General features: G+C 53.3%; 4 protein-coding genes across 10 annotated transcripts; 3 read left to right on the top strand and 1 right to left on the bottom strand.

Annotated features, from left to right (window-relative positions):
* Positions 1-27,173: 27,173 nt before the first annotated feature.
* On the bottom strand, positions 27,174-30,985 carry LOC135326609 (proteasome subunit beta type-4-like). The gene is made up of 7 exons (XM_064504427.1): positions 30,801-30,985; positions 30,040-30,246; positions 29,359-29,505; positions 28,705-28,786; positions 28,482-28,598; positions 27,814-27,902; positions 27,174-27,307 (listed from the first exon to the last, which is right to left on the bottom strand). The coding sequence occupies exons 1-7, from the start codon at positions 30,920-30,922 to the stop codon at positions 27,295-27,297; spliced, it is 777 nt and encodes a 258-aa protein (XP_064360497.1). The 5' UTR covers positions 30,923-30,985; the 3' UTR covers positions 27,174-27,294.
* Positions 30,986-35,606: 4,621 nt separating this feature from the next.
* On the top strand, positions 35,607-57,233 carry LOC135326588 (cingulin-like). Of its 2 annotated transcripts, none has more exons than XM_064504398.1 (21): positions 35,607-35,653; positions 44,190-45,283; positions 45,481-45,581; positions 45,896-45,965; positions 46,884-46,979; positions 47,136-47,287; positions 47,724-47,865; positions 47,984-48,196; positions 48,575-48,723; positions 48,983-49,124; positions 49,311-49,511; positions 49,791-49,997; positions 50,156-50,413; positions 50,967-51,137; positions 51,278-51,439; positions 51,904-51,993; positions 54,163-54,246; positions 55,617-55,735; positions 55,847-55,955; positions 56,181-56,344; positions 56,450-57,233. In XM_064504398.1, exons 2-21 carry the CDS (start codon positions 44,213-44,215, stop codon positions 56,589-56,591), a joined length of 3,843 nt encoding a protein of 1,280 aa, XP_064360468.1. In that variant the 5' UTR covers positions 35,607-35,653; positions 44,190-44,212; the 3' UTR covers positions 56,592-57,233. The 2 variants fall into 2 exon arrangements, with proteins under 2 accessions (XP_064360468.1, XP_064360467.1); XM_064504397.1 differs by having other exon boundaries at positions 46,872-46,979.
* Positions 57,234-59,263: 2,030 nt separating this feature from the next.
* LOC135326613 (tuftelin-like) lies at positions 59,264-75,260 on the top strand. 3 transcript variants are annotated; one of them, XM_064504433.1, is made up of 13 exons: positions 59,264-59,374; positions 64,631-64,705; positions 65,131-65,235; positions 65,656-65,742; positions 67,699-67,779; positions 68,158-68,229; positions 68,884-68,997; positions 70,628-70,756; positions 71,307-71,401; positions 72,044-72,149; positions 72,720-72,803; positions 73,671-73,771; positions 74,101-75,260. In XM_064504433.1, the coding sequence occupies exons 1-13, from the start codon at positions 59,315-59,317 to the stop codon at positions 74,153-74,155; spliced, it is 1,164 nt and encodes a 387-aa protein (XP_064360503.1). In that variant the 5' UTR covers positions 59,264-59,314; the 3' UTR covers positions 74,156-75,260. The 3 variants fall into 3 exon arrangements, with proteins under 3 accessions (XP_064360503.1, XP_064360505.1, XP_064360504.1); XM_064504435.1 differs by lacking the exon at positions 67,699-67,779; XM_064504434.1 differs by lacking the exon at positions 64,631-64,705 and having other exon boundaries at positions 59,274-59,374.
* Positions 75,261-76,038: 778 nt separating this feature from the next.
* On the top strand, positions 76,039-116,904 carry LOC135326608 (sorting nexin-27). 4 transcript variants are annotated; one of them, XM_064504424.1, is made up of 13 exons: positions 76,039-76,378; positions 89,799-90,030; positions 94,632-94,824; positions 95,834-95,898; positions 96,937-97,041; positions 98,185-98,263; positions 100,650-100,813; positions 102,128-102,217; positions 104,431-104,580; positions 105,020-105,148; positions 105,435-105,494; positions 107,936-107,998; positions 112,555-116,904. In XM_064504424.1, exons 1-13 carry the CDS (start codon positions 76,092-76,094, stop codon positions 112,600-112,602), a joined length of 1,665 nt encoding a protein of 554 aa, XP_064360494.1. In that variant the 5' UTR covers positions 76,039-76,091; the 3' UTR covers positions 112,603-116,904. The 4 variants fall into 4 exon arrangements, 2 of the variants coding, with proteins under 2 accessions (XP_064360494.1, XP_064360495.1); XR_010386915.1 differs by lacking the exon at positions 107,936-107,998 and having other exon boundaries at positions 105,020-105,267; XR_010386914.1 differs by lacking the exon at positions 112,555-116,904 and having other exon boundaries at positions 105,020-105,267.
* Positions 116,905-118,920: the final 2,016 nt, after the last annotated feature.

Here is a 118,920-nt window from a genome sequence, read left to right as displayed (position 1 = left end):
TGTGACAGATATTTCGTAGCTTTACTAATAAAAGTAAACTGAGAGATGTTCTAAATCAGTTACAAGAAATTAATAAAGGCTTTGTGATATCAATGTGCTAATTAAATTAACAGTTAAAAAAGCAAAATGAGCGTGGCTGTTTTTTTAAAAAAATCTGCTAATAGCAATATATTTATCAGTAAAATATTTTGCTACTCTTCTGGCAAGTTCAAATATGTCTCTTTAGGAGCCGCTATCCAAATGTTTCCCAAATCCGCTCAGAACCAGTGGGAATCATACAAGAATCTAATTTCTAGGCATTTGTCACATCTTAAATTTGAAAGGATTGCACAGAATCACAACAGTCTAACAAATTTTCTTATTTGTTCCTTTCTATTTATTTATTTTTGGCTGTCTTAAAAATAAGAGCCATGGTAAACTCTTGTCTTGGGAATCGGAGCTCCAGCATCTGATTTGAAAAAGGAAGTGAGGAAGGTTAGAAAAAGAAGGCAAAACCTAACGTTTTTGTCTTCCTTCTCAGTCCCGTGCTGCATAGTCTGACTAGGACCAGCATTCTCTTTGGACTTCAAGAAAGTTAGAGGTTTAGAAGGATTGCTGGTATGCTGCTGCTGTAGGCTAGCTAGAAATTGTTTCTTTGTATGTGTTACAGTTCACAGAAGTACATAGAATTGTTTTCTTAGTGGCTCAGTTTCTTGCTGTACTTAGCAGCCTGCTTGCCCTGAAAAGCGGGTAGCATGTTTCTAGGCACTTGTCACTGTAGCCTGTACGAGAGGAATGGAGTAATAGGCATAGCTACCTACAATTCTCTTTTTTTCTAATTCTGATTTGCAAACAGAATTAGTGATAGTTGTTGGGGAAATCGTACCTCCAGGTTTTACTCTGTAGATTAAAAACATCAGTCGGGTAGGGATTGTTACTTGGTGTGACTCAATCTGTCACTTTCGACAGTCCTTTTTCTTCTGTGTGTGCCTTGTAGAATGTCGTTCAATCGTAAGTGACCAGTGTGGAAGTGAACTGAGCAGTGAATGCAGTTCTGCTGGTCTTTCTTGCTTATGCAGGATTTGTCCTGTTGGGTAGGCCATTGACATCTTCCAGGACTGTACGAACTGTGTTTAATTTGCCCTCTTCTCAGATCGTGATGCAGTATTGCATGGTGGAGTCTGTCTGCCCCACAGCGCAATTCTGTGTTTTGGAGCATCTTAGAGTTTGTAGAATTTCTTAGGCAATGTTTGGTCAGAAAACTATACTTGGATTACTGAAAAATTCTGAAAATCTCGGAGGTGTGTATTGATATCCTTTGAAAGACAGGTGGGAGTGAAATGACATTTACAGCCTCAAAGCAAAATTACTTTCCAAATGCACGGAATTTATGACTTCACAGCTTGGTCAGTTCTGTTAGTATTGTTGAAACAAAGCATTCAACATCAGTTAAGGTTGTATATTGCAGTATAAGCTTGATGTTATGGGTTGTATTTGTGCTTTTTGTGTCCACTGGAGTGGAGATGAAATCTCTCTAGGCATTAGGAGCATACTGTTGATAGTGTTAGGTATTCCTGGTTGTTTCCACATGGCTTTTCTCTTTAATTTAGTGATAGACTTTAAGTGGTTTGGGATGGATTTTTTAAGTGTGTGTGTGGGGGGGAACAGCAGAAACATGCCTGTTTTTGCGTATCTCTGGAGGACTTTAATTTTTATGGTGGAGTAAATTCTCCTTGTGATTACATTGATGCACTAGAGGATAGCTTGGCCCATTAACTTTAGGACCAATATGAATAAAACTCTTCAGCCTACAGCATGGCCTTTTCTTTTTGGAGTAGTTGTATTTGTTAAGCCACTGCCACCTCGTACGACATGACTTTGACTTGCAGGGGAATCCTTTTTGGCTTGTTGCCGGTGAGGATTTCGAGTGGCAAAGTGCCACAGGGACATCTGTTACCTCTTCAGTCCCTGCAGTCTTTGCTGGCCCAGTAACTGAGGGTCAGATCCCAGTTTAAGTTGTGACTATGTAGAACGCTCATGAAATGAGCCACGTCTGGAGTCATCCCAGCTTCCAGCAATCTGTTTTTTACGCTCAGTGGCTGTCATCTTGCATTTTGTTTTACATTAATTAAAAAGACTTCCAAGTTAGGGCTGAAAAAGACCCATTAAATCTATCCGTCTCTTGGTGTAAGGTTTTGTTGTTTTTTGTTTTGTTTTTTCCCTCTAGGATATAAATCACCATGTGCAAGCCTGCAGGCCTAAAATTTATCCTTTCCTTAAACAACAGCATCCATGTTGGTAAACATCTAACCTTAAAGCTAATTGACTGTACATTAGCAAACCGTGTGCCAGAATTTCTCGTGTAGGGTGTTGTACTACTTAACATTGAAATACACAAAACACCAGCTCTCCTTTGAAGGAGCAGAGCAGAAGAGTGTTGTGGACTGGATTTAAATGAACTTGCATCCAAAAAATCAAGAAACAGAATTTCAAAGCTAAAAATGGAAGTATCTTCTAGCTTATTTTTTTCCATTTTTCTGCTGGAGCTGAATTGTTCCCTGCAGTTTGGTTTTAAAATGTCTCAAATTACTGGGATGTAAAAGGAAAAATTACTGAAACCTAAATATATGTGGAGTGATGTTTGGCTTAATTTTTTCTTTTCTTAATTTCCTTTGATTACTTTTAGCTATACCTGTGTCATACTCAAAGTGGTTCTTTCTTATGGGTTATGTATACCTGCATAGCTAGCTGGTTATAATATGTCTGTTGGCTTCAACAGTGTCCTCTTAGCCGACAAAGACTGTTGTTGTTGACAAGAAAATGAGATAGGTGCCACATTGTACATCTGCCTGACAGCTTGGCTCATTTTTAATAATTCCACCATCAGATAACAATATAACTTACATTCCTGCAATTCTTTTTGCCACAAGAATCACAAAGCACTTTTTGTGCTGAAAATATAGAAATTATACAAGGAAATACTGTGCTTCCATTTCATATGCAGCAAATGCCTAACAGTGTAGAGTTAAGTCAGTCTAGGATGGGAAATGAGAAGACTTTGTCTAGTTTAAATTACTGCCTGTGTCAGTGTGACAGGATGCTTGCAATGTACGCCTGTTCTGCATACTGCCCTGTGACCCTTCTTTCCCCTAAACTCCATATACCAGTTAGTATTATTTTTCTCTCCTACACTTGTTGGGAAAATTATATGTGTGTGTTTGCACTGAGTTCAGCTAGCCTTTCATCTAGGCAGTAGTGTTACAGCAGAAGCTTCTCTTAGTTTTGCTCCCTGTGTCTTGGAGGATATGTCCCAGAGCAGTATCCGTCATACTTCCTGAAATGGATTCAGAGTGCGTGGAAGCCACCTAAAGTTGCTTCTCATAAGACTGATGAAAGGCTTCTCAGATACTTAGAAGTGTCCGTCACTGGGCCCTGGTAATGCATTTACTTCTCTGAGAGTGCCTTGGTGAGCTGACTCCACTTGATACCCAAATCACCTGCCGTTAAAGCATTAATGATGTGTCCCTACATTGCTCCTTTTTGTCTGTCAGCTGTCAGTACTGGCTGCTGATGAGTGCCATTCGTCTGAGACCAAAGTCATTGAACAAATGAGTCATCCCAGGCTTACTGTCTACTCTCTGTAAGCCTGAGAAGGCCTCTGTTGATGCTCAGTTATTGAATTCAAAGTCCAAATGTATGGTAACTTTAAATCATGGCATGCCGACATCAGTCCTAACTGTTTCTCACCGATTGTGGTGTTGACTGTCTCGGTGATGGGAGCCTTGGCACTGGTGGCCTCGGTAGCCGTAGCCTGGTACATTCTACTTTGAGGTTCCTATCTCAGCGCCTCTGTCGTTTATACTGAAAGTAACTTATTGATGGGCCTAGCACTAGCGTTCTTCTCTTGGAAGGTTCAGCAGCGAAGTTCAGATCATCCACGTGGGGGTTTCTGGAGTGTCAGGCTAAAGAAGTTTTGCCAGTTGCAACCTTTCCTGTGAACAGACAGGCCACATCTGGTGAGAGTGGCATCTGCTCTAGAGGAGAGAGTCTTTGCTATGCTTAGTTGGGAGAGAGGATAAGGAAACTCCTCTTCTACATGTCTACGTTCTCCCTTCCTGGTAGCATACTGGAAGTCAAGGAGGAGTTCAAGAAGTGTAGGAAGAGGCCTAGGATTCACAAGGATCACTTTGTCCAGGACTAAATGTTCAGGCATACTTCGGGAAGCTTGCTTCATCAACTGGCATTTAGGTCTAAATCGCGCTCCTCAAAGAAGCAAATTAAGCAGTTTCCAGCGAGCGAGCTACTTGGAAAAGTCAGACACTTGAGAGGCAGGAGGAGAAGAGAGAAGAACGTAATTTGTTCTTTCCCAGCAGCTGATTTGTGCCCTGGTCTCCTCATTCTCCCTAGATGAAATAGTGAATCTATGCACATCTGTCTTGGCTGGTGAGTTTAAAGTGTTCCAGGACCTGTGGAAACCTTACAAATCTCCTTGGAAACAATCTAAGAGAAGTACTGCACGCTCTTGGACATGCTACGCCAGAAGGCTTATCAGTCTCACTAATGAAAGTCTACCAAAGCCTGAAAAAAAATTTTGGCATACAACTGTGCCCATCCTGGCCACACTGAAAAGAACCTGCGGTTTCTGGTAAGGAATTAGAGTATTTATATATGCTTCTGCTATTGTGTTGTCTAGTAATGATAGCATTTCAGGAGAGATCAACACGGCAGGGACCTACCAAGCCCACATTGAGAGAAAAGAATCAAAAATCATTGGACAGACTTGACCAGAAGATCTTTGTCGGCTGGTCTCTACTTTAAAGTGGACTTAAACCCAATGTCATCTTTTGTTTGTTAAGCTGGTGCACGTCCTCCCAGTTGATTTGTAAACTCCCAAGGAGTGCCAGAAGGAGTTGGAAACCTGACTGTCGTGCTCCACTTGAGGCTACACAGTGGCCTCTGTACTAACCACGAGGTCATCGTAGCTTCAGCCTTCAGGATTTCTCATGGAAGTTCAAGGGACAATGAAAGACCTCTCATTTGCAGTCACAGACTTTCAGCGTTTGGCAAGGTCTCCATTCCTTGAAAGATTTGGGGATGACTGTGTGCTCCTTGTCAGCCAAATAACACCCTGGTGCCACTGAGGAGGAGAAAATGATCTGCTGATGCCCTGGATTTGGGCCTTCATCAGATGCTGGGTGGGATGTAAATATTCAGAACCTGATACAACCATCCAAAGTTCTCTTTCCCCCCCCCCCCCCCTCGCCCCCCAAACCGCTCTGTCTCTTCTCTTTGATAATCATCTTTTTATTTTCAGGAATATTGTGAAGGGATTACATCCATGAATTTTAAAGATTGCAAATTCCATCAATTTGTCTCTAGTTTCTACTCGCCCCTTCTATCCTTTTCCTGTCCCTCTTCAGAGACCTTTATAAGACTGCAAAGGCAAGAAGCATGTCGTCTTTGTCATCTGGGAAACTGGAGGAGGCATGCTCAGAGTTCAGGCGTAGTGGGGTTTGTGTTCATTATTTTTGATCCTAAAGAAGAAAATGGTCCAAGATAGGCTGCCAGCCTTTATGACATCTCAGCACTTCCATCCTCTGTCTCAATTTGAGGTTATGCTTGCTGACGGATGTTTTTTTCATGCTCTGAAAGTGGGAACCAATGTATCCTTTTTCCAGCAGTTCCCTTGCTAAGGAACTTGAAAATCTAGGCAAGATGCAGTGTGGGCCAAGCAGTTGTGTTGCTTGGATCTGAATCTTTTGATGTATTCTTCCAGCACCCTACTGTTTCTGCCTAATATAATCTTCATGAGAATATTTGGATCGTATACCCTGAGGACTGCCACTCAGGCAGCATCCAGACTGTTAGTGTAAAGAATCTTTCCTTAAAAGAAGCTGTTTGCCTCTGGGTCAGAACATTTTGTCATGCAGCACAAGTTCTTTTCCTGGATTTACACAGTTGCATAGCAAACACTTGCCATTCGGGTATAGCATGCTTTTCCCTTATAACATCAGTAATTTCAGTAATGTTGGACCATTTCATAGCCCTGAAATAATCTGGATGTTCCGTCAGTTTTGTGTCATACTGTACTACAAGTGTGCAGTAGGAATATTCCTGTGGAGCTTCTTTTGTCTTTTTTCCCTCTGTTAATTTGAAAGTCCTTTGCCCTCAAGGCATTGATTAGATTAGTAGCAGGATTAAGGAATTTATTTTTTTCTTTACACTTCCCTGAGCCACATGCAATTTCATCCTTCTGGTCTTGTGCATAAGACATCATACATGCTCTGAAAAAAAAAATATATATATGTGGAACAGAACACCACAGAGACCTAGGGTTCTTGTAGGATGAGTAGCTGTTGTAGCCTAGCTGGTTTTGGTCATCACACCGAAGTTAGTTCTTCTTGCATGAACAGTACAATTGGGTCCCTAGTGTCTGTGTGCAGTCAGGATTCTGTTTTTCTCAGCACAGATCTCTCCATACTGCTTAAGTAATGATTTGAAGAAGACCCTTTAGGGACTTGTCAACACGACTGCATGAAATACTGCTTTATTTGGGTGCTGATGATGGCGGCATTTTGTTGGAGATTTGTGTTGATATGCTTACCAGACGGCTGTAGTTTGGCCCCGTTTGTGTACATATAAGTCTTTACATGTTCATATACCGTTTCTTCCACAGGACCTCTGCCTCATTCAGTGCATAGGATCAGTGTGGCTGACCAAATGGGTAGCTATTCAAAACTTTTTATCATCTTCATTCACTGTGTGGCCCTGGGCCTTTTTTATTGCATACTATTCATACCTGGATGTGGTATTATAATTCCTTAGGAGATTTTCTGTGACATTGCTCACTACAGTTCAAGTGGTGCATAAACATAAATACATGAATGAGCTTAACTTTGTGAGGAAGAATGGTACGGAGGAAGAAGAAATTGAAGCCAGATGAAGTATCCTGCTCATTTTTGGAGTTCAGCTGGAAATGCTCATAGTCTGGTTTGTTTGTTTGTTTTGTTTTGTTTTTCTCCATGGTGAACACATTTCATATGTGTTGATCGCTTGCTGTTGTCAGCTCTGGCTTTTTTTAGACCAGGCCCATGTCATCTGTATTAGGCATTTGGGAAATGAAGATATAGTAACTATTAGTGGAAAAAATAAAATTTTTGGTAAATTGCTTAGTAGGAAGCACAAGGGATAAGATACTTTTTTTTTTTCTTTTTCTTTTTTTTTTCCTGGGTGATAGTCAACAGCCTTAAGTACCAAATCACCCCTGTTTTCCATGGTCCCTTGCTTCCTTGGCTACATGCTTCCCATTGTTGGCAATGCAAGAGTCAGGTATGTGCAGACATCTCCTCATTTTCCACATAGCTTTGATTTGCTCCCTGACCATCCTCCATTCTGTGCACTGAGGTGGAGATTCAGTGGAAAATATGGTGCATGATGGAGGAATTAATTGTTGTCAGAGTGTGTATGACAACTGCAATAGGCAACCTTAATAGTTAGTTCTTACCTTGATCCACAGCACAGACTTGAGTTAACTTGGTGACCACCAGCAGAGATCTGTGGCCATCCTTCAGTGGCCTGGCCGCTGAAGAGGAATGAGGTGGAGGGTGTTCTGCTGAGCATCACTAGTATTTGTTAGTAGTAGTGTTTTGGTGGTGGTAGACCACTTTGCCCCATCTTTCGCTAGCATGTTTCTTCAGTCTCCTCCCGTCATTTTCTGTCTTCTCTTTTCCTTTTAATTCCTTCCCTATCTCTTGGGTATCAGCAAATGTTGGCAGTAGATCGGAAATTCTTCTGATCTTTGTTTTAATGCTGCATTAGCCCCTAGGTTGCCAGAAGCAATTGGGCAATATTCCTGGGTTTATTTCCTCATTCTGTGCAAATATTGCAAGTTTGTTTTGGTTGGCAAGTAAGAACCCGTGGAACTGAGAGCACATGTGGGACAAATGGGATATTGACTGAAGGACACGGCCATCCGTTAGTAAGTGTCTGCTGAGTTGATGCGCACTAAGATAACCAGAGGCCGATTAAAGCGATCAGATTGTTTGGATTTTTCTGGGGGCAGCCACAGGTACTCTGCTGGTAGTCATGAAAGCCCCTTGGGCAACTGCCCGCTCTCTGATCCAACGCAGAAGTTCTAGAGGTTTTAGAACTTACAAAGAAGATGTTATAAGAAAAAAAAGTCCTAGAAGAACTTTGCTTTTTTTAAATGACTGAACAGTTCTGAAGCCTACCACAAAAAATCATTCTGGCAGATCTCCATCATAGAAAGCAGTTGGCAACTTATAATTTTATAGGATAACTTTTCGACTACCTGAAGTGGAAAGCTTTAGGTAACTTTAACAGTGAGTTAATATGTCACAAAACAATGTGCAACTGAGGACAGCATCTCCTAACAGAAGTGTTAGGCAATTGTATCTATAAACAGTGGGTCCGTAATAGAAGTATACAATGAAAATCCATCTGGATGTGACAGTTGGTGACACCAGTGTTAGGACTCTATAGGTATGTAAGCACAAGTGATGCAAGAAGTGATGTTACTGCTGCTTAGTGTAAGGCGAGTTATTGTCAAATGAGCAAATACTGGATAAAACTCCTTAGTATAAAATACTATTAAGGTGTTTTAAACTAAGAGGTTTTACTTCTGAGTGAAGCCGGGCAGGAGCACCTGCACAGTTAAGTTAGCAGGTCTCAGCCGATGTGCAGTAACTTGCTAAGCTTCAGTAACCTAATTGTTTGCAATTACGTGAACAACTCTCGGACCAAAAGAATTATGTTGAAATAATTCATATATTGTGCAATAGCAAGGATGTTGACTTTAGCAGTTACAAGGTACTGTCTCCTCCCCACCTAAACTTTTGGGTTTTAAGCAGGACATTTCACTCTTGAATCAAGAGAGCAAGCACTTTGAACCATTATAAGATATTCTTGTGACACAGACTGCACATCACGACTTCAAAATGATTCAGGTGTTTGTTTTGTTTTGGGGTTTTTTTCCCTTCATGTGTTAAAGTTGAAGTTTGCCTGGCATTTCATGAAGGTTCAGTCACATAGTCCTCTTTGTGACAGAGAATGCTGAAGATAAGAATTCTGAGGTAACTTAAAAGTTGTTACTTCCTGGTTTCTGGTTAACTGAGGCCATCAGCAGACTGGTGTCCCCAACTGCCTGTGACTGGCAATGCTGGTCAGAAACTTTCAGTGTTGCTCTACCTGTGGTACACATCCTGTGCTGGGGCTTGTGGTGGTTCAGCATAAGTTTTCCCAGTGTCTGCCAGCAGGTGAATTTTCACTTTATAGTTAATGGGACTGGGAAAAAATATATATAATGCTTTCAGCAGCTACAGATGTGTTCAAAGGATATGCAGGAGCAGGAATAGTCAGGCTCTGAGGTTGCTCAAAGCTAAGGATTTTGAACACGTAGTTCCTAGGCACCTTTGAAAATCCTAATTTAAATATGAATATTAAAACAATGTATAGAAAGGTTGGATATTATCCAAAATTTATTTCTAAAGCATGCTTTGGATAAGTTGATGAAATTCTGAAGACTAAAGTTGCCAGCTGAGTGTGTGAGGAAAGCGGAGATTTTTACTTGACAAATATGACCCTTTGTTATATTTCTTTGTTATTTTTTTTTCTTCCAGCTGGCAATCCACTTGTTCAGCAAGGAGGACAGCCGCTAATCCTTACCCAGAACCCAACCTCAGGTCTGGGCACAATGGTAACCCAGCCAGTATTACGGCCTGTACAGGTCATGCAGAATGCCAATCACGTTACGAATTCTCCCGTGACCAGCCAGCCGATCTTCATAACAACCCAGGTGAGCGCCCTTGCGGTCCCCCCTTGTGTGCATGGGAATCCCTGGGAATGGAGATCTGGTGCAAGAAGACAATTCTCTCTTTAGAAATAGTCAGATGCCTGTTTCAGTTTGTCTTGTGCACCTTGGTGGATGTAACACTTGAGCTGAAATCTGCTTGTTTTTTTGAACTTGCATAGATTTACTGGCCACATTCCACACCCCAGCAGGTCCTGTGAAGCCAGCACAGGTCTGATAGGACTTCATGCTCTCTGTCACTTGTAGCACACGCGTGTCTTACTAGTAGGGCCTGACTCCCTACGGGTGAGATGGGTCTGTCCACTCTGTGTGGCCTTGCTAGATACTTACTATCTATAGATGTCTCTGTTTTATTTCCTTGGGAAGCATACAAATAAATTTAAAATGCCCACTGACTTCTTTGAGCATTTGCATGGGGAAACGCTCCCACAAAAGGAGTGTGCACATTTACCAGAGTTTCTGCTTTGGAAAAAAAAGGGGGAGAGAAGAAAGTTGAAATTCTATCTTAGCATGTTGCAACTGTTGAAATAATAGTATTAACACAATAGGTAAATTATCTATTTTGTTGTGAAATCTCTCTTCTATGCCAGAAAACCACTTCTGCTTCAAATATGGCTTTGTAAGTTGTTTAAGACCTGGAAGATGGTTTCTGTAGGTCCTTAGGGAAGGAAAGGTTGAGAGTGGAGGCTGTATATCAGAATGCTGTAGAGTATGGTAGGGAAGGTAGCCCTACTGTTTGAGGTGCTGGTCTGCTGAGTGGCAGAGAACAATATGGCCTCATAGCTCAATTGATCTGGTGGATGATAGTGCTGTGTGGGTTTTTTGTCTGTTTGGGGGGAGGAGGGTGTTCAAGGTGTAGAAAGCTCAGGCTGGAAGTGCTTGAAATATGTTTAATGTGTTAATGATAACTGTACTGGTTAAATGCAGGGCTTTCCCGTGAGGAACGTGCGACCTGTACAAAACACAATGAATCAAGTTGGAATTGTTCTGAATGTACAGCAAGGTCAAACAGTTAGACCCATTACCCTAGTCCCAGGTAAGGGCTGAAACAAACTAAAGCTGCATTTCTGTCATATTTCTTTTTAGACTAGCAAAAATAAAAAAATCTGTATTCGAAGTCTGTATTTTACCTGCATGTCTGGTAGCCCTGAAGAAGAGCTGTAGCAGTTGGGATTTTCTTTATCTGTGTTACCAATTCTGCAGGTCATTTTACAGCTGGGAGTAGGCCCTTCGATTGTAGTACTGAAGTGCTTTGCAGAGTAGGGGACTTCCAACTGGAAGGAATATGTGCCTCAGAGTTCCATATAATCTAACCTCTTCAAAAAGCCATTTAACCTGCTTCTAAAATCCCAGACTATGACAAGCTCCTAACCACCCTTATTTCTTCTTCTTCAAATCTCCCCAAGCCATGTCCCCTTACTGCCTGTAAACCAAGCCTCACCCTGAGGAGGATTTTTCTGATGCTGACTTCTGCTACCAGATCCTGTCATGCAGCATCAGCAAGGTCAAGAATCCATATGTCACTGGATACCTGCCTCATAACAAAGCAACCATGCATAGTGATCAAGTCGCCTTTCACTCTCCCCAAAATGAATCTCCAAAGCCTCACATCACAAGCTTTGATATCTATCTATAGCATCATTCTTGTTCTGTCATAAAAGGCCATGAGCTTCCATTAGGCCTAGTGACTAGGACTGTGAGCCCTATGAAAATTATCAGGATTTAAGCTCACAAATTACTTGTGCCTGAAAATTCCACCTAACAAATCACTGTAAATGCAGTTTTCACTGTATCTGCACCCATGTTCAGTTTTATTCCACTTGGGAAGGGAAATTAAGGTGCTGAACTTCTACAACTTCCACTGAAAATACTGGGAATTTTAAGAGCTCAGCAGTGACAGAAAATAGGCTGCCTTCAGAAATTTCTGAGCAAGGAATGGAGTTTGATTACTTAATCGACTTTGTTTGTTTTTGAAGCCCCAGGTACCCAGTTTGTTAAACCAACAGTTGGCGTTCCTCAAGTGTTCTCGCAAATGGCCCAGGTGAGACCAGGTACAACCATGCCGGTCCGACCCACCACCAACACTTTCACTACGGTCATTCCGGCCACGCTTACCATCAGGAGCACTGTACCACAGTCCCAGGCACAACAGCAAAGTAAGTCCACTCCCAGCACCTCCACAACTCCTACTTCAACGCAGCCAACAACACTTGGACAGTTAACTGTGCAGCAGCCAGGGCAGTCCAGTCAAGCTACTAACCCCAAATTAGGTAAGATTTATAATGGAAAAGCGAGGAGACTCAAGTGTATAGCACTGTCTATAATTTGATCTTCAAACATATGGCTTAGCAGCTAGAATACAGAAGTTGAGTCAGAACTCCTGGGTTCTATTTTTACCTCTGTGACTGACTCACCCTTCATCTCTCTTACCAATATGGAAAATGAAAAGAATTCTGCTATAGTGTCCAGTTTGGTTTGAAAACCAGTTAAATTCTGCTTTGCAGAATGCTCTGAGATCATAAATTAAAAGTCCCCAAAGTGCAAAATACTGTTTGTTAATCACCTGTATTTTTTGAAAGATGAAGTTAAACAAATGATGAACACAAGCAGAAACTAACCATTTTGCTTTTTTTTTTTTTTTTTTTTTTAATGTTGGCTGAATTCATGAGTAAAATGGTTGCTCAGGAATAGTGACAAACAATTTAGAAAGAAAAATACTTCACACAACAAGTAGTCAGGCTATTTTTAGCTTTAAGTGGTCATAATCATATACAACTGCATTTAGAAAAGAAAATAAAATTTTTGTGACCATCAATATCCTATGTCACGGGACATGGCTCATATCTTAGAGTGTAACCAGAAGGTTAGGGAAATGTTCTTTACCACTCTCACCAGCCTTTAGGTCCCTGGATATCAGAATTGGTGGCTTAGTCATCATCCTTGAAGACTCAAGGTAGAACAGGAGACGAGGTGTGCTAGGTGGGGGCAGGTCTCACATAGTGCATAAGACCTTACTTATTCCTAATTCATTTCTCTCTTGTCCATTCTCTTGGCAGTGAGTATTGCAAGCTTTGTGACTGTAAAGAGACCTGGAGTGACTGGTGAGAACAGCAATGAGGTTGCTAAGCTAGTGAATACCCTGAATACCGTTCCTTCATTAGGCCAGAGCCCTGGCCCGCTTGTGGTTTCTAACAGCAGCCCTGTGCATGGGTCCCAGAGGTCTAGTGTTTCAGAGTCGTCGTCGTCGTCATCATTAAAAGGTATGGTCTGCAGCAGCTATTTTATAACTTGATTGATTCTGCTGAGAATCCGGAAATGTACAGGTGTCCAAACATTTATTTTACGGAGTAAAAAATACTAACTTACAACTACTGAGATTTCATAATAGGGATAAACATTTAGAGAGCTATGCTGTTAGTTTCTGCATACTTGCTATCTGTACATTTTATCCAGTGACTGTATTTTGTTTGTGAATCTTTGCTTGCTTGTATTATTTTGCATTCAAAATTATCGCTGCGCATCCTGTTATCGTGGAAATTATCTACACACACCAGAGATGCTCTACGCAAGGAGGCAAAAGGATAAAATCTTTCCTTCTCTTCTTCCAAAGGAAGAACCTCCTTAAGGTGCTCGGGAGTCCAAAAGTTGTTTTAAGGTGCCTTTTGTATCATCCAGATTCTGATTTTCTACTCGCTGCTGGAGATGAAGATGAGGCATTTAAACTGGTGAATGGGGACAGGAAACCAAAGAATTGATTGAAGAAGGGGAGATGAATTGAGCCGATTTTCCTTTTTTAAATTAGTGTTGAGACACTCCTGTTGTTCTAGCTAGTGGGGGTGTATTTCATCATACGGATTATCAGGAGTTTGCATACTTTTGCTTTTTTCATGCCTCTTCTTCCAGACTAGTTAGCACTTAAAGCACAGCTCTAGAAACTAAAGTATTTCAGTACGCCAAAAAGATCACCTAGCATTAAGATGAAGTGTAAGGATTCTATTTTTTTTGTTTTGGTTTTTTTTTTTCCTGTTACAGTCAGCTCATCTCCTATTCCCACATTTGATTTGCAAGATGGTGGCAGGAAGGTCTGCCCAAGATGCAATGCCCAGTTTCGAGTCACTGAAGCTTTAAGAGGACATATGTGTGTAAGTAACCATTCTAAGATGAGCAGTTAATTCATAATTGCTCGTGATTGTGGAGTGCAAAGACTAGTTCTTCTCCCTAGATCAGGGACTTCTGTTAAAAGGAAGAATATGGTTAGGGGAAAGCGAGAGGCAAAGGAGAGGCCTATGGAAGATCTTCCACAGCATCCCTCACTGCAAGTAGGCAGGACCTCAGTTTTATGTCCTTTTAGTGCCAGAAGGCGCATTTATTTTCTAATTTTACTAGTAAAGAATCAACACAGAAAACTGAATATTGAGTCTGCATTACTTTTTTCCTTAAGAGTTTCATAGAGTTGCTCTGTCTCTTAGTTCTGGTTAGTTCTTGCCTGTTTACCCTTAATAGTATATGTAGTTCTTCCTAGATTCAGTCTGATGTTTCATGTGGCTTTTCTTTCTTTCAGTACTGCTGCCCTGAAATGGTTGAATTCCTCAAGAAAGGAAAATCTCTAGAGCCTGAACCAAATATTCAATCTGCAAAGCCTCCTTCTCCAGAAAAAACTACAGCTGTTGCTTCACCACCCTCTTCTACTCCTATCCCTGCACTGTCGCCACCTGCTAAAGCTCCAGAGCCAAATGAAAATGTAGTTGACTCATCCCAAAGTAAGCTCATTATGTTAGTGGATGATTTCTACTATGGCAGAGATGGTGGCAAAGTGAGCCAGCTACTGAACTTCCCCAAGGTTCCGACTTCCTTCAGGTGTCCGCACTGCACCAAGAGGCTAAAGAACAACATACGGTAAGAGGAACGTGATGTGCCACAAAAACAGTCTACAGTGCTCTGAATGCCTCTAATCTGCAGGCGTTAAAATGGGTTGTGAGCGTCAGTCTGTCAAGTCCTGCAGCTCCCCCATGCAGTAGGTTAAGCCCAGAACTGAAGCAGAAAAAGGTGAGATGAGTTGTCTGTTATCTCACAGTTGAGTCAGGGAAAAATTTGTTGAAAGGTTGCATGGTTAGAATAATAGCATTCATATTCTTCAGCAGAAAAGTTTCATTTACTTGTCACTAGCCTTACTCGATGATAAGGAATTTTATTTCCTGTGAAGAACTGCTCTCCTCATCTTTATTCAATACAGTTTCAATAGAGGGAGCTGATGAGAAAATGTTTCTGTAAAAAGAGTGTATTCTTCCCAGCCAGCCACTATGTTCTCTTACTGAAATAACTGGAATAGTGATTTTTCTTTTAAGTTGAAATGCTTTATCATGGCAAATAGCATTCCCTGTTAGGGCCAGAAATGCTCAAAAGCAACTATTACAGCCCTTGTACTGCCAGGTCTCTTCTCTAGCTCTTTCTGAGGAGCAGGAGGTCTCTGGATAGAAGGAGTTTTTGCTTGGTTTTAGTAGGAAGAGTGAGAAGGAAACCAATCCTAACACTGTTTTGGAACCACGGTTACTTTAGTTTTATTGTTAAATACTTCATGCAGATAGAAGTAATGCTAATATGGGTTAAAAAGTTTCTGGTGTAGTGTTCATGAGGCTTTCAGCGTTACAGAAGCACAATGTTTAGATGTATGCTCACACACATTCTGTTCACCTCCATAAGGTTTATGAATCATATGAAGCACCATGTTGAACTGGATCAGCAGAATGGAGAAGTAGATGTCCATACCATCTGTCAGCATTGTTACAGGCAGTTTTCCACTCCATTCCAGCTACAGTGTCATTTAGAGAATGTTCACAGTCCCTATGAATCGACAAGTAAGTTGATTTTGCTGTTGCGTGCTTAGGTTTAAGGGGGTTCTGTCTTGTTTCAGTTCTTTAGAGAAATGACACATCTGTTCTGTCTTGCTGCTGTAGTGTATTTGTTTTGTAAGCCAGTAGAAAAATCCATCTGTACTGTAATGTTGTTTAATCAGATTAATTTTAATTGTCAAGAATATTTTAAAGAACAAACTCAGTGATAACTTTTTGGTGAATGTGCCGATAAAAACAGAATTCTACACTTTAGAATCACTTGCAGTTGCCTCATCAGGACATCTTGCTACTTATTCTCTTAAATAAAATGGTGGGTGGAACTTTTGCTGCCTGTTGGAAACGTCTTGGAGTATGTTTTTTTCTGTGTAACCAATTCAAAGCCTTGAGAGCTGGTGATGCTTTACTTTTTCTATAAAGGGATTGTGTTATTAAAGCAACTTGTTGCAATTTGTAGTATACATTTTAACTCCTCCCCCCTCCCACCCCTCCCAAGTTGTTACTTGCTTTTCCTTTCTCTTGCAGCAAAGTGCAAGATTTGTGAATGGGCGTTTGAGAGTGAACCAATGTTCCTACAGCACATGAAGGACACTCACAAGCCTGGGGAGATGCCCTATGTTTGTCAGGTACTGAAAGTGTTTTAGGAGCTGGACCTCATGAATGCGTCCTAGAGTGTAAGAGGAGATCTGGCACTTTTCAGCAAAGTGTGTGGCTCATAGTGGTCCAAATAATAGACTTGCTCCATGGGAAAGTTCTGTGGAGCCTGCTACACTCCCCACCCAGTACGGTCTTGGAGCCCAGCAGCTATTAGGACAGCAAACACTCCACTGCTCACGCTGCCCATTCCCAGTGCTGTGAAGCTGGATCACCTCAATAGACATTTGTGTAGTCCCAGTGACATTCAGGCTTTGGAAGCAGAGCCTAATACTTTTTTTTCTTTTTTTTCCTTCTTTCTTTCTTTGTTCTCCTCCTGGGACCTGCAAGCAAATTGCTGTGCCATAAAGAGAAGTTCTCACTCTGGAGATGAGATTATGCTGCTTGTCTGTTACTGTCTCTTGTCACTGTTATCATGAGAGTTATGCTTGCATTGGTTCTAAGCATGTCCTTTCTGCCTAGAGGTGCTAGTGCTATCCTACTGAAAGAAAAAAAACACAGAAGAGAGTAAACTTCTAAAATACGTTATGTTGATACAGATTGTTTCAAATTCTGCATTTTACATTGGACTTGAAAAAAAATGCTCTTTAATATATTCTAACTGCTTTGTATTGACTGTCTATTTCCCCCCTCCTTTTCTTTTTTTCTTCCTTTTTTCCTAGGATCCAGAGTTTGAATTGTCACTTCTTTCTTTTTTGAATGAGTGGTGTCAGTGTTGTGGTTTTTATCCAGACAGCTTTGAGTATGTGCTACTTGGTTTGGTATCTTACAGTTGTAATAAGCTAGCAGGTTCTTTGGGACCTCGTTCCTAAACTCCATTGATAAATATCTTTGGGCATCTGGACATTACAGTAAAGATCTCCATATTGCAATGGCAGATGTGAGATAGATTCCTATGTTACTTCACTGTTAGTTGTTTCTGTCCACTCCTATAGGTCTGTCAGTATCGTTCATCACTCTACTCTGAAGTGGACAGCCATTTCCGAATGATCCACGAAGACACGCGGCACCTGCTCTGTCCTTACTGTCTCAAAGTCTTTAAAAATGGCAATGCTTTCCAACAGCATTTCATGAGGCATCAGGTACTATGTTAAGGTTGCAGCCTTTTTGTGTGTGTATGTTTTTTGTTGCTGCTGCTGTTATTGTTTAAGGTGGTTCACTTTCCACAGAGATTTGGTGGATGTTAAGCACATGATCACAGATGAGCATGTGCTGGGGGGCTGGGGGGACTTGGCTGAAAGAGAGATTTAAATAGATGCTGTATTTGCTCCATAACAAATGCAATTTACATGCTCTCATTCCAGACTTTTCATAGGGATTGGGCTAAAGAAAAGACACGCTGCCCCTTCCCCCACCTCCATTTGGGAGTAGCACTGATTATTGTTACTTAGCACAAAAAGCATGTTTTGCTGGACTGTGCTTGCTTCATGTGATGATTAACCGTGGGTCCTGTGGGGTCCTGTGTTCATTTGGGATTTAAAATTTTTGTCTCCAGAAAATAAATTATACTGTGTGCACACAAATGAATGCATTTTCATAGCTCAGTGTTCTGTTTCCATATATATTGGTTATATTGACAACATATTTTGTGTGGGTGTAGCTGAAGCATGCTTTCAGAATATAGAAATGTAGCGCTCTTAACAAGTGCCGGATTGATTGCCCTTGAAGTCCTCCATTGATTTCCAGAAGAGGTAGAGGCAAGGCAACTTGAAGGAATGCTGCCCCCACACACTGCTCCGCTAGTATGCCTTACTTTGGCTTAAACAAGCTGGGTAAGACTTGTTCCATGGCACTTTCAGTCTTGGTATCTCTGCAGAGCCTGCTGATCTGAAAAATGGAGATGCGGGGGGATGTTGTGATGGGAGCACTTTCCACACTGGCAGTATCACTGGCTACTAGTGTAACTTGTAGTTGTTTTAAGATGATATTTTTCTGATACTTAAGAAACTGGGATGGATTTAGTTTCAAGAGGGGAAGTGGCTTTGTTTTGTTTTTTTAATACCCCCACCCAAACCTGCTGTGTTGTGACTTCTGTTTCTCTAAAATGAACTCTATTTCATTTGCATTTGCTTTAGAAGAAGAGTGTTTATCATTGCAACAAGTGTAGACTGCAGTTCCTATTTGCCAAGGATAAAATTGAACACAAGCTGCAGCACCACAAAACTTTCCGAAAGCCCAAACAACTAGAAGGATTGAAACCTGGAACCAAGGTAAGAAATCCAAGGTCCTCGGTCGTCCTCTGTTTCCTTGGGAAACATCTATGGCTTCCATATCAGTGTGTATTCACTGAAACCTCCAGCAGCTTTTACTGCTGCAAAACTGATTGCAGCATCTGCATCACTTGAAAACCACAGTCAGTGGGACAAAGTAACCCTTTGCGTTCTGTCCACACGGTATATGTTTAGTTGACCGGTCTCTTCATAGAAATGGTAAGCCAGAGAGCCTGGAGCTGAAAGTGGCACACGAGAGAGATTAAACTCCCTGAAATAATATATCTATAGGTGAAGACATTTTCATCTGAACTAGTTGTTTGGACTTCCTCTGTAGTCATTAGGGGGAAAACAGACACTTCTGGGGCTCAGGTTATGTCCTATACTTGTATTGCCCTTGGAAGTGATGAATTGTGTTCTAGGAGTGCCTGTTTATTCTCTACTAAGAGCTGAGACTCTTAATGACTGTGTTCTAGGAGTGCCTGTTTATTCTCTACTAAGAGCTGAGACTCTTAATGACTACTTCAAAGGGAGGAGTCTGAATCTGAAGTCCACTCTGCCCTTGTGTTAAGAGGTATGGCTGTATCTGTTCTTTGCAGGTTACGATCAGGGCCTCTAGAGGACAGCCACGGACAGTGCCAATATCTTCAAACGACATGCCCCAGGGCACTGGGCAGGAAGCCACTCCACTGACATCATCTACAGATCCCCAGCCCATCTTCTTGTACCCGCCTGTCCAGAGGAACGTCCAGAAGAGAGCAGTCAAGAAAATGTCAGAACTTTTTGCTGTTTTAAAACTTAAAAATTGTTAAAGGAAATGCAGTTTGTTCGTTCTCTCTCTCTCTTTTTATTTTTTATTTTTTAATGCCACAGCAATGGAGAATTTGCTCCTTGGTACTGGACAAGTTCACCAGTTGCCAAGAAGTCTTTTTGCCAGGAGAATTTAGCTTGCCACAAAAACAGGATTAAGTCATGTTATGAAAGCCTTTAAGATGAAATTCTGAAAGACAGAGTTAGCTAAGCATTTTTATAGAGAGAATGGAATCTCCTTAAGGGCTTTCTGCCCACCCTGTGTTCCGCCACCTTGTCTTAATTTTTTTTCTTTAAATACAATCCAGAGGCCCTCTGCAGTTTTGACCCGCTCCTAAATCAAGTACTCCTGGCTACAACAAGTGGGGAATGTTAAGTCTGGCACTGAGGCGTCCTAGGTAGCTAGGGTTGAAGATAAGATCAGTTTGACTGCAGACTGTTCTGGAAGTTTATATGTGTTGTTAAATTCTTTTCTGTGTGCTAATGATTGTTTGAATTCAGAAGATCCCTGTCCAGCCACTGATGGAAATATCCCCTCTTATCTTCAGGAGTGTCTTGGGGAGGCAGACTTGTCTGGAGTGCAGCTTCGAAATACCCGACTTCCCAAACCACTTTCCCACCTACGTTCACTGTTCGCTATGTCGTTATAGCACTTGCTGCTCCAGAGCTTATGCCAACCACATGATCAAGTATGTCTTAAAAATATTTCTTTGAACACTGTAGTAGAAATTCCTCCTCCTTGAATGCAGTAGCACCCCTGTGTCCTTGTCCCCTACACTACAAGAAAGGGGTATCATGAAATTCCAATTCACTACAAGTGGCTTGTAAGACTCTCTGTAGACATGTCGTGCTTTGTCAACAGCAGACACAGGTGATAGCTTTCAAAGGAGGTGGGGAAAACAGAGTGGGAGCTGAAAGACTCATTCTAAAGTATTGGTATCGTAGCTAATAATGTGTGTATTTCATGCTGCTGCAAAGAACTGACATTTTCAGTGCTTCTAGGATGTCTTGCAGAATTTTCATCTGAGACTAAAAATGATCGTGCCATCCTTCTTACAAGCCTGTGGCCTGTACAGGACCATGCATAGACCATAGAACAGAATGGCAGAACAGTTGCTCCAAAACCTGTGCATTTTGAAATGATACCAAGCTGTTCCATTTAGACACAGGTTTTTCATTTCCTTGAAAGCAAAATTTGCAGACAAAATATTATTAAAACCAGGATTGAGTTTATCTGAGTAGATGTGCTGTATTTTGCATGTGTTTATATCTCTTTAAATATGCAGACCAACTCTGACATTTAATAAACTCTTTTGTCTTGCAGCAATCATGTTCCTCGGAAGAGTCCAAAATACCTGGCTTTGTTTAAAAACTATACTGCCTGGTAATGGAAAACTTGTCATCTTATTTTAATTACCTGGGAATCCAATGTGCTTTTTTCTTTTTTCCCCCCTCCCAATTCTATTCTTTTCTTTCATGATCTGCTTCTTCAGAAGCTGCACTTTGGTTTTTTCAACACAGGAAAATATATAGAATTAAGAGCAATGTATTGCCTGAGACTCCCATTGCTTTCCAGTGGGAGTTTGTTGCTTCAGGGAGGGAACACTGCTTGTATATATTGGAGGGTGACTTTTTTTTTTTTCTTCTCCTAATCGTTGGCGGGGGGATATACATATTTTCATATATGATACTTATACTAAGCTCACTTCTTTCTTTTTCTTTTTCCAGTGGTGTAAAGTTGTCCTGTTCCTCCTGCCTCTTTGTAACATCTGAAGGTGATGCAATGGCAAAACATCTGGTCTTCAATCCATCGCATGAGTTTAGTAACATTATTTTCCGAGGTAGGAGTTTGAAAAAGAGCAGAAAAGTTGCAGTAATTTGAAATATAAGATTAGGGTAGGACATAATACATCCGTTCATAGACTCAAGATCAAATACTTCAAAGCGTAGCATTTGCCTGAGCACTTACTGAATCCTGAATGTTTATAAAATGTGGTGCTATGGACATTCTCTAACTGCCTGAATGTGTCTTAATTGTTATGGAGATTTGAGAGTTTAGCTTTAAATGATGCGAACTCTGGAGTTCAGCTGTGTCACTAGTAACTACACTCTCATGAGATCTTCCCAGGGAGAGACAATGTAGAGGCTTCAGCGAGTTCCTCTGTTCCTCTGAGACATCATTGTACCTCCATGACATGACACCAAGAGGCCTTAAGCAGCTGTTGACATTGGGATTTGAATAGGGCCCAAAACTGGCATTCCAGCCATTCTTGCGAGTTACGGCAGTTTGCAAAACTTTGGGGCACTGCCTGCAGTGATCTGGCCAAACTTGAGCTTTCCTACCTAAACCCTTTGTGTGATTTCAAAGGCACGTGGAGTTTTGCTGTTTGTCTCTAATGATTGCTGTTTAGTGGCGCTCTGCGCTGAAAGGAAGTTTTCATGTACTAGTTCCAATTTGGCTTTACTTAAGCACAAGTCCTCTCTGGGAGGAGGTGGGAGTTTGGATGGATGGATGAATTTTAGTTGTTTTTGCAGCGTATTGGGATGCTTTGAATAACAGACAACATAGGGATACTGATACTCATCTCTCTAAGATGACTTTTTTTTCTTTGTTTGTGCTTTTTGTTTGTTTGCTAAAGCTCCAAATCTCTTTCTCTCTCTCTTTTTTTTTTTCTTTTTTTTTTTTTTCTTTAACAGGGCCTACTTGGATTTCACATTCCAGGTAAACTATTTGTAAACACTTGTCTGCCATCGTCTATTTCTTTTTTTTTTTTTTTCCTCAACAGTTTTATTTTCGTGGTTTATAAGAAGGTTCTGTGTTCTCTCTCTTTAAGGCACATCCAGCCCCAGGACAAAAGCATGAAGAACACGTGCCCCACCTATTCCCCAAGTAAAGCTGCTACTGTGAAAACAAAGTCCATGTTACCTGCAAAAGATGACCTGGAGCCTGAACTGGCACCAGCAGCCTACAACAGACCTCTGGCCTGCCAGGAAGAGGAGTGCTTAAATATTGATGCTCAAGAGGATGACCAGCCAACAAAAGAGCCTGAACCTGCAAGCAAAAAGGAGCAGCTGTCAGTGAAAAAGCTGCGAGTTGTACTGTTTGCTTTGTGCTGCAACACTGAGCAGGCAGCAGAGCACTTCCGAAATCCCCAGAGGCGGATCAAGCGTTGGCTACGAAGGTTTCAAGCTTTCCAGGAAGAGAACCTAGCATCTCTGTCAGAGGGCAAGTACCTCAGTTTAGAGGCCGAAGAGAAACTAGCAGAATGGGTCCTCACACAAAGGGAGCAGCAGCTGCCCGTAAATGAGGAAACTCTCTTCCAGAAAGCGACCAAGATTGGCCGATCCCTTGAAGGTGGCTTCAAGATCTCTTACGAGTGGGCCGTGAGGTTCATGTTACGGCACAACCTCAGCACGCATACCCGAAGGGCAGTAGCTCACCCTCTCCCCAAAGATGTAGAGGAAAATGCCAATTGCTTCATTGAGTTTGTGCAGCGGCAAATCCACACTCAAGACCTGCCTCTCTCCATGATCGCAGCCATTGATGAAATCTCTCTCTTCCTCGATGTGGAGGTGCTGAGCAGCGACGACAGAAAGGAGAATGCTTTGCAGACAGTGGGAACGGGGGAACCCTGGTGTGATGTTGTTCTCACTATCCTTGCTGACGGTAGCGTTCTCCCAACGCTGGTCTTTTACAGGGGTCATGTACAGCAGCCTGCCAACGTGCCCGAATCTATCATGCTGGAAGCAAAGGAAAACGGATACAGTGATGATGAAATCATGGAGTTGTGGTCATCCAGAGTGTGGCAGAAGCACACAGAGTGTCAGAACAGCAAGGGCATGCTCGTGCTGGATTGTCACCGAACGCACCTATCGGAAGAAGTACTTTCTTTGCTGAGTGCATCCAGCACTCTGCCAGCTGTTGTCCCTGCTGGCTGCAGCTCCAAAATTCAACCTCTAGATGTTTGTATAAAAAGGACTGTGAAAAATTTCTTGCATAAAAAGTGGAAAGAGCAAGCCAAGGAGATGGCGGACTCTACATGCGATTCGGACATACTTCTCCAGCTGGTTTTATGCTGGCTGGCAGAGGTCCTGGAAGTCATTAGTGACTCCCCTGAACTCGTGCAGCAGTCCTTCCTGGTGGCCAGTGTGCTGCCTGGTCCGGATGGCACAGCCAACTCGCCCACGCGCAACGCTGACATGCAGGAGGAGCTGATTGCCTCCCTGGAGGAGCAGCTGAAGCTGAGTGACGAGCAGCAGGATGAGGAGGCTGAGGTCCAGGACAGGACCCAGGCCGAGGAATCTGCAGACCCAGAAATCCTCCATCAGCTCTTTGAAGGGGAAAGTGAGACTGAATCCTTTTATGGCTTTGAAGATGCTGATTTGGATCTGATGGAAATCTGAGCACTGATTTGCAAATCATGATCCAGAAAGGGTTATTTTTTAAATAAATGTTGGATGAGACCATTACACTTCCCTGTGGATTTGTGGGTTTAGGAAATTCGTAGGCGATCACTCAGATAAATAGCCATTTATGCTGTTCATTTATAAGTTTTGTGCTTTTTTAAAAGAAAAATCACTGTGTTGGTATTTTCTGAAAATATATTGTGGGTGAATATTTTTGCGTTTTCTTTACCTCACTGTATCATAGTTTTCTGTTTTTATTGTGCAGAAATGTTTTGAATTATACATTGTCAATGTGACCATTTCTAAAGAAAGGAAAAAAATATGTAGCTAATGAACCAGTATATAAATCTTTTTGGTTGTCTTAACACAGGTAATTTTTTTTTTTTTTTTTTTTAAAAAAAACACTTGACCCAGAGATTTGGTTTCTGTGGTAAATTTAGATACGAATTACTGCTTAACGTGTGAACCTTCTATAATTGGCCATTAAGTTTTTTTTTTGTGGGTTTTTTTTCTTTTTTGTTTTGTTTTTTTATGAGTAATTACTTTGCTTGTGAATTTTGACACGGGGTAAAAACACAAGTGAAAGTATTTTGCCTGTTCAATGCCAGCAACGGTTCTTGGGAGCCATTAGAATTTGAACTGGGGTTGAACTGAGATCCACAGCTAGGGAGTCGGGTGCAGTGCTAAAGCAAACCTCTTGATTGTGAGTTGACTTTCTGACACTGTGTGTGATGGTTCCATTCCTCCAACCTGGAAACCATCTGACACCCACCTTGCTCCAAAGAGTTACTGACAGAGGGTACATGATGGAAGAGGAAAGTCAAGTCTGTCTTGATCTTCCTGTACAGTAGATGGGAGTTAAAACTGTATGGACCATTAAACGTTGACCTTTTAACTACTAGTAGTTGATAAACCTGCTTTAACCAGTGGCATCAGACACTACGTTCCTTAGAATTAGAAATCTGATTTAATGAAACAAACTGTGATGTGCACAAAAAGAAGACGTTTGTTTTTATTTTTCACTGCCAGCTTAAATTTTTCTACAATTTGCATGCTTGAGGGTTTTTTAATTGTATGTATTATGGTATAGACGGAAAGCATTTTGACATACAGAAATCAGAAGCACCTGCACCTTTCTGTTTCCATAGAGGTTTTGCAAACCTTCCCTATTACCTAAGGAAAGCAGGAGGCAGCATGTGCAGACCTGTAAATGGTTCATCTTTAAAATGTACATAAGTGGAACATTTAATAAAACCAGGGAAATGGATTTATAAACATGTGTTTTTATTATGAAGAACTACTTAACTCTTGTGATAGCTTAATGCTTAATATAAAATGCAGAATGAATTCCTCTGAACCGTGCAAGAAACTGAACTGGACACACGAGCTGTATTTCAGAGATGTGGCCAGGTTGCAGACTGGATTCTGTTTTTTGTTGGTGAGGGGACAGAGTTGTTTAGCGTGTCCTGAAGAAACCCAGAGATGGGATAGTAATGAAATGTGTTTACATGTCAGTAACACTTGAGGCAGAATTCTGCCCAGTTTACATTTCTGCAACCCCTAATTGCCCTTTATTAACTATATAGAAGGTTAAATGGAACAACCTGCTCTCCTGATGGAGATTTAAAAAAAAGTCTGAAAAGTCATTAATACTCTACTGAATACTTAATTCATCTTATCTTTATTTGGGATCTCCCCCACTCTCATTTGAGAGCTTAATGGATCAAGTTGTTTATCTCAGGTAGTAGTAAATACCACTCTAAAATGAAATAATATAAATAATAAGGCTAAGAAATACCCAGTTCAGCCATCGTTCAACATTTGAAGTACATGTAACACCATTTTGTTACTATCCTCTTAGAGCACTACTTGGGCTGGTAGCCGGTGGGGGATTTAAAGGAAGCACAGCATCTCTAACTGCTTGTACTGTGTTGTAGGATGATTGTCTTGTTTTTGAACTTCAGAGTCCTTGTATCCCAGTAAATCTAGCATCAGCGTAGAGCAACAGGGATCTAGATACAGAGATCTTAATTATCCTAATGTTAGTGACTACAGAAAAGCAACTGCAGTCAGCCCCCCTTCCAGTTTTTGCTTGTGTCCTCTCAGTCAAAACACTTACTCTTCAGTGCTTTGACAGGGCCTTTTGAGAGCTATAGGGTAAGAAAGATGTAGATGTTTATGAAAACATGTTAATAAAATGACCTGGCACATAGCACCTTAGGGGTAATATCTTTTTATAACTTAAAGCTACCCCATCAGCTGAAGAACAACAAGGAGTTGGAGGTGGGTTAATACAGTAGTCAAAGACTTGCTTGTCATGTGGCACAAGAGCAGCTTCAGAACCAACAGCTAGACAAGTTCAAAACTTCAGTCTAGAAATGCTGCTTTACCCTCATGGTGTCATTTTCCTTTTGTCTGGTCCCTCACAAAGCTACTGAACACACCTGGCAGCGCTGCTCTTGTTGTCTGTGCAGCATACAGCCTCCAGCCCTCGGCAGTGCTTTGGTTGTACAGACCTAGGAAGTACTATAAAACTCCAGCTGAAGATGCCTGAGAGATCCATCACTATCTCAAGCTATGCACAAGGACCTATTTGAATTCTAAGTCATGTACTGTTAGCAAATACTTCTTACCAAAAACATCTTTAAAGATGTACTTTCCTTCTGTCTGCAGGTGGCTTTTACAGGTTGCCTAAGGCTTTTTACCTATCCAGATCAGCATTCATGGTGACTTGGGTGACCACAGGCAAAACATGGCACATGCTGCACATAAGTCTAGGTTAGGTTGCTGAAATATTGCACAGGATTAAAGTATGTTCCACTTCCCAGGACTTCTCTTTAAGTAGGTCCAATCTTAAACTTGCATATTTAACTCCAGACTCAGCAAACAGGTACCAACCAATACTGATCCTGCAGTCTCACAGGTAAATATTTCAACTACTGCTCCTGAGTTGTCTTGCTACTGATAATCTTTATAGCAACACAAGCTTGCAACTAAGAAGCCATTATTAAAAGGGAGAAGTAGAAAAAGACATCATGGGTGCTAATTAGAGGTAATAATGGAGCACCTTGACCCATGTTCACACATTTCCACCTCAATGCCTATCTGATGAAATAACTGCCAACTCAGATAGGGGAGGAGGAGGAGGGCAGTGTATTTACATGTTTAATGAAGTACAGTTCCCACCAGAACCCCAGTCAAGAAAACAACAGAAGCAAGCATTTTTGCTGTCTTTCTCCAGGAAGAGGGCTTGCAGCTGCTACCAACTTTTTTTGAAGTGTGGGTTGCTCTGTAGAAGACAGAACTTGGTGGCTCAGAGTAATTCTTGAAGGGCTCTGACTTCTCACTGCTTCAAACTAAGAGACTGTTCCTGAAGTAAATATTTTTGGAGCAACACACCACCTAATTTCCAACCACCAGCACAAGCACACACACTTGTCTTAACAAGTTTATTTAATTTCCATAACAAATCAGAGCTTCAAAAAGAGTAACTGATTTACAGCATACATAAAGGGTGATAACATGAACAAAACAGCCTGGAGCAGCTCTTCGGAGATCACTCAAAGCCACTGCAAGAAGATATTTTTACAAGGTCAGGATATTATACAACCTAGATGTGGTCAACATCTGTATTACTGAAAACCAGAGCAGGGCATTTTAGCTTTTGGCAGGTGCTGCTTGTGACATTTGTTCCGAACAAGTGAAAGGCAGCAAGAAAGATGGAAAGCTTTTGTTGATCTAATTCCAGGACTTCACACTAACACTTTCATACCTTGACTCTAAAGGGCACAGTAACCAAAGAACCAAGCCAAAAGCCACTTCCCTTGGCACAGGGAACCAGCGCTTCTCCTGCTGGCCAGAACCACTCCCCAGTCAAGAAAACAATTCCAGGAGAGAAGCAAGATGGCTACTACTGACACATGTGGCAGAGATGTTAACCTGTACAGCTGCCTATCACCCAGCCAGACCTACACCTCTGTGTCTCCTCCAACAGTTTATTTTATGCCCTTGGGCTTTGCTAAACTGCCAACTCACAGATTAGAGCTCAAAATGAACTTACTCTAATGGGCATTACCTGACAAGGTGTGCTATGTCCCAGTTGGCTTCCAGCGTCAAAGGTCCTTCCACTTCCACTCCTTTCTCCGTTGCAATAGCAACTTCATACTAAGGAGAAGAATCATTTAGAGTTTTTCAATAAATCCGGACTTCTGCACTTGAATTTAAGATGGGTCCTCCCTCCCCTGTGAAAGCTTTAATGAATATACAAGTAAGATTCTTCAGACATGTTTGTTTTAACATGGCTTTGCATTCAGTAATGCTTTACTTTCTTGGTGGGCAAGTCAAGACATAATAAACACTAGTAGTTGCTAGAAACATTTTCAAAGCTAGCAGACTGCAGTCTCTGGATGCTACTGTTGTGGTGAGGGGAAAAGTAGCATCAGATCACAGAAAAAGCATCAACCGGCCAGCCAAAGACAAACATCATTCAGAATCACACTGCTGCTCAGAGGCTGCAGGAGATAAGGAGCCTTACTTTGTCGGACAGCTTTGCTAACACAGTCCCTAATATACCCTGCCATCCACCACCTCAAGAGGTATTAGGAGGTTTTCTGAGATCAGAAACGGAATGACTAAAAATAATACGATGACCTGGGGTGAAGACTGGCCTCTGGGATACCTGTCTGAGGTGCACAACAGGTATGGCAGCTCTCCGGGGAAGGCATGCCAAAGCAGGGCACTTACTCTGTTGAATGATCGGGCATCTCTGTAATACAAGATTTTCATGCACCGCTCAATCAGGTCACGGGCCTCCTCCTTCATCAGGCTGGGTTTCTTCTCCAAGACTTCTCTCATCAGCGGCTGCAAAAAAACAAAAAAAAGGCCCATCAGATCAGTCACCCAGCGCTGAGATCACTTTAGCAGCTGATCAAGTGTGTACTCTACGGTATCGCCTGTGAACACTCACCTGAGCCAGGTACGCTCCATAGCCTGTAGCAAGCGTAGGGGCTTCGTAGGCCACACCAAGCATGTCAACATAACCTAGGAAACTGAAGGGACAGACTTGTCACCGCGGCCACTGCGCAAGCAGGGCTGTGTCACACCATAGAGGGACTCGGCTTTAGAGCAGCTACATCCAGCTTGCAGTGAAAGCCATAGAGAAGTCAGCAAAGCAGATGTGCTCATGCCGAGAAAGCGAGAGTCCAGCTGTCCTGCTGGAGACACAGGCTCACGTGGCCTTCAGGTCACCTGGGACCACCAAGGCCAGATGTATCCTTCTGCCTCTGTGCGAGAACAGGAGCAGGAGGACACGCCTACAAGAATTAAATGAATGGTGATTCAGTGGCTCGTTATTTTATCACCAGTTGTTTCTCACAAGGAAAGTACCCAAGGAGACTCTTGTCTGTTGCTCATATGAACCTGAAAGCACAGAGCACCTTCTGGCCAGCACATCCACCACATATTTCTCTTTTTGGAGAAGACCTAAGATCCCATCTAGGAAGCCGGACCAGAGGGAACCAGACTGGTGGGGTTCCCTTCTGAAGATATCTTGTGCCATGACAAACAGCCCTAGGGAAGGATGCACAGTAACCACTGCATGCTCCACGTGGCTTGTCCTTACCTCTCGCCATTGTAATAGCCTCCAATGACAACAGTGTTCCAGAGCGGATTTATCTTGGATCTCCGGTTGTACATGACTCTCGTCAGCCAGGAGTGAATGGCTTTCGGACTGTAACTGTGACCATCTCCCAACAGCTCCTCATCGATTCTAATTTAAAGAGAAGTTTCACCCAACTAAGAATGGCTGGAAAGCACCAGGACACAAGAGCAGCAACCCACTTCCAGCTATGCCAAGAACAGGACAGGGTACATTCATGCAGACTCCTTGCAGGCTGTTTTGAAAAGAAGAACTGCAAGAACTTGCAAGAGGTGAATCAGCCAAGGGCTTCAAGTAAACAAAGGATAATTTAAACTGGTTCTTCACTGTGTTCAGCAGAGAATGTGGAAAAGACACTTGTACTGAAGGGACTGAACTGAGTTGGAGGACAAGGAGGATTTCAGCTCAAGAACTGGAAACACTGTGTTTGCCTCAACTGGCTTAACGGCAGGGGATTTACAGGCAGCAATTCACAGCAGCGGTAAAATGAACTGTGAAGGTTAGAAGCTCATTCCTCAAACCACACTACTTCATTGCACCTATGGACCAAATAAGGTAGAAAGATCAGTTTGGGTCCATTTTATTCTTGCCCAGATCAGATCAGTTTGGGCCCAGCTGCAGCAGCCTGGGGCAGGAGGTACTTACACCATCTGGTCAATGATCTGCTTGAGGTACTGGAAGTCGGCATAGTCCCCGGACGCCCCCAGCATGGTGGTGTCGTTCACCTTCAGGAGCCTGGAAAGGTTGCGGAAGCGGGCAAGGGAGCCGTAGGAGCCCAGGGTGTCTGCAGCAATGATCACCCCGCCGTTGAACTTCACGCCCAGCACAGAGGTGCCCGTCACCATGGGGGTCCTGAAGAGCAGCAAAAAGTCAGCGCCGCTCCGGCATCCAGCAAAGCCCGAGGCTCCCTCAGCCCAGACCCGTCCCCTCTTCCCTGCATCCTCAGCCCTTCGCCCCTTCTGGCCCCCCTGCTCCCAGTCCCCCCAGTACCTCACAATCCAGTGTCCCCCAGTCCCTCCCCGGTGGCCCCATTCCCAATCTCCCAGCTTCTCCCGAGTCAGTCTCCCATCCACAGTGTCCCCGTGCCCACTCCCCCGTGCCCTCGCCCCCCATTCCCACTCCCAGTGCCCCCCACCCCCAAGCCTTCGACCTCCCCATCCCCACTGCCCCCCCCACTTCCTGTGCCCGCCCGCTCCCTATCCCCCCCATACTGCCCTCCCCAGGCCCCCCCATCCCCAGGGGCCCCCCATCCCTAGGGCCCCCCCCGTACACCCCTCTCCAGGGCCCCCCCTGTACTCCCCATCCCCAGGGCTCCCCCGCATCCCTCCACAGGGGCTCCCCACCCCCCCCCCACTGTCTTAGCATCTCCGTGCCCCTTCCCACCCTCAGCCCTGACCCCCCCTCACAGCGTCCTGGTGAGGGGATGGACGCCGGCGGCAGCCGGGGGCCCGCCGGGGCTGTAGATCTCCCCCGGGGCCGGGCCCCCGGCCCAGAACGGCGGCGGCGCCCGCGCTTCCCACACCTCCATCTTAGTCACGGTGCTGCCGGCGCTGCGCAGGCGCGCCGGAAGAGCGGCCCCTCCCGGGCGCCGTAGGCCGGGGCGTGGCGGCGCGGCGCCATCTTGGGTGCGGCAGGAGCAACATGGAGTGTGGGGGGCGCTCTCTTGTGTGTGGCGGAAGCCTGGCGGCGGGTCTCGCCAGGGTGCTGGGCCTGGTGTGAGGGGTCCGGGGGGATTAGGGGGCCCCGGCTGCCCCGAAGCAGTACGAGCCCCTCTGCAAGCCGAATTAAAAACCTGCAGTGCTCAGACCCTTGTCCCCGTCACGCTCCCCACGAGCACCAGCCCCCTGTGCGGGAGGCAGGGCTGATTTCGGGGGAGAGCAGGGCCCGCGGCCTGCCCGAGGTGGCCAAAACGCTTCCCAACAAGAAATCCAGTGCTGCGTTACGGGAACACGCAGAGGGTTGGGAAACCAGAACGGACTGAGAAAAGGATATTGATTCAGTTCGATCTTATCAACCTTTGAGCCGTAACAGGGGCCTGGATTAAAGTCCAAAACTCCCTTTGCAAATCCCTTTGCAAATGGAGCTCATTTAAAAGCTCTGTCTCACTGGTACCCATTAAAGCAATAACCCTATGCAGGTGGCATCCCTCGATGAAGCTTCTGCCCTTCATCTAGGGTTTATCTTTGAGAGCAGATTGGCAGCAAACTGCACCTATGGGAGAGGTGTGTGATGGCAGCCTGTGCCTGCTGGAGGACGTGGGAGAAGGTGTGGTGGTGGTTTAGCCACCCCCAATGGCAGCTGCTCCTCCTCAGCCCCAACTTGGGCAGCTCTCTGCTTGCATGGGAGGACCCATATGGCAGTGTAGCAGGCACTGAATTGAAACCTCACCCTTCTGCTTTGGGATCTCCTCTCGGCCTCTCCCTGGATTTCAGCAAGGCCGTGAAGTCCCCACCCGCTGCTGGAATGCTTGTGTCCTACAAAGGGGTCAGTGGCCCTCCATGGGAAGCCCCAAGGCGAGGAGAGGTCAGGAGACAGAAGATAACAGGAAGGGATCTAAGGCTTCTGGAGATCCCAGCTCGGACCAGGGGAAAGCAAAAATAACTTCCCAACACGCAGAGCACTAGCGGACAGGTTTGCCTGTTGTCATCCCTGCAATATCAGCACAGGACACAAATATTTCCAGGCAGATTCAACCTTTGCTTTGCTGTTCACTTTTGCCCCCTCCCTGAAGCACCAGCAGACAGCTGTGTTACCTAAGTCAGGAGGGAAAAACCTTAGTGCACTACTGTGAATCCAGTTTTGGACTCAGCCTCCTTCAGATGTTTTTCTTCCTCTTTGGCAGTGTATAAAGGGCTGGAAAGAGGATCGCTTCTGCTACTCCAGCAGCCTGAGGGGCTTTGCAGTATGCGCCAGGTGCATAAGACATTTCCAGATGGGTAATTAAAATACAGGTTTTCCTTATCCCTTCCTGCTCCAGCTGCGGTTTCACTTTCAGCAGCTCCTACTAATCCATGCTCCTTCCCCTGATGGTCAGGAGAGCTTGGGCTAAAAATCTCTGCAGCGGCCTCAGCCCAGTTGGGTGCAGTCAGGAAGGAAGATCCTCCCTGTCTGTACAGGGCCTCGGAGCAAATTACGATTTTCTCGTAAACCCAGGGGGAACTTTCTCCTGGGTGTTGCGAAACCGGAGTTCCCCGGGCGTGCACTGGAGTTTGCTAGGCTGCTGCTTGCCGCTGCATGGAAAATGTAACACTCAGCTATGAAAAGTGACTTGTTGGTTGTGTCTGGGGAGGGATCGCCCTGCAGCTGAGAGCATCTTTCTGGCAGATAGCAGGCAACTCTTCCAAGCTGCAACTTCCCCAGCGTGCGCAGGCTCATGGGGCAGGTCGAGCGCAGGGGAGCAGGGCACGGCCAGGCTCCTTCACCCCAGAGAAGGGTTTGAGCACCCAGGTGCAGCAGCTGGTCCCATAAAAGATATTCTTTGTCCCTACAGATCTCCATTATGGGAACAAGCAGTGAACTTCACGTGGAGGAGAGCAGGTCTAACACCCTGTCCTTTCATGAGTTGGACACAGCGTCCAGGCTGGCTAGATGAGCGATAGAGGCAGTGAGGAAAAGGCAAAACAGCTCATTAGGGAATGGTCTCATTACAGGACTTGTAACAGCCACATCCATTCTGCAGCCTGGGAATCAGGGCAGCGTGGAGGAGGAGCTCGGTCTCGTTGTTAGAAGAGGGCACAACGGTGGGTCTGGACACCCGGTTCTTAAACCAGCCACCCGCCCACCCCTCCGTTTTCCCGAAGGACCATTGCCAAACGGAAGGGAACAGTTTTGCCTGCACTGCCAGGCTCTTGGAGGTGCACAGAGCTCCTCGTCTCCGTCCAGCCCTCATGTGTGTGGAGCTGCGACTCCTTCACATGCGAAAGGAGCGGGTTCCCTCTGCACGGGCCCTGATGCTGCGGCTTTGTGGCTTGCAGAGGAGAGAAAGGAGATTCACATCCCCAGCCCTGTGGGGGAACCTCAATTCAAAAAGTGCTTTGAGACACCTGGGAAGAGGCAGAGAAGGGCAGTCCTCCTGCTTCCACGTTTGGCCCTGCTGGTTTGGCACCTTGTTTCTATGGGGTCATTTCAGTTTTCTCCGCACTTTTGCAGCCCTTAATTGTCACATTTGTCGCCTACACTTTCCTGCCCCAAACCTGCCCCAGAGTTGCTCTTTTATCTCAGCCAGGGACTGCCCGGTTTGGCTCTCCACGGGACCTTTGCAGCACGCTCATCACACGCTGTCCGACTGCCTCCCAGCACAGCCACCATCTCAGGGCCCGGGCTTGAACCACTCTCGAAAAAGATGTGTGGTTTCCAAAATCAGCATCTATGCAGAGCTGCAGGGCTTGTGCTGCAATACAGTGTTGTTTTTTTGATTGACATCTTTGACTTCAAAAGCCAGTTTTCACGGAGCTAAGTGGCAGCACAAATTACTCATCAGGCTTGAAAATATGGGGCATGGAGAGTGGTTGAACGGCCCGGCCAAGATCCCACCGTCAGATCCCCATCTGGAGCTGCTTCCCTCTGCCCTGTGAAGCGAGATGAATCCTCCTGGCTGCTCTCAGGGCTTGGAGGGCACACAGATCCGGTCTGTTTAGCACTGCAGGAGTGCAGGGACTGGCTGAACTAATTGTGTTGCTAAAATGTGTGAAAAGTACTTCGAAATGGCAGGATCCAAAAAAATCACTCGTTAACAGCACCAAGAAATCTTTTCTGTGAGTGGGAAAGAAGTCAGTGCTGGGAGGATGAATTGCAGTCGACCTCTGATGCTGTGTGATACCTGTCCCCACACCGCAGGTCATTGTGCCACCAGGATGGGTAAAAAGAGAGATTTAAGGCACAACACACACCTTCCATGTGCATTTGTGGCCTTTTAAATTACAGTTCTGCTTTTTCAGTGCTTAAGATAAGGTACATTTTAAAGCCCTTCCTTGCAATTCCCAAGGCGAGAAGTGTGCTCTTTAGATGAAGGCTGTGACCTTGCTCAATCCCTCACCTCCAGGAACCAGGGCAGCTGCCCAGTACTGTGTGAGTGGTGGTTAGGAATAAGAAGGTGGTAAAAGAAATGGCTGGAAAACAGAACTGCAAGGCCTCAGGCTTAGCGGTCGCAGATTTTTAAGGCCAGGAGAGACTGACCTGCGTAATGGGGACCATTCCCACCATGCCGTGTCCTCAGCGGGGCAGCGGGGCGAGGAGAGGAGCAGGGAGGGCTGAGAGAGGCGGTTTAGGAGTGTGTAAGTGGCTGTGTCCAAAATGTCCCGTCACTCCCAGCGATGCAGAGTGCTCTGGCCTTGGAGAGGCTGCAGTTCAGGGTGGCTGTGAGGCTCCTGGGGCAGACGGTGCTGCACCGGGAAGGATTTGGAACTGGATGGTGCTACACTGGGAAGGATTTGGGAACTGGATGGTGCTACCCTGGGAAAGACTTGGGAACTGGATGGTGCTACCTTGGGAAGGATTTGGGCACGGGATGGTGCTACACTGGTAAGGATCTGGGAACAGACAGTGCTACACCAGGAAGGATTTGGGAGCAGATGGTGCTACCCTGGGAAGGATTTGGGAACTGGATGGTGCTACCCTGGGAAGGATTTGGGAACGGATAGTGCTACCCTGGGAAAGATTTGGGAGCAGATGGTGCTACACTGTGAAGGATTTGGGAGCAGATGGTGCTACCCCAGGAAGGAGTTGGGAGACAGATGGTGCTACCCTGGGAAGGATTTGGGAACATGGATGGTGCTACCCCAGGAAGGACTTGGAAGCGGATGGTGCTCCACCAGCAAGGACTTGGGACCTGACTGGTGCTACCCCGTGAAGGATTTGGGAGCGAATGGTGCTACACCTGCTGGGAAGGATTTGGGAGATGGACAGTGCTTCCCCGGGAAGGATTTGGGAGCACAGTGCTAGCTGAGCAGATAGTTCAGACCCTGGGGACATCGGGGACAGGCTGGCAGGGTGCCCGGGTGTGGGGGGGGCCGCCCGTCACCACGGAGCTCCCACCGCCCTGCCCCGCGCCTCCAAAATGGCGGCTATCACGTGACGTCTCCCGAGGGGCGGGCCGCGAGCCAAGTGGGCGGAGCACCGGGCGGGGCCGTCCCCACCCCGAGGCGGGGCCGAGCAGAGCGCGGGCCAATGGGAGGGCCAGGGGGCGGGGCCTCGGCGAAGGTAACAGGTTGCGGGGGACAGTGGAGGTGAGAGGTGCTGGCGGCGGCGGCCGGGCGGAGCGGTGAGTGCGGGCGGCTGTAGGGGCGGCTGTAGGGGCGGCTGTAGGGGCGGCTGTAGGGGCGGCTGTAGGGGCTCTACTCGCTCTACTCCCTGCCCCGAGTCCTGCCCCATGGCAGGGGCCATAGGGTCTCCCCTAGTCCGGGCAACCCTGCCCCATGGCTGGTCCTATAGGGGCTCTTCTCCGTTGGGCGAACGCCGTGGCAGATTCTATAGGGGCTGCTCTCTCCCAGGTGAGCTCTGCCCCAGGGCAGAACCTATAGGGAGTGGGACCATAGGGGCAGTTGTCCCTGGGGTGTGTCCTGCCCCACGGCAGGGCCAACAGGGGCTGGGGCTGTGGGTGTTGTCCTTCCCTGGGTGTGCCCTGCCCTATGGCAGAGCCTATAGGAGCTGGGCCTGTAGGGGCTTTGCTCTGTGGGGTGAGCCTTGCCCTACAGCAGGTCCTATAGGGGCTGGCTTTACAGGCACCCTTGTCCTTGGGGCACGCTCTATCCTATAGCAGTCTCCATCGGGCTTTTCTCCCCAGGGTGTGGTCTGCCCTATAGCACATCCTATAGAGAGCCCTGTAAGGGATCCCCTCTGGCCTGGATCCACCCTATTCTATAGGCTCCCCTTCCTTGGGATCTGCTCTCCCCAATACCCCCTATAGGGACTGCATTTATCTGCCCCGTATAAGGGCTCTCTCCACTGAGACTGCCCTTTCTGTAAGGGGTTTGCACTTCCCTATAGCTCATCCCTATAGAAGCTGCCTCTGCAGATGTTCTCGTCCTTTGTCAGGAGCAGTCTATAGGTCCTGGTGCACCCAAGCATCCCTCCATAGGGTCTGCTAGAGCAGGGGCCCTTTTCCAGCTGGGGATCTGCCCTCCCCTGTAAGGAACCCTCTTTAGGCCTGTCTCTATAGGGCGCCTGCCCTTCCCCTATAGACCACCTTGCCCTCCGCGGGGGGATCTCGGGTGTGAAGGAGCTTTTCCAGGGCTGCCGGCAAAGGCTGCCGAGAAGTTCTGCTCTGCTCCTAGCTGGCCCGGTTGCTCCTTTGCTCTGCTCGCTGTAAATGTTTAGCGTGTTTATGGCTCTTGGACTTAATCTCTGGCCGAGTTCTCTGATAAAGGCCGAGTCCCAGCCGGGACGGAGGCAGATAGGAGCGGCTTAATCTTCCTGCCTTGAGGAATGGCCGAATCCTGGGTCTTTTCCCTCTGAACCTTGTTAGCAATATTGAGATAATCACAGCCTCTGTCTTCTTTCAGCCGCGGCCTCGAATTGCGGGAGGACGAGCGAGATCCGGGGGGTGGGAGGAAAAACGCCTCTCGGATCCCAGGGCTTCTCGTGGAATTTTACGCCGGGGCAAAACGCTTCCTCCGGGCCCGTGAAACGGGTCCGAGCGCTTCCCCTCCGGCCGTGGAGCGGCCGTAACGCGGCACCTCCTGAAACTTTAATGCGGAGCGCCTGGCGCGGAGCTGCCCTACTTCGCGTTGGGCTCCCAGGGTGGTATTTTTAGCTGCCGGGTTAAATAAGAAAGAAAATCTAGGGCTTGGATGTCTTCCCCGGTAACCGCGGGGGGTTAAAACGTGCGCGAGGGCTGCGGCTTGAGGTGTGTGGCGTGTGCGTAGCGCTTCGCCGCGGCAGTAAATCCCCGAGACATTTCTTAGCCTCCCTAAAGACGCTCCGGGGTGCGGACGCCTCGTCCCCTTCGCGAAATAAAAAGGCAGCGATGGAGCCGCTGGTGCCGTAGCCGCACGGTTTGGTACCCGGCGCTGCCTCTTCCCAGCCCAAGGGCCAACCTCAAAGTGTCACCACGGCATAAACTGGAGCTGAGTGAGACAAGCCCTGGCCTGAGACCACAGCTACGTCCGCGGCTCAGCTGCGACCTTCCTCCCCCCGTGCCTCGGTTTCCCTGTTTCCGAGACCAGAGGTCGTTGTCCTTCTTTGAGGTCGGCTGTCGAAAACAACTTGCCCTGCTTCGGGAGAGCTTTGCTCCCACCTCGGCTGACCGCGGAGCCTCCGCCGAGCTCTCGGCTCCGACGCCGTGCGGCCAGGCCTCGCGGGCCGAAGGCCGCGTCGGCTCTTCCCTGCGGGCGCGGGAACGCCGAGTGGCTCCCGGGCTCGGCTCTCCCTCCGTGGCCTCGGTGTCACCTCGCGGGTACGGCCCCACAGGGACGTCTCAGGGTGTCCCCCCCCCCCCCCCAGCGATACCCCCTCCGCTCCGCCCGCTGCCGCAACCTTTTGTTTCGGACGTGTTTGCGGGTGGCTCTGGGCTCCCTTTCCTCTCGCCACCACCCCGACCAGTCGAGCTGGTTTGGTGTCGGCTCGGTTTCTGTTTCCGTCCCCGTTGATAAAGTGTTTGCAGGGAGATCCTGCCGATGGGAATCCCTCACCCGGCCGTGGCCTTGCAGCATCTCTCCCGAGCCTCTTTTTTGGGGGGCAGGAGGAGCGGGGAGAGCTGCAGCTTTGGGTTTGCATCCCGCGCGCACCCGTTTCGGGCGTCTGGGCAGGGGGGGGTTCTCCTTGGTGCCACCCCGGCGTGCGTCCGGCTGCGTCTCCTCGTCTCTGCTCGCCGGCGAGGCGAAGGGGTGAAGTCCCCAGCTGCAATTTGGCCTAACGAACATCGCGTGTCCGCGATCCCCTGGCAGCGTCACGGCAGCGACGCCCGGGTGCAAATCCCTTTCGCACCCCGAGACGCTGTTCCTTGCTCTCCGTTAATGTCCCCCATGAGAGATTTATCCACGCGAGCGCGTGAACCTGAATAATTCTGCTTTAAAGGCGTGATTTATTTGGAAATCCATACGCAGGGTTTCCGACCCGGAAGGTCGATCGGATCGGTGCCGTAGTAAATACGTCGTGGCGTCGCTCACGCGCTGTTTGTGGTCTTGGGGTGCGGCTTTTTTACTGTTCGACTATTTTTATTTGGAAGATCTGGCGAGCTGGACAGATCTCGAGCAGTTTCTTGGCTTCGCCTAGACGGGCGGCGTCCGAGGGCTTTGGCCTCATCCCGATGGGCAAAGCCTTATCGTCGTCATCGTCATCGGTTTCGGGGCGCTGGGCGAGGAGGGAGGGTGGGAACGGGTGGCTTACAGCCATTCCCATCATCTTTGGCGTGAAGTCTGTGCATCCCTCCTCCGCCAAGGGTTTTATTTGACCCAGGGAAAAAGAAAATCTGACCTCTCTTCTCTCCTTTTCCTCCACTTCCATAAATTATACACGGGTAATTGAGACAGGCTTGCGGCAGAAGCCTCTGGGTTTCATCCTGCCGGAAAAGCGGCAACGCAAACGCGGGGGGATGTTTTTCCCCACCAAAAGCCGTCGATTTGCGAGGAAGCGGCTGCTCCAGCCCTCGCGTTCACCACGGCGGTAGGAAGCGGCTCGTGCTCGACGTGGGCTCTCCTATAGCTTATCTCCCGCTTGGGAAAAGCTCGTTAAGCATGATTAATCGGTGTGGGATGCCGCGGCGCACGGGAGAATATCATAAGTGAGACGAAAGGGTAGAGAACAGGGTTTACCAGTATCTGGATTGATGATTAACCTGAGGGCTCCTGTTGTGGGTGGGTTGGGAGGCTTTTGGACGCAAAGGAATTCAGAAACTCGTGCCGCTTCTTATCAGCGAGCCTGGGGCTTCGGGAGCTGCTCGGGGAGACACGGGGCCGGGAGAGAGGTGACGTGCTGAGTCCGGGGGCTGCAAACCGGGAGCTGTGACCCGTCAGGCTGATCTTTATCCCGTGCGATTTAGTGGGTGCAACGGGAGAAAATCACCCTGCAGGTCTCCCCCGAGGGCCGTGCAACGTGCGGTGCCGAGGTGCTTGGGTGGGTGAAGCCCTTTTCCCTAAACCCGGGGTGTTTTATCGCACGGGTAGGGTGGGGTTGCGGGGGCATCGGCTCCGCTGGGCGGTACGCGGAGAGGCTCCTTCCCCGGCTGCGCCCGAGTGACGCAAATGCCGGTGTGCTGGTTTCAGGTTTCCCGGAGCGGGCGGCACGTCGCCGTCGTCGTCCTCGGCGGAGCTGGTCCCCTCCGGTGTCCTCGCAGGGCTCGTGCCGCACGCGTTGAAGTCGGCCACGGGCTTTGGCCCCGAGCCGAATCGGCCTCCGCGTCCCGCACACAGTTGTGCACAAACAGGATTAAGGAAGCAGCGTTGCAGCTAGAGCAAAGCTTTTGGGAAAACCCCCAGTGGAAATATCCTAAAACTTGGTGGGAGGCAAGAAAACGGGTGAAAGAAGGGAAATATTACTTTTGTCCGATTTCTGCTGTCCCCTTTCCAGCGATGTTGGTCTGGACACAAAGTGCGTTGGGGTGACGCAACCCCGGAGGCATCGCTGAAAGCAGGTCGCCGTGCTTGGAGCGGGTGCCAAGGCCACAAAATCTAACGTTTCGAAGCGAGATAACTCGGAGACGAGGCCCTGCGCTGCTGGGAAGCGGCGCCGGCTCCTGCCAAGGTCCCGGCATGCAACCGGCTTCCCGGCGCATCCCTCGATTCCTGCTGGGACCTTGGGCCCTTTGGGTGAAGGAGCTGCAGATTTGGGTAAAGGAGGTAGATTTTTTTTTTTACCGAGCGCCCTTGTTTGCGTTACCTGGCTGACCTCGATGGGAAGGGGACGGATAAGTGCTGCTAGCAACCGCCTTTCCCGCGGGGCCGTTTTGGCGGAGCGAGGGAGCAGAGAGCCGCCTTGAACCCGGGACGCTCGGCCCGGGGGAGCTTTCCCAGCGCTGCCCGCGCGTTGCAAAACAACTTTCTAGGTTAACGCGGCCACAAAGGGCCTTTTGTGCTCGCTATCGGCCGAGCGGAGCTGGCCGCCCGCCATCGCCGGAGCGAGCAGCGTGACGCCGGAGGTGCGTGACCGCCGCCGGGAGACCTCTCCCGCCTCCCTCGCTGCCGGAGCGCTCCGGACGGATCAGCCGTCGTCGGTTCGATGCAACGCTCCCCGCGCGGAGGGGAGAGGCTGATCCGGGGCAGAGTGAGGGTGTGTTTGCGTAGCAAAGTCCCTGCTTGGTGAAGGAGCGAAACTCCTGCGTGGGGACAATAAACAGACTATTTTTAGCTCTGCGTCTTTGTCCCGCTTGCTTCCAGGCTCCTTCTCGGTGGTTTCCAGCAAAACCTCGTCCCGGGGCTGTTTGCAGCCTCCGGCGCGGCGTTGCTCTCCCGCAGGAATGGAATCCGGCTCCCCGTCCCGCGAGCTGGACCCTTTCCAGGACGAGGCATTCCTGGGAGATTAACCGCTTGTCGGGACTCACCTGCTTCTCCTCCGTCCTCCCCGGCGCCCGGCCGGTGCCGCAGGGGCTGTGCGAGCCGGGGAGCCCGCGTGTCTCGAGCACGCGCGTTCTCAGCGGGTGCGGATACGCCGGCTCTCCCTTGGAAAGAGCAAATCCGCTTTCCCTGGCTGCAAACCGGGACTAGGCAGGGAGCCGAGCGGTCCGAGCCCAGAAACTACCCCCGCCCTCAGTAACGCGTAACCCACCTGGGTTTCTGCCACCCAGCACGGGCTGAGCCCCCCCGCGTCCGCCTCCGAAGGCCTTTCCGGGTGCTGCACCCAGGGTTTGCAGCTCCCGCCCTGGCAGCGGTCAGGGACAAGCCGGCTCCCCGCCCAGGCTGTGCCCCGTCACCGGCTGCACTTTGGACTCTGGCTGCTGTGGATAAATTCAAAGCTTGTTCCTAAAGCCGGGTCCCCTCCTTGGTTTGCAGCCGCAAGCTGGTGGCCGTCCCCTTCCCAGCTGCTCCAGTCCCGCCAAGCGGGGCAGCTGTGGAGACGGCGGTGGCTGTCACCCCGCCGCGACGGCTGTGCCAGGCCGTCCCTGGGCAAGAGGAGCTGTTGTCACCTCCCGCGGTTGCTCTGCAAGAGCCGAGCTGGAGCTGGCTGCGCTCAGAGTCTCTGCAGTTTGCTCCCGTCTGTGATGCTCCTGCTCTTTGATCGTCCCCTCCGTTTGGAGGGGACCCGGCAGGCAGCTGGCCAGATGCTCCGCTGATCGCGTTTTGCTGGCGCCGGCGTCCCCAGGAAGCGTGGGAATAACCGGATTTGGTTTACGGGCTCTTGCTGTGGGTGCTGCACTCAGGGCGTACTTAGAGACGCCGATATCTGTTGCTGATCTCGTTATCTCGATGCTCAGCGGCGATAAGGAGCTCACGCCGCGTCCCCCCCAGCCTGCGCCGGGCTCTGCACCGTGCCCAACTGCCCCCGCTCCTGGGCGCTTCTGCCGTCCCCTCGGTCCCTTCCCGCGTCGATGCCCCGGCGAGGCTGACCAGCGGGTAGGGGGGGCACCTCGGGGGTCAGGTGTGTTTTATCTCCCCTCTGCAGGGTGGCGATAACCTGCCGCCTGCTCGGGGCCGGACCCCGGGCCTGCGTCGCCCTGCTGATAAGAGGAAAGCGCCAGCCGGCTGCTTTTCAGCCTTCGGAACAAATAGCTCATCGCTCATCCACTGCTCTGTGCAGCTTCTGGGAGCTGCCTCTCGCGATTAGGTCTGGGAGATGGATGCAAAAGACCTAAAAGGCTCGTCATAACCTTAGCGAAATGTCCTCGGCCGCCGCTTTGCCCTGTGCTGCGGCTCTCCAGCTAAGACCTTTTCCGTCTCCCTCGGGGCGGACGGAGCAGTGAGGGCTCTGGCTTTGGGCGCTGGCGAGCTCTCCCCTGAGCGCAGCGTTGCCGGATGGGGACACGTTCCTGCTGGAGGACGGTCTGGGGGCTCCGGGGCGAGGTGCCGGCCCCGGCAGGAATTGCTCCTGGCTGGTCTCGGCCAGGAGACGGGAGCAGACGGTGGCCACGGGGAGCTGGCACGAATCGGCCGGGCATGCCGGGGACGCGGAAAAGGCTCGTCCTTCCTGGCATTGCCCGTCACGCTCCGTGCGGCATCCGGCGCTGCCTTCAGCCCACGCGTCTCCTCCGGGCCAGGGATCTCCGGGGCGTTTGGCCTTGCTGCCAAGAGCCTGGCCCCACGGCAGCATCCTTGGCGGCAGCATCCTTGGCAGCAGCATCTCTTCTCCGGGGGGATTTTCTTTCCCAGGGTGGGCGTGAGAGGAAACGTGGTCTCGGGGTTGACGGGAGGCTGTAGGAGAGCCCGGCTGTGCTCCCTGCTGTGCCCATCCCAGCGGCCCCTGGACACTCGGTCGCTGCTGGTTTGGGCCAGGATGACGACTTTGGGAATGACATCAGGATCTGAACTGAAAGCTGGGGGCCTGTTTTGTTTTTTAATAGTATTATTTTTTATTTTTCCACATGCAGGGCATATTTAAACGTTACCCTGTCTGGCTGCGGGCTCCCTTGTGTCCCCGGGTCCTTTGGGCCACCCTCGGGGATGCAGCTGTAGGTTGGGCTCTCAGCATCTTGCATCGCCTGCTCCTGGGATCCCGTTTATTTAAAGCAGGGAGAGGAGCTGGCTCCTGTCCCTGGTGGTCTTGGGGGGCTGAAAATACGATGCCATGAGGCTCAGAGGCTCATTTACCACTTTTCCATCCCTTAAATCCTCAAAACGCCTAGGGGAAGAGATCGCTGTCCTGTCGGCTCGGAGAGGAGCACTGCAGAGCTGCCCAAAGCGTGAAGCTCTGGGGCAGCAGCCGGTTCCCTGCTGCAAAAACAGAGGCTCTTGGCAGCGCTTCCCTTCTGCGTGGAAAGCTGCCGGGCTGCTCCCGGGGCTCCTCTTGCCGGGAGCTTCCCCGAGGGTCGGCAGCGGGCTCAAGGCATTTCCAGCCGTCGTTCCCGTCTTCCTCCGCCGGCTCTGCACCCCCCTGCCGTGGACTCCGGGCAGAGCCGCGCGGGCGGCTGGCAGGACCGGCTCGGCTCGGCTCGGCTCGCTGCGTCCGCAGAGCCCGGGGTACAGGCTGCCGCCGGGACCGAGGGGGAGCTTCGCATCACGTTGTTCTCAATATGTCACTGCTGATATCGTTTCCCTCCCGACGGGAGTCTCGCGGCCGCCGTGCTGCGGGGACGGAGGGCTGCTGCGGCTGTCGGCTCCGGCGGGGCTTTTCCTAGGGACTTCGGGGCGGCAGGTGATGCGGACGGGCTCCGAGCTCTCGCCGCAGTGAGGATGCAGCGCTCGGCCGGCGCCCCGTAGGCAGCCGGAGCGCATCCCGGCTGCGGAGTTCGCGCGGGCTCCGCCGTCCTTCCGCTTTCTCTCGCCGCGCGGGGGGAGAAGCAGCCCCTCCGCTGCCGTGCCGGTAAGCAGCTGCCAGCGTCGCGCTTTGTGCTCCCCGGCATCCCCGCGCTGGGATGCCGCAAGGAGCCGCCGAGCGATGACGTTGGTGTCCCGCGGCCCGTCCTGGGGACACCGCTCGTCCCGGTGCCGGGCGTCCTACGGCTCCCGGGCATCCTCCTTGCGTCTTCCACTGAGGACACGTCGGCAACCGGCTGCCGGTGGGGAGGGACGGGAGGGAAAAGGCTGCTGCGCCGCTGGTTCGAGCCTGGGAAAGGAGCAGCTTAGGGCTTTGAGACAAACCCTTGCGAGCTGCATGCGGCAAAGTCGCTCTTGCCCTTGGGCAGACCCCGGTTAACGAAAGGGGGGTCGTGCTACTCGCTCCTGGGTTCAGGTCCTGCCTCTGAGGAAGACTCTGCTCTCTCTCCCCCGCAGGAAGGCAGCGCTGAGCCCCGGGGATGGACTGGCCCGCGAGCGCGGCCATGGCCGAGAAGCAAAGCCCCGTGGACTACGGCGTCCAGATCCGCTTCATAAACGACCTGCAGGAGCCCAGGAAACCCCGCAAGGTGCGAGCCAAGGCGGGCAAGCCGGGCTCGTACGGCGTGGCGGTGCGCGTGCAGGGCATCGCCGGGCAGCCCTTCGTGGTCCTCAACAGCGGCGAGAAGGGCGGCGACTCCTTTGGGGTGCAGATCAAGAGCGAGGGCGCGTACGGAAACCCCCCCGCCGCCACCGCCCCGCCGCCCGCGGAGCTGCCCTCCGGCTCGGCCAGCTCCGACTCGGACTTGCCGGAAAACCCTTACGCGGTCCGGCTGCCGCGGCCCGGCTCCCGCTGCAGCACGTCGGACGAGGAGGCCGGCGGCGTCCCGGCAGCTTCCCGCGACGAGCCCCGGCGGCCGCTCGGGGAGGAGCTGCGGCGGACGCGCTCGCACGGCAACCTGCTCAGCGCCGCGGCGGAGGAGCCCTTCGGCCCCGGGCCGGCGCGGGCCGACGGGACCCCCCAGCCCCGGCCCCTGGCCGGCACCAAGAGCAGCAGCATGTTGAACATCGCCGGCCGGCCGAGGCCGGAGCAGGGCCGCGTCTCCGGCTTGAGGGCCGCGGCCGAGCATCCCTCCTCGGACTCGGAGACCTCGGGGCCCCGCCGGCCGGGCGATGCCGGCAACGGCGACGTAGACACGAAGCCGCTGTCCTCGGTGGACTCCCTCATCAGCAAATTTGACGGGAAGGTGCAGCAGAGAGGCCGAACTGCCCGGAGGGGCCGGATCCCCTCGGAGGAGCGGAAGCGCTCGCAGAGCCTGGACGGCCGCGTGTCCCGCCACGACGTCCCGGACGCCGGGGAGCTGAGCGGAGCCCGGCGCTGGGCCCCCGGCGGGAACGTTCGTCCTCAGCCCTCGGCACCCGCCGGCAGCCCGAGCCAGCCGAGCGGAGCCGGGCCGGCGGAGGACGGCGTGGCGTGGAGCCAGCGGGCAAAGCGGAGCGCGGAGGAGCCCGCAACCGAGCGGCTGCAGAGCAAAGCCCGGGCAGAGCTGCAGGTACCGGGGGTCTTTTTTACTTGGGGCTCTGCGCAAGGCCCCTGGGCTGGGTTTGGGTCCTTCGCTCATGCCAAAGCCGAGAGCCGAAGTCCTCCGGAGCACCAGGACCAGCAGGGCCCCAGGGCCAGGCGAGACAGGGGGTGAGGATCTGAGCCTGGCTCTGCTGTTGGAGCTGAGCTTTTCTTTCCTTGCGGCAGTTCAAGTCCACCCCGGATCTGCTGCGGGACCAGCGGGAGGTCGCCCAGCCCGGCAGCAGCGAGCACACGAAGGAGCTCATCTACGGCATCCTGAAGGAGGGGTGAGCTCCCCCAGACCCGTCCCCCGAGCGGTCCAGCGGCCGCCACCGCCGTTCCCCACCCTTTCTTTTCCGGAAACGTCAGCCGCCGAGGCTGCGACGTTTCAGGGCTGTTGGGGACCAGAGATGCCCTTATGGCTGCTACGGGGGTTCCCATGTCCCGGCATCTATGCGGAGCAGGGCAGTTGTTGCCCAGGAGTTTGGGGGAAGACAGCAGCAAAGTCTTGGGTTGTTCCTGCCTTCTTGGGCCTTTCTGTCTTCCCTCTCCATCCCCTCTTTCTTATCCCAACATTTCCCCCCTGCTCTGGTGTCTGCAGGAGCAGAGAGAGCGACATCTCCCTGAAGAGGAAAACTAACCTGGTATTTGAGAAGATCCACGAACTCGTGGTGAGTTGAAGCAATCCCACGTCGGCTCTGTGGCACCTTGCTTTCGGGGCAGGCTGGTCCCCGAGTCCTCCCGGGAACTCTCTGCTCGTCCCCCGCCTTCCTGGCACCCCGTTCCCGCGCACAGGGATCCCGGTGGCCCTGGTCGTGCCGGGCCAAGGACGAGCTGTGGCCAGGCGGGCTTCAATGCCGGGCCCTGCAGCAAGGTGCTCCCTGCCGCAGCTGAGCTCTGCGCGCGGCTTTCCCGGCCGCGGGACTCTCTGTGCCAGCTGAGCCGCGGAGCCGGCCCCGGCGGGCTCCGTATCCCGAGCTCTCGGCGGCTGCAGCTCCCCTCCGGCCTGGATGGGCCGCGGCGTGACAGCTTGCCAGCTGCCTTGGCCTCGAGGCTTCTCGGGGCTGAGCTGCCTCCCGGTTTTTCCTCCTGACCTTCAACCCCGGCAGCCCACGGGAGCTGCGTCGCCGCTGCGTGTGCTTGGCGGAGCTCAGTGGCCGTGGGGGCCTTTCTGGGGGTCACGTTGCCCCGCCGCGTGCTGCAGCCCCCGGAGCATCTCGAAGGTCTGGGAGCGGGCAGAGAAGGCAGCCGCGGCTGGGCCAGGCTTAGCCAAGGGGGGAAATAACGCAGGCGAAGGGCAGTGTCCCCCCAAGCAGAGCCGTGATCCAGGCGCCGCTGCCCTCTGAGCAGCTCGGCAGCGATGAGGCTTTCTGTTAAACCATCCGGAGGTCCAGCGTGGGAAGGAGCAGTCTCGCAGGGGTTGGGGTGGAGACGCTGGTGGAGACGCGGACCGGGCATCCCCACGCCGCTCCAGCCCTCCTTGGCGAGGAAGAGCCAGGAATCGAATCGCCGTTCCCGCTGGGCTGAGCCCCGGCCGGGGGGGCTGGCGGTGCCCTGAACGTGCCCCTTTCCCCAAGGGGTCTCTCCAGAAGCCGGCCAGGGATGCAGCCTGCTCCCAGCCCCAGCACAGCGAGCTGCTGAGGAAGGTGGAGGAGCTGCAGGAGAAGCTGGATGAGGAGACCAAGGTGAGGCCGGGCGGATGGGGCGCTCGGGGTGGCAGGTTGTATCCCCGTGGGGGGATTGTGCCGTGGGGCTTTTGCACTGGAGTCAGATGGACAGGGAGCATCGCTGGCTGCTCTCCTCCACAGCAAGGACGTAACTGGTTTCCTCTCTTCTGACAGCTCCGCCAGAAGCTCGAGCTGGCGAGGGATGCAGCAAGGACGGGCTCCTCTCGGGCCCTGGAAACCCAGCTGCAGGAGGCACAGGAGGAGAGCCAGCGGCTCCGGGCAGCCCTGGAGAAGAAAGCTCAGGAGCTGCAGAGCAGTTTGCAAGAGTAAGAGCTGCTTCCCGAGGGCTCCAGGGCCAGGGCAGGCTCAGCTCTCCCAGCCGTGGCCCTGGGCCGCATCTGCGGGGCCAAACACCCCTGGGCTGGGGATGTTCACCGCGTTGTGCAGCCCTGGGCCCTGCATGGTGATCACTGTGCAGCGAGGAATATTCTTTTCCAGATTCGAGGACCTAAAGTGTCCCGAGTGCTGTCACAGGTTACCTGAAAAGGGGCTTTATAGCATGAAGATGCCGAGGGGAATCACAGGTGGAGGGTGGCATCAGGGCACTGGGGGTATCCGAGGATGCTGAGCCTGCAGGGACAGGGCATGGTGACGAGTGGGTGCTGGAGCCCTGGCCCTTTGCAGCGTGGATGTGGCCTGGGTCTCCCTGCCCTTTTAGAAGGGCCTCTGCTGGGCTGTGGACAGCTTCACGCTCTCCCCTAGGCTGACCGATGTGAAAATAGCCAAGGAGCAGGCGGAAACCCGCCTGGGGGACTGCGAGGAGCAGCTGATGGTGATGCACGAAGAGCTCGACCAGCTGCGCAAGGGCTCCGGGACGTCTCCGAACAGGGAGGCCTTATACAAGGTACGTGGCTCTTGCACCGGGGCACGAGCTCCATCTCCGCGTCCCAGGCAGTGGTGGCACGCTGCACCGTCCCCGCTGGGCTTCGGCGCCAGGCTCAGAGGGCCTCTCTGTCGCCCAGGAGCTGCTGGAGACCCGGGAGGAGCTGGAGGAGGTGCTGAGCTCCAAGCAGCGGCAGGAGGAGCAGTTACGGCTGCGGGAGCGGGAGCTGACGGCGCTGAAAGGAGCCCTCAAGGAAGAGGTGGCCAGTCACGACAAGGAGCTTGACCGCGTGCGGCAGCAGTACCAGAGCGACGTGGACCAGCTGAGGCGCAGCATGGAGGACGTGTCGCAGGTCCGGCTGCGGGGCCAGGCGCCGGGAAGACCCTTCCCTAAATTCCCCCCCCTCTAAATGTTCCTGAGATGGAAATGGGTTTTGCATCCTGCCCCAAACTCGCCCCGGTATCCCGTGGAGCATCCATCCGCCCTGGGGCAGCAGAGCTGGGAGGTGAACAGGAGCAGGCACTGCTCTCCGACGGGTTTGTGGAGATGTGGAGGGTGCCCAGGTCCTTGCCTGGCTTCCCCAGGTTGGTTTGGGCAGCGCTAACCATGGCAGGACCGGAGCGTTCTTGGAGGGGGGATGCAGAGCTCTGGGGCTCTCGCCACCGGGTTTGGCCTGCCCAAACACCCTGCTCTGGTGGTGAGCGCTCAACGCTTGGATCCTGCCCACCAGGATCAGGCCAACCTGGAGACAGAGAGGCAGAAAATCAACGCCGTGGTGAGGAACCTGCAGCGGGAGCTGGAGGAGAGCGCAGAGGAGACGGGGCACTGGCGGGACATGTTCCAGAAGAACAAGGACGAGCTCCGCACCGCAAAGCAGGAGTAAGTGCTGGAGGAGGCTCACGACCATCCGTCTTTTCTGCAAACCCTGTGGAAACGGGTCGGCAGCTGGAAGGATCAGGCTCTCTTCCTTCTCTGAGCACCTGGGGTGGAGGGAGATGGCTGCTGGAGGGACATCGTGACACCCGTGTTGTGGCACGCTGGAACCCAGAGCGGGCAGTGGGCGAGCGGCTGGGGCGGGGTGGAAGCCGGTGGCAGGGATGGCCCAGGTTGGCCCCAGCCTTCGTCCTGCCTCCTTCAGGCTGCTGCAGGTGAAACTGGAGCGGGAGGAGTTCGAGGAGGAGCTGCGGGAGCTTCGGGAACGCTTCTCGGCCATGCGGGAGGAGGTGGACCAGGTGCGGAGCAGCACGGTGGATGCCAGCGAGCTCGAGGCGCTCAGGAAGGTAGGTAACAGTGGACAGAGGGAGGAGATATGACTCCGGAGACCCCGAACCAGACCACCATCATCATCATCATCCCCCTTAACTCTGGGCTAACCCTGCCCACCCTGCAAAGCCCGGGGGGATGCCGTCCGCTGCCCTGAGCCCGGGCCACGCAAAGGGTCCCTGCCCGTCTCATCTCCCACCCAGGAGCTGCGCCAGGCCCAGGAGGCGAAGCGGGAGCTGACGGCGGAGAAGCAGGCTCAGGACGAGCGGCTGCGCCAGCGGGAGCGGGAGCTGGTGGCCCTGAAGGGCACCATGCGGGAGGAGGCGTCCAGCCGCGACGAGGTGCTCGAGCAGCACCGGAAGGACCTGCAGCAGCTCCAGAGGGAGCGCGACGAAGCTCTGAAGGTGAGCGATGGCACCGGGGAAGGGCGGTTGTCTCTACCGAGCCACGAGCTGAGGAGTCAGTCCCACCGTGGCCGGTCCTCACCTTGACGGGACTCTTAACCTTCGCGGGAGCCGCCAATTTTGCAGCCGTGGGGCGATGCAACAGACTCGGAGCCCCAGATCTGCCTGCCACAAACAGCTCCCAAGCTGTGCTGGAGGACGCAAGCCCAAAAAGCCCCCCGAGACTCCCCCGTGCATCAGCTGGCCCCAGGACCACCGTGTGCCATGGCTTTATTGCAGGCGAAGGCCTCCCTGGAGATGGAGAGGGAGTCAGCGGAGCAGGTGAAGAAGGGGGTAGAGTCCACCCTGCGAGAGCTGCAGGAGCACAACGACGACCTGCGGAGGAAGATCCTCGGCCTGGAGACGCAGCTGAAGGAGTACGAGCGCTTGGGCGAGAACTGGGAGGGCTCCCAGGCACGGCTCAAGGAGAAGGTCACCAAACTGGAGGTATCGGGGCTGCAGTTGTCTTGGCCACCCCCTCACACCTCTTGGCCGAAGGCCAGGAGCAGCTTGGTGCCAGATGAGGCCCCAGGCATCCAGGGCCTGAGGGCTGCTCCCCTGCTTCGAGGAGGCAGCTGTGTATTTTAGGAGCCCTGTCCTTTCAGGCCGAGCGCAGGCAAATGGAGGAGTCGCTGGGTGAAGCCACGGACCGGGAGCAGGAGCTGCTGATGGCCAAGCGCTCGCTGGAGACCCGCTTGGACGAGGCGCAGCGGAGCCTGGCCCGGCTGACGCAGGAGCACCAGGAGCTGAGCGTGTCCTACCAGGATGAGCAGAGGCAGAAGGAGCAGCTGAAGCGCGCCAAGAGCGAGCTGGAGGAGCAGAAGCGCCTGCTCGACCGGACCACGGAGAAGCTGAGCAAAGAGGTTGGGGTGCCTGGGTGCCCCTTGGGTGCTGCATGCTGTGACACCCTGTCTCTGTGCCGCATGTTCAAGACCTCTGTCTGAGACACCAGTAGCTGAGTTAGGGGAGGGAACAGGACTCCAGGGCTCTGCCCCCAGGTTTGGGCATGGAGGAGGGTTCTGGTTTCCCTACGGAGCCAGCTGGGAATCCCGGGAGCTCCCTCTTTGCACTCAAACTCCATGAAACCACCCTGTCCCCACGGACCTTTGCAGGCAGCATCACCTGACGTCTCAGGGACCTGTTGTCCCGCAGCTGCAGGGCAAATCGTGCTCCCCAAGAGGCTCAGGGTCTTGCAAAAAACGATGCCGTCATCCAGCCGGCACCAGCGCTTGCTCAAAGGAAGGGGGATCATCCAGGGTTTATACTCCTTGCCATGACACTCCTGAGCCCACAGGGTAGAAATATTCCCCTGAATGCGATGCCCACGGGCAGCTTTTCCTGCCTTGGGCCGCGACAGCGCAGGGCAGGGCACGTGGGCTGGTCCCGGGCTCCTGAGCTCTCCCTGCTCTGCCCTAGCTTGAGCAGATGACGGAGGAGTCGCACAGCTCGTTGGCTGTGCTGAAGTCGCAGCTGGAGGAGTTCAAGGAGAAGTCGCGGAAGGAGATCACGGACTCCCAGAAACAGGCCAAGGACCGGGGCGCCGAGGTGGAGAAGATGCAGCTCAGCATGGGCCGGCTGCAGGACGAGGTACTGGGTGGTGTCTGTGAGGGTCACCAAGGGGTTGGCAGGTTGCAGGGCGCCTTTCCTCCCTCTCCGTCCCTCCACGGCTTGGGGACAGGCCTGGGGACCGTGTGCCGTGCCGTACAGCCCTTTCCCTCCCCGCCCAGGTCACCCGGCTGAAGCAAGCACTGCAGGACAGCCAGGCGGAGCGGGAGAACGTGCTGCTGGACAAGGAGGTGCTGGTCCAGCGCCTGCACAACCTCGAGCAGGAGGTGGACACCAAGAAGCGCTCCCAGGACGACCGCTCGCGGCAGGTCAAGATGCTGGAGGTTCGTAGCGCAGCACCCTAAAAAAAACCAGCAAATACTGGCTTGGAGGAGGGAGAGGGGCCAGCTGGGTGGACGAGAGCCTTTGCCCCGGTGGGATTCAGCTCGGCCGGGTGCCTGCAGTGCTGTGCGCTAACAGCAAGGGGCAGAGCACACCCAGCCATCGCCCTCTGCGCCCGTCCGGGATCTGCTGCTAAAGATGAGTGACACAGGGCAGAAGCGCAGGGAGGTGTGTATTAGTGTGAATATTCATATTTATGGATATAAAAAAAAAAACTAGGCCAGTTTGAGGTGTTGGGAGCGGAGCTGAACAGCCCATCTGTGCAAAACCCCTTCCTCCAGCATCTCAGCGTTACGGGCAGCGCTCGCTGTCCCCAGCCAGCCCGACCCCCTCCAGCACCTTGTCCCCTTGCCCATGGGTGACCGCGAGGCTCGCGCTGACCCATCCGGGGCCCATCTGCCCGCAGGACAAGTCCAAGCGCCTGGAGGTGGAGCTGGACGAGGAGAGGACCACGGTGGAGCTGCTGACGGAACGGGTCAACCGCAGTAGAGACCAGGTAGGGCAGGCCCCAAACCCCTGCCGGAGGTGGCTTTGTGCCCCCTCCCAGCCTCGTAGCCGTGCAAGGGACCTGTCTGCCCCCAAATCCTCTCTGAGAGCTGGGGAAACTGAGGCACAGAGCTGTGGGACATCCCACCCCTGCCGGGGCTGTAACCAGTGGCGCGTGGCTCCGCACGCCTCTGCTCCTCAGCTGTCCATTCTGGGTGTCTGACGTGGTGTTTGCAAAAAAACCCTGCTGTTCCCACGATTCTGCTGCACTGTGAAAATGGTCCATTTATTCACTGAGCACCCCAAAAAGCAGGGATTGGGATGGGGATCAGCGTTTTGGTATTTTGCTTTGTTCTCCTGAAACTAAAGCTGCTTAGGAGCCCAGCCAGGCCCTGACACCTCACGGGCTCTGCTCGTACCGGCTGCCACGGGGATTGCAGCGTTTCTCCACCTCCAGCCGCCTTGGAGAGGTGCAAAACAGGATTTGATAACTTGCTTTTTTGGGTACAGCCAGTTAGCGGAGTTAAAGCCCAGTGAATGTGTCATTAGCAAGCAGCCCTGAGCCCTCCACTGCTTGTAGTCTCTAAATGCGACTGAACGATGGTGTCTGAAAAGCTGGTTCGGTGCGAACGGAAATTATACGAGCTTGATGCACCAAAAAAAATCCCCTGAAATTATAGGGTGAGGCTTGTAACGCATGCAGGAAGTTTGGGCTTAAATTGCACCAGTTTGCTGGCTCTAACCTTCCTATAAACCGAACTGCTTATTACCTTCAAAGCCGTTTGGGCTCCGCGAGCGGGTGTGAGCTGCCTGCCGACTCCTGGGCATCGGCGGCGCTGGGTTTCTCCTGGATCCGGAGCCCCGTGCAGGGACCAGGCGGTATCTCCGCGGCATTTCGGGAGGGATGGTTCCTTGGCTGCTGCGGGGAGAGGGCAGCGGCCACCGCTAAGATGCTGCCTGGGGCTGTGAGGAGGATTTTGGCCTCTTGCGATACCCCCGTGGGGCAGGGCATGAGGGTCTGGCCCCGGCGCAGCTGGCTAGCTGCTAAAATGGGTATTTTTTTCCTCATTTTCCATGGGGGAAACCGAGGCACATCCTGGAGGTGATCCCAGACGTGACTTTTGCCAGGAATATTTGAGTCACCCGAAATGCGGGTGCTGCAGAGCAGAGATGCTCGTGAAACTAGAGTTTGGTTCCACTTGAAAGTGTCACCGTGTGAGCTCTCATTTTTGGGCTGCTTACATATAATTGGGCAATTTTTTATAGGAAACCACATTCCCCTTTTTTTTCAGTTTTACAATAGCGCACAAACCGGTGTGTTTAGCCTGGGTGAACTTGAAATAGGCCCTTGGTGGGGGGGGGGGTCTGCTTTTGGCTCATTTGTGGCTCAAATCCATTTTTTGCCCCGGGTACAGCTATGCCGTGGTGCCCCCAAATCCCAGTCTGACCCTGCAGTCAGGGGGAGGGAGCGAGTCTTCGAGGAGGAAGGCACAAACGCCTGCAAGAAAGATGCTAAATAATTTGGGAAGGAGCCAAGCTCCCCTGGCTGGGGTTCCCGCTGGCAGCGACCGAGGGGCGCGGGATGTGTGTCAGGCTTTCGGCTGCACTGGGAGTTGGTGCAAACCCTCATCGGTGCTTAGGCCGAGCGCAGACTTTGCGCTGGCCTGGAGCAGGGAGCGCGCGGCTCCTCGCTGCCGGCTGAGCCGGGGAAGTCCTGGGGAAGCTGCCCTTCGAGCCCGGCCATGCTCGGTGCTCAACACAGTGCCAGGCTGGGGCTGCCACCCCGGCAGGGTTTGCCACGCTCGGGCTGTGCCTGGCTGAACGGGCATCTCTGCCCAGCGCCCGGCAGCTCTTGGCTCTGGCAGGCGGGTTAAGCACCGGATCGGTTTTGTGGACAGCCCCGGGGAGGGAAAAGAGCTGGAAACCTTCAGCTGTGCTGCGTCCCGTAGGGTGAAGGTAGCTCGTGCAAAGCTGTGCCCCCCCACGCGAGGTTTGCGGCGCGGTGCCTGGTGCAGCGAGCCAAACCGTCCGCGTAGGCGAAGGCGACCGTGGGTGAAACGTGGAGCTGGGGCTCCATCCGGGCTCTGAGTGTCCGCAGTGGCACTGATCTCCTGTTAGCAAATGAACAAGGTGGGAAAGGACAAGGCGAAACCAAGCTCTCCTCCGTTCCTCTCCCCAGATCGACCAGCTCCGAGCAGAGCTGCTGCAGGAACGCTCCAGCCGCCAGGACCTGGAGTGCGACAAGATCTCGCTGGAGAGGCAGGTAAGGCTGAGCTGGCTCTGGAGCATCCCGCGGAGAGAGGCCGTGTTCGCGAGGTGGTTTTCCTGCGTCAGCGGCAAAACAAGCATTCTCCGTCCTTTGCCCCACTCTGGACATTGTCTCTTCCCCATCCTACGCGTGCCCCCATCCCTGGCCAGAGCATCCCGGGAGCTGGCACCGTGCGATGCTCCGAAGCGGGTCCAGCAGGAGCCCTTAGGTCAGCAGAGACACCGGGTGCCACTTGTCTCCTAGCTGCTGCGTTCAGGCTCCCGTGGGAACCTTCCTCCTTCCCAGCATCCCAGGGCCTTGCTGGGCCGGGGCGTTTTCCATAGGTCCTTGATTCCCAGAGCCCCCCAGTGCATGGGGTGGTTGGTGGCACTGGTACGGGGTGTCCTGCGAGGCCAATCCAGCTCTGGAAGCCACCCAAGCCAGGGATGCTTCGGGGCAGCGCTCCCACCCGCCTGGCTGGCTCCGGCATGGGATGGAGAGCGGGAAGCCAGTGCGGTTTCCCCCAGCCCGACCATCCCCGCAGCCTCTCGTGAGCCGCAGACCGGGCATCCGATGCCCTGCGGACTTGGAGGCTCTCCCCGGGGTGGGTTTCCTGCCGGATCCCCTCTTTCGTAGCGCCCCGGGCTGCGGCGAGCACCTCGCCCCCGGCCTGCCTGGGCTTGCGCTCCGAATCCTTCGTTACCTAACCCTGAGCTGGCTCCGAACAAAAGGGATCAATGGGAAATAAGCTCCTCGAGCTGTTCTTGTTCCCAGCGTGTAATTACCGCTGCCAAGAAAAACACGGCTTCGTACCGCTGACGCTGCAAAGCGGAGAAGCAGAGGTGCTGCCCAGCCCTTCGGCAGCCGCGGTCGTTGCTGCCGTCCAGTTAACGAGGCTGGTTGGATGCTGGGGGTCTGCTGGTTGCGCTGTGCAGGACGAGGAGCTGCTTTCAACGGTGCCTTTTGGGCTGGAGTGACTTTTAGGATCTCTTTGGCTGGTTTTTGGGCCGAAGGAGGCATTTAAAAGCAGGAAACCATAGGTTATGCCCATGCGTCGGGGCGTGCGCGGCTGGGAGGACCCAAGTGGAGGAGGGACGTGGTGGCACCCAGGGGTCCTGGGCACATCCGCTGTCTCCTCCGGTCCCGGGTCGCACCCCGGCTGGTGGCGGCGAGGCTAATTGCCGTTATGTAACCCAGCTCGTTAGGGCTCCTCGTTGGGAAAGGGTTTTCTTGCAGCTTGACTCACCGCCGGGATTTACATAAGAGGCGCTCGGAGCCCTGCGTTCCTCACCTGGCTGCCGGCCACCGCGGTGGGACAGGACGGGACGGGAGCGGAGCGGGGCGCTGGCTGGGGGCAGCTCACCGGCTTTGGTGTCTCCCCCCAGAACAAGGAGCTGAAGAGCCGCCTGGCCAGCTCCGAAGGCCTGCAGAAACCCAACAGCAACGTCTCGCAGCTCGAGTCGCGGGTGGAGGAGCTACAGGATAAGCTGCAGGCGGAGGAGAGGTACCGGAGGCAGAAGCCCCCCAACCGCGCCGTGCTGGGGCCGCAGCGGCCCTTCGCCCCCCCCCCCCCGGTGCAAGGGCTTAGCTCGTCCCGACTCCCGCGTCGCTGCAGGGAGAAGAGCGTCCTGCTGTCCTCCAACCGCAAGCTGGAGAGGAAGGTGAAGGAGCTGACGATCCAGATCGACGACGAGCGGCAGCACGTGAACGACCAGAAGGACCAGGTGGGGGGCTGATGCGGGGCAGCGGGGCACGTGCCCACGCAGCGCTGCGCCCGGCTCTGCCTCCGGTCCCGTCTGGTCGATGCTCAAAGATGCAGGGCAGCCTCCGCATCGGGTCTGCCGTGGCTTCTCGGCCATCTCGCAGGCTGGGGCTTCTCCTGTGCCGCTCCCCGGCACTGTGGGTCCCTCGCGTGGCAGCCGGCCCCACGTCCGCGTCTTCCCCCCCAGCTGAGCCTGCGGGTCAAGGCCCTCAAGCGGCAGGTGGACGAGGCCGAGGAGGAGATCGAGCGCCTGGAGGGCGCCCGCAAGAAGGCACAGCGGGACCTGGAGGAGCAGCACGAGCTCAACGAGCAGCTCCAGAACCGCATCAAGGCCCTGGAGAAGGAGGCCTGGTAGGGAGGGAGCTGGGGGGGGATGGGGGGTGTCTCACCGGCGTTGCCCAGGCTCGGAGCTGGCATTTCCCGGCCGAGGACCGACCGCTCTTCTCCCCGCCGCAGGCGCAAGGCTGCCCGCTCGGCTGCCGACTCGTCCCTGCACGACGACCAGCTCAGCTCCGACGAGGAGTTTGACAGCGCCTACGGGCCCTCCTCCATCGCCTCGCTGCTGACGGAGGCCAACCTCCAGACCAGCTCGTGTTAACGGCTGCCCACGCCGCCCCGGCACCTCCCTCCTTCCCTGGCACCGGCTGAGCTCTGAACTTTGGCCCCTCGTGAGCTCGAATCCGAAAAAACAGCCTCCCGCCGTGGCTCCGGGCGCCGGAGAGGCGACGCCTCCATCTCAGCCAGCGGCTGCTGCAGCGCAGAGCCGGAGGAGGAACCGGCCGCGGATGCAGCCACTTCTTGCCGTAAAAACTCTTTTAATCCTGATGACATGAAGGAAGGTGGTTGGTTGGCTGTTGCTTAAAAAGCGGCAGGCCAGCAGGGTTGGAGACCCCGCGAAATGCTGCCTCTTCTCTCCATCTCCCTGTGGGTCTCGGGCGCTGCTGGACAGGGGGGCGGTGTGTTTTAACCAAGCGTTTTGGGGCTCTGGGACACGCGTGTGCAGCGGCCGCTGTGCCATAACGCCCGCCCAGGAGCCGTGTCCCACGGTCCTGCCCTCGTGGCTGGTGTCCCCAGCCGTGGGGATGAGGGTCCCGGTCGTGGGGACACCGCCGCTCGCCGGAAAGGCAGGAGCAGGACCTGCCCGTGAATGCATCCGATTTATTTTTATATGTGATTTCCCCTTCTTCCCCCGGCATCTTCCCTCCTCAAATACTATTTTAAATAAAGTTGAGCATTTTAACAGGCGCAGCTGGACCCCCGGGGGGTCTCCCCAGGGCTGGGAGGGAGCACGTGGCCTCCAGCACCGTGGCCGCTGCAACGGCACGAGGCTCCTGCCTGGCTCAGGGCAGGAGCAGAGCGCAGCTCCCTCCCCCCTCTGCTGGATCTGGCCCCGAGATAAATCCTCGTTATCACTAATTAACAAGGATGGGAGCATTGCCAAATGCTAATTAGCGCCGTGGCTTTGAGTGGCAGGTGTTCGCCACGGAGCAGCGGGAAGTTTCCCTCCGTACCCTTGAGCGGGGCTGAGCCGGCTCCGGCCCTGGGACGATGCCAGGGCGCCCGGGGGCCCGTCCAGCCCTGACGCTGCTGCCTCAGTTTCCCCTCGTGCGCTTGGGTGATGCTGAACCTGGGGGTGAAGTGGGCTGGGACGGAAAACCGGCGAGGACGGACGGCTCTGGGTTATTCGCCCTGACCGGGGCCAGGATCGGCCAGCGCGATGGGAGGCTGAGGCTGGCTGCGCTCATCACACGGGTACGTAGCAATTAGTGCCTGGCGGAGAGGAGGCCCTGGGTGGCCCGGCGCTGCCGGGGGACATCGGCCTGGGCTGCAGCCATGGTGGTGCGGCAGGCCGGGTCCGCCGGCCCCCCAGTGCCTTCAGCCGTGGGGGCAGCCCAGGCCGGGGAGCCTCGGTGCCTGCTGATTTTGGGGGGGGGGACCGTGCTCTGGTCACCCCGGGGGCGGGCAGGGCCCTGCTGTGCCAGGGCTCCGCAGCGGGCGCCTGCCGGGGCTGTGCTTCGCCCTGGGGCCGAACCTCCCGCGCGTGGGGGCATCACATTGCATCGCCCTCCGAGAGCAGCCGGCACTGCTGACTGCTGCAGCCGGCACGGCGGCATGGCATAGCCCGTCTTGGCCTGGCTCAGCACAGCTTGGCATGGCTTTGCATGGCTCAGTCTGTCTTGGCACGGCTCAGCACAGCTCTGTATGGCTCGGCACGGCTTTGCACAGCTTGGTGGGACTTTGCATGGCTCAGTTTGTCTTGGCACGGCTCAGCACAGCTTCGCATGGCTTTGCACAGCTCAGCAGGGCTCAGCTCAGCATGGCTCAGCACAGCTTGGCATGGCTCAGCATGGCTCAGCACAGTTCAGCATGGCTTTGTACAGCTGAGCAGGGCTTGGCATGGCTCAGTCTGTCTTGGGCGGGCTCGGCTTGGCTCGGCACAGCTTTGCACGGCTCGGCATGGCTCGGCACGGCTCGGCACGGCTCAGTGGGACTTTGCATAGCTCAGTCTGTCTTGGCTCAGCTTTGCACAGCGTGGCATGGTTTGCATGGCTCAGCAGGGCTTTGCATGGCTCAGTCTGTCTTGGCACAGCTCGGCATGGCTCAGTACGGCTCGGCAGGGCTTTGCACAGCTCAGCAGGGCTTGGCCTGGCTCAGCACAGCTTTGCACGGCTCAGCAGGGCTCGGCACAGCTTGGCATGGCTCAGCATGGCTCAGTACAGTTCAGCATGGCTTTGCACAGCTCAGCAGGGCTTGGCATGGCTCAGTCTGTCTTGGGCGGGCTTGGCATGGCTCAGCACAGCTTTGCACGGCTCGGCGGGGCTTGGCACGGCTCAGTCTCTCTCGGCATGGCTCAGCATGGCTCGGCACGGCTCGGTGGGACTTTGCATAGCTCAGTCTGTCTTGGCGCAGCTTTGCACGGCTTGGCATGGTTTGCATGGCTCAGCGGGGCTTTGCATGGCTCAGTCTGTCTTGGCACGGCTCGGCAGGGCTCAGTACGGCTCGGCAGGGCTTGGCACGGCTCAGCGGGGCTCGGCACAGCTTTGCACGGCTCAGCGGGGCTTTGCACGGCTCAGTCTGTCTTGGCACGGCACGGCTCGGCTCGGCCCGCCCTGGGTCGCCACGCTCGCCCTCGCCCCGGCACCACCTGCCCGGCGCGCAGGGGGCGGGGCCACCGCGGAGGGGGGCGTGGCTAACCAAGGGGCCGGCTACAACAGAGGGGCGTGGCGAGGGGGCGTGGCTACGAGGGCGGGGCGGGGCCAGAGGGGGCGGGGCCGTATATAAGCAGCGGGCGCGGCGCCGCAGCGGCAGCGGCGCGGGGCCATGAACGGGCTGCAGGGCTGGTGCGCGGTGCTGGACGTGCGGCCCCACGGCGAGAGCCCGGTGAGCCGCGGCCGGGGGGGCGGCGCCTCCCCCCCCCCCCCCCCGGGGGCTTCCCGCTTCGGTTCCGGGGGGCGGGAGCCTGGCGGCTTTGGGGGGGTCCCCGGTGCCTCGGGGGGTCCCCGGTCCCTCGCGGTTTGCGGGGCCCCGGCGCGATGCCGGGCCCGCGGGGGGGGGTTGTGCGCGCCGCGCCCTTTCCCGCAGCCTCGGGGCGCCTCGGGCCCCGCGGCAGCTGTTTGCGCGGCCGCCCGCTGGCTTCGCTCCCGGGTCCTGCCCGCCCGCGGCTCGGCGGCAGCTAAAACTTGTCTCACCGGCTATAGGAAGGTGCATTAAATACTCGGAGCTCTCAACTTCCCCCTCCGGGAGCCTCGTCGTCTCCTCCGCGGAGCCGGGCGCGGGGTGCTCCGTGCTGCCGGCCCGCCCGGGTGCTTCCCGGTACCCGCCTGCCCCTGCGCGCTCGCCCTGGGTGAAACGATGGGCGTTTTGGTAAGATCAGGCAGATAAGGATGGAGAAATATCGGGAGCGATGCTCCTGGGCTCGCCTGGCCGTGGTCCCTGCTGACCCCCGTGGCGTTTACCGCCCTCGCAGGAAACCCAGCCCGCACGTGGGCTTGTTCCGACGCGCTTTTTGTCAGTGATTTATGCCGATCTCTTTAGTTTTTAACCTCCCTGTCGACTGGCTTTTGGTGACTGCGAGGAGGAGCGCGATCGGAGCAGCCGGTAGCGACCGTCCTTTGGCGACTGCTCGCTGGGTTACGAACGGCCTCTTGTTTTCTCTTCCTTATTGTTCCCTTTGCTCGACTGCAGGCAGCAGCTGGGCGAGGGCAGAACCGCCGGGTCCTGGGTGCGGCTGGCAGCAGCCTGGATGGGGCCCGGTGCCGCGGAGCCGGCGCTCCCCTGGGACCCCCGGAAAGGGGCAAAGCCCCCTGCCCGGCTGCCCGATGGGCAAAGCTCAGGGGGGGCAGTTTGGCTTTTTTTTCCGCCCAAGATCCCAAGGGAATGCAAGCAGGGAAGACCCCGCCGATGAGGAATCCTCTAAAACGCCTTTGGGCTCCGTGCTGGAGAGCAAACGCTTGGTGCTGGTTCCTTCTGCCGGGCCGGTGCCTGCCTGGCTCCCAAGTCCAAGCCCTGGTGCGGTGACTCATCTTCGAGTCTCTGCAGGAGAGTCCTAATTCCCTGCAGCTTTCTGGCCTTATAAGGAGCGATTGCCGAGTTGGGCATGTTTGGTTAATAGGTTATTAGGGTGATAAGTGCCTCTGCAATGCCGGGTATCTCCAAAGTATCTCCAAACACTGGAGCTATTTGCTAATGATCCCTGACGATCCCCTCCGGGTCAGGTCAGGCCTGTTCTTATTCAACAGCTGAGATGGATGAAATGACTTGGCCGTGGTCGCAAAACCATGTGGTGTCACCGGCATCGCTCTGCTCTCTCCGGGGCCCTTGGACAGGGCTGCGTCTCCTCCAAGCCCTCTCCCCAAGACGCAGGAGGTCATTCCAGTGGTTTTCCAGGCCTCTTTCTCCTGGGGCTGGTCTGCGGATGGTTTCTGTGGAGCAGAGCTAGTATCTCTCCCTGCAACCCGCCTTCTACCCTAGGGTCTTTCAAAGATTTCCAAAGTTCTCGGCTTCCCGAGTGGCCTTTTTTGCAGGGCTTGACAATGAAGAATGTGCCGAAAGACTTAAAAAAAGACTTTGGCATACCTGAAAGCCCGTCCTGACTGCTAGCCTCGTCTTCCCATCTATCCCTTACCTTAAATTTCAAGGGAACTGGCTCTTTTTGGATGATTGAGACCAAAGCCAGCTCCTGGGAAAGCATCTCGGATGGGAGCATAACTGTTCTGCCAAAACCCCTCCGACTGTTGGCTCTTCGCTGTAGCGAGAAAACGAACCTTGCCAAACTCTCCGGCTCGCGGTTAATTCCTGAGGCTGGTAGTAAAAGCCGCAAACATGCAACGCAAACATGCAACGCGGGGTGTGTTGAGAGCAACGCGTGCTGCTGGGCTGGGTAACCCCAGCGCACGGTTAGGGTATGAAGGAAGTGATTGCTGTACCAGGTTTTTTTTTTTTCCAACGTGAGGAGCTCCGGGAGGCGAGTGCAAGCTCCTCTGTTGCTCTCCGGACAGCCGTGGCATTGTGAAATGCTCTGCTGCCTACAGAAAACAACAGGGGGGACCCCAAAACCCACCGTCCCCTCTGTTTTGGAGAGGCGCAGAGCAGCTTATGAGTCGTAAGCAGGTGGTGAGTGCTGGCAGAGCTGATTTTATGATAGCCCAAAAGTAAACAAGTGGGGCTGGCTGGCGTGGGGGAGTTTCTGCAGCTCCACTCTTGTAGGTGGAGGTGGATTTGGCGCTGTGGAGGGGGAGGAAGGATGGGTTTAAGCCGTTCCCTGCAGGGACTGTGGACATCTCTCTGCGACAGCCCTCCGAGTTGTTCCTGCTGTGTGGCGGAAGGACTAATTCTCCCCAAAACTGCCTGGCGGCGGGTGAAGAGCTAATGAATTCTTGCCTGTAAGACATCCCCTTTGGTGGCTGTGAGATGGTAGGCTTAAAGTCGCTCAAATAATAGTGCTCGAACCCCTCTGGGGACCGGCAAATGGTGCTACGTCAGAATAAGAGCCAAATCCTGCGTGCAGGGATTGGAGGGTGTCATTTAGGTGAGTAAGTGGAAGCAGCTCGTCTCTTGCAGCCCGTTTCATGCCGGTGTCTTCACACGGGAGCTCAGGAGCTCGCCTGGGTTTGGCCGCTTCGAGCCCGCCCGCGGCTCGTGTGCTTTCGGAGCTGACCCGGGGAATGCCTGTTAAACCCACGTCACGGTAGCTGCGCCTGTTCGGAGGCCTTCATGTGACTAATGGAGGGACTGACTGTGTTTTCGGGCTGGCTGCCTGCGTTTTCCCCCTTGCAGGAGGGAAACGCACACCTCGTGGTCCTGCAAGCTTTCCCCTGGAGAGAAACAGGCTCCTTTTACTCTCCTACAGCCAGAGCAGACAGTTCACCAGTTCGTTTCCTGGTGCTTCCGCTTGAGGCTTCATAGCGCTGGCTGCTTCATGCCCTGCTGCTTTGGAAGTCGCAGCCTGCTTTGTGGGGCCGCGTGCTGCTTATTGCCCCACCTGGTTTGCAGCTGGCACAGCTGGATGCTGAATTTATCCACTCTGCGTGGCGTGACTGCAAGCGTCCCAGCACTGACTCCAGCTGGTTTTTATGCTCTGTCCCCAGAGCTGGACTCGGCTTGTGCTTGTTTCTTATTGCAGCAGATCTGCCGTAGGAAAGCGCCGGCAGCTTCCCAGCTCTCGCAGGGGCTGGAGACGTGCGTGACGGTGCCTGTGAGCACCAGCATCCTTATGCTCACGAACGAAAGCTGTGAGTGGTGACGTGGGAAGGGACCGAGGTGGTTCAGGTCGGTGTGGAGTTAGGTGACCTGTGGGAAGCAGGCAAGGTTGCTGCATCGAGGCAGGACTTCCCAAAGCACCGAAATGGCACTGAAGAGCACGGATGCTGCTTAACTGCTCCTGAGCAAGGGTAATACCCCGGTGCTGGTTGTCTATGGATGTTTCTTCCCTGTGAGAGCTGGACCGAGGTGAGGACAGCTCTGACCCTGCTTGTCCCTGCAACCCGTTTGCTTTAGTCAGCAGCTCCGCATGAAAAGCAAGTGATGTTTTGCATGTGGATGCTGCCTGAAGCTGCTTCCCCCGGTGTAAAACTCATGAGCGATTCCCAGCTCTTACCAAAAGTATCGGCTGCTTTGGATGCCTGCTCTACATCAACCTCTTCTAGCGCTTATGTAGCTCCAAAGGTGGTGTCTAACTCCTTGGTTCTCATCTGGGAAAATGTTCCCAGAATAAAAGTTGCAGGCAAGTATCTGGCTCAACCGTGAGTGCTGTGGAGTGCTAGCAGAGCCCTAGTGAAGTCTGCACCAGATAATTGTCTTAACGGGGCAACGAAGGAGATGATCGCAGTGTTTGAAGATCTGTAGGAGGGCTCCTCATTTCCCAGTGAGCTAGCGCTTGGGAGAGCAGTGCAGGCACAATATTTTGGAAGCAAACAGATGGCTTGTTGGGACTTGGAGGGTGAAAAACGTGCTTGGAGAAGATGAGGCAGGACTGCCTTGGTGGTGCTTTGAAGAGCAGGAAGCTGACGTGTCCCAGGCGTGGTGAGGGGAGGGCACCCGTTGCTGCGCGGGCACCATCTCAGCTCCACGCTGCCTCCACTGCTGTTGCCTGTCCAGGCTAGCGAAGACTCTGAGCAACTCCTGGTTTGGAGACTGTATTTACTACAACGTACCGGTGACACCTGGAGATGGGTTCTGCTGGGAAGGGGTGGATTTGCGTTACGCCGAGGGTGCTTGGTGCCTGCGTGGAGGATTGCAGGCTGCCAACAGGCTCCTCAAGCGCGTGGGCTGGAGCGCTCCAGGTGTCTGCACCCTCTGCTTCAAGGCTGTTCATATACTCTAGCTCTCTGTCCATCCCCTTAAAAACCTGCTAGTGTCTTCAACACCACTGAAATGCGTCCTTAGCTGCCTGTGCTAGGAGAAATGCCTTGAGGGAGCAGGTAAGCTCAGAGCGGGGAAGGCAGATCTGGTCCCAGCTCACGCCTCCATAGATGCAATAAGCTGCAGAGCTTTTTATCAGGAATCTGGCTGCGGCGGTGGTCCTTTCTCTGAGGACTGGTCTGCTGCGCCTGCCTTGCCAGCAGCTACCGAAACCGGCTCAGCTCAGCCCGTGCCGGTGTGTGTTCATCCGTGTGCAAGCGTGTCCAGCTACAGTCGGCCGTGCGTAGGGCAAGGAAGGAGATACATACGTCAAGGTCCTGGAGTGTGAGCCGAGAGCAGCTGCTTTCGTCTGGCTGCTGCTGCTAAATGTCCCGTGGCAGCACCCGAGTCACGTGCTGGCGTGACCGATAATGGCTGTGACTCCCCGCGAAGAAGGGCCCGCGTTAAAACGAGTCCAGCACTTGCTGCTTCAGCCTGTCTGCATCAGCCTGTCTGCATTACCTCAGTCTTGGCTGGGCCACGGCTCCTCTCCAAGCTCCGATGGATTTGATAAATGCTGTTGCTGTGTATTAACGCTCAGGTTAAAATGAGTAAGAGTTAGTTTGTAGGCTGGAGCCTAAGCTAAAGGAGCAGGCGGCTTGTTCGTGCGTCTATAGCGATGCTCATCCGGCTTTCGAAACGAACTGGCCTGGCTCTTGGCCCATATGTGTGCAGGGCTGGAGCTGGATATGAATGATTTGCAGGGAGTTAAAGCCTAAAACCTGCCTCTTGTTTTAGGACAGCTTGAAGGTGCTGAGGTTGACTCTGCCGAATGACCTGCCGGGCGATAGACGTGAGCAGGTGAAGCAGAAGGTGCGTCTCTCCCACGCGTGGGTGCTTTGCCTCCCGTAGGCATGGTCCTTGCGGGCCGGGCTCCGGATTTTATGGCCGAATCGCCCCGGGGGACTTTAGATGGGTGAATTTTGTGAGGAAGAAGATTCCCCAACTTGTGTGTGTGGAACTTGGAGTGCGAAATGCAAGTTCATGTGCTGACTTTGGGGAGGGGGAAACTGATGTTTGGAGGGAGGATCAGTCACTTTACACTTTATAAAGCATAAAATTCCTCTCCTGATCTGTTAAATGCTCCGCTGTCAATTCTTAGACCGTGCTTGCTGCCACGTTCCTCTGCCATAACGCATGATGCTGATTTGACCAGCACTCACTCCAGAAAAGCCGGGCAAACCATTCCAGCTGGTGTTGTATTTCTGAAAGCTTTGTCCTTTTTCTATATCTTGCAGCCGGTAGGAAAGGCCTTCGCCATGGTGGCCAACAGATCGAGCAGTAGTCACTCCCTGGCATCCGAATGCATCAAATCCAACGACGGCGACGAGGAGATCATTAAGGTACGGTCGCCGGCTTCCTGCTGCCGTTGGTTTTGTTGCAAAGCAGTTTTGTTCAGTGATAGGTGGGACTGAAAGGTTTCACGTGAAGCTGCAAAGGGAAGGAGCTCCTGTATGGGCTGCTTGCTGCAGCACCCACATCAGCTCAGGGAACTGCCCAGGCTTTGGGGGGATGCAGCGTCAATCTGGTGCAGCTGCTCTGGGACTGTGGAGGAGGCAGTGGCTTCTTAAAAAGCCGGGGAAGGTTGGCTGCAAAGGGAAGGCTGCCGGCAATGTGCAACAGGCTGCAGAGGTTTGGGAAGCTGTGGAATCTGGTGTTCCAGCCTCCGAGGAGCCCGGCTTTTTGCTGATGTTACTGGGGTGTCTGTAGTTCAGGACAGTCTCCCTCACAGCTTCCCTGGTGTCCCTGTCTCTCTCGCTCAGGTTTATCTCAAAGCACGGGCTGAGGGCAGCGTGAATCACGAAGAACACATCAACCAGCTGAAAAGTGAAGTTCGTTACATTCAAGAGGTAGCTATGTCTGTGGGGGCTCGGGCTTGCATGTGCTGTCCTGATGCGAAGCTGCTGGTGGGGGCTTTTTGTGAGGGTCTGGGGTGCTGGGCTCTCCCTGGGGTGACCGATGGTGGTTTCACATGTGGGGCTGCTCCTGCCTTCTCTGCCGAAATGGAGGTGGTGCCCACGCAGGCTCGACGTTGGCTGGCTGCAGCGCTCATGTCCCAGCTGAGCCCTGCGCGTGTGTCTGAACCGCTCTGGCAAACCAGCAGTGGAGCTGAATTCTCCAGTCTGACTTGCCCGTACAGGGCACCCATCTAATCAAGTGTGATAAATTAATTCAGCCTGACTAATTGCTCTGCTATATGGACTGAATTTGAAGAGAATTGTGCGATGACTTTTGCCCAAGGCTGTCCCCTGCATGCCTGGGCGCGGCACAGCTGGAGCCTCTCGTTAAAAGGCAGTTTCTTTGGTGTTTCATCTTCCAAAGGAAACTGGATGAGGAGGCTGTTGGGGGATTAACCCCTTTCTTCTGCTCCTGGTGGGGATGTTATTGCTGGAGAGGTGGAGAGAGCTGCTTGCAAAATGTGGAAGCAGTTGCGTGCATGTTCTGGTCTGGGCAGCTTGGCAAAAAAGAGCAACCCCAAACCCCAAATTTAAATTTGGGCTGGCTCTCGTGGGGGTGTTTCTATGCTGGGCGCTGGCCCCAGGGAGAAGCGAGGGGCAGAGCTGGAGCTGTGCTACCAGATCTTTTACGTCATCCTTCTGACTCCTCTGCCAAAATGCATGTTTTTCTGCCCCTGCCCCATAAGACAACAGTGTTCGTGCTGCCTCCTGTCCGCAGTACGGACTTGACTGAGATGCTCGAGCGTTCCCAGGGCTCCAGCTCTCCCGGGGGTGTTACTCACCCAGACCTTATCTCTCAGCTGCCTGGACGCTGCCGTTTTGTGCGCAGTCCTCCCCGCTGCTGGGGCTTTGACTTCAGCTCTTCTGATTTGAGCTTTTCTCTAGCTCTCGGCAGCTGAGGTGGAAACGGGAGTCAGATTTCAAAAGGCCTCTTAGCAGTAGCCAAGCGTGACTTAGCCCTTGTCTCGCCGCAGAGGCCGTAGCCCTATCAGAACAGCTGAAGCAGCATAACTGTGCAGTTTGACTTAATCCTGCATGTGAAAACCAGCGAATAAGCTAAACCAGTAAGTTGTGGTGGTGGTACCAGTCTGCAGTGAAGTGCCCTACGCTAGGTCGTGCAATCCAAAAACCCTTTGGATGTCTTGATGGAGCCAGAGCAGAATGACTGACTGCCGTCCTTGGGTTAAGGACTCGATTGCTGCCCTGCGAGCAACACTGTGCACTTGGTCGGTCCTGCTGCTGCCCACTCTTGGGCGAATGGCTTTGCCCTGCCTCCTCTGGCCTCTAAAATCCAGCAGCATGTTACTGGGCAAGGGACAAAGTCACACTATAACGCTTTGAGAAGCTTTTTCTCTTGGAAAAGCGCTGGAGTTGCAGCCCTTCAGCGTTTGCTATGGCTGAGGAAAAGGCGTATAAATCATTCCTCTGCCTCCTTTTCTCTGACTAATTCGGGTAGCTGCAAGTCAAGACTGTACTTGTCCGAGTCCTGCAGGGTGGCAGAGACAGAGCTGGGGAACAGCAAGGGTCTTTTCAGCACTTCCAAGCTGTGGTTTGTGATGATCTCTTCAAAGGCGGAATCAATGATTACTGAAAAATCAGTAGCGTCTCCAGATTGTTGCTTTTTTGGTCGGTGATCCTACGATAAAGCTGCCTAGCGAGGCTCCTAACTGCTCCGAGAGCACTGCTTGCAGGCTTGCTTGCTCTGGAGCAAGACCAGAGCACAAATTGGTACAGCAGCAATCAATTGCGTCTCGGCGCAGGGTGTCCCCGAGCCACCGCGCCTCTGATTTGGTGGGGCTGAGTGACACTGTTCATGCAGACCAAGCTAAATTGACTTGCCTTTGCCAGGCTAGAAGTTCTTTGAAGAAGCTGCGGGAAGACTTAAGTAGTAAACTTGAGAACAGACAAGGAGATAAACAGCCTGCACAGGTAACGGGAGCATTTCTTGGGCTTTAATGACACTTTTTTTTTTTTTTTTTTCCCCCCAAACAAGATGTCATCGTTGGGTCCAGAAAATGATAAAAGGGGCCTTAAAGACTGAGGTGCTTGTGGCAAATAAAAGCCACCCTGGCACCTCTTACAGGTAAAATTAGAAACCTGCACAAGCAAGTAATGAGGAGTCAGTAAGCAACATGCATTGGCTGGCCAGATGCGCTACTGCATGTTTATTTGCGGGGGAAAAAACTCCGTCTAGAGTTGCTGTGGTGCCCCCGAGCTAGCTGTCTGCATGCAACCGTTCGCTTTTTTTTGCAAGCGGCTGGGCCGGGAAGCGTTAGGTGGCTGTTGGTGTGACCTTTCCTTAAACAGGTCATGTTGGAAAAGCAGAACGGAAGCTGGCTGTACCCCGAGAGGCTACGGGCCGATTCCTGGGAAGTGCAGGTACGTAGCCAAAAGGGGGATTTCTGAATTATGAACAGTAACACTTCTTTTCTTTTGAAGTCTTCGTCCCAGCAGGCAACTGGGAGCCTGTTCAGCATGTGATCAGACACTTTTGCCTTGCCTTCTACAGCACCAAGTCAGAAATGGACTGCAGCTTTATTATAAAAACATACATAATGAGTTTATAGATCTCTGAGCATGAGAATTTTTTAGAAGCAGGGCTCACAGAAGTCTGAAGTTGGTAAATATTTCTCAAGCTCTTAATTTTTTCTTTTCCCCTGGCCAGGGGCAGATGCTCTGAGCTGTCCAGAAGCGAAAAAAACATCTGAGCAGTAGCTCAGGGGTTGGGATTTGGGATGTCAGGCTCAATTGCTGACTTGACTCCCACTGCTGGGTTTTGGGTTTCCCAAGCGTGGATCGCTACGGCATCCCTGAAAGCAGGGCTTGGAAGGCAACCAAAGGATGTCGCGTGCGTTATCTTGAGGGCTGAAAGTTGCCGCTCAAGTGCGGGAGGAGAGGACGGGAGCTCCTTTGGTTGTCCACGCTGAGATTTGATGTCACAGGCTTTTTAACCAGTGGCCCTACCCACAGAAGGGAGGGGGGCTCCTTTGATACCTTCTTGCTGCTGAGCCTGTCCCCTTAACCTCTCTACAGGAGGAGGATTATTTGGGAGACGATGCGGAGAAGATCCGGCAGACGGCAAAGAGGCTGTTCACGAAGCTGCAGGAGGCTGAGAAGCACCATCAGTTGGAGAAGAAGGCCTTTGAGGTGACTGCGTTGGGCATTGCTCCGTTGGGATAGTGTGACCTGGGGGGCCTCATGCGCACGTGAACCTCCGCAGTCCAGTTGCAGAGCACAGGGCTGGGGCAGGCTGTGTTGGTGCGTGGTTGGGTCATGCTTTAGCTGTCGCGGCTTGGGCTCCAGGCTGAGCCTGGCTGGCTTTGGGCAGCTGAATGTGTCTGGTTTCTCCTTGCAGAGCAGCAGGCTCAAAGCATGCTGCCCACTGCTAAAACACTCCGGGAATAAGACCCGGCTCCTATAGGTCTAGTCAAACCCTAGCAAACAGCTTCTCTGTTTGCCCAAGCTAGTCTGGAGTCATAAATGCTTTCCCAGCTAAAATTAAATAAAACAGAAGCAGCAGCGAGGTCAAAAGGTGGTCTCTCCAAACTCTGCTGGGCCTCTTCTTGATCCAGCTTGCTTCAGCTGGTTTTTTTGCACTGCGTAATAAGAATATGCAAGGGAGTCTCCTGCCACGGGCAGTATAGTGCCAACCTGCAGCATGTCCCCAACGTTTTGGGAAGGGACGTGATGTAGCAACTGGGCCACTGTCTGTGAGTGGCTGCTGTCCACAGCCACTGTCATTAGCAGCCTGGGATGAAACCGTCGGAGTGCAATGGGCAAGGTGGGCTGTGGCCGTCAGCGATGACAGCTTCTCTCTGCCGAGTGGTGCTGACGAAGCTGCTGCATTCGCTTTCCTCACTTCCTCGCTGCCAGTGATTAATGGTCCTCTCTGGTTTGTTTTCCTGTGACTGCTCACTGCCCGGATGGGTTGGGCCTAAACACTTTACCTTGCCGCTTTGAGGCTGTGGGTGGCTGGTGGGAGAGGTGACGTCCCAGCTTGCATCCTGTCCCACAGACCAAACTGGTCCCAGGCAGCCTGGGGGCTTCCCTGGAGTGGGCTGGGGGACAGAATTTGCCCTGTCCGCTGGGGAAGTGGGTTTGAGTCATGACCTCTTCCTGCAGCAAGGCAACATCCATTTGTGATGGCAGTACCTGCACTGAGCGCATCCGTGCTTGTGCTCGGGACGTCACCGGGCACGTTTGTGGCATGCGTTGGGGTCTCCGTGCCGTTGTTGCGCAGGAGTGGGTGTAGCTGGGATGCCGACTGTGGGCAGTGAGCCTTGATGGCAATGTTAGGGATCCCCGACATGGAGGCATCATGGGGTCCTGATCCCGCCAGCAGTATCCAGATGTTCTCAGTTTGCCTTGTGATCTGAGCCCGCTTCAGTGGGGCTCCACACTCTTGTCCCTTATCTGCTCCTGAGCTGTTCGTGCACGAGCGGGGTTGGGGCCTGAGGGCTGTTTCTCAGGCGGGTGGCCCCAGAGGAGCCTGCAGACAGCCCCAGAACACATGCTGCTGAGAACGAACATGTTCTTGTGTTTGAGGTGCCTTTGTTGCTATAGCATTTAAGCACTTGCTCCTTTGAAGTGCTTTGAAGCCAGGCAAGCTTTCTAGAGAACTTCTGTTTGCTGAGACACCCAGCTGCCTTCAGCGAAATCTGCCTGCCAAGGCTTCAAGCAGCAGTGATGCTTCAAAACGTTGCTCGGGCGAAGGTTTCTAGTGGCTTTGGGGTCTGGACGTGCCAGGGTGCCAAAGGGGTCTCAATCTCGTTTGCAGCGGACGATCTCGCAGTACCAGGAGGAAGCAGAGCAAACCAGCTCTGCCCTGCGGAGAGCGGAGAAGAGCGTGGCGGAGAAGGAGGTGCAGGTGGACGAGCTGCAGAGACTCCTGGCAGGGATGGAGAAGGTATCATCCCTGAAGCTGCAGTTTTAGACAGTTTAGACTGCTTTAGACTTGTGTTTCTCAACTCTAGATCTTCGTTGCTCTGTTGCTTTCTTCTAGGTATCCTAGAAACATGCACGCAGTCTAGACAGCTGCCTGGTTCCCCCTCTCATGGGGGCATTAACACAACCTTCAGTCCTGATTTTCTTTTGGCTGTTGTCTCCTCGTAATAATATTAAACTCATAAATCTAACAGTTTAGTATGAGTGTGAAGCAAACAGACTGCTGCCCGGCCCAACAGCAGGGAAGGAGATGGCTTTGTGCCTTGCCCGTAACCTAGGGGAAAAGGAGTGGGGTGTCTGCTGTTGGTCATCTCTGTGGCTGCCCCTGCCTGTCTTCTCTTGCATGTAAATTTAGTGCTCGTGAAAACAACCCACAGCTCATTAGAGAGGCTGAGCAGAGCCTGCCTTGCTCTCTGGGTGTCTGTAGTTTGCTGCTTTGTACTGGCTCTGGAATGGAGGAGCATGTGTTGTGACTTGTTTCCTTGCGCGTAACGCGGCCTCTCGCTCTGCAGGAGCACGGGAGTTTGCTGCTGAAGATGAAAGAAGGCGAAGCCGAGCTGGCGAGGCTGAGGAGTGTGGAAGGTGACAAGCTCGCCGAACAAGACCGGTGAGGCTTGGCCTCCAGCTCGGCTGCCGACTCCGGAGCAAGCCCACGCTGCTGGGTCGGGGTGTCAGCTTGCTGGGGCGTGACTGCACATTCCTGCGAAGGGCGTGCTTGCTCTCTGCCTTGCAAAACAGTGCCCTACTCCCAAGAGCTGACTAATTTCCAAATACCTCCCACAGCTTTGCTCTGCTCCGAAAACGGAGGCTCTGGAGCTGGACAGCTTGGGGACCTCTAGTGGCCACACTGGGCGGGAGACCTCGGGGCGGGTTTTGCCCTGATTAGGGAGCCTTGAGACCAGCCAATTCTTCCCTTCATGCAGGATTTGCTACACCCAGCCAGTATCCATGTGCTCCAGGGGTTAATTGGCAGGGATTTATGTCTGGAAGGCCTTGTTTTGTGGCCTGACTCTTCTTGATATTCCTGTGTCCCTGCAGTCTGTTGCTGGTAGTCCTTGTGGCTCCTGTTTCAATAAGGAGAGGCGGAGACAAAACTTACCTTATCTAGTGGATGTGTTTCCAGAGCTGTGCAGCTGTAGAGACCTGGCTGATAAGAGCTGCTCTGGTCATAGCTGAGCAGGTGCTGGAGGTTTTCCTCTTTCTGGGAAGCCAGCCAGCAGCTCCTGGACTCTCCATTTGTTTTTCGTAGGTCGGCCAAGCTGGAGAAGGAGGTGGCCATGCTGCGGGAGAAGATACACCATCTGGATGACATGCTGAAAAGCCAGCAGCGCAAAGTCCGCCAGATGATTGAGCAGGTGAGAGGAGCAGGGCTGGGTGCCTCTGGGGTGGGAGGACGCACGGGGGCAGAGCTGGCCTGGGAACAGCCAGAAGGGACTGGGCTCGCTGGGTCCTGCCGGGGTGGCAAAAACATGTCTTGAACGAGCTGCTTGGAAGCAAAGGAGTGCCAGTTTGTGGGGGCGATTCCCTTTGCAAACCAAAGGGACACAATTTCAAAGGCCCAGAGTCCTGTCCTGCTGCTCTGAAGCAGCAATGGACCCTGCGGTGACAGCCCAAAGGGCTTCAATGCTAGCTGTGGTGGCAGTTGCGCCCTGGGCCGGGGAGGGCACACTACTGTGTGCCCAGTGTGGCCTGCTGAAAGAGTTAAATCTCAGCTGTGTGAGCGGAGGCTCCTTCACCTATGGCTTAATTCTCAGACTTAATTTGAGGCTTTTTTGATGATTGTTTTTTATGCAGACCTTGGAGTTAACGTTGTGGGTGTTCACAGGCAGAAGGATGGCTGGCTAAGCTGCCCTCCTTCCTAGACACTTCTCCAGCCCAGGTGTACACGAGAGGGATTTGTAGCTGGTGTGAACTTTCTTTTACAGCTCCAGAACTCCAAAACGGTGATTCAGGACAAAGATGCTGCGATCCAGGAGCTCAAGGAGAGGGTTGCTTACTTGGAGGCTGAGGTGTGTCCTACTGGGGCTGTCTCGGGGGGTGGACAGGGGAGTCTGCTCTGAGCTCAGAGTCTCCTGTTGAAATATCCTGGTGCGACTGGCTTTCACACCTGCGGGATGTGGCTGTTCTTGTTACAGAAATGACTTTTGCAGCATGTCAGGCTCTCAGCAGAGTGGCCAGCAGCAAAGCTGTTCCCTTGCGCTGACACCTGCTTCCAGCAGGGGAATGTGCCCTCTGCAGCCCCGAGGGTCGTGCTGGTTCTTGGAGCTAGTGTGATGGTTTCCAGTGAAGCCAGGGTTGCTGGAGCAGCTGTGAACTCAATTTGAGTTCAAAATAATCTCACCAAGCACATCTCTCTGGCAGCAGAACCCTTCTTGCTTACAAAGCTGGAGCTGACTGCATGTGTGTCAGAAATTAAAATTGCATTCCAGCCTCTAAGATTGTAATGCGTGTCAAACTTCTCTCTTTTTTTGGATAAAATTGGAGCCTGCATTGGCAGTTCCATCACTTTCTTCTCTCCTTGGTGACTTATTTTGCTAATCTCTGCATGGGGACAGTGTGCGCATGCAAAACCCTCTGTGAAGCCAGGCAGAAAGCAGAACGAGCTCCAGCTCTAGCACCAGCTAGAGAGACTGCACACACATGGATTTCCATGTTTTCAATTCAGCTGTTAGCCAGATCTTATAAACCATCCCTGGCTCTCCTTTTGGTGAGCAGTTCCTCTGGAGGGTTGGGTTTCGTTTCCCTCAGGAAAAAGCTGCCCCATTGCAAGAGGTTATACTGGGGCGTTCCTCTACTTCCCAGCAAGCGCTCTGTGTCCCAGCAGCCCTTCTGTCCCCAGCCACCCTGCACTAACCACGGCTCCAATCTCTTTGCAGAACCTGGAGATGCATGATCGCATAGAGCACTTGATTGAGAAGCAAGTCAGTCGAAGTGGCCACAGCTCCCGGGCACGCTCAAAATCGGAGTATGTGAGCAGGTAAATAGAGAGCAGGTATTCTCCTGCGACAGGGGAGCCTGCCAGGCTGCTCAGTAGCTTTGTCTGTGGGTCTGTGTCTCATCTGGGGAAGCAGAAGCTGCAGTCTTGGAGGTGGTGCTGGACTCAGGGTTGCTCCCTCTGCCCTTGTGAAGCTACTTTGTAGTTGTCTGTTTGCAGAGGGGTCTCCTTTCCTGTATCCCTCCTTCAGGGGAGTAAAGATCCCTCCCGTGGGTAGCTGAAGGGGGAAAGTCACCTACCAGGGCTGAGACAGGACTTATCCTGAAGGTTTTCCTTTTGGACTGGCTGAATAAATTCTTTCTGTCTTGCAGCAAAAGGGTGACGGGCCCCAAGCCGCTGCCTCTTATTCGAGTGGTGGAAACATGAGTTTCGAGGGCTGGTCTGAGCTGAAGACTCTCCCCTTGTTATCATTGACTGGACTTCTCTGCTTGGCTGCTGTTCTCTGGCCTCTGCACTCAGTCTCCCCTGGATCTGTCAGTGGAGGGCAGTGCCCCTGGAGAACTGTGGCACCCAAGGACAGACATTGCTGGGGAGGTCCTGGCAGAGGAAGGAGCTTTATGAAGTGTCCGCACTGTCCCCTGCTGGGTCCCAGGGTCATGTGGATGCCAGTTTGGTGGAGACCGGCTAGGGTGGCTGGGACCAGCTGGCCCTGGTGTGCACAACACAGCGCTCTAGCTGGAGAGCCCAGCTCGCTTTCCCTGGCCAGTCCTGGGTTTGCCTGGGTTGCTCTGTGAGCAGCCTTTGCTTCTGAAGGGTCTTGTCCAAACAGAGCCCTCCCTTCAGATTTCAGCTGCCAACATGGACTTGGGGTCTAACTTGTTTTTTTTGTTTGTTTGTTTGTTTTGTTTTGGGGTTTTTTTGTTTATTTTTTGTTTTGTTTTTTTTTAAATTCACCCTTACAAAGAAGAAATCTTCCTGAAACCAGACTCCTTCCTGTAACAAAGCTCAATGCATGACAATTTGGGAGCCTCCACCTCTGATCTCCAGCACCTCTGGCTGCTCCAGACTTGGCAAAGGTTCACGTGGCCAAAGTAGTGTATTGACATGCTTTTCCCATTCCCTTTCTCCTGAGGGTAGAGAAATTGTACCCAGTGTACACGTCTAGTGTTTAAACCCAGAGGCTGTTTAGTTTGTACCTGTATTTATTTCAATAAATTATTGGTGTCTTCCAATGATGTGGTGACAGGCATGATTGCTGCTGTCTAACTCCAAGGGAGCATGTTTGAGAACTGCCTGTCCCATATTTGAACTGGAAAACACCAACCAGCTTCCTCTGGTTTGTGAGTTATGAGCTTGTCTTGTGTCCTTAGTAAAGGAGCTTGGGTGAAGCTAGAGGAATGTTGTTGGTGTTCATACCTACCAGAGAGGTGAGACAATGTGCTGTAACCATACCTTGCAACTCTTAATACCAAAACCATGTATGCCTTAATCTGTCAGCCTGTAGCCAGTTGAATACATGATGTTAACAGTGCACGTGTGCTGGGGTGTGGTGTGGATTTGTTTCTTCTGGGCTGAGCTGGCCCCCTCGCTTGCTTCCCTGCTTCTGCAGGGGGCAATAGGCCCTGGACTTCATTTTTCATGCTGGTGTGTCAAACTGCTGAAGTTCCTGCTCATCTTCCTGGGCTCCTTTGCCCCGTGGGCTGGGCTGGTGCTGTGTCTGACGCCCTCAGAACCGGATCCTGTGGCGGTGACCGCTGCTGAGCTCGCCGAGGGCCCGGCTGCGGGGTGAAGCGCTCCGTGCTTGGGCACAAAAATGAAACGAGCCCCCTGGGCCCAGTCTGGCCCCGAGGCTGCTGGGGGGGCCTTTACTGTGCTCGGAGAGCTGTGATTCAGCAGGGAGCTCTTCCAGCTCTGCTTTGAACAAGGCTCTCATGTTGCACTGTGCTGCCTCTGGGCCCTTGCTCCCCTCCTGGGGCAGTGTCCCCCCTCTCCAGAGGGGGTGGCCCAAGACACCCCCCACCCTTGAGGGCAAGGGCCTTGCTCGGGGCCTGCTGGGCAGCCCCGCACGTTGATGTGCTCGAAGGGAGCCCAAAAAAGCCGCCTCTGGGCGCGCCCCTTCCCCTCCGGTTGCCATGGCGGCTGCTCCGGGCCGGCACTACAGCTCCCAGAAGCCCTCGCTCCGCCCGCCCTTCCCGTCGTGCCCCGCTAGGCCGGACTACATTTCCCAGCGTGCTCCGCGCCGGCCGCCCCCGCAGTGCCTTTGGCCTACATTTCCCATCGACCCCCTGGATGTGGGGGGTGCACTACGGTGGCTGGCGCGGTGGCGGTCGCGTGACGGGCCGGCCGGGCGCTGCTCGCCAAGATGGCGGATGAGGAGGGCGAAGGGCTGCCGCGCTCGGCGGCGGCGCCGCACCGGAACGGCGGCGGCGGCGGCGGGGCCCTGGCGGGGCCGGGGGGTCCCCGCGTCGTCCGCATCGTCAAGTCGGAGTCCGGCTACGGCTTCAACGTGCGCGGCCAAGTGAGCGAGGGCGGCCAGCTGCGGAGCATCAACGGCGAGCTCTACGCCCCGCTGCAGCACGTCAGCGCTGTGCTGGGCGGCGGGGCGGCCGACCGCGCCGGGGTGCGCAAGGGGGACCGCATCCTGGAGGTGTGAGTACGGGGGGGGCCGCTGCCGCCCGGGCCGCCCGCGCCCCGCTGCCGCTCGCCCTGCTCGGGGTCCCCCGGGGGGGGGGGGCGCCTTCCCCCGCCTCGCTGCTGCCCTTGCGCTGGGGGCTGAGCCTTGCTGGGGGGGCTCCTTGGGGGGGGGGCTGGGCTGGTACCCCCTCAGCGGGGACCGTTATGGAGGGTGGGGGCCTCGGTGGGGGTGTGGGGGTCTTTCGGGAGGGGGCCTGGGCCAGTCCCCCTTCACTGGAGACTTGGAGGGCCCGGGCTGGTCTCCCTTCACGGGGGGGGCTTTATCGGGGCTGTGCCAGTTCTCCCTCACTGGAAGCTTCCTTGGGGTGGGGGCTCCTGTTAGGGACCTGCTCTCATCTCCTCTCAGTGGGGTCTTGCGAGGAGGCACTTACTGGGGGGAGCTCTGCCAGCTTCCCCTCACTGGGAGCTCTTATGGGGGGCCTGGTGTGCTGTCCCCTCAGTGGAAGTTTTAGGGGACCCTTCTGGGGAGGAGCCTCTCTTCACTGGGGGCTTTGGGGGACCCTTCTGCGGGTGGCTGGCCCTCACCAGGGCCTTTGGGGGCCTTATAAGGGGGGCTGAGCCAGCCTCCACCTCCCCGGGGGTTTTCAGGGGGTGTCGGCCAGCCTTCGCCTCCTGGGAGCCCCCTCCGTACAGAGGGGGTGTGGACAGGCTTCCCCCCTCACTGTGGGTTCTCAGGTGCCTCTTTCTGCAGATGGGTTGTGGTCCAGCTGCTCTTTTTGGGGGCATGTGATCTAGCCTCCCCCTCCCTGAGGCTTTTAGAGGATCTTTTCTGTGGGGTGGAGGGATCGAAGGACACTGCCCCATGGAAGAGCTTCTCTGGGGAAGGTGAGGGCTCTCCTGTCTCCATAGGGAGCCTCTCTTTCTTTGAGGGTGGATCTAAGGGTCACCTCCAACATGTCATTTGCCTTGGTGGCCTCCCAGACCTCCCATCCTTGGGGAGATTTTCCCCCTCACCTTTATTTTGGGGGAGATCTCTTGGATCCCAGAGCAGGGAGAGCTAATAGATAGTAGATGAGGAAGGGCCTGTGTTGCCATCTCCACCTCCAGCAAGAGAGATTGTCTGGAGAGAGGTGGCGGTTAGAGCTGGGGACCGTCCTCGAAGAGGCGGAGGGAGGACATGGAGTCTCTCCCCCAGGCAGCGGTGGGAGGGCTGGACCCTTCTTTCCCCCCAGAAGATCCTTTGATGGGCAGGACTGAGGTGGGCATCAGCTGTCCTTTGGGTGATACTCACTGCGGAAAAGTTTTTAGGCTTGTGAGGCTGGAGATTGTTGTCGAAGAAAGTGGAAGGGGGCCCCCCCACTTCAGGGGGACCCCTCTCTGCCCTGTGGGAGGGGACCCCTTAGCAAGAAATATGCGCAGGAGCCAAGTCCACAGATCAGCAGGGACCCTGGCTGGGCAGGGCAGGTGGCAGGGGGATGACTGCGGGGGGGGGGTGGTTTTGGGGGGAGAGAAACTGAGCTTCTGAAGGAAAGCTCGTCCCTGGAGTGATCCCTTGTAAGGAGGGGAGGTAGGTTAGGAAATGTGGAGGGGGGTGTCTGGAAGGAAGGGGAGCCCTGAGGAAGTCTGGGGGGGGGACAGCAGAGGGAAGGGGATGTGACTGGGGGCGTTGGTTCCCCTGGAGGGAGGTGAACGTGGGGCTGCTGTGGGCATGGCTGGAGAAGGAGGCAGCGAGAGCACCTCTGAATATGCTTGGAATGGGGAGAAAATCCTTTGGGAAGAGACAGGGATGCTCTCAAGAATGGAGTTAAAGTATCCTTCCTTCCCACCCCCTGGAGCAGTACGGTTTGACAGTAGGAAGCAGAGAGGGAAACACACACTTGAGGATGGGACTGGCCAGTTATTTTTTCTTCTCGTGTCACTGGGACCTCAGGACATCCAGGGCTGTGCGGTAGCTGTGCTGTTACTTTGCAGCAGGATTTACGATGTGAACCTGAAAACATCTTTCTGTAGGAATGCTTTGATTATGTTGAGACTGGTTTCCCCCAACCCTTAAACTTTGAGCCCATGTTTGGTGACTGGCATCAGTTAAATGTCTTTGAAAAAACAAACCTCAACAGGCTGCGGCTCTAAGAAGTCATCAATGTGTCCCTTTAGCTTCTGATGCTTTGGGTTGGTTCTGCCTGTGCTGAGCTGTGAGATACCTGCTGGTCTTTATGTATTTGTAGTTCATGCCGAGGTGGTTAAGTTCAATTACTTATTAATTACAGGGATTTCAGAGCAGCAGGAATACTTTGCTGCCAGTCTCTGCAGGCTGCAGCGTGTGAAGGACAACAGCATGTGTTGGGGCCGGCAGAGAAGAGCTGTTCTGACTAGCCCTCGGCTAGAGAGTTTGGCCGTGTCCTGCAGAAGGCTCGGTGCTCAGACTTGGCTCCCTCCTCTGTGACCCAAATACTTCATGCTCTGATTTTATGTGCAGAAAAACTGTTTGGGGGTTGGGGGTGAATTCTGCACCTGGAGGACCTACGTGAGAACAGCGTCTATTGAGCAAGGGAATTACCTGTACGCGTTACAAGATGCGGAGGTGAAATTCTCCCTCATGCCTGCTGTGGGAAACCCTTAAAATGGTGTGTTTAAAATTAGAGGTATGTTTTGAGGCCAGGGCTGGAGGTGGGGTTTGGTCCCTGGCTTCTAGGCCAGTTAAGTGTTTACACCAGCTAAGGGTCTGACTTTTACTCCACAGCCAAACCACGCTGCGGTGTTTGAAAGAGTCGAGACCTGCTAATGAGGACCGTTAATAAGGTCTGCCCCCAGCTTGGGGGCAGGAGGGGGGGTTGTCTCCTGGCTGTCTGGACTCCCGGCTTCTCTCCCCATCTCAAGGCAGGGAGTAACTGTGGATTGAAAGAACAGGAGTTTTCCTTTTGCTGTATCTTCCGCTTCTGCACAGCGTGATCTTGAGGGAGAAGTCGCTTTTTAATGTGCCCATGTATCTTCTTGTAGCACTTGTGAGATTAGCTTTCACCCTTTTCCAATATCAGCTATCGCTTTTGTTGACCTGGCTGCATAAATCAGCTTGCCAGCCCTAAAATGTTACATGATACCGGTCATGTTTTGGCCGTGCAAAGACCCTATGTCTCTGCGCGCTCTGCCGAGAGCAGAAAGTGAGCGTTAGTTCTCCCTGGATCTATTAAAATCCAGCTCCTGCAAGTAAATCAGCACAGTTGCAAGTAGAAAACAATAAAACTGACTCCAAAAATAGCTCTGATTTCCCTTCCTTTCCACGGCAGCACCCTGCGCACAATGGTGGGGGTGGCGTTCCCCGGGAGGCACGAGCCAATTTGCCTTAGGTCCCGTCCGCTGCGGCGGCTGCTTTGGAGGCCCCGTGAATCCAGTTTTTTCAAGCCCCTGGCTTGGATCAAGGGCACTTAACTCGCCCACGGGATGGTCCGGTGGTTTGGGATTCGCAGCGAACTCGCTGAAACTTGGACTTTTAGATCTGTAGTTGGGCTGTTGAGTGAGAGTTTGGCGTTTCAGTAGGGTGCTCAGCACCTCTGCGAATCTCACGTGGGTGTCAAAAGGCAGGTACGGGGTAGGGTGTTTTCTGAACAGGCTCTTTATTTCAGAGCAGGGCTTTGTTTCGGACTCCTGTAACTTTCCTGGAGTTTGACTCCTGCAGACGGGCCTGGATCAGAGGTTTTTGGAGCGAGAGCCTGAGAGACGAGATTCTTCCGCTGCGTGGCCGTGATCAAATTACTTCGGCTTTTGTGCTCTAGCCTGTTCTTGTCTGAAGTGGTAGCGCCGCGTAACAGGATATTTAGCACGTGGTAATTTGTCTGTGGTGTCTCTCATTCCAAGGCTCTTCACCTGGCCGGCTCGCAGAGCCAGCGTGCGCTGCGCGAATACCCGGAGACCCCCCCGAAAGCTGCTCCTCTTTCGGCTGGAGGCTCCGGGACGCCGCAGCAGCGACGTGAGTGTGGTTTTCCTCTGTGGGGAAGCGAGGTGAAGTGCGAACTGCTTTGCAGTCCTCATCGGAAACCTGAGGACGTTTCGAGTGCTGTGTCTGAAGGGTTTATTTAGATTCCTGTGCTTGGTAGAAAGCTCTTCGTTGCCATCCTTAACCGTATTACACTGCTGTATCTAACATCTAGCTCAGGCCACTTGCTTTTGAAGGCTGGTTTTGCAACTTAACTAAGGGAGCGCTTTCTAATCTGCTTAGCTTGTGTGTTTGTGGGTGTTGAGGGCACTGGAGACAGACAGTGAAAGCTAATTTAGTTCTTGATTATCACCCTGAATGACAATCATAACTAATCTTGACGGGGAAGAAAATGGCACTGGTGTTTAGTTTGTTTGCAGGGACGCTTGCTGAAAATAATCGAGTGGCTAAAGAAGGGATTCGGTTTTCAATATTATTGAACTGCGTGCAGCTGAAACCTGGCCAGGTCTAGGTGTAATTCCTCAGGTAAAGGGGTACCTTACGCTGCCAGGGCTGAGAAACAGTCTCTATCTGCAACAGTCACAGCACCTGCTGCTTCAGAGGAAGCTGTTGTACCCCTTGATATGGGTTTTGATGGAATAGCCTACACCGGGGGTGTTTTTTTCCCGAACCCTCGTGGGGAGAGTGACTTGGGCATGATGTGTGAGCAGAAGTACATGCACTGACTTCTGCAGCTCTTCACAAACAGACCAGCTCCTTCTCTTTGGGAGATTATGCTCTCTCCCTTCTTGGTCTAAAGTCTAATTTTGTGTATTGACTCGGGGCACAGAAAGCTGATTCTGCTTTGGAAAAGTACAGAACTGTCTGTGAAAAGGAGGAGACAGCTGTGCGCGCTGTTAATTCGCAGTGCTTTGCAGCTTGCACAGAGGGCACGTTGCCAGAAAATCACCTTACAGACCGGTCAGCAGGCTTACCTAGGCCAAAGTCTTTAAGGGCTTCTTTCTCCTTAACCTCAAGTGGTTTAGGAAACCTCTTTCTTTTCTTCTTTGGATTCAGTCAAAGTGTTGGAAGCTTTATCTTGTACACCTGGATGGTGAGAAGGTAGAAGAAGTGCTGGTGCAGCTGCACATGGGGATACAGCCCGCCCTCGTGGGTTTAGACATCGGTTGTTTGCCGCTGTGGTTGCTGTAAGCCTGTTTGCAGTGGTGGTAACTCACAAAAGGTGCTAGGTTTGGCTCGCGGCCTCGCAAACCTGAAATCCCTCTAGTCGCCAGCCGACGGACTTCTTTCCTCCCCCTGGCTCTTAAATGTACCGCTACCCTTGGGGAAGCACCGTCTTCCTGGGCACGTTTCTGAATTCCCGGCAGCCTTTCCGGGCTGCATCCCCTGCCGCAAGCAGAGATGCTTTCCTGCACGTTTTGGAGCGCTTCATGGTGGGTCAGCAGCTTCTTCCCTGTCTTATGAATGGAGCTGCTCAGGTGCAGAGAGAGGGAGTGTGTTCACCCAGTTAAGGCTAGAGATTAGAACTGGGAATAGTTCTGGTCTCCCGATTGCTCTTTTTAGCCTGTGCTCAGCTTTACCTGCCGCTCAATAAGGCCAACATCGGCTGTTAGAGCAAAAACTGCAAATATATCTCTTTGTTTTTTTCCTCTTGTGAGAGAGAACAGCAGTGGGTAAATGAAGAACCCTTGTGCACTGCGTTTTCTGTTAAGTGTACAATTAGATAAAAGTAAGAGCTGTTTTATCTACCCTGGTTTAACGCTTTTACAGTATATTTGAACAGACTTTTCTGTATGTTGCTAGGAAAGATTACTGAAGCTGGGGAAATTTAAACCCATTTTCACTGTCTGTGCTGTCTCCTTGTGCTTTGTTCAGCTTGAGATAATGAAGAAAGTGGGTCAGTTCCTCTGCGTAGTCTTGGTGGTCTCCTGAACCACCCGTTTTCCAAGCTGTTGTTGACTGTGACGGTGTTGCAAAGGGCTGGAGAGACCGACCCTGCCCGACTCTTCATGCACGTCCCTAGAGAAGTGTCCCGTGATGGTGGTTTTCAGCCTGTGGTCTGCAGAGTCCTTGGGGTCCTGCTGACGTTGCGTAGAGCTCTGCGAAAGGGCATGGCTGGAAAACCAATGCCACTGTCGCAGGCTTGGACTTAGTAGGCAGCAGCCTGAACTTCTCTGAGGGAGAATCTGGGTCTACAAATGGAGCAGACAAAAATCATTGCTTTTGCGTCAGTCAGGAAAATTACTCTTAGAAGCCCAGCTCTGTTCCAGTACTGGGGCTTGTAGTCCAGCTGCAAGGCCTGGGTGCCCTCTTCATCTCCAGTCATCTTGGGGCGATTTGGCTGATGGTTCAGAGAAGGCAAAACTTTGGAGGCCTTGGCCTAGATCGTGTCCTTCTCCTGCTGATGGTGTTTCGCTGGGGTAGAAACCGATTGCGACTAATTCCTTCCGAATTTCCAGAATGGATTTGATAGAGGTTTAGTTGCTGAAGTATCCAAAATATTTTTCCTTTTTCAGTAAGACAAATAGCTTTCTACCTGCCGAGTCAATATTTGTTTGCTTTACAGTAATAGTTTTTTAACCTTCTGAAATGTTAATGCTCTGTCGTCTTTCCGAGTGTCTCCAAAGTGTTAATTTAAAAGGAGTCGTTGCTCTCGTAATTGGAGCAGGTGAATGGCAATCATATTATTTGCTAGAGCAGAGCACATAAATATGCACAGAACTTCCTTAAAATGTTGTAAGAAGCTTGGGTGAAAATGGTAATTATCCCAACCTTTTCTCTTATGTGAGACAGAACGGAAGTTGGAAAGGTCACTGGAGTTGCACTCGTTCGCTTCCTCCTAGTTTTTTTTTTTGTATCTGGTTGGAATAATATTGAGGAGGGTCTGGACTTCTTAGCTGTGAAAGAGGAAGATTGGCTTCCCCTCTGGTAAGAGCCTTTGACAGATTAGAAATGGGGAAATGCTGCTTAGGCCTCAGCTGCACAGCCCAGGCAGGATTACGCCCTGGGATCTGAGGACTATGTTGATTCAGTTTAAGGAAGGCTCCCACCAACTGCTGCGTGGCTTTAGGTACTGAGCAGTTTGGGGCCGGAGTCCAGCACCCCGTTTGCTGCTTCTGGGATGGAACTTGTAGCGTTCGAGCCACAAAATGCCGTTTTTCTCATTCCCCTTCGGGCAGGGAGAAGGATGCAATTTTGTGGTTAAAACATGAAGCTGGAACTAGGAAGGCTAGGGGATGGCTCCGGGCTTTGCCACATGCTGTCTGTTGGGTATGTTTAGCTTGACTGGGCTCATTTATATCACTCAGCCGAAAGCTGATGCTCATCTGTGCGATAAACTCCGAGAAGCTGGGTCTGGCGTAGCGGTGGGTGGAGGGTGTAACCGTGACGTATCCAGGCTACTACAGTAAAGCTGCTGCCAATCTATCGGGGTGCCTCCGTAGCGGTGCTGGGGACCTGCGGACGGGACCCGGCACTGTCCGCGGCGCGGCGGCTGCCTCTTCACGGATGCACCCTGGAAGGTATTTCCATGTGAAGCTGTTCTGGTGTTTGGGATTAGCTGGTTGAACAGATTTGAGGAGGGAGGGGGAATCGAGATGATGAAGCGTCCGTTTCGGTGGCTGCTGCAGCAAGCCTGGAGAAGCTGTCCCACGCCACCGTGTCCAGTAAGCTCGTTAGCTATTCATCTTTATTTCCAGAGCCTCTCCCGAGGAGGCTGCTGATCCGTGCGGTGACAGCCCTGCTGATCCGTGCGGTGACAGCCCTTGTCGCTGGATCTCGTTTTCAGCGCTGCTCTTCCCTCGTCAGCCCTTCCTGGAGCAGGGAGTAATCTGTCGCCGCCACTGTAGTCTTAGCGCTGCGCTTAAAATCTCTCCCACAGCTGATTAGCGGTGAGAAGTGGTGTATTACAGAAGAAGCAGGAATGCAGGCGGCTTCTTGGGGATGTATTGAATTTTATGGGAGTCTTAGTATGGGCTTAACGTACAGACAACCTGTCCTGGACAGAGCCGGAGCCACGTGCGTTGTGAGCCAAGTGTCGGGAGCTGGGAGATACAGAGCGTTGGGTGGGGAAGATGGTGTATTGGCAGACGGTCTCCATTAAGAGACAGATGACACATGAAACTGTGGTGTGAATAGCTGCTGCCGGTTTTATTCCTTAGGCCACATCTACGCTGCAGACTCTTGCCAGCCTGGTTCTGTCACGCCGGGGGGAGAAAGCAGTGCGATTCCTGCCCGACACAGCTGAGCTGCGGGAAGAATCTTTTCACCGGCAAAACTGAGTCCTGGCCACTCTTGCTCCTTTTTTGCAGGTTATGCAGGTTGTGTCTTGACAGCAGACTGCAGAGCTGGGATCTGAGCTGTGCTTTGCCGTGGTGCCCGTGCTGGTAGCATGGAACAACAAGGAGTCTTCATCTGCTGGAAGAGCAAGGCTAGTGCAAGCAAGACTGTAAAGATGACTTAAAAATAGTTTCTCCAGTGGTTCCTTGGTTGCGTTGGTACTTTCTGACGGAACAAAGTGCAAAGGCAGACCTTGGTCTTAATCTCAAGGAAGCTTATTGCCGGCTTCCTTCCAGTAAATTTCCTTGTCATCTCTTGACAGACAGATAGTTGGGGAAATTTTAAGAAATATTCTCAGAGAATGAGTCATTCATTGTACAACTGGAGAAAATAAGTGTAATGTTCTTCTGTCCTAGGAATCTGCTCTTTAACATTGGTACGTTGGGGAATTTTGCTTTGTCAAATACATCCTCAGGGTTTCCCAGTGTCGGTGAGCGGTTCCTGTTTTTACTGCAGGGACCATTGAAAATGTTTTCCTAGAGGTGTGTCTGGGTTCAGACAGAGCTGGTCAGGGAGATGCTTTTTAGGGGGAAGCTGTCCCGTGCTGGCAGAGGGCGCGGAGTCGGGAGGGCACGGCTCGTGGAGTCAGCGAGTGCTTCAGCAGCTCGTTCCTCCCAGCCATGGTGCTGTGCCAGCCCACAGCTGCCGCGCACTTTCTTTGGCCGAGCACTTTGGAAACTCACTTTCAGAGAGGCTCTTTAACTCGTTATGGTGAACGAACACTCGCATCCTCTGCCCCCCGGCATGGCTTTTGGTGGCAGGAGCTTGCAGAAGCACAGGCCAAAGATCTTCTGTTAAACGTAACCTGCTGTAACCCTCGGAGCTCGGCTTTCCCCGTAGCACCAGGCAAGCCCCGACGGGTGAGTGCGTCGCGTCTGGCGGTGACTGGTGATGTTGTTCCGCGCGTGCCGTGGTTTCTGCTTTGCGGTCGTGTCAGCGGACGGCAAAGTGTGCCGCTGCCCCAGGTCACAGTCCGGACTCTCAGCCCGGGCCTGCCGTCGCTGGCATCTTTGGCCATGCGTTGGACTGCGGCAAGGGCGTGCGTCCCCTCTGCTCACTCACCACTTGCGCTGCTCGAAGGCCAAGCAGGGTTGTTGTGCTCTCAAATCACTTCTTACTGACTTCAGAGCTCTCCGCGAACCTGCGTTAACCTTTCTGTGAAGAAACCTTGCACCCTCTGCAAGTTGAGGAGGAAACTGGGCACTGAGGGAAGAAGACTTGCCCAACCTCATGCCGTGGAAGATGGCAGAACTTCGTGTTCCTGATTTAACCACATCTGCGTTCGGTGACATGTAGCTGAGAGAAGTGATTTGTCAGAGGAAGTTGCTCTTCCTTTGCAATCTGACGGGCCGTGCTGGGGATTGCATGTGCCTGGCCGCCGTCTCCCATCACGCAATTGTTTTCTCCACGTCGAGCAGAGTTCTCCTTTGTTTCGCTTCTCGTGCACAGCAGAGCCATGCAGCCTGTCTCCCCGTACCTCCTTTGCCGGCGGAACAGTTGGTTGGCTCTGGTTGTCTTCTGCTGCTGTTGTATCCAGGTGTCCTTTCTGTAAGGCACACATGGACCCAGCCCAACGTAGCGTCAGCTCAGCCTGGGTAGGAGCTGTACCAATAGCCCTGGGATGAGCAGTCATCTCCTAGGATGGGGTCAGCCCCCCGGCAGGGTATGGGGAACTTCTAGATTTCTTTTATTATTTTTTCCCCCTCAACTCCAGACCAAGACAGTCGCTTCAAGAGAAGAGGATCCAAGTGTCCCGTTGTCTTAGGAAAGCGCGTTCGGCCCTTCAGAGCCTGTGACCCGTTTGTGGCTGAGTAAACAGCGTGTTGCTCAGCTGTGCTCATCTCGCCTTGCCAGATGCTTCTGATTTCTTTGTCATATGATTTGCTGTTCTCTTTCTTCTTAGGTTTGTTGATGATTATTGCAGGCTGAGTTGCTATGGTGACTTTCTTGCAAAGGTGCTAGTCCTCCGGCCCTGTGCTGCTGCAGTACCGCCTGCTCCTTTCTGCTCCTTGGGGCTGCGGAGCAGGAGGCCGGCGTAGCGGAGGGGCAGCAGGGCTGCTATTGAAATAGCATCTCATCTTGGAAAGAAGCCTTTCAGCTTGGAGTGATCGAGAACTGGGAGCGAGTTTTATCTTTTTTTTGTGAATGAAATGTTGCATTGCGGTCTAATTGTTGGGAGGGATGGGGTGTCCGAGTCCCCCCCATGTGCTGAGGGCTCCTGGGTCCTGTCTCAGCTCTGGGAGGAGATGTGTGGCAGCAGAAATGACCAGGGGCTGAGGAAGAGGAGGAAACTGCTGAAATGTTTGTTCTTAGTCTGCTGGCAGAGGGGAAAGTTGCAGCGTCTGAGGTCTCTGCCGACGGGGAAATTACGTTGAGGACCTGGTTCAAATCCAGCTGGGGCTGAGTAACTGGAAACCATCCTTGACTTTTGAAGACTTTAGGAGGAGACTCCTGGAATCCTCAGTGTGGGTGGCGGTGGCCAAAAGCCTGCGTTGCCAGTTGGAAGGACGGCTCTGCCCGTCGCCGGCTGGCAGCAGACTCCGCAGGCGGCTCGAGATTCGGTGCGAGACGGTGACTAAACTCTCCTGCCTTCAGTCTCCTGTTCTCAGGGCAGGACTGAAACGTGCAGGTGAGGATTGGTACGGCCTGACGTCCCTTGTGCAGTACCTGGTGGGGACAAACCAGCTTCAGTCGCTGTGCCACCAGAGCTGCTGGCTCTATAACCCCATCGAACGAAATTACATGGGGGCAGGATTTAGTTCTAGCCACATGGAAATGATTTCCCGTGTAAGTATAAACTAGCAGCACATGAGTGTTGATCAGGTGGAACAAATGTGATAATTTCTTTAATGTGACACTGAATTTCGGTGACTAACAGCTTGACTCAGGAGTGAGGACTGCCCTGCAAGATGGAGTTTGCTGCGTTAGAGGCCGTGCTCCCACCGCGCGGTCGAGCTGGCCAGTGCGGAGGGGATTTTCCTGCTTCATGAACTTGATGGCCTAATGCAATGGTTGTTGTAAAAGCTGTGCGTGGCTTTTCGAGCACCCTTATCCTGAAGAGCCCAGAGGCTGCATCCAAGGATTGCTGCTTTATTCCCTCCCTGAGATTTATATGGGAGCTCTGTGTAGCTGAGCTTGAAGTAGGCTGATAACTGTGGTTAATACCCAAGCTGGAGGAAGCTTTCTCATCCAATTCATGGCAAAGCACAAGCACTGTCTTTGGCACGGAGTATACGCACAAGCACTGGGGTTTTTTTGTTGTTGTTTGGTTGGGTTTTTTTGCTTTTTTAAACTTGGTTCAGAGCCTGGGATCTGTCACACAGATTTGTAAGTTGAGATCAGATCTTTCCAGGATGATTCTTAAAAGTAAAAGGTTCAATAAAAAATGATTGATGCAAAGTGATAAGAGCTGTTCTTTTTCATTTGAGAGCTGGAGATGAAAATCCCAAACCCACACTTGACTTAAGGCAAGCTCAGGTGCTTCTGTGACTAACATTAGGCCTTCAGCAGTAGGATGGTGAGAATCTGTTCTCGGGCTCCAGGGAGAAGTCGCCAGCTTGCCAGAGGGAATAGTTGAGAGAATTTCCTCCCTCTGCCTGCATGGTCGGCATTCGGGGCTGGGAAAGCGCAGGCTGCTTTCCTTTTGCATTCCTCTGAAGCGTCAGGTAATGACCATAACCCCTATTCTGTGCTGCTGGTTACACTAGGCTTTATGGTAGAGAAATCCCTAGGTGTAAAGGAAAACAAACTGGGGTTGAGGCTTGGTTGCTGGTGGCAGTTTGGCAGCAACCAGAAGCCCCTCAGCTGGTTTGTTCCAGGCTTGTTTCAAGCTGCTGCTGGGGAAGGAGAGGTGAAAAGGGACCTGTTGTCTCTAACGATCTCCGGGCTCGCCGGCAGCCTGGCTTGAGCATGTCCAGGCTGCCGGGTAGGGATGCAGTGGGTGAAGCTCTGCCTGTTCCTGTTTATACAGGGAATGTTTCGGATACCAAACTCTAACAGAGACACTTGTGATGACTGAAAGTTTATGGAGGCATGATACTAAATTTAGCTCTTATCAGGAAGAAAAACAGGCTTGTCCCTTTCCAGATTTGGAAGAGAACCGAACAGCTCTGTTTGGACCTATGGCTTCATTTCCAAGCAGTGTCTCTCCAAGCTGGCCAAGGTGTGGTCTGTATCTTCTGGGCTAAGCAAGAGCAAAGCGGGGGTTAACCAACTGCCCAGGTCTGGCAGGGAGAGCAGGAATGTCAGGAATGCTTAGAGGTGGCTTGGATGGGTCTCAGGTCTTCAGAGGGCTTGTAGAAAGCTTGGGGCGTAACTGGACGTGCTCTTGTGATCAAGTTGGAACAGTTTAAGAAGTGGAAATGTTGTAGAGTGCACCAGTGCTCCTGGGCTGTCTGGGGGTGAAGCAAAGCAGTTTGTCTAAAAGTAGCTTAAGCGAATGTGCATCTCCTTTGCATTGCACCAAAGTAGGTGTGCTTGTGGGTGCTGTGTCTTGGTTGATGGGGACAACAGCCTCTGAAATCGCTTATCTTCACTCCACAAACGTATCTGCCTGCTTTCTCATTCTCGTTCACCTGGATATTTCAATTCATATTTAGGGAAATCTGTTTTGGAGCTGTCGAGGGTCATGCAGTGTTCTGGGAGGTTAAGAAATGCTAAAAACTGCAAAAATTGGATTAAAGATGTAATGGGGTGCCTGAACTTTGTGAAGAAGTTTTAGCTGTTTCTGAAGTCATTAAACATAATTCAGTAACTAATAACCCAAGAAATCACTGGTTGGAAAATTAGTTAATCTAGATCAGAATGAAACTAGACCAGCCGAGCAATTCAGTCCTCTTGCGAAGCGCACGCCGGCAGAGCGGTCGGCTTTCTGGTGCTTTGCAGGCAGAACTGAATTGCAAAACACACCTCCACCGAAGCAGAACTTGCAGAATTTTAACATGAGAACTAAGAAGGGGGATTTTTTTTGTTTGTTTGTTTTTTTTCCCTCCTTCCTAGCTTGTGTAACCTATTAGGAGAACAGATCTGAAGCCGCAGACATCTTCAACTGGGAAATTTTCAAGGGAAGCAGATACGTGATGTACTGCTGGGCTGGTCCTGGCTTGGTTTGAGGGCTCTGCTGTCACCTTTGCCTTGCTCATGGCCTCTATGCTTTCTCTTTTACAGGAATGGGGTGAATGTGGAAGGGGCAACTCACAAACAAGTGGTGGACCTGATTCGCGCAGGAGAGAAGGAGTTAATTCTGACCGTGTTGTCTGTACCTCCCCACGAGGCAGATAATCTTGATCCGAGTGATGACTCTTTGGGGCAGTCGTTCTATGACTACACAGAAAAACAAGCTGTGCCCATCTCCATCCCCACATACAAGCACGTGGAGCAAAACGGCGAGAAGTTTGTGGTTAGTATCGGTTTGGGACGTGCCTTCTGGAGATCGGCGTGGGTCTGCGCCCCGAGCTGGTGTGCTCCGTGGTGTTAGGGACAACTGATGGCAACGCTTTCTTTCTGTGTTCAGGATGGAGATGAATGAACTTATTATCGACTCTCTTTGAAACTGTCTTATTTAGGCTCGCCTGTCCCTATTGTCGTGTTTGGTTATTCTTTTGCAGCTGTTGTCTGTGTGCTGGGAAGTTTTTATTAATGCAGCTTGGATAGTCTGATCTCTTGTGAAGATTAAATAGGGAGTTACTATTTAGCTTGTATGTGCTTTTATATTTGTGCCTCCTATTTTACATCAAGTGCTAAGGACATCAGTGATGGATGTAAAAGCAATAAGAACAGATGCCTGGCAGCATAACTTCCCATCTACAGCATGAAGCTGTTGTAATCTCTGTTGGTTTCCCTCTGCCTTTCCTGAGAGCACGCTGTGTAAGAGCGAACCTCTGCCCTGCGCAGAACGAGGAAAACCTTCCCCCGGTTCGGGAGTCACGGCTTGATCCCTCGTGCTCCCGTTTCCCCTAGCGCCTCTCTTCGCGTGTGCGGTAGTTCTGATGCCCGGGAAATGAGTGCCTGACCTCTTCTGTGCGAGTTCTTCCTTTTCTTTTCCCTTTTGTGGGTGTGGGGGAAATAATTGTAAAAAGCCTTTGCTTTGGGTGCCCCCTCCCAGCTGCGTTTGCTGGGGAGGCTGGCGCTCAGTCTCGGCGAGAACCTGCTCTGTAACAAAAGTACCTGAAATGGATGCATCCTCCGAGGCTTCAGATTGATCCTGGCTTATTAGGGAAGGCTGCCTGTGGGAAGGAAATGCTGTTTTTCACATTTCCAATACGCTTCCCTTCTCGTGGAATTATAACAATTTGGGGGGAGCCCGTCTTGTTCTGCGTGGCAATTCCCATTGCATTCCCGTGATCTCAGGAGAATCTCATCACTTCATATTGCAGAATACCACTTCAGTTTGTTTTCCTCTTAGCTCCAGTGAAGCTTTACTAATTACGGATTGAATCAGCTGCAGAATCAGACACTATTATATGGGCTATATGCTGCCATTATCAGCTGCAGCTGAATGCTTAAATCTGGTTATCTTGATGGTATTTATTGTGCTTACAGCTGGGAGCATGCACTGGGCTTGAAGGGGAGATGCTGTTAGTGGCACCAGGGATGCTGTTAGCTTGCACCTGTGCTGTGACTTGGGGTGCCCTCGCAGTTGGAACAGCAGCTGTAAAAATGGCCCTATTTTAGGGGATCAAACCTGAGTTGCAGCAACGGACCTGCCGAACCTGTGGCTTTTGCTCCTGTTGGCACTGCAGAGCAGCTCTCGCTGTGCGAGTGTGCACGGCCCTTGCTTGCAGCATCCCCTGTTTGAGCTCTGGGGCTCACAGCTTGGGCACTGCCTTCTGTGCCCGACGTGCTGCTGGGGGTGTAGGGCTGCTCTGCAGGGATGCCCGTGTCACCCCTCGCTTCAGCAGCCCCTCCAGTCTTGGTCTGGGGTCCTTCCTGGTTTTTGCCGTCTTGAGATCCCGACGGATTGGGAGTAAAGCTTGGCCAGGCCTTCAGTTTCACCTGCTTCCGTGGTGGCTGAAGCAGTTCTGGGCTGCTTTCAGATACGCTCCTCAAGCTTGCTGCCGAGTTGTGGCAATGACTCTGTGGTCAGCATATGCTGAGACCAAACTCATCCCTGCTTTTCTCCCGTGACGCGTGGATGTGGCAGCAGCTAGGATAGAATAATTCAGGTCGGAAGGGACACTGGGATGACTGACCGAAGGAGATGTGGTGTTCCTGGGACCAGCTTGCCCTGAGATGGAGGGGCAGGATAAGGCTGGCCTGGGGTATTAGACACAGCGATTCCTTTCTTAGGCAGAACAAACCTGGAAGCAGCCTGGAGAGAGATCTGAAATGGGTTGGATGAAGGCAGACGTGTACCCAGAACTGTTCCTCTTGCAACATTTGGGGTGTGTTGAATGTCCTCGGTGGGCTAGGCCTCGCTTAGCTGTTCCACTTGGTCGCCTGGTTGCGTTATGTTCACGGACGCTTGGCTTGCAGACCTCAGGGGGCTTGCGTCATCCACCAGCTCCTCCAGCACCCTGCGTCTTGCTGTGCAGCTTGCTGCCGACCATCGCTTTGAGGACGTGCCGCAGGTCTGAGCTGCGGAGAGGATCTGCAGAGCCTGCAGCCGAGCTCCAGCTGGCTCCGCGTTTCAATACGCGACTGGTAGAGACAAAAGCCGGCCACAAGGGCGGTATTCTTCCCTCTGCGAATAACTTATTGTTAGGAGGGCAGTTACCAGCTGCCCAGCTCCTGAGGTAGCCCGTAGCTTTGTGTTAGAGCTGAATATCCTCACAGGACCAGTTTTCAGCATCTAAATGTGGGAGGGGGTCTCAAACTGGGTTCGTTGTACCAACATCCCAATCGTATTTTTCTACTGCTCTCTGTGCTGTCTTCGTTTTGCCAGAGCTAGGCTGAGTGATGAAGCTGAGGGACTTGGGACATGATGCCAAGTGTCAGGTGTCTTTGGTATGACACTGCTTTGCCTCGTGGCTGGAAGGTTTCTGTCATGCACTGACCCCTCTCACCCTCCCAGACTGCAAGTGAGGCTTAACTGGGGCAGTCTGCCTCGGGACACGCTTATGTTTGTAATGCGAAGCGCTGGGAGACGGATGACGAATTGGCTCCTGGCTCATCACTTTTTCCTCTCTCAGCTGAGGATGGAAGCGTTTTCCCAGGGAAAGCATGAGCCAGCATCGGTGATGCAGAAACTGTGTGTGTAAAGGCGGAGAAGGTTCAGTTATACTCAGCTCCTCTGAAGAGTCAGACTCACTTCAATGTGTCACCGTAGCCTGCGTGTCTCCGAACGGGACAGATGGGATCCTTGGGAGAACGAAGGCTGCAGGATTGTAGCCAAGCAGAGCAAGAACGGGGAGTGGGTGCTTTCCCCGCGGCCCTGCTATTCCAGCCCCAGGCACTGCACCTCCGTACGTGATGCTGTCAGCTCAGATATGCTGTAAGGGGCAGGAGCAAAAGGGTCCTAGAAACATGAGTTTTTAAAGAAGCAAAATGCCAAGGAGCTGCAGGGGAATGGTAGGAGCCTGATGGCCAGCTGGGCAGAAGCGTAGCCCGAGGCTGCCTGCTCTTTGCTGGACTGACAGTAGCTGTTGTTCTGATCTCCTAATCCCATCCTGGCATCTTCTCCCCCACCAAGGGCAGTCCTGGAAGGGCCGAATGCTTCTTAAAAAAGTGCAAGTTAAGGTTTTATTGGAAAATTATCCCTTTTTGAAGGTCTTCAGTCAGGTATTTGGAGTGCAAATGTGGAGGAAAAATGACCTAGGATTGTGGGACCGTTTTGGCTCTCCTCTTCTCGGAAGCAGGTTGGCTTTGCCATTCTTTGAGTCCTCTGAGAGCTGGTGAAGCCACCCTATGCGAGTCTTCAGTGCATTCCTCTCGACAGCCTCTGCCTCCCTGCCCTGCCAGCCCTTTGGCTTGGGGAGGATGGCGGAGGACGATGCTCTGCTTCAGAGGAAGGGCTGTGGTTGCAAACACTTCCCTTGTGCAACATTTTTTTTAAAAAAGTGCGAACCTGCTCTCTTCCCACTACATCCCTTTCCTCCTGTGGAGCTAATTAAGGTAACATACTGCTGTTTGGGGCTCCCTTATCACTGAGGGTCTATTAGCAACGCCTAGATAAAAGCTTGTTTAACTTGCTTGCGAGACTAAGCAGATTGGCTCTAAAAATGGAGGCGGCTGGTTAATGAATGGGAAAGGAATTCCCTGAAGAGCATTACAGCACTGAGAAATGTGCTGTGACCGTAACTCTGCTCTGGGTTTCTTATTTGGGACCGGAGTCCTATTTCCTTAGCAGTGTCCAAAACGAAACTGGAAGAGTGTGTGGATAGCAAAGAAGCTAGTTAGCGTGGGGTGTTTCTAATTGATTTAATGCCTTCTCTCCCATGGGATCTCTCGCACAGTTGGTGCCTGACAGCTGCCAGCAGCTGTGTCCAGATGCAAACATAAGCCTCCTGCTCGATTTGGGACCTCCCTGTGTCTCAGGGGAAAGTATTTGTGACCCTGAAACCAGAGTAAAGCTCTGGGACTTTTGCTGCAACACGAGGGTCGATGCTGCAGCAAGCTGGAAATTCGGCCATCGTTTCAAACCCCTCTGAGATGTGAGGATGCTCTCGTGGCTGAAAGCAGCTGATGTGATTGACACGGTTGCTGCTCTGACATCGGGCTGGTAGGGACCCTCCTGGGTGCAGCCTGTACAGAAAATGATCCAGGCGAAAGCTGTGACTGCTGGATCGGGGCTCAGGGCCTTTTGTACGGGATCTGGGGTGTGTTTCTTGTCTCCTTGTAGTGGAAGAGCACCTTGAGTTCATGCTGACCCTGCTGCTGTCAAAAGGAGGAGGAGATGGTAGTCGAACGTCATTTAACTATGAGTGTTGTGTTCTCATTCTACCTCGAATCCTCCTGATGTAGCTGTGTGCTACCTGTGTGTCCAGGAAGGCAGAACTGAACCAGTTTGTATTTGGAAAGCTTTTTTGTCCCTTGGTGAGACTCTTCTCTCCTCCCTGCCAGGTGTACAATGTTTACATGGCAGGCCGCCAGCTCTGTTCGAAGCGGTACCGCGAGTTTGCCATCCTGCACCAGAACCTGAAGCGGGAATTTGCCAACTTCACTTTCCCGCGTCTCCCAGGGAAATGGCCCTTCTCCTTGTCGGAGCAGCAGCTGGACGCCCGGCGGCGAGGGCTCGAGGAGTACCTGGAGAAAGGTGCGGTGCCCAGGTTGCATGCTGCCTTCCTTGCGAGTGGGAAACCGTTCTTTGGGGTACCTCCTCCTGTGGTGATCCTAAAGCTTGAACTTCACCAACATTTGCTTATCTGTGAAGGAAAGAAGCTCATTTGTAGCTGGATTGGATTTTACAGCTGAAATGCTGAGAGGGAGCTCAGACTTGTCACGGCTTAGTGATGGGTGTGTTTATTGGCTGGCAGTGCACTTAGAGCAACAAAATGTGTAATTAGTTTTTAATGCTCAACGAGCTTTCATTTATCATGTCGTATTGCTTGCCAGTAATCTTGGAGATTGAGGGAGAGGAGGAAGAGGAGGGAAGCTTCGGAATGGGGAGAAAGTCACATTTGAGGCCTCTTTCTTGGGGGATATTTGATTCGGTGTTTGAGCGTAACAGGCTCCCTTCTTACCCAGCACCTAGAATTAAAACCCCTCTTCCCGCAATAGTGGTGGTTCAAGATTTCCCCACCCAGCTGATACCTCAGCCCTGCCTTTCCCAGCTCGTTTGTCTTCATCCCCATTTACCAACTGGGTGTAGGACGGGGGAGACTGGTTGAATGTTGGAGGCAACATGATACAGTTTGGTTCAAACTTTCTTGCTGAACTTGGCCTGAATTCACAAATAGTTTCAGTCCCTCTGGAAGAACTTTTTAGAGGCAGAAGTGCTATTTATGAAATACTTGCCCACTTTTAAGTATAGTTTAAATGTCCTGTTGGCTGGGTGCCTGGGGCCTAGATTTCACCTGTCAGGAGTTACTCAACACCACTTTATGCTTGTCACTTGATCAGTCTTCCTGCTAGTAAACCCGATACAACCCTAGAAAGCCCTTGCTTTGAGAAGGCTTTTCCTGACTAGGGATACCACCTTGTTTCATGCAGCCCATGAAACAGTTATTACCCGTTTGCTTCTGCCTTCCTTCAGAGTGGTCCCGGGAGGGAGGGCACTGCCTTTTCCCTGGGCCCCCCGCTAACCAGTGCTCTCTGTCCTGCAGTGTGTTCGATACGAGTCATTGGGGAGAGTGACATCATGCAAGAGTTTCTGTCGGAGTCGGATGAGGTAGGCACGCCGGGGATGGCACCGAAACTCGGCCTTGGCCTTCGCTGTTGCAAACAGAGGCCACAAATGCTTGGTAAAGCTGGATCAGGGAGCAAGGTCACTCCCTGCCAAACTATCAGGTAGCTGAATAGAAAACCATGGCAAAAACTGAAGGCTGTAGTTTGCTGTCTGTCTGTTGTGTTACCTGTAGGGGACCTTTTCCCCTTTGCAGCTGCCAAGAAGAGCTTTGCTGCTCTCGGAGGTGTGCACAGACCAGTCAGCCGTGAGGCCTTATTTCTTCCCCCAGCTCTCTGGCAAGGGGAGACCTAGTGACAAGTACATCCACCAGCTTTCCTGTTGGTCTCTGTTGCTTGTGGCAGCCCAGGTAGTTCTGCAATTATGAGCTGTTTGTATTTGTCAGCCTTTGGACAAAAAGGCAACAGGCACTCTGAATACCAGCCCATCCAACTGCTTCTCCTGAGATTTGGATTGTAGGCAGCAGCAGTGAGTTTTTACTTGCTCTCTAGCTGCTTCCAGCCTTTCCGTGGTGTGCTAAGTTGCTGTGTCCAGGAGTTTTTTTCCTCTTGCTCTTTACTGGCATACCCAGGAATGGAAAATCCTACTCCATCGTAGTCTGAAGCAATTTGCTCAGCTTCCTGTCTCAAAGCAGAGCTTGCTTCTTCCTTTTTCTTTCAGCATTTCTCTGATGCAGTCTGGAATCAGATTTTTGAGGCTGGCAGAGCAGCTGGATTTCTCCTGTTTATTAGAAGTGAATATGTGTAAATGACCCTTTTAATTAGCCAGTCCAAGGGCTCGTGCGAGGCAATAGTCCCTACAGCTCAGGGCTCAGTGCATGGGAGTGAATCTAGGTGTCTGCCCTGGGAGATGCACTGATCCCTGGGCTCAGCTCTGTAGGCTGGATCTGTGGACTAAAGCATGCATTAGTTAACACAAATACCTGTGCTGCAGACACTGAAGCTGGAGGAGATGATTCCAAGCCCTGGTAACCACATCTAAAGGACTCTGGTGATTTCCATCCTTTTTTCTTCTCTCCTTTAGAATTACAACGGCGTCTCAGACGTGGAGCTCAGAGTAGCATTACCAGACATAACGACAGTGACAGTCAGGGTCAAAAAGAACAGCACTACAGACCAGGTATACCAGGTGAGCCGCATGTTTCTTGCCTTGACCGGAAGATTAATGCGATTCAGACTTTAACCAAGACCCCGTGGATGCCTGCTTGCCTCCCTCTGCCGCTCTCGAGAGCAGGTGGGCATCAGTGACGCTGCTCCGCTGTAGCGGAGGGAAGAACAACGCTAGAGGAGTCTAACCTTACGCCTTGCTGAAGCAGCATTTTCTCTGGCAGGCTTGGCTGCAAGGATGGAGTCATCTGAATTAATTTTCACTGATAATATCTTAAAGCTGGCGGATGGCTCTAAGCACTAGACAGATTGTGTATTATGGCTGCGGTGGAGGAGTTGGATCCAAGAGCCGTCTGCATCCAACGCATGAGTCTTGTTGCGGCTGTGTGGCAGGACAGCAAGTTGAGTGTTTAAGCATAGCAGCCCATCCTGGGAATCGCCTGGGCAGGTTACTGGTTTGCAAGTGGCACGTGGCCCAGTGCTTTAAGTGGAAAACCGAGAACAGCTAACTTTACCCAGCAGTGCTGGGGGAAAAGCAGAAGCTGTCAATGGATTGGGGGAATAAGAGGATGCAAGGGAGACACTTTTCTAAAGGGGAACTCATAACAGATAAATTATTGCTGCAAGTGAGGGAGCCAAAGGGTTGCAAAAGAGCAGACCCCCAGGAGCTCTCGATCTGCTGAGCAGAATTCTGCGAGTGGATTGGATTTGTGGTATATTCATGCATTTGGGGCCCAGACCGTTGGATTTCCATGTAGCCTCCATCGAGGTCTGTTAGACATGGCTGTTGCATTAGCTTGCAGGACTGAAGTATTGCTGGGGAAAACTCCTGGGGAGTTGTGCACGCCTCTTGTATTAGGAACTGAAACTAGAGGCATCAGAAGAAATGACCTAATTGTCAGTGGTGGCACTTAAAATCTAGAGCAGTTTACAGGAAGGCAAAAGCAGGAGAATCTAAGCCCTTGCTAAAGAAAAAGCCTGAGGGTTTTTTTGGTTTGTTTTTTATACTGGAAGCATATTCAGGTTTTCCTTGGTGACTAATACCTGGGGCTAGTGAAAGCTTGTGAAAAAAATCTGTACGAAGTTGGCCTTTGCCCTGCAGAAGGACTGCCAGAAGTTGGCTCCTGTTTTGCTGACCCTGTTTTCCTGTTTGGTTGCTCTTCAGGCTGTGGCTGCTAAGGTTGGAATGGACAGTATTACCGCAAACTACTTCGCCTTGTTTGAAGTGATCAATCACTCCTTTGGTAAGTCTTTAATTGCCTCAATAATGACAAGCAACCGAGGAAAAAGCTCTGCGGTGCTAGCAGAGCCCAGTGGCACACTCGCTGAGGTCTCACTGTGCTCTCAAAACGAGGAGCCCCTGGGAGGAATCGGCCAGGCACAGCAGGCTCTGATAATGAGGAGCCCTCAGAGTTTGATGGCTTTTTTGCTTCTGCTGCTGCTTGACTTTCTTTTTCTTAAACAGTTCAAGGAGACGAACTTTTTGTTAAATAGATTCATTTTTGTTCGGTTCAAAGGGGCCAGTGGGCTTAGAAAAAGTGGCCGGTATCATTGAAACGCAGCTGCCTCTGGAGAGGGGGGTGCCAGCTGCATCTTGGTGCCGAGCGAAGGTGCTGGAAAAGAAATTGGATCGAGGGCACACTCAGAGTCTGCGCTCACGTGGGAAGCGTGGAGCTGTGTCCAGCCAGCTCTGTCCACAGACAAGCCTCTTTTCCTAAGGGATGCATGCTGCAAACTTCATCTTAGTTTTTCATCCGTCCTTCAGTGTTTGAATCCTGATGGGTTTTTTTATTGCTTGACTGTGGGATTGTGAGTGATTGTTTTGGCACTTGAGCAATTGCCATCCTTCCAGCTTAGCATGCGTTGGGGTCTCCTGGCTGCTGTTCAGATTCGAGGCCTCAGCAATCTCTGATTTCACCCAGCTTCATGCCTGGTTTGCTCAAGCTGAAGAGAGTCCGAAATGTTGCGGTCGTACCACAAAACGAGTGTAGTGGTTTTTTTCCTGGGCTGGATTGTGAGCCAAAGGTAATTCTCCTAACTAGGTGGGCACCTTTATTTCTAGATGGTCTTACCTATATGCCTTGAGCTTATCCAAAAGCCTACAAGCAGCCTTGTTCTTGTACACTGTGAGAAGAGATTTCTAGAACTGTTCCTCATGTCTGCGAAATCCTGGCTTGAGTGCTGGGGCAGTTTTTAGGTTCTCAAAGCCCTTCTAAACTGATCCATCTCACAAAACAGACTGAGGGTCAGCAAAGTCTGCCAGTCCTCTGCAGTTTCCTGGAAAACTGTTGCTCTCACAGAACTGCCTCTGCACCCCTGCACTGGGGGTCACTTGCCGAGGGATACCTGGCGCTGGGGTGACAAAGCAGGACACGGACACGGTGGGGAAGTCCCTAAACTGGAGGGCAACGTGCTTCCAGATTGCCGAGGCTGTGCGGAGAGCCTCAAGTGGGAATGCCCCGGTGTGAGAGATGGACATGGCAGCACGCTGATAGTTTCATGCAGGAAGCTTTTTGTTGCCAGACTCTAACTGGTGCTAATAATTCCTTGTTCCTGTGAGTGCTGCACTTCTCAAACAAAAGTATAAGCTCTAGTTAACCTTTATGACTTGCACTTTCATGACACGCTCTATGAACAACCATATTTATTCCTATCTGGATACATTCCATTTAATTTCCCTGGAAACCGTAAGCTCCATCTGCAGTAAGATAGTGATCATGTTCTACCTGATAAAGGAGATGTACTGGCACTCGTTTTTTTGTCCATCATAGTCAAGCGAAGCCTATTTGAACACAATAAACATCTCGACGGGGCTTGCTGGTGACCCAGCTGCTCCAGCTTGGCCGAGTGCTGCGGCAGGTTTTTCCTGGCTCCGGTGGCAGACTGCTGGGATGGAGAGGTGTCCCACGTGACAGGAGTGTCTCATGGCAGCTCTGTGGCCTTCTCGGGCACCGCTAACCTGCAAAGGCTGGGAGTTGCAGGAATGAGTTGCCTCAGGTCACCATGAGGACAAGGAGAGGCACCTCTAGATAACTATGGAGAAATGGAAACGAAAAGACTCCCTCAGGAGACTGGGGACAGTCCTAAACAGTGTCCTGCAAGGTACGCTATGAAAACGCTGCGTAGGATCACAGTGCCCCGTACTTAAGGCAGGGTAGACCTCCCCGTGCTCACCAAAGGATAAAATCAAGTTGTGCTGATGCCTGCCAAACGTGCTCTTCCTCTGCTGAGCGGCGTGTCCTTGGCTCGTGCCCTGCGCGGCTGGACGGTCGGCAGCTGGGCAGCAGCATTCGCGGCTCGTCCTGGCACCTGCCTAGAGGAGTTTAGTTTCAAGGGAATTCCTGCTGGCAGTTTTGCTAGAGGCAGTTGCAAGGGACCGACATCCGACGCTGTGGAAGCAGGTATTCAAAAAAAGCTGGATTCGATCAGGGAGGGAGAAGAAAAGGGCCTTGGAGGCAGAGCTAGGGTCCTGATCCCGGCTGGAGGATGGGAAGAAGCTTTGCTGGGTTGGCTCAGCTAACGGCCTTTACCAGCGTTGGTTTGTACAGCAGCCGAGCCCAGGTCGCAGCCGAACGCTGCCGATGCTGCGCAGGGCAACGTGCTTACCTCCGTGTCCTGTGTTTCTTCCAGTGCGCAAGCTGGCGCCCAATGAATTCCCCCACAAGCTCTACGTGCAGAACTACACCTCGGCAGTGCCGGGAACGTGCCTGACCATCCGGAAATGGCTTTTCACTACAGAAGAAGAAGTTCTTCTCAACGACAATGACCTTGCAGTCACCTACTTCTTCCATCAGGTAGGTGCCTGGGAGCCCCTCAGCTCTGATGTTCTGCTGGAGGTGAGCCAACACCTGCGGGTAGTCAAGTGCTCGGCTCCCAGAACTGCTCCAAAAGCTGCTCTCCGTTGGCATACTGGCACCACAGAGTGTGAACCTGAGGGACAGTCCTGCTTAGATAACTTTAAGGAACAGAAACCCCTGTCTGGATGTCTTGGTGACCTTGCGTGAACTTGTGGTGAAGTCCTGATTAGAGGGGGACTCAGGACTCCTGGGTTCTGCTGCTCTTGTTCCTGGTAGCTGCCTTCCCAGAGCAAACGAAAAGGAACCTGGGAGGTTGGACTCCTTGGATAGGATTCATTTTCCTCAGCTCCGTCTATTGTCGGTGAAGAGGTCTGTGACCAGCTGGGGTACAGACTTCTCCCTGTCAACTATGAGGGCTGGGGACTTTTCTGCTTGTGATTTTATTTGACCCATTTTATGCCAATACTCTAGGATGAAGTGAGCCCGAGAAGAGCCATGTCCCCCCCATTGGCTGTATAAAGCCAGTCTAGGATGACCAGCTCAAAGGTAGATGTCTGCAAAGTTCAGTAAGGTGAATCCTGCACCGTCTCTGTCTTAACCACCAGAAATGCTGTCCCGGTGCCCTCTGATCTTGGGCCTGTACCAGCCCCTGGTACAAACTGAAATAAAAGCAGTACTTGTCAAGTACTTTGCTCTCCTAGACTGGCTGTTATTTTACTGGTTGGCAGTTTTAAAAGCCGCTTTGTGTGCGGGCAGGGGTCCTTGCTGGGCAGAGCCCGGGGTGTGCGGGTGAGGACCTAAAGGAAGGGACTGTACCTGCTCAGTCCTGCCGAGTAAAACACCTTTTTCTGCCAGTACCGCTCTTCTGCAGCGCAGTGGGTAACAGCCAGCAGGCTCTGTTGGAGATGGCTACACACGTGTGTCTGGAGTGGAAGGGTCCTACCGGCCTGTCCTGTGTTTGTGTGAAGGCAACAGCAGGACACCGAGTACCAGCATTTCCTGATCGTCCTCTTTTGCCAGGGACGTTCTTCTGACCTGCTTCTAGGGCCTCAGGTCTCTGGAGCCTTGTGTTCCTCAAGGCAGGTAGAGGCTTGCGGCTGTGAGCGTGGCCGGGAGAGGCAGGAGCCACCCCTCCGAGCCCGGCCATCCCTTTGCCTCTCCGGGTGCGTTGGTCACCTCCTGCCCACCAGGGCTGCGAATTCGGGTGGCTCTTCAGAGCAGCCTCAGGGCCCGGCAAGGGAAGGCAGAGCGCTGTGACTCGGTGAAGAGCTCCTGTAGTCCTGACCTCCTAGGTTTCTTTTTTCTCTTCAGGCTGTTGATGACGTCAAGAAAGGCTACATCAAAGCAGAGGAGAAGTCCTACCAGTTACAGAAGCTGTGTGAGCAGAGGAAGATGGTCATGGTGAGTTTATCTTCCCTTGCTCTGGCAGGTGAATCGCAGTGCTGTCTCTGGAAAGGAGATGCATGCAACTTTAGAAAACACAGCTTTCCTTGGAAAGCGGTAGCTGTGGAGACCTGCGGGGGTGTGGGCTTAGCACGGGAGGGATTGGCAGGGTGTGCAAACACACAAGAATGCCAGGCGCAGGGTTGGGCCGTGCCCAAGGGTCTGCCACTGCGTGAACCAAAAAAGCTCCTTGTGCCTGGTGAGTTCGTACGGGGCGGGGGCATGTCCTTGGCAAGATCACACATTGGCTCAGGTCCAAACAAGGCAGCAATAAAACTCGTGTGCTGTTGCCAGTGTTGAAAGATGAGGTGCTTAAAATGTGGTGAAGCAATCCTTCACCTGCTGCCCTTTGGGGACAGGTGTGTGTTTCTTTCCAGTATTTGAGAGGTAAAGGCCTCTTTCTACCTCAGATTGCCCCTCAGATAGTGGTGTTGGACTAGCTGAGAGAGGGATGGGTTCTGGTCCGGCCATAAATCAAGTTGCTGCCCCCTCTGTGCCTTAGTTCCTTTTTTGTCTGGCAGAAATCTTTCCAAATTGCAAGTTTGGCGACAGACCTATGTGTCTGTCTGGTCCGGGGATTTTCTGCCTCTTCTCACTTTGCCCAGCAAGCACTTGGGGGTTTGCTGTGACTCGAGGAGCCTGCCTGGCTTAGACACGGGGGAGTGAAGGGGGTGCCTGGAGTTCATCTGCCAGACGCAACCTTGGCTCGAAGATCAAACAGGGAAAGAATCCGCCCTGTAAATAACGTGCTGGGTTGCTCGGGGCTGCGGGTCCCGAACGGAGGCAGGCTGCCCTCTCCCTGCCTTTCCGCAGCCCCGGCCGCGTCCTCGTGGCCACCTTCTCCTGGCTGCTCTCAAAGAGCAGCTGCTTGGGAGCCCTTTTTGCATCCTGGCGAGACCTTGCTCCAACCCGTTTGACTGTTGCAGGTCCCTGCTCTGGGACTACCTTGGGGAGGACCCCAGAAGGGTCACCTGAAGTGCTAAGCTGAGACTGTGCTCTAATAACCTCTTAATTATTAACTAATGACAGGGATCAGTAAATAGACCCTTCCTCATGTGGATTATCCCATGACCCTTTTGTTCCTGCACATACCGGCTTTCTAATGACAAAATAAAGATTTGAATCGTTGAAAAGGCCTCGTCAGCGTATTGCAGGTGCAGTAGGGCCCCAGCGTAGTGGGGGTGTCAAGAACACAGTGTTTGTTGCCCAAAGAGCATGTGAAGTCAAAGCACACAATCTCCAGGAGAACAGTGCTTTGCTGAGACCGCTCACATCAGGCCTTCCGATAAGCAGCATCTCCCAGATGCAGAAACGATGTAAAATCAGCTTCTTTTGAACAAATACAGAGGCCAAACTGTGTCGCCCTGCCTGGCCCGGGCAGCGGTGCTCTTGCAAACCGCCGGCAGGCTCTGGGGCACTGGGCTTTTGGGAAACCACTGGCTTCTCCCACGCCCCGAGCTGTGACTCTGAACTCCCGGAGCTGGTTTTGCGCTGCATCGCTTTCTCTTTCGGCTTCTCTGGTGTCCTCACAATGCTGCTTTGTCCGGGTTCCCAGCGCTGCTGGAGAATGATTTTGTTTACATTTACAAAGAAATAGTCAAAATGCCTCCTTAGACCTTTCTGCTAGTTACAGCATTTGCAACTAAGGACTGTAAGAAATCCTGATCCTACAGCAACTTGACAGCCTTTTTTTTTTTCTTTTCTTTTTTTTCATTCATCTAACTTTCAACCTGTAGCTACAGGAGGTTCAGAGTTGTTTGAAAACCCAGGCTGACGCTGTCCTTACTTCACCCTGTTGCCAGTCTCCTCTTCTTCCTGAGGCCCCAGGCCCCTGGATCTTGCTTTGGGCTTGCTCCAGACCCTCAGCAATGCTTGGGCACACTGTGGCTTTTTAAGCTCTGTCTGACTCCACGCGTCCTAAAGAGATCACGTGGGCAGGTTAATAAAAAATAAAAAAATACTAAAAAATAAAACCCCACAGCCCTGCTGGCTATGGTTGTGCAGTCCTTTCCCCTCGCTTGGAGGGGATCTAGCCTCCCTGAATTTGGGTGTAGTCAGGGGTTTCAGAGGGGGTTGTTAGCACGAGGGTGTTGTGACAGTTGTGGGGGGAGCAGGAAGATGTAGGGGTCTCCTTCCCTTCATTCGAACAGTGTACGGTTTTCTCCCCGCAGTATTTAAACATGCTGCGGACGTGCGAGGGTTACAACGAGATCATCTTCCCCCATTGCTCCTGTGACTCCCGGCGGAAGGGCCATGTGATCACAGCTATCAGCATTAAGCACTTTAAACTCCACGCCTGCACAGAGGAGGGCCAGCTGGAGGTAAGGGCCGCACGCGGGCCAGGTTTCTGCCAGGCCAGGCTTATGCCGCACCGTTTCTGCTACGGCCTCCCGGGGAGCTGAGCTCAGCCCCTGGCTTCCGCCTCGGCTTTGGTGTAGGAAGCGGGAGCGCACCAGCTCCGTGTCCCCAAAGCGCTGGGACTCGTGACTGCTGCTGAGAGGCCTCTGAAGACTTTTTGGCCCTGCTTGGTGGTGCAGGGGGTTATCTGGTTGCTTTGTGGGTGTTGGCATGGCCTCCAGCACTTCCACTGCTGCTTCCTCAGCTCAGACCTGTCTCTGCAGCGAGACTGTCTGAAGCGTCCCGATTCCCCCTTCACGTGACTTTGCTTTTGCCGTCTTCCATTCCCGATCTGCCTTAAACCGCCCCTTCCTTGGTGACCGCTGGCCCCGGACTCTGACCTGGGCTTTGATGTTTCTCTAGAACCAGGTAATAGCATTCGAATGGGACGAAATGCAGCGGTGGGACACGGACGAAGAGGGAATGGCGTTCTGCTTTGAATACGCACGAGGAGAGAAGAAACCTCGATGGGTTAAAATCTTCACCCCGTATGTAAGTGCCCCTGTTATCTGCGTTTTCACTAAAGAGAGGCTACAGCCTGCTTATTTTCCTTCTAGAAACTGGAGTGAGAGTCCCACGCTCCAGTTCTAAGTCCGAGAGGAGATTAAGAGGTAGGTGGCCACCAGGAGGAGCCAGCAGTACGGGAAGCCTCGTCCGGCTCCGGCAGCAGCGTAGGCAGGGCTAACGGTGCCGGACTCCCGTCCGGCTGGAAGCGGAGGCAGTTGGCTGGGACTGCTCGCTGCTGTTGCTCTAAGAGATGGCTGCTTTCTCTTCGCAGTTCAACTACATGCACGAGTGCTTCGAACGGGTTTTCTGCGAGCTCAAGTGGAGGAAGGAGGTAAGAACCCGTAACTGCAGGGAAGCGGCTTCACCTTTTGCGATAGGCTTTCTACTGGCGAGCGTTCCCGCTTAGCCTTAACAGCGGCTTGCTGCCCAAACAGGAAAACTGGTGTGGGGAGGGTTGTCGAACACCTAGAGCAGTGATATTGGGTCTCCTGGGAGCGCAGCGCGTTAGACCAGCGGGCTGTCAAAGGTCTGGGCTCTGTCTGTACGTGGACAGTGTTTCATGCTGCGGTTAGAGCAAGGAGTTCCCAGGCTTGGACTGTTGCTGCCGTTGCAGGAGAGCCTTGTGCAGGTGTGACTGACCAGGATAACCAGTTCCCAGGCTGTGTGACTGCGGCCAGTCGCTCCCTGGTGTCTTCTGTTGAATGCAGATGGCAAAACGTCTGTCTTCCAGAGGGATTACACAGATTGCTGAATTATTCAGAAAGGGCTGTGAGAGCCTCCAGCAAAAAAGCCTCTGAGAAGTGCAGAGAGGGTTTTAGTTTTTCTCTGAACGCCAGCCTGAGATGCCTGCTCGGTCCTCTGCTGTCAAAGCTGTTGAGAGAGGCGTTGCCCCATTTAGACCCAGCTCTGGGTGTGCTGGGCTCCTGCCCTGGCTGGGGAGATGTAAACAAGCCAGTCACCCTGTGTGCTTCATCCCCTGCTGCTGCTTCATCTGGGTCCTCTCCTCCCACTTGAGGGAGACACTTTATCACCTCGTGTCCATCTGCCAGCCTCTCCGTGTTGCCCCATTGCATTGCCCCACATCTGTCATCCCAAGGGCCTGCTCCCCTCTGCTTAGCTCGTGTGGAGGAGGCAGGAGAGAGTTGGAAAAGCCACGTGCAGGGCTTAGCCAGCTCCGGGGTGCTCTGGCCTGGCGTTAGCCACGCGTGCGGCTACTGGAGCACAGTGCTGTGTTAGGGACGGGTTGCCCCTGCCTCTCTGCTGCCCCAGAGATGTTGCCCTCCCTCGAGGGATGAGAGAGAAGCAACTGTTGGAGGTTGGATCCTCTCTCTTTGCCCTTGATCTGGTCAGTGCCGTTGGCATCAGTACTCCTGTTTCTGCTGATGGCTTGTTTCTGCCAGCTGTTGGATTTGGGGACCTAAACCAGAGAGTAACTGCAGCAAGTCTGAAACAGTGATCCAGGACAGTCTGCCCTGGAGCTGCCTGATCTTGGAGGCTCCTAGGTGGAAATGATGCCTCCCTTTTTCTTTACCTGGAAGTTTCCTATCTGCTGTGCCTTGGCCTGGGGCGGGGGTGTTGATGCTCACCACCCACCCGGCTGGGAGCTAGGTTGGCTCTGTGCTGGGGTGCAGGAGGTCTGTCCAAGGCGTGCAGACCGCGCAGGTTCAGGTGCGAAGCCGCAGCAGCCACGTTCACTGGAGGATGTAGCAGTGGGATGGAGGAGTCCAAACCCCAAGGAGTTTTCCAGGAGATGAGAAAAACGGATTCGTGGCCTGCCTTAGCTTGAGGGGTTGAAGTTGGACCTCCTGCAGGCGACTGGACACCCGGCTGCAGGCAGGGATGAGCAAACCTCCTGGTGCCGTGCTGTGCTCTGGAGTCTGGGGAGTCCCAGGAGCAGCCCTCTCTTCTGGTGACTCCGGATGATCACGGGAGCAGGGGTCAGGGGTCCCTCCAGAGTCAGGACCTCCTTCGTCCTGGCCCCGAGGCTTGCAGAAGGAAGGCAGAGAGGCTCGATAGCGCGTGGTTCACAGTTTGGCTTTGTAAAGCACTGAAAGCTCCCCGCGCACCGTGTACGGAGCTGAGGAACTTGGCTCGGAAGTTCGTGTTCCTGCTGGGCATAACATCGCTGTCCTGTGCAGGAAAAAAGTCTTTTCCTGGGTCTCGTTTTGGGTTGTGGGGCAGAAGCTGCTCAAGTGGGTTGCCTGGCTAATCCTCTGAATACCAGCTCCCTGTATCCACAGTGGATGTTGCTGGGCAGACGGGCAGGCTCGGATGCACGGCTCCCCCGGGGTCCGGGTGCGCGCTGGGGTAGGACCGCGGCAGCTCAGGGCTCCGCGTGCCCAACCGCAGAGCTGTCCTGGTTGCATGATGAGGGGGGAGACGTCGGTCTGCGTATGTGGCTGGCCAGCACCGTCCTTTTCGGCCTGTTCCTCGGCAGCACGAATCTGCTGAGGCCTCGTTAACGCTGTTGCTTTATGGGCTGTCTGTGAGCTCCTCCTGCCCTGGAGCCGGAGCGGTGTGAGCTGTGCGCTTCTGCATGGGCAGTCGTCGTCCGTGGGGCCTTGTCCTGACCGTGCGATTTGGTGATGGAGCAGGAGATGGGTTGGTTTATGTAGTGCGAGGACAGACCCCCTGAGGTCTGCAGAGCACCCCGCATCCCGACCCGATGCTCTTCCCGGCTGCTCTAACAGCAGCTGTTCAGTCTCCTCCCATCCCCCCCCGGGCTCTGCTTTTTATTTATATCCTTTTTTTATTTTTTTTTCCCTTGTAAAGGTGGAGGAGGAAGCAACAGACAAGGATAACAAGAACTGCAGTAAAGACAATATGTGCAGCAAGGTAATTGGGCTGAAAACAAACAGCATCTGTGCTCTCTGAGCCAGCCTGGCTGCTGCGCTGCGGATGTAGTGTCTCTCCTGCTTCTCTGCTCCAGTTCCTGTTAGTGTAGAACAGTGTCCTTTAATAGTGGCTTCTCCTTCTTGAAGGGAACCCGCAAAATAAAATATCCTACTGCTGCTTTTGATGGGATGAGAGAGGGCTTTGCCCTTAAAGGCCTCTCTGCTGACACTAGAAATATTTGGTCCTGACTTGCCTGTCTCCTGGACTCTGCCAATGTTTGGATGACCCAGAATATGATGCTACAACTGATGGTTAAGATCTGAGCTGCGGCTCCCTTCGCCTCCCCACGTGAGAGGGCAGGGGCGCGCAGCTGCAAAGGGGACAAACGCTTTGGCTCTGCACTTCCTTTAAAGGACCAAAGACTTAATCCTGGAAGCTGCAGGCTGGTGGTGTGTGGTGTTTCTGTTTTGTTTTTCTGCAGTGGTGGAGCAAAGACCTTTAGGGATTGACAAATGCCATTCTCAGCGCTACTATAATAGCGGGGAGCAAAAACCCTTGTGTCGTAGCAGTTCATAAACGCACCTCTCTCCTCATGCTGCTCTCTGCCCGTCCATTTTCGCATTAAATCGGGGCAGGTTTCAAAGCTAAAAATTTCCAGTTGCTTCGAGATGCACCACGAAACATCCATGAATGTCGTCGGCCTGTCTCTAGGATATTTTCTTGTAGGCTTTTATGCCAGCACCTATGCTGTAGCGTACACATGGACGTGACCTGCAGAGAGTCATCTAATGCTCTAATGCACTAACGTAGTGTTGTATGCCAAGAGCTGTAATCTCTGCAGATGCCTCTCTGCGAGTCAAAGGCTTGTAGCTTCCACTGCGGGGATTCGAAACTGCTCTTGTGTGACTGCGTGCACATCGCTTTGCTGTTCTCCCACTTGAATTTTTAGCTCTTTGCTCAGGCCTCTGAAATAGCTGCAGGTTATTTAACTTGTGAATAATAAAGCCCAGTTGTGTTTAGTGAGGCAGAAAGTTAACAGTGGTGCTGGTAGGTGCTTCTCCTGGCTAGGAGTTACTGAGTATGGTGTAGTCTCGGCTAGAAAGCGTTGGACATCAAACAGGGTAAGAACCCCTTTTTGACCGAACAGAAGCTGCAGTAGACCGTGCAGGATGTGTCACCCGTCCAGAAAAGAGCAAACTGGGCTGTGCAATGAAACACGGCGGGTAGAGCCTCCCTCCCAGCGAAATATTCCTCTGCCAGACACCTTCTGCACAGTGATGCTCCCCAGGGTAACCGCTGTGGTCCCAAAACACTGAGTATGTGTCGCGTGGGTGGTACCAGAGGTGGAATAGGCAGCGCTTGTGTGCACACCTTCATACATGCTCCCGTGTTGTCCTGTCAAACTTCAAAGCAGACGTTGGATGATTCCTTTCCTACGAGGCCTGGAGACACCAAGAGGGGGTTGCGTGGAGGTTGGGAACCAGTCTCTGAGCTCAGGTGGCCTTTGAATGAGGCCTGCGGTGGGGCAAAGGCCGCAAGGAGCAGCCTCTGCGATGACTTACCCCCCTCCCGATGCTGGGGCAGGCGAGGGGCCGTTTATGCCTCGCTCCAGCCATAGCGCAGACCGAACCGCGCGGAGCGGTCGGAGCCGACCGGCCGCAACCTCTGCGCCGGCCCGGCTCCCGCTGCAGCAGGAACCCGCTGTGGCTTGGGCTGGGCTTGGTTCTGCTTCCTGCCGTGGCTGTTTCTCGAGGAGGGACTAGAAGCTTTTGCTGAGCATCGCATCTCCCCCGTGGCCTGTGACGTCTCTTCCTGGGGCCTTGAGTGAGGGGTGTTTCAGTAATGGATTTGTAAATGGAAGCCAGGGGAATTGCTTTTCCTCCCTTCTTAAATTGTTTTTTCCTCGGTGCTAAACATCCCATTACTTCCCTGCCAGGGAAATAGATTTTTCTCCCATTCGATTGATGTAAGTCTGCATGATTTTGCTTGGTGTAATGAGAGAGGCCCTCGGCTTCGGCTCCTGAGCTCTGGGTCGGTGTCACCGCCGCAGCTCGCAGCACCCCAAAATTCAGCAGTCGCTGTCGTGGCTCCCTTCTCCCTTCAGGGCACGGTGCCTCCCCGAGCGGCTGGCGAGCTTTTCCCACCGATCCTGGCAAGAGCACCAGGGGAGGAAGGTTAATTCCAGATCTCGAGCATTTCTGACCAGTCACTTAGTAATTTTCTCTCCCCGGTGTAAAATAAAAAGATTGATGGAACTTGGCAGATACTTCACAGATATATTTAGTGCTCTGTAAACTGCTGACTTGCCTCCCAAACCGCAGATGCTGGCTGATAACGCTGGGCGCGCTCAGGAAGAGCGGCTCCGAGGCTGCGCTCGTCCGTTAGCGCTGCGGAGAAGCGAGACCCCGGCTCGTCGCGGCCCCCTCGTCTCGGGCCGGGCACCAAGGGGACGCGGTGGCTCCCGTTGGGCGCAGGGAAACCCCCTCCGAGGGCAGAGGCTGGCCAGAAAGGTTGAGGTAGACGCAGTTTGGCGATAAGCCTCGCTTGCTGCAGGTAACGAGCTCCGTTTGGGGACAGCGGGATGCCTTGAGCGTGAGCAGCCTGAACCCCGTGGGTGAAGCTGAGGAATGGAGACCGTGCCACGGGGCAGAGCCACGGGGACTGGGCGAAAGAAGGGCCTCCGCTTTTGCTGCTGAAGGCGGCATTTGGGATTTAGCAGTTGGCTCTTGCTCCAACCTCAGCTTTTTGCCGCAGGGAGCGCAGAAAGGAGCGTGCGGGTGACGCCGGTTGCGCAAAGCTGTGCTGCTCCACGTGCACCTTCCGCTTTGCCTAAAAAACCTCTCAAGGCAAGAGGTTTTAGCCGTTTTCCCAGAAGAGCCCTGGGTTTCTACCTCAAGGAAGATCGGTTCGATTAATGCCTCCCACGGTGCCCCGAGCGTAATCCCTGCGTAAATCACAGGTCGAAGCCTGCTCTGCTCGGGGCCTGGCTGGTGGGATGTGGGTTGACCTCTCCCCATGCCGATGCTACCGGCGGTCAAGCCGCCGCAGGCTGGGTCCAAGGGGAAAAGCTCCGTACTCCTTTCGCGCCAGCAGAGCTGCTCAGCTTGGGTTAGCTCTTAGGAAAATGGAGAAAGCCTTGCAATGGTAATTTGGGTTATTTGCAGCCTCTGGCCTTTTCTTGGAGGGAGGGATGCTTGCGGAGCTGGGAGAGAACCGGGCTTCCTGGGAGGGCGTCCGTGCAATTCCCAGAGTCGCTCCTGGCCTCCTTCGTGCCCTGTTTTAATCTCGGCCTTCGGGCTGAGCCGGTTCCCTGCAGGGCATTGCCTGCTTCCTCATCTGGCTGTCGCTGCCCCGTGCACGCTGGAGGATTCATTAGTGCTGGAGAAGGAGCACGGATGGGTCAGATCAAGGGCTCTCTAGCAAGCTCCGGAGGCTGGGAATGCGGGAGCCGCGCGCGCTGCATCCGAACCCGCAGCTCATCCTCCCCGCCGTGCTGGGCTGAGCTCGGGTGACCCCCCGCGCACGTTGCCTTCTCGACAGCACCACGTTCAAGGCAAAAACGTGCGATTTCGGCAAGCTGGAGCGGGTGACTGGCGCTGACCTTGTGGCAGCTGTGAGTTGGGACCCGTGGGGGGACCGCGAGGCCTGACGAGTGCCCTGGCTGCGTCAGTCCCAGCCCAGTGGTGGTGGCATCTGCTGGGACCTGGCCGCTTCGGTGCTGGCTAGATAAAGCGGTGGCTGGGAAGCCGGAGGAGGAGAGCACAGCCCCAAACGCTGCGTGGAGCCTGGCGTGATGCAGGGGAGCAGAGCAGGCTGCTTTGTTTCGTTGTGGGGCTGGTTGGTGCCAAAACACTGAAGGTCGCACCCAAAAAGCGTGGGTAGATGGGAGCAGGGCTGGCTGCGGATTTCCGCCAAGGTGGTGGAGATGGAGCCCACCTCGAGGACGTGGGAGCACGTGGCTGTCGTGTGCTGGTGGGGCGTGCAGGACGCGGTAGGATGGTCCCTCACCTCCTGAGATCTCGGTGCAGCTGGATCTGAGCTGAAAAAGCCCTGTTCCCCCCACCCCCAAAAAAAAAGAGGGCAGCCAAATCGTCCCAGCTCGGCTTGACCTGGTGGGTGGCTCTCCTGAGCCGCCCTCGTGATGCTCGTTTTCTCGGGGCCTGCTCCGTACGCCGGGCTGTGGCAGATCTCGGTCTCGAAACGGTGGTATAAACCCGGTCTCCTTTCCAGCCTGCCGCTGGAAGACCTGGCTGTCCCCAGCTGTCCCCAGCTGTCCCCGAGCGCAACCGGCCACCAGGAGCGCGGAGCAAGCGGGGTTACGGGGCAGGAGCCCTGGGGCCACGCGCCGGTCCTGGGAGGGCTGCTTGGCCCCTGAGCACCGCTTTGGGGTGAAATCCTGCAAAACCAGAGGCAGCTCGGAGGACGCTGGCTGCTGCGGGGGGGCTGCGAGGCCGTTCCCACGCGAGGGCACGGAGTTTAGCTTGGCAGCAAAGCCGAAACCGGCAGCTCTTCCTGGGTGACGTCGTGCTTTTAATGTCCTTTTTCTTCTCTTTCAGAATATCTTTCAGATGGTCAGGTCACACCAGAGGGACGCGGCCACTTAGCCCCTCGTCACGGAAGAACGTAACCCCCCTGGCCCCCCAAATTAACACTTAAAATTGTCATTGTATTAAAGCCCTTAAACTAAATATTATTAATAATAATACCATTTGTGAAACTTCATGTTTATGGAATTAAGCAAGTAGGCAAATGGCAGGTTCAGCAGAGAAAAGAAGGGAAAAACAGTGTTCGATGACAGACGAAATCCACCCGAGGGTGTTTTGTCTCCTCTTTCCTTTCCACTTGGGTCCTATATTAGAAGACGGACTGTACTTATATTTTTTACAACTGGAAATAGAAATGTCATCCATTTGCACTGTTCAGACATATATATGTATGTATGTAAAGGAAAAAAAAAAGCCCCCAAGAAGCTATATATACAAATACCATGCACGTATATACATATATATATTTCTTTTAAAATTTCATATCAGTGGCAGTACCTTTTTTAAGCTTGCGTTTTTACACGCATCTGTCCTTTGAACCCGTTGTGTTTTTTTTAAGAACTAACTTTAGAGAAAAAAAAAAAGAAAAAAGAAAAAAAAAAGCAACTTTACAGGGAAATACCTCTCCTGGCAAAAGGACCTCTACACGTTTACAAGCTTCTGCCTTTTTTTTTCTTTTTTCTTTTTTTTTTCCTGGATTTTTTGGAGGTTTTTGTGGTTTGGTTTGGGGTTTTATAACACGGACTTTTAAGCGAGCGTGGGGAGCGTCCGGCTCCGGGAGCCAGAGCAGGGTCAGCGCCAGGGGAGCGCAGCTGGCTTGGCCGAGGTCGGATATCGCGGATTGCCGGTCTGGGTTGGACCTGGAGCATGTTGAGAGTCGGGAAAGACCCTCCTGGTCTGTTCTGCACTTTGCTACCAGGAGTGAAATTCTGGGCCAAAAAACCCGGCCTGGCCTGGTTCTGGCCCGTGTATCTCTGTTCCTGGCCCGTATATCTCAGTTCCTGACTCCTTGGTGGGGTTTCCACCCCGCGAGGGTCTCGCTCTGCCGAAGAGCCACCCTACGAGGGGGAAAACCCTCAAATCCCCTCGCTTTGAGGGTTGGAACCGTTCGGGCCGCCGGCGCTGGGCAGGGTGACGGCGACGCGCGCGCTCTGGCTTTTCGCCTGCCTTTTAAAGCTCGGGGGCAACGGGGCCGGATCCCGGCGTTAGCCCGGGCTGCTGCGACTTGCTGCTGCTCTTCCCCCATCCCATCCCGTCCCGTCCCGTCCCTCTGTGCCGTTTGGGAGAGGCGCTGGATGCAGCTTCCCGGGATTGGAGGTGGGTTTGCGCGGTCCACGCGGCTCGGCACGTCCGTCTGTGCCCCTCGGGAAGCGTCGCTGTCCCCTCGCGTCCTGCCCCGCGCCGCCAGCGAGAGCGGCCCGCTTGGACCCCGATGAAGCAGAGCTGGGCGCGATGGTGGTGTGAGACCCCCCGGGCTTTTTCGGTCGCTCCAGGAGTCAGAAACAGCCGGCTTCAGCCAAGGTGGCAAGCGATGCTGCCCTGAGGGAACCGCGACCATCTCTGGCAAGGGGCTCAAGCAGCTGAGCAGAGCGAGCAAGAAGAAATAAGGTAGAAATGAGGTAGAAATCCAGTTTATCTTCTCTTGAATGAGCTTCGGGGGCTTTTTGCCGAGCTCAGGCTGCCGTTTGCACCTCTCGCCTGCAGGTCCTGGCCTCGGCGAGCCTCTACCTGCCGTGGCCTGGCCGCCCGCGCCGTGGGCTCGCGCCCCGCCAAAGCCCGGCGGTTGAGCTGCTGCCTAACCCTGCGCTTAAAAGCAACCGGTCCCAAATAGCGGCTTTAAGCTGTGCCGGGAGGATGCTGAGCTCTGGGGCACGCAGCGGGCTGGGATGTTTCTTGCTAGAGCCGAGCATCAGCCGCCAGCACTAACGCCCGAGCGTCTGCAAACGCCTCGAGCCGGAGCCTGCGTAAAGCCTCCGCCGTGTCCGCAACCCCTGCTGCGTTTTCTGGCTCAAACGAGCCCCCGGCGATGGTGGTTGGGTTAAGAAAAGCCCCTCCGAGCCGTTTTTGAGGGCTTTGGGGCTCGGCGCTTTTTGGCAGAGCTGAAGCCCGGGCTCAGCGCTGCTCCCCATCGCGTCGCTGCCCTTCGCGTGCTCCCTCGCAAGGTAGTTTATTTCCTTGCGATTTTCCCTCCTGTCCTGCGCCCTTTAGGCTCGGCTCCCTCTCGCCTCGAATCGCTTCCCAGTCTCTTGCACGGGACGCCGGAACCGCAGGGAGCTCCGGCGAAGGCCGCGGCTTGCGTTCCCGACGCTGGATGCGCCCGGGGCAGCGGTTTCTCCCGACACTACAGGCTTGTGGCTTTGTAGCTCCCCGAGGTACCCTGCAGTTTTGTGCAGCTTTCTGAATGTTTGAGCCGTGCTGATCCCGCTGCTTCGCCCGCCACGACGAACAAAACGTGGATAGGGAACAGGCGGGCGCCGGTGGTGAACAATCGGAGCAGCGTGTGTACGTGTGTGTGTACCTACAGCCAGCGCAGTTTGGATGGGAGAGGCAGGCGACGCCGAGCTGCAACCACGCGAAACGTTTCCAAAAGCGCCTTTGCTCAGTGCTTTCCCCTCTCTGGCTTTGGGTTTCGGGAGCGAGGGGGGTGATTTCACGGCACGGATGGGGTGCGAGTCCCTTTTACCCGTTTTTTGGGAGAGGCTGAGAAAAGCCGCGCTGCCAGCACCGGTCTCCGCCGCCGCCGCGGTGCCGGGAGCCGGGCGAGCTCATCTGATGAGCCTTGCCGGCCTTTTTCCTCGTCTCCCTTTTCCCCAAGGAAATCCCTTTCCGCATCCATCCCGCCCTCCGAGCTCCTGTCGGGATGCTCACGTGTCTCCCGCTCGGATCGGGGCAGCGCCGGGGCCTGGAGGAGCCGCGGGAGGGGCCCAGGCGTCCTGGCACGCTCTCCCTGGCGGGCGTCCAACGCAGGCAGAGTTTAGCGGCCTGACCCGAGCCCTGGTTTCTCTCCAAGGCTGCCGGGGGAGATTAAGGAATAAGGAAAAGGCGACTTAAAATCCCGGGCGACTTAAAATCCCGGGCGGATGCTGCCCCGTAAACGGCCCCTTGCCGAAGCGGCTGCCGCGGCGCTCGGTTACTTCCCATCTCCCGACCCTGGAGGGTTTTTAGCATTAAATTCCCGGCTTGGATCGACGCTCCTCCTGGCTCCCTTGCTGTGCGGCAAAGCCCGCAGCCGGGCCGCGGAAGAGAGCAAAAGCGAGGGCCGTAAATGGGGAATTAGCCCGGCGTAATGGGATTTGTGCTCCGCCGGCTCCCGGGCCGTTGTCCTTAGGAGCCCGCGGCTGCTCCCAAACGCCCCCTTTGCGTGCGCTTAAAACGTGGGAAAACAGCTCTGCTCTTCTTCACATCTACAGATGTGCAGGTTTTGGTGGGTTTTCCGTCATTCTCAGCCCCTCCGAAATCGCCCGGCTGGCGGCGGCTCCCGCGGGGTTTCGGCAGTCCCCGGTGCGAAGCGGGTTCGCGTTTTGGTTCCCGATCTTTATAATTTTTTTTTTTCCTCGAGAAAATGGCAACCGAGGGCCGGCACCCGCTGCTTTAGGCCGAGCCTAAGTAGGTCAGGAAGCGCCGCGGAGAGCTGCCGCTGCCGCTTTCCACCGCTGCCCGAATTCGGCGGTTTGGGCGGCCGGGGCGGGGGGGGCCGCATCCCCGCTCCCCCCCCATCCGCCGCAGCAGCCAGCAGCCCCGGGGAGGAGGAGGAGGAGGAGGAGGAGGAGGAGGAAGAGCCGCTCTTCGGCGTCTCTCTGCAGGGGGGGGAGGCCGGTTTCAGCCCTGGGCCGAAGCTCTTGGCTTTTCCCAGCGGGGCCCCGCAGCGGTGGCTCATCCGTGCAATGAAAGCGCCAGTCCTCAGCAATAACCCACCCGTCGGGCCTGGCCGTAGGTGCGGGGGGGGGGGATCCCCGCGGTGGGGACGCGATGGGGACGCGATGGGGACAACCTGCCCGCTGCCAAATTGACAACCCCCTGCAATCCTTTATTTTGGTTTATTTTGAGCCTGTAAGACCCGCCCCCGCCGCCCCGATTTCAACGCCATGCGCATCCTGTTTAATTTATTTGAGAGGACTCTAATTGTGTTTTCACTGCAGTATCTTGTATTTTTTATTTGTGATTCAGAAATGTGAAGAAAATGGGGGGGGGGAGAAAAAACCCACAAAAAAGCCCCCTCCTCCCTCCCTGAACTGCTAACAGTGTTTCATTCCTTGTTCTCTAGAGCTAACCACTGAGATTGTTTGGTAAAGTCACTTAGTGTAATTAATTGTAACATATTCTTTTAAATAAATTGATTTATTGATGAAACTACTAGTAAAACGTGGTACCTTCTCCTTCGCTTCTGCTGGCCGCTGCCCCGGGGCTGGCTGCCCCTCGGACGCCTGGGCCCCTCTCGCCCACCCCCTGCGGGTGTCCGGGTGCCTCGTCCCCTGCCCTGGGGGAGGGGGGGGGGGTCACAAAATCGCCCTCGTAAGTGCTTTAGTGTCTCTTTTCGTCTTTTTTTATTATTATTTATTTATTTAGACAGAAAAAAAGGAGAGAGGAAAAAAAAAAAAAAAGAAAAAATTAAATTATCCAAAGTAACCGCAATAAATAGCAAATAAGTTAAGCGTCGGTGTCTGAACCACAGATGTCGAGTCCCGGGGGTCTGTGTCCCCCCCCCCCCCGCCCCGCACTACTGGTCCCGCTCCCCCCACCCCGTCCCACCCTCTAAACCAAATGAGCAGGTAACAAACCCCCAAAAGCGGGGGAAAAGGGGGCAGAGAGAGAGAGAGAGAGAAAGAGGAAGAAGAGAGAAAGGGCCGGCCGCCTCCGCGCCGCAGCCACGTCGCAACGAAATTATTTACAGCGGGGAGCGAGGTGGTGTAAACGGGGGGGTGGAGGGGGCCGGTTTCGGCTGCTCCGAGTCCGGGCAGCGCCGGGTGCCCCCCCCCCCCGGCGTGGCCGCGCCAGATGTGCAACTCCTGGCAGATCCCGATTTTGGCCGCTCCGTCTCCGTGCGGTGCCTGGTGCATCCCGATTTTGGCCGGGTCCTGCAGCTCCGGGCGTTTCCCCGTTTTGGCTGCTCCAGATCCGTGCAGCGCCAGATGCATCCCGATTTTGGCTGCTCCAGATCCGTACAGCGCTGGGCGCATCCCAATTTTGGCTGCTCCGTGTCCGTACAGTGCCAGGTGCATCCCGATTTCAGCTGCTCCATGTCCGTATGGTGCCGGACGCATCCCGATTTTGGCTGCTCCAGATCCGTACAGCACCGGGCGCATCCCGATTTTGGCTGCTCCAGATCCGTACAGCGCCGGGTGCATCCCAATTTTGGCTACTCCGTGTCCGTGCAGCACCGGGCACATCCTGATTTTTAGCTACTCCGTGTCCGTACAGCGCCAGGTGCATCCCGGTTTCAGCTGCTCCATGTCCGTATGGTGCCGGACGCATCCTGATTTTGGCTGCTCCAGATCCGTACAGCGCCGGGTGCATCCCAATTTTGGCCGCTCCGTGTCCGTACGGCATCGGGTGCATCCTGATTTTGGCCGCTCTGTGTCCGTACAGCGCCGAGCACATCCCGATTTTGGCTGCTCCATAGCCATACAATGCCGGGCACATCCCGATTTTCGTCGCTCCATGTCCGTACAATGCCGGGCGCATCCCGATTTTGGCTGCTCCGTGTCCATACAGCTCCGGGCACATCCCGATTTTGGCCGCTCCGTATCCGTACAGCGCCGGGCTCATTCCCATTTCAGCTGCTCCGTGTCCGTGCAGCTCCGGGCACATCCCGATTTCGGCTGCTCCGTGTCCGTACGGCTCCCGCTTTCGGCCGCGCATGCTGGCGGGGGGGGGGGGCCACGCATGTCCCTGCCTGGGGGGAGCGGGGGGGGGGGGGGCTGCGCTGCCCCGTGGCGGTGGGGGGGGGGGGGAAACTGAGGCAGGGTGAAATCCCGGGGGGGGGGGGAGAACAGGGCTGGGGGCAAAGCGGGGTGGCAGTGTGTGACCGGGGGGGGGGGGACCGCTGCGCCCTGGCACGGCCACCCAAGTGGTCCTGGGGAGGGGGGGCTGTGCCAGGGTGTCCCCCCCCCCCAAAGGGCAGGCCCCCCCCCCCCAACTCCCCAGGCTTGGAGCTGGTTTTGGTCCTGTTTGGTGAGAAAAAAGCTCCAAGGAGGGTCGTGCCCCCCCCCCCCCCGGGGGCAGGACCCTATGGGGGGGGGGGGGGGATAAGTGCTCCCCCAGGGCAGACAAGGGTGCTGGGGGGGGGTGCTGCCCCCCCCCCCCAACCGCTGATGCCATGGGGTGCTGGTGCCCTGTGACCCCCCCCCCCCCCCGGTCCTGCTGGCATGGAGGTGGGGG

The sequence above is a fragment of the Dromaius novaehollandiae genome, unplaced genomic scaffold, assembly GCF_036370855.1.
Source record: "Dromaius novaehollandiae isolate bDroNov1 unplaced genomic scaffold, bDroNov1.hap1 HAP1_SCAFFOLD_32, whole genome shotgun sequence".
Taxonomy (NCBI): domain Eukaryota; kingdom Metazoa; phylum Chordata; class Aves; order Casuariiformes; family Dromaiidae; genus Dromaius; species Dromaius novaehollandiae.
The sequence above is the reverse complement of the archived record's forward strand: the minus strand, read 5'-3'. Positions and strand labels throughout refer to the sequence as shown.

Excerpts from the sequence above, each read along its gene's own strand:
- LOC135326609 (XM_064504427.1), bottom strand. The coding sequence starts at position 30,922 with ATGGAGGTGTGGGAAGCGCGGGCGCCGCCGCCGTTCTGGGCCGGGGGC. Across the intron at positions 30,247-30,800 it reads CATCCCCTCACCAGGACGCT|GACCCCCATGGTGACGGGCA; the intron begins GTGAGGGGGGGT and ends GCTGCTCTTCAG. Across the intron at positions 28,599-28,704 it reads ATGGAGCGTACCTGGCTCAG|CCGCTGATGAGAGAAGTCTT; the intron begins GTGAGTGTTCAC and ends GTTTTTTTGCAG.
- LOC135326588 (XM_064504397.1), top strand. The coding sequence starts at position 44,213 with ATGGACTGGCCCGCGAGCGCGGCCATGGCCGAGAAGCAAAGCCCCGTG. Across the intron at positions 45,284-45,480 it reads AAGCCCGGGCAGAGCTGCAG|TTCAAGTCCACCCCGGATCT; the intron begins GTACCGGGGGTC and ends TCCTTGCGGCAG. Across the intron at positions 48,197-48,574 it reads GCATGGAGGACGTGTCGCAG|GATCAGGCCAACCTGGAGAC; the intron begins GTCCGGCTGCGG and ends CCTGCCCACCAG.
- LOC135326613 (XM_064504433.1), top strand. The coding sequence starts at position 59,315 with ATGAACGGGCTGCAGGGCTGGTGCGCGGTGCTGGACGTGCGGCCCCAC. Across the intron at positions 70,757-71,306 it reads TCCTGGCAGGGATGGAGAAG|GAGCACGGGAGTTTGCTGCT; the intron begins GTATCATCCCTG and ends CTCGCTCTGCAG. Across the intron at positions 73,772-74,100 it reads AAATCGGAGTATGTGAGCAG|CAAAAGGGTGACGGGCCCCA; the intron begins GTAAATAGAGAG and ends TCTGTCTTGCAG.
- LOC135326608 (XM_064504424.1), top strand. The coding sequence starts at position 76,092 with ATGGCGGATGAGGAGGGCGAAGGGCTGCCGCGCTCGGCGGCGGCGCCG. Across the intron at positions 100,814-102,127 it reads TCACCTACTTCTTCCATCAG|GCTGTTGATGACGTCAAGAA; the intron begins GTAGGTGCCTGG and ends TTTTCTCTTCAG. Across the intron at positions 105,495-107,935 it reads AGCTCAAGTGGAGGAAGGAG|GTGGAGGAGGAAGCAACAGA; the intron begins GTAAGAACCCGT and ends TCCCTTGTAAAG.